We start from the raw sequence: 144,179 nt of genomic DNA, 5'->3' as shown, positions 1-144,179 counted from the left end.
TTTACCATTTAATATTTTCTAATTATCCTAGTTTGCGGACCGTGTCCACATTAAAATGCCGTTTAGTTTTTTTCCCTCAGATGAACACAGCGCCCTCCAGCGTGGCAGCAGAAAAACACTTTTTTTTTAGAGATGGGTGCATAAATTCACATGTATTCCAAAAACTAGCTACGATATCAAGTTGAAAAATTTATCACATATACTAGAGATATCAGTAAACATATGATGAAAAAATCACGTTTCTATCTTCATCCAATTCTCCAAAATAATTTTCCAAAAAAGGCAAAAAACGGCCTTCACACGGGATGACCCCCTTAATGATTCCATCTTGGTCTAAAATAGATACAAGCGATCTTTAACTCTTTGAGAAGCACCCTGCCAAGGCCCTTTTCATGGTTTGTCATTGCCCAGGTACTGTACCTGCTCCACACAAGTGCGTTTAATATGACATGAGAAGCCGCCTCGCGCTCCTGATTGAAAAGTCTGGATGAGGAGATGCTTTTGCAATTGTCAGTTATAATGCCTATCCAGACTACCGTGAGGGTGTGCCAGTTTGCCCCAATTGTTCATTAAATGTCGAGACGTTTGCTGCAATTGAGTTTTTTATTCAGCAAAACTCCCAGATACTCATCTGCTAATTGAATCTGTTCTCTAAAATGTGCTGGAAGCTCGAATCCGTCTTGTTTGTTCTTTTAGAATAAGACCAGGACCAGGTTTTTTTGGAATTTATTGTAAAGATTTTCGGATCATGTGAGTCTTCCATCAAATAGAAGCCTCTCTTCCCGAAAAAGTTACAAAAACGTTTCTGCCGGATTTTCCCATAATAAGAGCATTGATATTATAAGAGTATTCTCAGATGTAATACCTGTTTAGTATGACCCCCTAATATAAGGTTTCAAGGTAGTGTTACCAGAGCTTGCCCTCTCCTGAATATAACGGCGTACATTTTCTCATCACTGGATGTTGCCTCATTTTTATCCTGAAAGTAGTGTAATCGAAAGGGGTTACATATTACAATGGGTCTTTTATCGTATATGTAATCCGCTCATTTCTATTCAACAGCTTGGCAAATGGCCTTCCAAAAAGGGTTTCCAAAATTTCTTTACAAGTTCTTGTATGTGATCTGAGGGAGGTGTTATTTCTCCCTGTACCCCTCCCGAAAACTGGGATGATCGTCAATATCTCGAAGTCGGCCAGTTTGAGCACAGAACATGCCATAAGGTCAGTTGGGTTTGAACTTACGACACCGTATGAGCAGGAGATCTAGGAGTTGTCTTCTGGATTTGCATAACAAGAGAGGCGCTGGTTGCTGTCCTCCGCTTCTGGGCTCCTTTCGCCATTTTGGAAGGGATGGAGAGTTGAAACCCCCCAGGCTCAAAATCAACCGCTTTTATCATTCAGTGGGAGAGCTATATTGCTGAGTGGACTTCCGTGGATAGATACACTGAGTAACCTGCCTGATAATATCGGTGGACATTAGGCTGCCATGAAAAATGCTCTTTTCACGGATGGTATACAGGTCATCGGCCACATAGCGAAAGTCCGTCAAAAGATCTGGCGGAATATGCACATTCATGCAAGCGGACGGATGAATCGAAGGGAAACTCCGATACCGAGCGAAATCACGAGAAGTTCAGCGTACTGTACGACATGACAAGAGACAATTTGCTATTGGGTTGCACAATGTCTCAATGATTTCAGAAGTGTAGACCGCATCACGAAAGAGTTGCTTCTGGTCACAAATTTTTCGATGGTTCTGTCAAGGACGTCAACGGTCGAGCTTTCATCCATGATGACGAGCAACTGAAGAGGTGGAAAACACCTTATTATGGTTCTTATCCGTATCACATCCGCTGAGGTTTCTCCTCATTGCGGTCATCAGTGCACTCAAACGGTGTAAAGCCGCTGGGCTGAGTGTTTTCCCCACAGAGTTATTTATCGCTGCGCCTGCAGTTAATGCAGATTGTACATGGTGGTGTCTGCGTGCGTCACCTTCCAAGCGTGGATGAATCGACTTACCATCAGCTACTAGGTGAATTGACCGAGATTACACTGGTTAAACATAAAACGAAATATCATATCGAAACGACTCCTGGACGATCGCTTTATCGCTACTTGAATTGCTCGCTCGCTCATATGGTTCCCAAGGGCAATGGAAATTGGCGACCATGCAGGGATTACTGAGCGCTCAAAACGCACAATATTCCCAATCGCTACCTGGTACTGCTCATAACTGACTTCACACAGACGCTCCGCGGCGAAAAGATCTTCTCTAAAATCGACTTGGTGCGAGCGTCCAATCAGATAGCAGTGGCAGAAAAGGACCTTGAGGAGACAGCCATCACGATACCATCAGTCAGTTGGAATCGCTGTTCATGACTTTGGTATCGCGCAGTGCAGAGCAGACAAGTAAATGCCTGGCGGACGACGTTACCTAAGGACCAGGTTTTTGCCATCCCTATATTTATGACATCCTCGCCTAATCCATAGACTAAAAGCACCTGGAGCACTTGCGGATCCAGTTTCAACGCCTAAATGACTACTTGACGATCCAGTAGTCATGATATGATAGTCATCTGGTCAACATTAATGAGGTTTGCCTACCAACCCGAGTAGAACGAATCCGTCATCAGCTACCCGAAATCGAACACCGTCAAGGAGTTACGGGAGTTTCTTGTCGTCATCAACTTTTGCAGGAGCTGCATATCAGACGGTGCTAAAATACAAGCGCCACACAACGACCTCTTCGTCGCAATATTAAAAGAAAAGCTGAATTTCGCTGGACTCCTCCGATTTAGACTTAGATGGTCTCGCTGCCGGCCTGGCTGTCAAGCAATTTAGGCACCTGCTGGAGCGACGCGACTTTGTGATTTTCACAGATTACAAGTCACTACCTTCGCCTTCCATCATAAACTCGACGAAGCTTCACCCTGTCAAGTTTGACACCTCGATTTCATCGCCCAGATCGACACGTCACTGAGAAGGACAACATCGTGGCCGATGCATTCTCTCTCTCGAACAACGAGATGACAAGGAACTGAAACACCTACTCGCCTCTCCATCTTAACTTTAGTTGCAGGAAGTAAACATTCTGGCTCGAATTTACTACCATTTTGAAATAATTAAGACTTTATATTCGCTAGTAATATTTATTAAGCTTGCAAATGTTCAGAGGCCATACGATATTGTCTGATATATGTACACAGATTATTTTGCGGTCGTACCCGATGTCGGACCAAGAAGCTGACACCGGTGCTCGGGCATCCTATAACATTTCGTCACGTCTCTTCAAGTAACAACCGATTACGGAAGAGAGTTCGAATCACACCTGTTTAAATTACTTAACCAGTTAACAGGTACGATTCATCTCCGCACAATGCCATACTACGCTCAGGCCAATGGACTTATGGAGCGTCTCCATCGACAATTTAAAGATGTTATTCGATACCAAGAGAATGCGTAATGGACAAGCGGATCACCAACGATCTGGCCGAAAGCCGGCGTGACGCGAGGATTAGCAGCCACCGACCTTGTTTTCGGCTCACCTCTCCGTCTTCTACCGGTATGGAAATCTTGGAAATTCGAGACCTTCTTCAGAGAGTGCCAGAAGAGGATGATCGCTAAGGTTCCCAAGAAGGGCACCTGTTTTGGATGTGACAATTGGAGGGGAATCTGCGTGTTCTCTGTCGTCGTGAAGGTAGGTAGGTAGGTAGGTATCAGTGGCCGCTCCGAGGAGCCCAATTAGCGCTTTGGTGCGCCGTTTTGATGCCACAAACTCCCAAGACCGTGACTGTTGTTATAGGAACAGGGAAGCGGAGTCCAGCTGGCTCGGATCCTCAGAGCCAGCCCGTAGCATTCACGAAGGAAAGCAGCTCTCCGACCCTGTAACTAGAAATCTCACCGAGGTCCCCAAAGAATGGTTTACCCAGTGTCCGCAGCCTGACTCGAACTAGAGCCGGGCAATCGCAGAGAAAGTGCATGAGGGTTTCCCTTCCTTCTCCGCAGCTTCGGCAATGCGAGTTGTAGGGTAAGCCGAGCCTAGCGGCATGGTCCCCTATGGGCCAGTGCCCCGTGCAGACCGCCGTAATCTTGAATGCATTTGCACGCGTCTGGCACAGGAGCTCTCGTGATCGGGCTATGTTATAAGCGGGCCAAATTCTCCTTGATTTGGCACAGCTTGTAAGCCTTCGCCATCTCAGGCCCGCGGCTGCTAGGTAGTGCGAGTAGACTCGGCCCCCGACAGCCGCCAGCGGAACACCGACTGTGTTCCCCGAGGGACTGCCAAGAGCAGAGCCTTGCCTGGCCAATCCGTCAGCCCGCTCATTCCCTTCTATGTTCCTATGCCCGGGAACCCAGAGGAGAATGATCTTGAGCGTGCCGCCCAGATGGTTGAGCGTGTCTCTGCACTGCCCCACCAACCGGGAAGATGTCGTCGTTGAGTACAAGGCCTTGATGGCCGCTTGGCTGTCGGTCAGAATGGCTATGTTACGCTTGGGACTCGAATCACGCTCCAGCCATCGACAGACTTCCAATATCGCCAGTACTTCCGCCTGGAATACACTGGTGAAACCTGGGAGACCATACGACTTGGATACACCGTGTGTATTCGAGAAAACCCCCGCGCCGACTCCATAGGCCATCTTTGATCCGTCCGTAAAGAATACCGTGTCATAGTCTTGCAACACGCCGCCGGTCTTCCACTTTGCCCTGGTTGGAAGGTCCACAGCAAAGTTTCTCGTGAAGTTCAGCTTGCGTGTGACATAGTCCGTGGGGGATGCCCAGATTTCTCGAGGTATTTCATCTAGAATGTTGCTGTGGCCATAGGACTTCGCTGCCCAGCATCCGGACTCACGCAGTCTTACGGCACTGCACGCTGCAACATATTTGATGTGGAGGTCAAGGGGGAGGAGATGCAGGAGTACATTGAGAGCATCTGCCGGGCAAGACTGCAGAGCCCCCGTAGCACCTGCACACGCGGTTCTTTGAATCCTATTAAGCTTCGTTCTATTGTATTTCTTCTTCAAAGCCTGCCACCATACAATAGATCCGTACGTCAGGATCGGACGCACTACAGCGGTGTACATCCAGAGAACCATCCTCGGCTGGAGACCCCATTTCCTGGCAAAGGTTCTCTTACAGGCATAGAAGGCTATACAGGCCTTCTTAACCCTCAGTTCTATGTTCAACCTCCAATTTAGCTTAGGATCCAGGATTACACCCAAATACTTCACATTAGAGGAAAGAACCAATCTTTGTTCATTCAGCCGTGGTAGATGGAATTCAGGTATCCTTGTCTTGGTGGTGAATAGCATCAGTTGCGTTTTGGTTGGGTTTATGCTGAGTCCGCATCTTGCGGCCCACAGGCACACCTTTCGCAACGCTCCTTCCATAATGTCGCTCATAATGGACAGAAACATCCCAGATACTAGTATCACCAAGTCGTCGGCATACGCCACCACCTTCACCCCGCTGCTGTCTAAAGTACGTAAAATTTTGTCCATTACTATTAACCAGAGCACCGGTGAGATAGCACCACCCTGGGGCGTGCCTCTGTTCACAGCTCTGGTCAAGTGGTTGCCTCCCAGATCGGATTGGATTATCCTGGTACTCAGCATGGATATAATCCAATGCGTGAGATACCCCTCCAATCCAATACCGGTCAAGGCTTCCTTGATGGCGTTGGTACTGACGTTGTTGAAGGCTCCTTCTATATCCAAGAAGGCAGCAAGGGTATACTGCTTGTACTGCAGCGACCGCTCAACCGTGCCAATTACCTCGTGGAGGGCGGTTTCTGTGGATTTTCCTTTGAGGTAGGCATGCTGGGACTTGGAGAAAGGCGTTCTCTCCATAATCGTCCTTAAGTGAATGTCCAGGACGCGTTCTAGGGTCTTCAGCACGAAAGAGGTCAGGCTGATTGGTCGAAAGTCCTTCGCGGACTCATGACCGCGCCTGCCCGCTTTCGGTATGAAAACCACCCGTGCGCGCCTCCAGGACTGCGGTACGTATCCTAAAGTGATGCAGCTCCGGTAAATCTCAACAAGCCACGGCACAACCCTTTCCTGCTGCTTCTGTAGCATGACTGGCATTATGCCATCTGGGCCCGGAGATTTGTATGCGGAGAAGCTGTTTATAGCCCAGCCGATCCTATCCCCGGTAATTACCGATTTGATAGTCTCGCACAGCTGGGGTTGCCGCAAACCCTCCAAGCGAGGTTCTGACTCACAGTCCTCCTCGCTGGAGGGAAAGTGCGTTTGCACCAGCAGCTCCAAGGTTTCACTAGAAGATTCCGTCCAGGAGCCTTCCGACTTTTTAAGGAAGGATGGACTCTTATGTTCCTTGGACAGAATCTTATAGAGCCTCGCGGATTCACTAGTGCTTTCAATGTTCTGACAATAGTCTAGCCAAGACCGCCTCTTGGCGGTCCTGATGGCCGACTTGTACTTCTTTAGGCAGTCCTTGTATGGCTGCCAGTATTTTTGCCTGTAGCAGATGTTGAAGATTTCTCTGGTCAACTTCCTGAGACTAGAGAGATCTTCGTTCCACCACGGTGGCAGGGTCTTTTTGCTGTACTTAGCAGGGCACGAGACTTTGAAGGCGGTATCAAAAGCCTTCTCCAGAGCCCCGACCTTTGACTCCAGTTCGTCCGTCGTGCCAATCCTACCAATTTGCGCACCGGAGAGTTTGTTCTTAATTACCTGACCAAACTTTCTCCAGTCGATCCTCCTGGGGTCTCTAAAGGGCTTGGGGACCTCTGCGGCGAGATCTAGACTGAAGAGTATCCAACTGTGGTCAGAGAAGGATCTCTGGTCAGACACTCTCCAGTCCTCCACCCTAAGAATCCCGTTGTCGGTTATTAGGGTGATATCAAGGACCTCTTCCCAACCGTCACAGTTCTCCGAGCAGGGGAAATGAAAGGTTGGTGTACTGCCCCTGTTACACACCGATAAATTTGAAGTAATAATAAAATCAAAGAATGACTCACCCCTTTCGTTGATTTCAGAGCTGCCCCAAAGCGTATGCCTTGCATTTGCGTCGCAGCCTATCAGCAGGTTGGCTTTCTTTGGTGTTATGGTGTTCATCAGATGTTGTAGTTCTTGTGGCGGAGCTGATCGGTCGTGAGCCATGTACGCCGAGGAAATATACACGTTCTCTGCCCCCACCTGCTCCAGCTTGACCACAACTAGGTCACTGGAACTCAGGTCCGGGCACAGAAAAGCGTGCAGACTCTTCCTCGCAAGAATACATGCTCTAGGTTTAGCCTGATCAGCGTCTCCTGTGCTGTGGAATAGATTAAAATATTTGTTTTGGAGCCCTTTGATGGTTCGGTCGCTTCCGACCCAGGGCTCCTGTATTAATGCGATGTCGATGTCTTCCTCTAAGAGGAAGACGAGCAGATTAGCCGAGGCACACTTCGAGTGCTGCAGATTTATCTGCGTTACCCTCAGCATGATCTGCTTTCGTGGGGGGTTCGACAGCCCCCGTCGGACCGTCGATCGTCATCTCCTCCAACAGCTCGTTGGCGGCGTCGATTGGGTCAAGGTCGTCGTCCGGTTTTGCGGAGCGGAACACTTTTACTTTGGCATACCTGACTCCGAACCACACTTTGTAATCGGCCTTTTTCAGTGCCTCCAGGCACTCCTCGTTTATGCGGAGTAGTACGGGCTGGCTGTTTATCTGAGGTTCCTCCTCCTTTATAACAACCCAGTCGTCCATGGGAATCCCGTGGTTGTGAAGGCGCAGGAAATGGACCAGCTTGTCCTTCTCCATGCGGATCTTCGGCAACCAAATGCGAGCGACCGGTCTCCTGGGAATCTCGTCGTAAGGGATAGTCTTGAGCTTAACGCCCTCCCAAGCGTCGCTGATCTTAGCGACGCACGAGCCGAGAAAGTCCTTAGAGAACTGGTCCATGCAAGCTATTACGTGGAACCCACGGACCACATGAGATGAATCAAAGTGGGGAGTGAGTCCCGGGTGTTTGCCTCCGATTTCCACGAGATGTTCATAGACCATGCCCGACAGCCTAGCCTCAACACTGGTCCACACCTCCAGCGTTAGTTTGCCGCTAGCAGAATTGCCATCCGCCAGCGCCACCCATAAGTGACTCCTGGCCACATCGCTGAAGGTCTTCGCAGTACGTGGCCCACCGGCTGACGGTTGCTGAACAATTTCCTTCGTATGTTGCTTGGCGTCTGCGCTCTTGCCCACTCTACTCCGCTTTTTATCTTGTTCGACCTCGTCTTGAGATCGGTTACGTTTTAGAGCGATGGGCTTCGCCTTCTGTTCGTCAGCCCGGCGTTTGCTGTTGTATTCATCAACAATCGCCTGGTATTTAGCGAGGTCTTTTTCATCCCGCTCGTCGACAGTACCGGCCTCCTTATTCTTGGCAATCTTGCCGAGAATATGCATGGCCTTCTGGTACTGACTCTTGAGCAGGACACCCGTGGACCTTCGCTTCTTAGCCGGTTTCCGGCGATTCTTGTCGGTTTTCGTTTTCGAGGGATCCCCCGACGCTGAGGGCTTCGGGTCAGGAGTACTATGTCTGGTACTCGCTACACCCAGCCTGACGGCAGTGGATTCCAGGCTAGAATCCACTAGTCCGTCTGACGCCTCGCTCCGGGAGGTCCCTGCGGTTGGTTTCAGCATAACGGTGCTACGGCTGGCACCGAGTGTACTGCTCTCGACGGCCACTGTCTCCTGGCTGGAGGCCAGCAGCTCGTCCTCCGATGATGCGCCTGGCATCATCGCCTCCTCTTCTATCGTCATTTTGGTTTTTTTATTATTAATTGAGTCCATGTCTTGGTCCCACGAGTAGTCCGGGAAGAATGTCCACCCTGGCTGGCCCGGCCACCAGGGTAAGGGTCTTATTTGAAACTGAAGGTGCCCAAGTTATTCAGAGTTCGCATACTAAAGACCAAGCTCCCCATTGGCCACGCAGCCCTCGGCGTATGCTGTTCCACCTTGGCTTGGGGTCCTATTAGCACCTTCTCCGATGCAGGGAGGACGATCCCCGGGCTGTTACTTCAGTCCATCCCCCCGCCAGATCTACTTGCCCCTAACACATGACCAGCAGACAAGCAGATCCTCGTCAGTTGGATGGGCCTACTCCCAGCCCGGCCCTACACACTCTTGGCCCGCCCGAAGACGGTTTCCAGCGGCCACCACGCGGAGGTCGTGTGAGGACTTGCCTAATTACGCAACTTTAACCTGAAGCATAATTAGACCAGGCCGCCGTGAAGGTAATAACTAAAATAATCCAGGAACACATCAAAGAATATCTCGGAAGCTTGGTCGATAGAGAGCAGGCTGTTTTCTGCTCTGAATCCTCCTTCATTGACCCCCATCAGCCCCGTGCCTATCATTTTGGTGCAACATGCGGAGTTCAGATCCCGCTTCACCTACTCTTCATCGGGTTAGGGAAAGCTTTCAATAGTGTGAACAGGGAGTGCATCTGGCATGCTCTACCCAACAATGTTATTCCGAAGAAACTAATTGCTATTATCAGAGCGACGTAAGATGACACAAAATGTCAGGTGCTGCAACGAGGTAAAATGTCAGAAGAGTTTCAGGTCAAAAGTGGGGTCCGTCAGGGTTGCATCTTCTCAACCTTCTCGTCTTCTCGTCTCTCTTCTCTCTGGGGGACTTGAATGGACCAGAACATTTTTCTTCAAACATGTACCTGGATTTGGAAAAGGAAGCAATTGAGTTTCAAATGGGCAACTTGGTCGGCGGGCAGGTTCCAATTTCCCATCGGTTGACGAGTTGATCAAAAGGTGGAAGTGGCAGTGAATAGGTCACACATTAAACAGAAATGAAATCTCCATTGCTGTCTATGTCAAAAAAGTGGAGGAGGAGCGTGGACATGTCGGGAAGTCCTAAGGGGAGTTGAAGCGCGTTCCAGCGAATCGTGAATGACGTCCTGCAGGCGTGGTTGATGCGCCATGTTCCATTAAGGGGTGAATGGCAATCATATATGAAGCGACGGAAACGGTGTTTACAATGCACATAAGTGGTTTATTCAAACGATTCTTTTTCGAGCAGGTGTGGCTTCCAAAGTGTGTAGGACAATATATTAAGAGGGTGTTGGATAAATTCTTTTTTACCGACCATCTCGTAACTCCCTTGGTGGTCCTATTTGAGGTCTTATTTTATCGTTTCAGTTGTAGACAGTCTAATGCGATATAAAACAAGGTGCGGGGTTTCGATTAAACAATTTATTGCAAGGAAATTTAATCTAATAATCTACCAAAGGGATGCAATCAAAATAAGTCATTTTAACTATTGACAATATTTATTTCAGTGCGCGTTTCACATATTAAATATTTTTTAGTACTCGTCACGCATCAGCACTTAGTTTTCAAAATTTCCGGCAGGATCTGGCGATAGTAAGGCATCTCTCCTGAATCGAGGCTGTTGAGGATTGAATGGCGACGGTCCAGGAATTTGAAATATTGGTGGTGGTGGTGGCCTTGGGTATGGACCCTGTATACCACCTGGAAATCGTGCTATGTGGCCAAATACTGAGCCAACAATGAAAAATAACACAAAAATCACTGTAATTTTTCCACCCATTTTTAACAGGGAGCTTCAGTGCGACAACTACCCTCGCAGACAGATTTAATATGAATGGTGCGAAATTCGCATTTCTGCCATTTATATGTTTCTGACCCCCGAAGAATTAGCAAACCCTTCAGATTATGGGGCTGGGATTTACTTGGAACGTTTGTGTGGGCGGTATGGTTCAATAAGAATTATTTGGTTGATAAGAAATTTACATTTCTCAGTAGTTTACAGTATGTTCTTATAATGAAAATCAACTTTGATTAGGGAAAGAAAATTCCCCAAAGTGTATTATATAAGGAAATTAGAAGCGTTTTGCATTCACTCCTCTGTAATATTTGAAAATAATATCAGGGAAATGAAAATAAAGATTAGAAGCTTGAGTTATGCTCCTCAGACATAAAAATTATGAGTTTCCTTATACTTAACTCTTAGAAACACTTGCCTAGTTATTTTGATATACTTAACATAAAAATCAATTTTATGACGCCCTTCCAAAAGTCGTCGTAGTTCTGACATTTGATACAGAGAGAGGAGTGCGGGCGTTGGAAATCTATAATTTCTCTCAAGGAACTTTTTTCAGAAGTTACCCAATCAAAAAATAATATTATAGTATTATTATATTTTTGGGAAATTGACCGCAAACCCCTCCCTTAAGATTATCCTAGAACAGTTTGGCAGAAATCCCACAAATACTAACAAAGTTATAATAGGTCGAGTTTGCCACTTCTGTGAAAATTTACTACAATCTCTTTTTTATGCGTACACGTAGGTGGAAAGTCTTAAAAAAGATGTTTTCCTCCCAACTCCACCGCACAAACGTCGGAGGTAGACGGACACTTCTGGGATCCGTACCCAGTAAGAACCATCTCCGGTATGTCCAGCCCCAACCCCGCGGGAGCCGGGACCACCACCCAGGTATTACCTTGCGAGGTGAGTTTAGACACTCGTCCTTCTGCTCCTTTTGGCTTTTCCCCTTATTTTCAACCCCTCCTGCATTTTGACGATTGCAGAGTAAACCGTAAGCTAGTTTTCCTTCCATTTTAGCATCCCCAGAACTAACTTCTCCGGGCAATAGGCGACCCAGTTTCGAGCCCTATAATACCCCCGTTGCGACAATGTACTCTGTGAGGCCCACATGCTTCCTATACCAGAGAGTCCTCTCCGAGAGGAACACCAACATCAGTCAACGCCCCATTAATTCTCTTCCAGTTGGCTAAGTTGAATCTGTTTTTGACATCTAATACCAACATGGCACATCAGCCGCCAGAACTAGTGTGCCTTTTATCAGGTTCATGACTACGCTTATTGTATCCACCATAAAATGGGTATACCAGAAACTCAACTGGCGCACCGACAATCCACACTGCTGTTTTCGACAATGGGTAGGAGTTGGTTGTAGATGACTCTCCCCCTTTATTTTCCTCATTGTATTCAGCAGGCAGATCGAGCGTCTCCAGGTGGCTAGTTGAGTTTGAGAAGTAACACCAATTTCTATTTTTTCCACTGGACAGGAAATAGGATCGGTCGTGCCTAGTCTTCACTACCAGCTTCAAAGCTTTGTTAGGGATTCTGGGGCCTTGCTGTCTCCGATTCTACTACATATTTCACTCAGCTCCTCCATAGTTACTGAAGATATCATGACTTCGTCGGACTGGACAACCGCCTGAAACAGAGTGAAAACAATCTCTTTTAAGAAACGCGAGCAGGTAAACTGGGATGATTTCCGCAGTCTATTCATTATTACACTGTAGGCTTCATCCCAAGAGATAATATCGCCATGGCACACAGCTGTTTGAAGCAGTTCTTTTCACGCCTCCGCACATTCGGCCGGTTCTTTTAAGCGGTCACGCAGTTGCCAGTGTGTTTCCTTTCGACCGTCGCTATCGGCCTTTCCCCTGCGTCACTGATAAAGTCTCCTTGCCAGGAAACCCGCGGCCCGCAAACTCGTGATTTCATTATTCCACCAGTAGTTGGGTTGCATACTAGGGAGCAATCGCTTTCTGGACATAGTGGCATTACGTGTTTCCGTCACCCAGGGATGTGTCGCATTTTAGCGCCGTCGAAAACGTGTCCCCCTCAAAACTTTCGCCGTCTAGCTGAGCAAATAACCCGGCAATATGCGAGAGCTATTTTTCGAGTCCGATTCACTCTTGATTTCCAAGCAGATTGCTTGGTGGTCTCTGTGAGTCCTCATTGACTTTCCAAGCAACTGTACTGGTTAAAGCGGCACTTATGTCAGGCCCACTATAGATATCAGGCCACTTCCCTTCAACGTTTCCTAATATTCGCGAATACAACGTCTAGCTCCGCGAGTGTTCCGAGCAGAACACGTCCTCTCACATTTGTTGTTCGGATGTCCTATTCAACAGCCTATGCATTAAAATCACCTGCTATAATTACCTCGACCAAACGTCCTGCTGCATGCAGAGTGATCAACATCTGCTTATACTCGGCAAGTGCAGTGCGGGGTGATGCATAGCAGCTGTAGATGTGAACTACTTTCACCTACGCTCTGATGAAGCTTTCCTCCAAGTACTTCATTATTTCCTGGAAGGCATGTTTTCCACAAGTCCAAAGCGCTGCTTGGCCGGATTGATTTTTGACCCAAATGTCACCACCGTGGTGCCATATCGACGTTTTTATCGCGGACGGTTTGCGAGGGCAGGTCCTGCTTCGCCTGGCAGTTATAGAGGTTGACTTATATCAACCTTATTGGCGATTTGTGTTGAGGGCTCTTCTGAATTCCGGGCATCTGCTACTGCCTGCAATGTGCCGATGGTCTACTCCCCCCTTCCTTTTGCACAGTAAGCAATTTGAGTCAAGTGCACAGTCCTTGTTACGGCCTTCCACTCTGCATCCAATGCATTGCTCCGATCTGTCATTTGGGCTGGTGCCTTCGCAATGTGACCGAAGCCAAGGCATATGAAGTATTCCTTCAGTGCCACCTGCTTCCTAAGCGGACACATAACCCATTCTATTTTTACTCTCCCTGCTACTAACGATTCGAGTGCTGCCCGTACTGGTAGGCTGATGATAGCGGTTTGTGTCTCTACGTAGGTTTTTCTCAACGTAGTCTTCTAGTCCGATAAAATCGAATTGTTTCTCCAAGGCTTCGCGAACATCCTTCTCCGTGGTGATCTCATATATATCTTTGCAGCTTATAATGACCTCAGGCCTGCTGATTCTTATGTCGGATTTCTACCCTAATAGAAATTTATTATTTGGCTGAAGAATTTGGCTGAAGAATTTGTCCGCGGTTATATCCTTGGATTTCTTGAGCTCCAACATAAGGTCCCTTTCTGAGACCATCTAATGCGGCTAACTTTATCTCCCAAATTGGTCAGTACGGGGTCTGCCTTCACTCTCCAGGGAATGTTAGCGTATGACCCCCCATTTCATTTGGAGGTGATTTTATCTTCCTCCGATCCTCTCTTCTTCTAGGTGTTTCCTTTCACCAGGCTTTCACATCCACCTTGAGCGATCCACTCCTTCGCGGTTAAGTGAGTTGTGCCGGCAGCTTTAGGCGTCGTCCTCACGTGCTCCGCTTTTCTGGTAGTTGATCCCTTTATTCTTTTTGGGATTTGCTAGCCTGTTGGCTCGTTCTACCTTTCGTTTGGCCGCTTCTCCGATTTCTCCCCTTGCGTGTTTTGAATACGTTACTTACGTGTGTCGCCTGACTCATTTTTTCGTTTGATGGTTTCACCTCTCCCTTTCATTTTGAGCATTGCCGTACCCTAAACGGATGCCTCTTTTTTATTTTGGTGAATATTCCTGCGCTCTTTCGTGAATTTACCCAGCTGTATGAACTTTTTATCCAATGCAATAAAGATAGCTCTCGAATTTTCGCTGGCAACAACATCGTTCGGGTGGTTCGACTTCAAGGCTTCACCCTCATCGTAAGCTCATCCTGCACGTTTCCCATTGGGAGTAGCGTTATCTATCGCGTGGGCCTATACCCGTATAGGGAGGATCTGCGAATAATTGAGTTTCTCCTGATCGGATTCGTCATTGGAACCAGTTCTAAGATCTCCCCTATGTTTGTTAGATGAACTGAACCCACTCCCCAAAAACCGCCGGTACTGGGTTTCCGAAGCCTTGTACGGTATTACGTCGCACGGCGGGACCAGTAAAAAACTCCGGCTCCTCCTTTATCAGTATATTACGGATAGCCTTCATTAATTTTGACATCCAGGTTGTCCCAGAGGCTAGCACATCGTTCACGATATTCTCACGCGCTACCCGTGCCCCGGCTACGATTTCTACCTCCGTCCAGCTGCACATTTTCCGAAATCATTCCGCATGTCCGGTAATATGGAAGCTTGTCACGCCCGAAGCAATAAAGTTTTGATCAATACACTCTGTGTCGACTTAAAGATTGAATTATATTGTAACTAACTTCACTGCGCCTTCGTTTAGTTCGTTTTCTCACATCTGGGATAACTTTCTGAGTACAGTGTCCTTTAGGTGAAGCGTCCGGTTTTTTCTGTGGCGGATTTCCCCCAGCCGAAAAGCGGAAAAAGATGCACTACAAAGGGTTGTACGAGTGAGTATTACCGGTGCTATGAGATAGCAAAACGGCAACCTGGTTGATTGATGAGCGAGTAAAAGGCAGGCCCGTCACAATCTGCAACAACACTAAGCAGTTCTGGAGTACGTACAGTCAATGCCTTGATTTCTTCAAAAAGGAATTAGAAATATAGAAATTGCTTGAACTCTACATATCGTCATCATTATCAACGGCGCAACAACCGGTATTCGGTCTAGGTCTGCCTTAATAAAGAACTCCAGGCATCCCCGCTTTTCGCCGAGGTCTACCAATTCCATATTTGGCTTACGACATCGCTCCATCTCTAACAGGGTCTGCCACATCTTCTTTTTCTACCATAGATATTGTTTTCATAGGCTTTGCGGGTTGGATCATCCTCATCCATATGGATTAAATGGACCGCCAACCGCAACCTGTTGAGCCGGCGGTCGTGGTATCGCTTATAAATTTCATCACTATATAGACAACGGAATCGTCCATCCACAGGCAGGGGCCGAAAATTCTTCGGAGAATTCTTCTCTCACGCCTAGCGGTAGTATCCAATCTACTGTTTCATGAACTTCCATATATACAGTTTGTCCGCTCAGTATTAAATGAACAGGTTTTGTGCAGAGCTCCGATTTTTTGGGTGATCAGATAACCAACTCCTGTTGATTCCCTACTGCCATTACCTCGGCCACTAGCTCCCGCTAACAGCGAGATTTGCTTTTATTGATCTCTCAGGGGATTATCCTTTCCTCCTCCCCCTTCTGATCTGTACTCTGTCATTGTGGTGCAAGGCTCATAACGGTCATTCGCACGCTGTGCGGTGGAGCTTATGATACATAGAAAGCTTGTTACGGCTGGGTGCTATCCGGGGTATGGAAGCCCCGTAAACTGTCGTTAACAGATTTTTGACTGAATTTATCACAGTGTCAGCTGCAGCCATGCCGAAGTGTCCAGCGCCGGTTGCAAGAACTTCGACGAATCGTATGCGTGGATCTGGTCTTTCCCTGTGGAGTTTAGAAGAGATGTGCCCCTTCCCCCACCTCTAACTAGGGTTTGCATTCAAAGCAGCTTTTTTTTCTGTCAGGTTCAATGCTAGTCAGATGCTGAAAAAGTTTACCTTTAATGTATAATCAAACAGAGCCCCAAATCGAAGGCCGGATGTCATCCCGAACCCAGATAGCGGCATTACCTGATAAGTCGATACCTAATGAGGCCGGGTTGTTATTCCTGTACTGTCCACTGATTAGAACTGTGGCCGTCTGTAGCACTTTCCATTTATGTTCAACGCTTTCACACTATGCTCACTGCAGAGAAAGCAAATATGCTTTTCGTTGCAAGTATGACATGTGACTTCATGTACAGCACGGTGTCTTCTTGTCACATCCTCAACAAGTTGTAAACAAGTGCCCCCACTTTAAGCATCTGTATCACTTGATAAACCCGTATTCATATCCTACATTTTGTCAAACAAATTCTGGTTTTCCCGCTCTTAAGAAACTTCCTTGCATATTGCTCGGCAACTTCCACCATCGCCAGTTTTTGGCTCCAAAAATTCACAGTGGTGATACCTAGTCGCCATTGGTTATCTCTGGGCATTGACACTCGAGTGCTTCTTCTACTTCCGCCTTTTCTGTAAGACGGCCAAGAATTTCGGATTTCCAAAGAGCACATAGATTCTAGGGTAGAAACCAGAACTCTTTTGCCCTTGTCGGTTGCCCTCGGACTTTATTCAACAAGGCCTCCGCTACCCTTCGTTTTTCATATGCAAGACGATTCTGCGCTATTGTCTTTGGGCTTGATTTTATAGCATCTCTAACTGAAGAATTCCGTAAAGGGCTGGCGTTTTGTGACTCCTGGAGACTTCCTTGGTTCCCAGTATGCCCCGAAGTGTACCAGTCACTCGCGAATCATTTTTCACAGCTAGGGGTCTCAGGGACCTCATTCTCCGAATTGTGTGCAACCCGCTAAGGAAGGTATTATAGATGACTTCTAAGATTACACTAAAAAAGGGCCACTTTCATAACAGGACTGCCGAATGAACCGATGCCAAATTATATAAGGCAGTTGGGGATTATTTGATAGTATCACGTTAATGGAACCATTTAGTATTGACATTTTATTCAATAATTTATAAATAAATACAAACAAAATGAACTTCAATTAACAATTCTAATATAAACCAGGTATGGGTCTCTGGTATTCCACATCCTCGATAGGCAGGTAAAACTCCTCATTTGCTTCTGTGGCGTAGAGTGGTTGATCTGGAACATCTCTTCTGAATCGATACGTCGGAACAGGTTTCCGCCATGTTCCTGGGATCCGGTAAACAGCTGGCTTAACGTCTGGACGTGGTGGAGGCTTTGGAACTGTCAACGCTTCACTCAAGCCAATGCAAGCAATGCAAACTGCAACAAAAATGACTGAAAATTTCACTGCCATTTTCCTATTTACTGGTAGCGCCTGACAAACAGAGATTACTTCTCGGATAATGAAGATTAACTGGTAAGTGATCACTTGTGAGTGAGCTGTTTTATAGCAAGAAACAAATAACAGAATCTCAGATGACGGGAATCCCGAACCCCCAGTCCCATCTGGGTGAAGCACACAAGTGAACTGATAACGATATTTTCGCACATTTTTACAGTTTGGAATAAAATATTTTAACTTGATCTCATTGTCTTCCAATAATCGGAAATGAAAATGTAAGGACGTATCTCGGTCAAATCGAAATCTGGGGTCAAATTTTCTCAAAGAATATTGGAGAGCATCAAAATAGATTTAGCAAATCAAAGATGAGAATTTAACCGGGGAAAACCTGATGCCTGAGAGACGAAACCCTCTTCAGACACACCTCTGCGCCCTCAAAGGAACGCTCAGCGGCGAGACAACATTCACAAAATGAAACTCCACTATATGTGGACAAACCTTTCCAAAACTGTTCAAGGCTCTATCCCCGTTGAGAATTTCGAGGAAAGGAGGTTATCGTGATCACTTGGATAGAGAAGAATTAGACCATTCAAAAGGAATGTAGGTTGGGGGTCTAGGAGCTGGGAAAATGGCCGCAAAGTGGGGCAATCTTGTGAAAATGGCCGACTCATCCCTTTTGAAGACTCTGCACAGCCTTGAAGTCTCTCTTTCGCCTTCCAGTTCCTCACAGTACGCTCTAAAGGAGTCTCGTTTCGAACACTTAACGAGTCTCTTATATTCACGCTGTGAGTACCTGAAATTTAACCGGTCTTCATTCTTGTTACTTTTGCAAGCACGGTTTAGAAGTCGCCTGGTTGATTTCCTGAGTTTTTGCAGTTCTCAGTTCCACCAAGGAACCGTTTTATCGCTTTGGCCTTGGGAAATAGGACAAACCTCTTGATTACACTCTAAAAGTGTGCAGTTCAGAGTTTTCAATTCATCTTTCAGTACCAAAGCAGTCCTTAGTCGCCTAGGGAACTATACTTTATTGCCAAGAAGTTCATTAAACTTTGCCCAATCCGTTTTCCTAGGGTTCCGTCTTTGTACTACAGCCTGTTTGCCCGCAATAGTCAGATTTAATTCTAGATATCGGTAATCTGACAGTGAGACCTCGTCTAGCACTCGCCAGTGTGTAATCAACTCTAATAATTTTGAGGTGCAGATTGTTAGGTCAATTACTTCGCTTCTTCTGGGTCCCACGAACGTAGGGGCACACCCTACGTTTGCAGTCATAAGACTAGCTGAAGTGATGAAATCAAATAGCTTCTCCCCTGTTGGATTACATTTGCTACTGCCCCAACAAATATGTTGAGTATTGAGCTCGAGACCACTTGATTCTGCATACGCAACCAGATCCCTAAGCTCTTGTGTCGGTGGAGGATACAAAGAATCATAGGGTAAATAAGCGGAGCCAACTATGATGTTTTTCCTCTCGCCATTTATCTGGTATTGTATGATGACCGTAGCTAAGTCCTGGGAACAATACTGTCTCAGTATAGTTGCCTCTAACCGTGTTGACATCAGGACGCAAGCTTTCGGTCTTATGGATCTTTCGTCGTTGAAGATCCTAGCCCCCTTTACTGATCCAATGCCACAGATTCTGTTAAATCGAACCCACGGTTCTTGCACCAGAAAGATGTAGGGGAAATCCTGCAGCCTTGTCATTCTCGCTACCAAGAGGTAGGAGAGAGCTTTGGCATGCTGCAGGTTGATTTGACCAATCTTTATGTTTTTCGACATAAATTTAGTCTGTTGTGTTATGGAAAACAGTTAGAAGCGTATGCGGCAGTCAGCGTGTGGCGGGGTTTCCCCCCCACCGTACCACCAGAGACTCGATTCCCTCGTGATTGATTTCTCTGAGAAAAGCCGTACTTGGAAGTACCGCAGTTCCCATGTTCCCATCCATGAAAGATCTTATCTCATCCCGCAGAGCATTCGTCTGTTTTCCACTTAGTACCTTAATTGGTTTGCGGTGTCCGGGTTGCATAGATTCGATCACTCAAACTGGCATCAAGTCAGCTCCGTTCACGTCTCTGGCTTCCCTTCCTTCCGCCTGTTCCATGGAAGGTGTAGAAGAAGTTACTAGCAGGGTGGATTCACTCATCAATACGAGCCCCCATACGGGGGTTCCGCCCCTGTATGCACTATCCTCCGCGCGTAGCTCCATTGTGGGAGAGCGCACCGAAGATGCTGCAATTTGCTCTATGTTGTATGAGTCGAAGACCATCATTGTTCTTCGCTCCCAAAATGGAGATGATGCCCTACAGTTTCCTGATATCACTGAATTTCAGTCTCTATAGGAGAAAGTAGTGCACCATATGGTGACTTCCCCTGAGTACATTCAGACTCTTTTAGTCCAAGTTGAAACCCTCCACGTTTGTGGATTTGTCCTTCCTGGCATTCATTAACTTTGTCCTCCAGTGTCTAAAATCCATGCCCGGGTTCTGTTCACCCAGCATGCGGATGATGTCCTCTGCCTTCCTTCGAGGGCCCGGTAACCAACATCCGACATGTTCTGTCCTGCGTAGCTCAGTGTTCATAATAGTGAACTCGGGCTCACCGCCGGAACTCAAAGTTGGGATTACCTGCTGGAGCCACTTTAAGGCAGCCTCATCAGTGCACTCCAAATGGAGAAGCCCATCATGAAAATTTTGATTGTTAAATCGTGGCTTCGTTCCAGGCTCCAGCATTTTTTTCCACAGGCATTCCCGGAGGATGGTAAATTGTCCCTCTGACATTTCGCCATCCTTGGAGGAAACTCCCACGGCAGCAGTCAGAGCAGAGGCTGCAGCTTGCGCATACGTCTTCTTCCTTCCTGCCTTCGTGAGATCTCTCTCGCTGATTTGATCACCTGCCGGCAGACCTGTCATAATCCCCGCGAGACGCGTGGATGTCAGCTCTGGTGCGAAGCACAATAAAGCGTTAGCCATAGCAGATATGTTGGTCTTACGCTTTTTGCGCGCATTATCGCTGACAGAAGAGTCTGGTGCGTCCAGTGTGGATCCTACCGGGGTTTCCAGTTTATCCCCACCTTTCGCCGGAGATTACGCTTCCATGCGTCCGATTTCTCTGGACGTTACTGCGCCTAGTGGTACAGCCACGTCCATGTCCTCATTCCCAAGGTGCTTCATCTTCCTTCGCACTGCTCTCTTCTGCCAGGTTCACGGTGTCCGGGCCGCTTGGATCCATTTCCACATACTGGCGTTAAACCAGTAGCGTCCACGTTACCAACTTCTCGTTCTTCCGGTTTTCCCGGTAAGGATGAAGGACAGGCAGGATTCAGCCTGTAGTCCCCCCCCCCCCTTAGTGGCCAAAGTTCCCTTCTGTCGAGCCGTCCTCGTTTGCTAGTAGATTTGGTCTGTAGTACCTCGGACCGTCCCCGGTCGTAGTCGGATTTCCAGTTTCTCCCAAGTTGAGAGTTTCCGTACTTCCTTTCTGAGTAACTTCGCCGCAGGCACTAAATGCAAGCTTTCCACTGACTCGGAAAACATACTTTCTATAGATTTATCTATAGACGAGTATGAATGTGGTGAGGCCTCCAAAATCCGCGCCTCGGCCGCGACATGATCGCTCATGGTCGCGGGTGGATTCGAAGTCTGTGACTTCTTACCACTTGGAGAGTATATATCCTTCGTTTCCATATTCATATTTTGGACACCCTTAGTGTAGTAGCAAACTACTACAGGCTCCTCCACCACGACAAGGTGGTATCCAAGGGGAAGATAGATTGGGGGTCTAGGAGCTGGGAAAATGGCCGTCAAGTGGGGTAATCTTTTGAGAAGTTGTATTTTGTAGATGACCTCGATGGGCCAAAAAACGAGGGTTAGTTCCAATTGACTGAAGTCGATCCGATATTGTACCCTGAATGGAAAGTACTGAGCCCCGAGCTCCGGGAACCTACAAATTTTCTGTAGTGAAGTTTTGGTTTTTCTCTATGGTCACTGGAAATACATTGGATCAGGGTACTGAGAATAAAGATTCTGATAAGGGGTCAGCGGTGATTTACTACTTCATCTCATTTCATTATACTCTCTACAAGCTCGAAAAATAGCCCCACTTGTGAGATTGCTGCGAACGAGAACCAAAGACATACACTCATCATCGTCATGTGATGCTGGGAATATTTGACTTAGGTCCCGAAATTCCCATAAAAATTAGCTGATTGCCAAACATATGAACATGTTGTGATTAGAATTGTTTGGGGATCTACAACTTCAATGGTTAAATTGTCTGCGGAGTATAAAATGGTAAGCTTCACTGACCTCTCATCAAATCAAGTCTAGTTTTTCTATATTCAGCACTGCCTGTTATCATTGTTTATAGTTCTTTATTTCGTTGTGAAAGATGACTTCGAAAGCTACAATCATCTTTGGACTTCTATGCATTTTTTGCCTTGCACTAGCTCATGGATTCCGCGCTTCTTTTGGTAGATATCGTTCGGTTCAGAGACCATTCCTACAAATTTCTGCTATACCATCAATCAAGCCCCATCCTATCCCGAATTGGAGTCAATGATCCAGGACATATCCACTGGTCCTTTGTCCCGCCTACATAAATCGCAAAGCAACATTCTGTGGTCGACGATTATCTCCTCCGAGTAAGCTTTAATCGACGAATATTCTGTAGTCGACAAGTATTAATTTGCTCTCACACATTTATTTATAACTCTAAAGTTTTATTTTATTTAGATTTTATGGAATAAATTAATGTAAAAAATTGAGGGTCAATTTTCTAAGATGAGATAATAAGAGCATCAGAGGTTGCCCTAACAGAAGCAACAATAGCCTCTTTTGAGCCTACCGTCACCTTAACTCCAAGGGTCGCCTACCTCAGATCAATCAAAATGGAAAAAGCCCTGGACACCATGAAGTCTGTAGTGTGGAAAGCTGGGTTCAATCCCGAGGTTTGTATTGTTGCTGCTGTTTTACACCCCTTATACACAAAAAAGGACACTTGAACACGAAAGGAAATTTCACCCTTACCAGGAAGACCTGAAAAAATCGAAGCCTGTTACGTGAATGCTAATCGTTTAACTCCGTAAAAATAGAACCAAACGGCCCGAACATGGTGAACCTGGGAATGCTCCAAACCAGCGGTTGAGGAAGGCATTACCTAAGGGGGTGAAACTCCTTGAGAATAAAAAGACGGACGTGGCTGCACTACAAGATGCGGTAATGTCCAGAAAAGTCAAACGCAAGCAGCGGAATCTTCGACGGAAGATAAGGACAAACTAATAGCCCCGGTGAGACCCACGTGGACGCAACAGACTCTTTTCTCAGCGGTAATGCACACAAAAGCATAAGACCAACACATCTATGCTTTATTCTGCTGTATCGAGAGGTAGTCAAATCAGCGAGAGCTAATCGCTCCCATTGGAATACGGACACGAAGGCGGGAAAGACGAAAACGCAAACTGTGTTCTCTAATCTGATCACCGCCATGGAAGTTTCTTTCAAGGATGGAAAAATGTCAAAGGGACAATTTACCATCCCACGGGAATGCCTGTGGGAGAAAACGCTGGAACCTGGAAAGAAACCAGGATTTAACAATCAAGTATTTTGCGATGGGCTTCTCCGTTTGGAATGTACTGTTGAAGCTGCCTTAAACGGACTCCAACAAATAATGCCAACTTTGATTCCTGCTGGTCAGCCCAAGTTCACTATTGTCAATACCGATGAACCGGACAGAACATATCGGATCTTAGATACCTGGTCCTCGAAGGAAGTCAGAGGATATTTTCCGCACGCTGGGTAAATAGAAACCGGGCGCTGACTTCGGGTACTGGAGCGGAAAGTTCAGGAATGCTAGTAAGGGCAAATCCAAAAACGTGAAGGGGTTTCCGCTCGGTGTTATAAATAGACCAAAAATACATGAAGGTGCTCAAGGACAGTCATCATATGGTGCTTCACGTTTTCCTTGAGAGGTTGAAATATATCAGGAAAATGTGGAGCGTCATATTCATTTCCCGAAGGATAGTGAATACAGTGGCGGAACCCACATATAGAGGCTCGCACTGGCAAAGGAGCTACCGAGTAAATCCTATCTGTTAGTAACTTCTCCTCCACCTTTTACGAGACAAGCGAAAGAAAGGGAAACAAGGGACGTGAACGGAACCGCCTTGATGCCAGACTATGGGATCTATGCAAACCAAACACAGCAAACCAGTGAGGGTAGTAAGTGAAAAAGAAAAAAATGCTCGACGCGATGAGGTGAGACCCTTTATAAATGAGGGGATAGACAATGCGGTAATTTGCAGAGAATTCACAACACAAGGGGATCGAGCCACTAACATGGCGTACGCTTTTAACAGTTTTCTGTTAAAAATCAGACAAAGCTTATGCCGAAAGACATAAATATGGTTGCCTTTCGTCCTTTGGCGGTGGGGTGGGGTATAGCTTGTCAACCACACCTACGCACTATTGTTCCCGGTTATATAAAATGGCCTTCAACATTTCCGTGACGCTCGCTTTCCTCCTCTGCTGTTCTGAACCAAGAGCCCTTTTGGCGATCCACTCGTCGGCCATCCTGGAAGAGTAAATCCCACTGCATAGCGTAGCTTTTTGAGATAGTAGACCAGCGTGCTCGGATGGCACAACGCAGACAGGCATCGAGGAAAAATTGGAGCTCCTGGGTAACAGAGGAGTTGACTTTCCAAATGCTGCTCACATATAGCAACACAGAAAGAACATCGGCACAAAACGGTCTTAACTTGATCTTGGTATTGAGATAACTGCATTCATGCATGCAGTCGGTCGCCTTTTTTGGGATCTTGACGACCATCCCTTTCTTCTACTCTCTGGAAAGGGTCTCAGATTCCCAAGATTTGCGGATGAGTGGAAATAGCAGACCAGCAGTAACTGCAGGTACAGCGATAAATAACTATGCGGGGAGACTGTCAAGCTCAGCGGCTTTACTCTACTTATGTGCATTGAAGCCGAAATGATTTCTCCTCTGCTTAACCTAACATTTCATCCACAAGAGGAAGAATCTCACCGCATGCGGTACGGTTAAGAACCATGGTGAAGTGTTCTTTCTACATCTTCAGCTCTTCATCACTGCGGATGAGAAGTCAACCATTGACGTCGTTCACAGGACCATCAAGAGATTTGCGACCACATGCAGGCTCTTTCGTTATACAAAATACGGTTCTGAAATCATTGTCATCTGCGGCATCTTCCACTTTCCCGATCAGCGCAATAGCAAATTCTCCCTTGTCACGGCGTACACCACGCTGAATTTCTAGGGATTTCCCTTGGTATCGAAGTTCGAGCGCGTCACGCCCTCTATCACCTGCAGCGGTCAGTAGGGCCTTAAACCCCTTTCCCTTCATCGATCCGCTCCCACGATTCCGCAGACAACCGGATCTTAAAACAACGGCCAATGACTTGTGTAGCACCCGGGAAAAGAACATTTTTGATTGCAGCCCAATGTTCACCGATATTCTCAGTCGGATTACTCGGTAGATCTGCTGCTTGGTCAGCAAGATAGCTGCCCCCACCGTCGAGTGACAGGGGCGTCGTACAAGCGGTCAATGTTGAACTTAGGGGCTTGCAAATTCTTAGCCCTGCGAGAAGTAGCAGACGCAACACGCAAGCAAACGTAAGGGACCATCAGATGGTAATCCTTTCGAGGTCGATGTCAGCGTCTCTCTTGTTACACACATCCAGGAAACAACCCCTAAATCTACTGTTGATCGCAAAGTGGTCGATCTAATTGCTCGTATGGCGTCGCGCAGTTGAAATCCATGTATTCATGGTTTCGTATACCTTCTGTATCGATCGAACCGATTAATGAGACCTTATAAGAGGCTCTGTGCTAAAATAATGTGCCATCAATGAGGAGGCGGTGAGAGTTGCACAATACGCGAACATCCTACCACTACCTTTGCGGTAGCCAAGACCGTGTTTCCCCATCACATGTCTGAGGAAGGTGTAGTCAGATTCGAACTTGGCATTCAGATTGCCTATCACGATCATAATGTCACCTTCAGGAGGCCTCCTCTGAACTGCGTTTAATTGCTTTTAGAAAGCATCCTTATCCACTATATCAGAATTCTCCGTAGGTACGTAACATTATAAAATGTTGATGCTCCTTAACCTGGACCGAAATCTCGCAGTTAAAAGTCTGTCAGTAAACGGCTCCCAGGTCAAGGGGGCTCGCCTTGCTGCAGCCCTCAGAAGCAACCCATGTTCGCTACCACTTGGTTTTCCACAGTACAAAAGCACATTGTAATTAATGACGAAAGAGGGAGAGGAGTATTCTTTAGAGTCCCACCACCTTACTTCGCTTAGGCCCAGAATATCCAATTAATGTCGCTGGAATTCCCGCTCAGGTTGGCGAATATTCTGAGGACCCTCACTACCGTTGTCGATGAGCGCGCGCACATTCTAGAAACCAATCATAGCCCATTTTCGATAGTCAAAGGTCGCTGCCGAGAAGCCTGTCCCGACCCGAGAGGTATCAAAGGTGTTGTTGACGTTTCGGTAGCAATAAAGTTTCAAAATAAAGCCATACAGTTTCAAAACATATTTCTATAGCTTTTAGTCGCCTCGTACGACAAGCAGAGAAGGCTTTAAGGGTATTCTTAAGCTCCATCTCGCAGGGCAAAACATAAGGATTGGTCAAATTAACCCGCGACTGATCAAAGGCTCCTCCTATCTGTTGGTACCGAAGCTGACAAAGCTGCTGCTCTTATATTTTTCTGGTGCAAGATGAGTTCGACTTAGTAGAATCTGTGACGACGAAAGATGCATGAGACTGAGAGCTTTTGTTCTGAAGTCAAGACGACTAGAAGCAAACTATCCTGACACAGTTCTGTTCCCGAAGCAAAAGCAGTAAAAAGATTCCTTTGTGGAACCAAGGACAGCAAAAACTGAGGAAATCCACCAGACCACTTCTGAATCGTGCTTGCAAAAGCAACAGGAATGAAGACTGGTTAAACTTTCGCGAACCGCGTTCGTGGTTCTTACCAATAGAATTGGGAGAGCTGGCAGATGCTTCAAAAGACAGCATCTGCCGTGGATGGCGTCTAGTCAGCAATACTACAAGAGGGTATAGAGCCGTTAGAGTAATTTCTAAGAAATATTTTTCCTGGATGTGCTGCTTTGGGCTACGTGCCTACCTCTTGGCAGAAAGTTAAGTTAGTCTTTATATCTAAGCCTGTGAAATGTGATTACATATTCAAACCTAAAGAAATTCCAACAGATCAGCTTGTCATCATTCTTGCTGTAAGGTTTGGAGAGGCTGGGTGACGTGGCTGTGCTACCGGCTAATCAGGATCTGAGAGCAGTGTGTAGAAATATACAACGCGCCCTTAATTTGATTGACAGTATATACCTCAAGCACTGCAATGAGAACAGCTCGTTTTTAGGAAAAAAAGGAAGTGAAAGGTACGGAGCAGTGGATAAATTATTGGCAAAACTAAATCCATTTCTCACGATGCCTTTCGATTCTCGGGTCCCTTGACATCTGTTTGGTAGAAGGTATGAAGTTATCCTGAAAAGTAGAGAAAACTGAGACAGATCGGAAGAATATCTGGTGACAACCTGGGTCATTGACAAGTGGAGGGCCAGGTGCGCCGCAATCTGCTGCAATAGCCCTTGATCACTCCGAAAATCGTTTAAAAAACGCGCGTAGAAACCGACTGAACTTTATTTGTAGATTCAATGTGGTGAAGCTACTCTGGGTAGAAGGTACTGAAATCTAAGATGCCTTGGCAAAAGAGGGTTCCATCTCACCCATTCCGATACCGGAATCAGCAATTCGAGAGGAGGAAGTATTGGCTAAGACTGTCTTAAAAAGCTACTGCCCATAATGGCAGATGTTTACAGCAGTTTGAAGTAGTATGAAACTGGTAATTAAAAGGATCGTAAAGCGCCCAACTATACTTTTAACCAGAAATCGGAGAGGGCTTCACCGAGACAGTTGTGATACTTGGACTTCAGAAGTTAAGATACTGTGGTGATAAACATCCAGTATGGCTAGCATCAACATACCCGTCTCTATCACCATCGAAGTAATCGCCTGTTCATGCAAAATATTTCTGTTACCCAGGAATCTAGAATCAGGGAAATTCCACCAACCAAAATCACAATTAGATGGCGGAATCTGCGTGTACTGTAGTACGGACTTAAAAAGCAGAGGTTTAGTATGATCCATTTCATCGCACACCCGGGTGGTCGCTCTACGAGAAAGCAGATCAAGGAAAAAAACGTGTGATCATGTATGTCGAAAGACCTAAACGAATGGGTTGAAAATCGGAAGGAGTATCGAATTGTAGCACGAACACATCAAGATTCCAGATATCAGGTGCCACCACATACGCATTGATGTAGACGGTCCCATATAAAAGTCGAAAGATTGCACCTATGTTCTGGCGATGACAGTTAGGTATATCCTTTGACGGAGACAGTACCTATTAAAGACACAAAACTTGAGACATTTGCATATATGTTCCTCTCTACTTGAGTCGCGGGGTTTGGATCTGAATCGATGACCACCAGCGGTCAGGAATCGCAACTCGAAGCGTTTCTCTTCAAAGTTCTCACAGAAGTAGAATGACGGCGTACCATTCTTCTTAAAGCTTCACTTATCTCTTAAAGCTTCAATAACAGTAGCCACGAGTAGGTTACCATTCTCCCAATGGTACTGTTGGCCCCCCACAATATCTTAGAAAAGGATCTCGGAACATCGGCCCCAGAGTTGGCATGCTCCGGTTTCCTGGAGAGCTTTTCTTAGCAAAAGACATTCCTTAAAATTTTCAAATATTTACTTAAAAAATTAAGAAACAAATGAAACCTTTACGGCAGCACATTCTTGGCCTTCTTTATGGGCAAGGTCTTTTAGTTCCTCTACAGTGAAGAGTAGCAATTGGTCAGTGCTCTCCTTCTCATCGATAACTTCAACTTGGATACAGATGACTTAGTCCATCTTCACTGGTGTCCTCGAGCACTGACACCTAGTTTTTTGGTAACCATCCTGCAGCAGATGCCCCATGGGTCCTTACCAATGTCATTGATGAGACCTTGCCTGAAACTTGTGTTTTTCCTGTTGATTTCGTTACGGAGTTCGTTTTCCACTTTTTTATATTCTGCGGATTTAAGGGATACCGCATATTAGCTTTTTGTATGCTCTACAATCCGTCGAAATCTGAAGCAGTTCTTTCGTAGACTTGTAATTTCAGTCATCTACCAGTAAACACATCAATTCCCATAATGGGCTTTCCCTTTAGGAGCAGAGGCATCGCAAGCTGTGGTGATAAGCCGCCTTGGTAAGTTTATCAACGAATCAGCCGCAGTTCTTCTGTTCGTGTTCGGGTGTTTTGACCTCTTTTGAGAGAGCATCGGACCGGGTGACCACTGGCCAAAAAATTATCCAGTATCCTTCTACCGTTGCACTGCTGGCACTAAGGACTCCATATCAAAATTCAAATCTGGGATATTGTCAGGCCATTGAAATATCAAAGTGCACCAATACTTAGGACAACACGTCTTGTCCTGACGACTATCTCCAGAATTTGTGTCCCCCATCCGACGGTTCTAGTGTTAATGTTGGAAGTGATAGAACTTCCGCGTTTCGAATCTCGTCCTACAAGGTTCCGAATTTATTCCAAAAAGCGGTCATAGATTCACTCAGTGTGAGGTTATCGAAGTCACTTGCGTACAAGTAACTGAAACCAAGCATCTACTCAGCCAAGTCCCCGTACTCGTAAGGAAGTCTTACTTACGCGGTAGCAATGCCAAATATATCGACATACCACGATAGTAAACTCCTATCTCGATATTGCTCGCTGAGGGGCAACAAATCAACTCTTCTTTCTTACGCAAACTACCCCATCAGATTGTGAGCAGCTGCACTCATATGCATGTTTGCTTGTACAATGTGACGTAGACTAACACTGCCCGGAACCGGGAACATAAGTCACGTTTTCTTCTTACGGACTGGGGTCTTTGCAAAGTACATAGCGTTTTTCTAACGCGCAATTTTGCACCTAGTCCCCAGGTTCGTCACACTTGTAAAGCTTTTCTCCTACCCTTTGCAAACCACCAATAAATGCATGTAGGCCCAGTAGATTGGAGCTGCGCTTCGCCTTATCCTGAAAATGATCCGCCTGATCTTTATTTTCCCGCAATGAAGAAGTGGCTTATGGAACTCACAGCTGACAGCCGGAAAAATTAATCCGCTGAGACGTAGATGTAAATCCCACCTTGAAGTTTCTGACATCTGTGTAATCCCTTTTTATCGTTTCCTCCACCTTATCTTTGTTCACGAAGCAGTGTAGAGCCCTGATTTTAAGGTTGCACATGGGTTCTACGCTGGAAACGGCTGCTTCCGTGCCTTGGATGCTGTGGACTCTTTCGCAGAACGTTTTCTTCATGTCAGTTTCCAGCCCAAGTTTGACAATTACACCATCGTTACGAGTATGCCAGATGGATTTTACATCTATCCCAGTGTCTTCTGGTTTGACGTTGTTGTGAATTTCTCGACGAATCGAAGAAATTCTTCCTTCGTTCGGTTTGATTACCGTGGTCTATCCCTTCCCTTTTTCTTTCGCGCTGAAGTTGACATTGTAGTTGACCTCGATTTTGCTATAGTGGAATCACTGTCGTACCTTCCTTCAATGATGCTTGGTCCTTTTGGTTACCATTTCGCGGACTTCTTTTTACTGCGTCATTAGCGTCTGTCCGTGGGCTAGAAGGTACGCTCGCGATTTGCGCTTTTCCCAACTCCTCTTTGGAAGAGACCGGGTTTTCTACCGTAAAATATGAAGGGCCCCAACTAACACCAGTGGAATCCAAATCGACGGTAGTCAACGCTTCTTACTGTCTTCCATTATATGCACGACTAAATTATGTCAACATAGTGGTTTGACAAATCAACTTATAACATATCAATGCCTCTTTCTTTCTGCTAGCAGCAAGACTAGCAAAGCTGGAGGACTGTCCTTATATCTTTCTGTCACATGAACCGTGAATTTTGGTTAACAAAATCTGTGGTATTGGATCAGAGCCGATTTCTCGGCTCAGGTAGTAGTTAGGGATTGACAAGCGGCTCGCAAGTTTTAAGCCAGCAGCAGCATGTGCGACAAGCCGACGAGACATTGTAACGCTCGATTGATGGGGCCATCGACCTTCCAGTAATCATAAAATGAAAAGGAATACTTTAGGAAACTACTCTCTTGAGTTTTTGGCGTTGCAGACCACGACCGAACAGAACCTTGTGCTAATCCAATCTACTCAATTAACCACACACAGGTAGTATCTCCTTGTCAGCACTTCAGTTTTGTATGAACAGGACGACTGCTATAGAATAAATTCAAGCAATTCTACCAACGCGTCAGAGGGAGATCCTGTAATATCGAACTGAAGCAAAAGCAAGCTTTAAGCAACTGTATGAAGAAGTCCACCTAAATTTCAGGATCGTAGCCCCAAACCATTACTTGTTAATTTTCAAAATTGAACTACATAATCCTTGTAAGATTTCATTAACATTTAATAGTCATTTCTGGAACATTTTGAAATTGCATCCAATGCATCATCTTCAATTTGGTCAGAGAGGTCCATTACCCCGGAAATGCAATCTTCGAAGGCGTATTTTACTGATTTCAGCCAGGTAATCCCGCCTGCATAGTCGGATTTCATTTGCATCCTTACAATTTTCGACTTATTTTTCAAATTTAGTGCCTGAAAAAAGTGGAAGAATAAATGAGTTTCAAACATTGACAATTATGAAGAATAAGTTTATCTAACTATTGAGTAATTTATCTAAATTAATCACAGAATGGTATCTTCCACCACCGAAAGAGATAACAAACCTACCAGCTATTATATGTTTTCTACAGGCAATTGGGGAAAGAAAGGGCTCTAGGACTAGATCACTTATGCAAAAATCCAAAGTAGGTAGGGATAATTACCACCAATAACAACATCAACGAAGAAATACATGACGGCTGGTAGCCAAAAGAGCCTACTTAAGTTTATCAAATGATCTTACAAAATGTAAGCATAAGCAAACAAAATTAGGAACTTTTTGCTGCCTTTAAAAAGAAGACTTTCCACGGAATTTCGGTCCCCTACTTGAGGATATAATTTTCCTCCTGTTTAATGAATAACCTATAGACACTTTATCTATAGCCATTGGTAAAACCAGGAATAATAAGCTGATCTGAATGGACAAGGGAGGTTCTGTTTTTAAAAAGTACAAGAAGGCCCATTGCAAGAAAGCGAAAAGATGCACCTAGTTTGGAGATATCAAAAAAGCGCGCGCTGGACCCATTTGGGGTTCGACGCTCCCGCAATCTTCTTCGTAGTCAAAACCGATAAAAGATGGAGGTCGAGGGGGCTCAGAAAAGCAAGCAGAGGAATAGTACCCCAATATGGATGAACCATCTTTCGTCCTGCTTGGAGGGCAACCAATTGAGTTGTCCTTCGAGATGGTACAAGAATACATTCAAAGTATTTCCTTCTTTTCCTAAAAGGCGGCTAAAGGGATACAAACTTAAATCATACCAATCTACACACTTCGAAATTCTTTTCCTTCCGAAACGTCTAAAACGCCTCGGATAGGGAGTGACTTTGCGGGTATAACCCTTGGCTACATGAATATACCCATGCTCCTCGCCAACAATATCAAAGGCTTGTGGAAAGCTTGAAAGACTCCCGCGATATAAGCTGGACATTCTTTATTATCCACTTCGAAACGGACCAGAATCTAATGGTCATTTACCATTTTTACGCACTGCAGATGGACCTGTTGTAGTGACCGCGGCTGCGCGACGGGAGCGGAATTTCATTCGGCTCTTTCTTAATCAATTTGCTTAAACAATGCATTTAATAGTGTGCAATTGCCTTAAAGTTCGCCGCAGATTGCACATTATTCAATGTATTCAAGCGAATTGATCTTGAAAGGAGGGGAATGATTTGCCGCATCCGCAGGCGCATGCGCATGTTGCCGCAACATTGCCTAGCGAGTGAGAAAGGCTATGTAGCGGGAATAGAAGCGGTGCACGAACAAAGGCAGCGAGAATGTTGCTGGGAGAAGGTTTTTGGCGGGAAGGAAAAAACGAGGAAGAGGAAAGATAAGAGTGAGGACGGAGGGAAAAGTCTTTTGGAGCTTGAGGAGGATGTCTGGTGAACTGAGTGAAGGAAGGTGCAGCGAGTACTGAGGGGAAAAAGAAAACGAGGAAGAGGAAAGATAAGAGTGAGGACGGAGGAAAAAGAAGAGGATAATTCATCCTAAAGTGTGAAGATTTCCGCGAGCAAAATAAAAGAATCCGACCGAGAAAACTAACCCCACATTGTGCTAACTGAAGTGTAGTTAAAACGAAGATTCCGAGAATAGATTAAAATCGTTTAATCGTTAACACCTGAATAATGTACAGAGTTTTAAAGCAAAAAGAAGAAAAACAATTGAAATAGGCGAAATCGCAACAGAAAGAAATTAATATCTAATTGCTGAAATCTAGTGTCGAAATTTGCGCGTTGTGTATAAACAATCCCTCATAAAAGCATGATGAACGAAATCATAGAGAAGAAGTGAACTAACGTTAGTTTTTTTTGTTGTAGGACTATATATTTTTTAGTTATAAATAATTTGAATTTAAAGACAAAAAAGAAATAGGTACCCGAAGGATCGGTCCGAGCTCGGAGTGACATTTGGGTAAGTGATTTGTTTATTTTCTTTTCTTTTCTTTTTTTTTATTGATTTTTAGTTTATTTCCCTTCTCGTTGGTAAATTTTACACTTTGGTTATTTATTGTTTTTCTTTTTTTTTTTCTCTCTTATTTTATTTTCATTTTCTTTTTCTTAAACTTACATTTTAATTAACTTTATTTTGATTTCTTTTTGGTTGTAATAATTTTTTTTTTCCTTTGTATTATGTTCATAAGCTTGAAAAAGTACATTAATGTGTGAATAATCAAAGGTAGTTTGAGGACTTCCTCCCCTTAGTTCCTCCTTACTTCCGCGGGATTCTTACATAAGGGACATCCTCTAAAAGAATAACTGGCCGGAGGATGTCGAGGAAGGGTGGGAACCTCACCGGCCGCGCCTCGTTCAAGATCTGAGGCGGAAGGGACGGCAATCGGGAAGGTGATCCGTCGTGGATTTTCCACTACTTGATCGCGGCACTCGGGTCCGGAGACAAACGGCTCCACGCGCGCGGTCGAGCCGTTTTTTTTTTATTTTCCAATTTAGCTCGCGTTCTGGTTTTATTCGATAGGCCGTCGCGAATTCCTACGTAAAATTCGATTTTAAAATCCGGTGCGGACCCACGCACCGGTAAAGACACGTTGTTTTTTAGTAATGAAGCGTGAGGGATCAAAGCGCTCAAAGGACCCCCCCACATTCCCGAGCCTGGCTAGCACAGAGGCGTGCAAGAACGTGTCGACCGAGAGCTTTGATAGAGCTGCAATCTTCGTGGGCGGACCTTCACGGTCAAATTTTGCCAAATTGTTTAGCTTTTTGGGATAGCTCTGCCCTCTAGGTCGTTATCGGCCACTCAAGGGATCGACTTGATCACTTATCTCCATAACTATCATTACACTGTTCAGAAGGAAAGAAAATCGTAAACTTCTAAATTCCATACAGGCCGCTTCTCCGAACCAATTTTTGTCCACCAGTGGCAAAACTGTCCTGTTATGTAGCCGATGACACCCCAAATGAAGTTATCGGCCATATCTCAAAAGGATGTCATATTGGATTGGTGGAATGTAAGGAGCTGGAAGGCCTGTTCATCGCTGCAAAAAACTCTCCCAAGAAGTGAAAGGGGATAGCCAGTAAGGTTCCGAAGAAGTGTAAGAGTACCGAGTGTGACAATTGCTGAGGTATTTGAATGCTTCCAACTCTCACAAAGATAATACGTAAAATGATCTTGAAAGGCATCGAAAACTACATCAAAAATTTGTACTGATCACTTCAGAAGAGTATATAAACTTCAGATCCGCGCTTCGTCAGTTCCTGTTTGACTTCAAGATGACTTTCATCAATGTAAACAGGGAGCGTCTCTTAAGTCTTCTATATTTGAAGGTCAATCCAGAGGAACTAATATCTTATATTTATTCCACTTGTGATGGCTCAAAATGTCATATGTTGTATCGAGATAAAGTCTGCGAAATTACCAAAAACGTATCTGTCAGGGTTGGGTCCTGTCATCGACACTATGTTTTTTACAATCCGTCAAATTCTCTACACTACCTTGCTCGAAGGTCGCGAAGCTCCTTAGTGCGCCATGATATCTTTCTCGTTGGTGTTGAACTGAAGGCGGAAATGGCAGTGAATAGGTCACACGTTGAGAAAAGACTAAAACTCCATTGCAGAATATACAATTCAGTGGGTCCCATTATCCCAGGATGACGAACGATTGGTTTATTCGAAAGCCACACAGTGTGGGGCCATAGAGAAAAAGTGCGGGCTTCCCAGAAAGAACTGAATCAAACAGAAAGGCAGCGATGCTGGGTAAGTGCTAAGCCCTTCAAAAGGTTCTTGGGATTTTTATCATCGATGTTAAACTGAACTTTAAGGTACACCTGCTTCTTGCAAAGAAGCAAGAAATGCTTGCATATGATTGCTGACTTAGGTGGACCAAAGGACAGTCGCTACACCTACTATTAGTAGTCAGTTTAGTACATGGCATATGCATTCAAAGGGTACAAGGACCTTAAACGTGCTGTTAAAATTAAGATTTATCCTGGTTAGACTGACTAGTTTTCATTTAGAACTGCATTTTTGCACCGAAGCGGATTAAAGACGTTAATAATAATCGTTGACGCAACAATCCAATTGGATCAGGTCCTTGAAGTGTGTTAGAGAACTTCATTCATGATCGTAACACTACAGGATTACAGTACCCTACAGGTCAGCATTGCGCCCGAGAATATTACCCTGATTTGACTCAGATACTCATTCACCTCATTCACTCTAGCCTAGGCTTCCTCCAGCTGAGTCGATTGGTATCCGAAGTAAAATCACTATACAAATTCCACTGTCACCAGTGAGGTTTGAACCGCAGCCTGCTGAACGATAGCCTTGTACTATAACCACTCAGCTTGCCAGCGACTGAAGTGGCTCGATCTCAACTCTTTGTTCAGAAACGATATGAACCCTAACAGACCACTGTAAGGAAGTACATTCAGGTGCTGGGCGTCTTACGTGAGTATCTGCTATGTAGGCATAATCCCCTAGACCCCATGGACTTTTTCGGACACGGATTGATTTGGAGGCCACAATCGGAGAGCCGCCATAACTGACAGTGCTGTCCAATCCCGCTGCCCCAGCTAAGCGGTAAGTCGCACTCCTCCAAGCTTAAGCCCACAAGTGGCTCTGTCAGTGACATGAGAACAACCGCAAACACGATAATAGTCCCTAAAGGAAGCCAACCGTAAAAAATCGGTCCCAGAGCACATCGACTAGCATTTCTTCTGAAACATGTGCTTCAGAGAGCCATCTCGGTTTCCTTGGTTCCAGATAATCTCCGGTGAAGCCCCTTATATGCTTGGGTCGGATTGCCTCCTCCAGTACATAGGGACGGCACTCGCCAAAAGCTTGAATGGAATCAGCCCAGTGCGGTAAACCGTAATGAAACCTTTCCACCAACCAACTGCTGCTCTGCGTACAACACAACAAATAAAACCTCACAAGACAGCACTAACACAAAACACATCGAACTGGTTACTGTCTACCATGGCAATACGCCCATCATGCTATGGAAGAAGGATCTCCGTCCGTCGCCGCATTATCGCATCGAAGTGTGTCACTGCTATTAAAACACTGATTAAACTCGTCTTGTCCAGATTACGAACATCACAGTACGCTAGCAGATACATACCCGTCCTTTGAACAAACCCCTCGCAAAACACAACCCTAGCAGAAGGCATGCTTCCACGGCCAGAGAAACCCATTCAGGCTACCATACCCTACCAAGAGAAAATCCATTTCGATCCCCAAGTTTACGATAGAACTCCCTATGACACATTGGTAGTTGGTTACAGTTTTTTGGGCCATTGGATGAGATCGACTCCCTTTTGTTGCGGAAAGAGAGTTATAATTAATTGGGGTAATTTTTATGTATGTATCTTATTCACTACAACCTCCTACGTAGCTCCACTCGGGTTCGTTTTTGCATCAACGCACAGCTGCCTCTAGTAATCCCATTTGCTTTTCCAAATAACCCTCATAAGTTTACTCTGGAGTTCTTCTTCCTTTAGCTTCACATGTTCAGGTTTCCCAGTTCCCTTGAGCAAAGCCTCATCACTTACAGGCACGATGTTCTCAACGTCTTATCTTTGTGATTCCACCACTCATCCGACTTTTTGTTCTCATACGAATTGCGTCGAGGTATTTTAGCTTCACACGCTACACGCTGGCACAATTGGCGCAACATCGCTGCTCCCTCTAAGTCGTGGCCTCTTTCCAAGACCGCCAGGAATGTATCTTTGGCAAAAGTCCCAGTGGCCTGCCAACCATTCTGCTTTCGATTGGTGCTTCCTCAGTTTCCAATGTCAAGAAGCCACGACAGACCATCCCTCTTACCTATCCCTTTACTTTGGAAAGTCGACACATATCCAACGATACAATGTCTACCTCCACAAAGGTTTCGATTAAGATTTGTTCTCTGGTACTCGTCACTTGGTTTCCCTACTGTATGGCCCACGCGCTACAATTGTATTGCTGCATTGACAGATGAATCAGCTATCTCAACGCTCCCGTAATTTCGATGCGGTGCGGAGCGCAAAATCCGTTATTTCCACTAGCAAGCCAGTAATAGCAGTCTGTGTACCTCCATTTGCCTTTTTCGTCCTTTATAAGGCAGCCTGCCTGTATATTGCTAAGGTTGAATTGCAATTATAACACTACGCAAGTGTTTTCCCACTAAGGAACCTCGTCTAACTTCAGACATTCGAGTGTTATTTCCTGCTTTATGACTCTAACCTAGGCTTCCTTCCTTAACATCTTTTCCAATCTGCCGAAGAAACTGTCAATTGACTTCACGGTAGATCTATTTAATTCCGCCATCAGACCCCCTTTCTGTATTTGTCTGGTACAGGCACATTATCACCGCAGTGTGTCAATACCCTATTTGCATTCACTTCTGGAAACAAATCGACAAAGGACATGTAATGACCTAAATGGGAGTGGCAAATCAAAATCCACGTCTACGGCGTTTCCGTTTCTTTATAAAGCATCCACCTCCGCTAGTGAATAGATGCGAGATAGATAATCCGGCAGCAGATATTGTGAGCCTGACTCATTGAAGCTTTAACGAACATCTGGTCAGTCTACCGTGGAGGTGGTTTATCAGCCATTTGAGCGAAACGTGGTCAGTTACCACTTCGAACGTTGTGCCTTCTATGTACGCTCTAAATTGACACACTACCTCCACGGCTACCAGAAATTCTTGTTCAGTAACAGTGTAGCTTCACTGAGGCTGAGTAAGCTTCTTTGGCATATAGGCTATAAGAACTTCATCTTCCTCTTCTGTCTTCCTATACCATTTTTACTTGCATCACAACGGATGGCGAAAGATTTAGAGAAATCGGGGCTGTGCATGACTAGAGCTCCAGGAAGACTCGTTTTGAAAGGTCAAAGGCCGAGGTGGTTTCCTCAGACCAGCAAAACTGACGCTTCTTCTAAAAATACGTGTTTTAACGGTGCAGTCAAGCAGTGTAATTTGACACAAATCGTTGATACCACCCACAAATTCCAAGGAACCGCCGTAGCTGTTTGACAGTTTTCTGCGGCGGAACACTTTCATTACCAATGATATGCCCTAAGCATCTTTCTTAATTACAAATTTGCTCTAGCGGATGTTCAATGTCAAACCAGCGCGTCTCATACGGAGACCAATAAGTGCTAGTCGTAGGTCTCTGTGTTGAGCAGAAAGTCATCAAAATTCACGAAGACTCAAAGTGAACAAGGATGGCTTTGTCCATCAGCCGCTGCATGATTTCAGGTGCATGGTTCGGTAAACGGCACCGTCATGGACTGACAGAATGGTCGCCGTGAAACTATGAAGTCAGTCTTATCCTTGGATGCCTCATCCACAGGAATCGTCAGAACGCATCCTTCAAATCTAGATTCGTAATAGATAGCCTTCGGGAGACGGCTGAAAATCTCTTCGATGAGAGGTAAAAAATAAGTGCTCTTCGCGGTGACACTGTTCAGCTTATTCGCATCAAGGCAAAGATGCGCTTTACCAGGTTTCACCGCAAGAGTAACCAGCAAAGATCAAGCGCTTTGCGATTCATCTATGACTCCCAAGCCAGTATCCAGTCAATCTCTTCATAGAGGAACTTGTCGATGGCGGGAAGACTGAGGAGTGTCTCTGCTTATCAGGTTATCATCCCCGACATCGCTGATATGTGTTGTTAGACTTGTACGTCATAAACCCTCCGACTCGAGAGACGGAGAACGGCCAATGACAGTATCGACCTTTGCTTGCTGGTATGTCGTCAACTGGTGTTGATTGACGTTGTCAACATTGGCCATTGAACAAACTGAATGTTTTTGTGTGATTTCAACTGACACTCTGCCTACTGTCGAGTGGCTAGTCCCATCGGCTGTACTGAGATCGATGTGTAATTAAAGCCAGACAACGGTGACTCTGGCATCAATCACTTCCGAGAGACCTTCACGCAAGACTGTGACATCCGCATACGGGCGAACATTATGGCTGCGTCGACTTGTGGGAACAGGACCGCAGAAGAGACGACAGTTGTACATTATTCGCCCTAATACTGATTTAGGCGATAGGTAAAGCGCTGAAGTCTTTTCGTCGCTACCTCTACCACTCCGATCCCCGGTCACTTTATATTGATGCAGGCTCATGTAAAAACGCCTGATAACCGAGAGCATCGGTTTCCGTGAAATAATAACTAGTGGAAATCTAAATATGTCAAATTCAAGTTGTCAAACCGGTTCAACATGGAAACTTTCGGAGTCACTGCGGAAGGCGTCACAATATTAACACAGTAACATGCGCCGGGGCAGGAATGCCCTAACGACTGAGATTGGGTTCTGGAACTTGACATTGAGGGCTAGATATGTTCGGGAGCCTATACCGCAACAGAAGACTTTGGAATGTGATGCTCAACCAGTCTCTATAGACATTTCAGCGAAAATGATGTTACGCTGATTTGTTTGTTCTTCTTTGGATTTCAATAGTCATCTTTCCCAGGACTCGGTATGAAAACGACCTTAACCTTCGGCAAAGAGGAGGGAGCATAGCCCAGAGCAAGATATCCTAGAAAAATATTTCTTAGAAGTTGCTCTAAGTGCTCTATACTCTCCTCTGGAATCATTAGATAGATACCATGCATACCAGGTACATTAAGGTGTTCAAAGGTTAGTATAGTAGCTCTAGCCCTTTCGTTTGTAACAACCGCTCTCGCAGTGTCCCAATTCCCCTTGCAACAACTTCGTGCTGAAATGTTTGTAGAAACCGCGAATTCTCTTCCTCCCACTTCTGAGACCTGTTCTCCCACGTATTGTTCTTAAAATCCGGTTATCTAAGAGGATCCAATTTGGTCGACCCATCCTTACTAAGGACTCTGAACAGCCTGGAAGTCTCCCTTTCATCTTCCATCCGTAAGTTTAACCAACCTTCATTCTTATTGCTTTTCCAAGCACGATTTAGAAGCCGTCAGGTGATTTCCTAAGTTTCGGCAGCTCTCGGTTCCACCTTGGAACCGTTTTACCGCGCAGGCCTCGGGAAATAGGACAAGCCGCTTCAAAGCTTGAAATGTCTAAAGTCGCCCTCATTCTTTGAAGTCCGAAACTCTTTCCGCAAAGCATATTTTAGGCGGATGTTATTAAGGAGCTCCATGGTGAACCAAGTTGGTAACGAAGACAAGTAGGAGAAGAAGGAACATAACAGGAAAGGAGATTAGACAAGACATTATAAAAGGTCCCATGTGCTAGGTAGATCACACGTAGAGTTTGACAATATAGTGATCCAAGTTAACTGATGCTGAGTAGAGACCATCAAAGTCACCTTTCCAGAAGTTCAACTTAACAGAATATCGCGCAGTTCTGGCGACTGAGCGGGCGAACTCTGCTTCAAATTCAAGCGGAGGGTGGTAAGCGTCGATTTTGACACAGGGTGATGGGCGAGGAAATATAGAGAAATTGCAATCGGGGAAATTTGAAAAGTAAGAGATCGAGAGTGCGGTCCAACAAGTTTTTGGAGGTGTTGAAATTCAGGGCGGAACAAGTGTTGATAAATGAAGAGAATAGAAGGCAAGAATGGAAGAGGTTGTTGGGAGGAATAGGAAGGCTACGATGAGTTGGATAGTTGAGCATGGGGAGGTTGAAATCTCCATAGGGAAAGAAACGTAGGGGCGGGAATTTAACAATAAGGAGTTGCGACAAGCTTTCAAACAATTCTTCGTACTGGTGGAAAAGAGTAGCGGGGGGACGTAGGTACAAGATAAAATAAACGAGTGAGAGTTAGGCGGGGAGACATGTAGGGCAACAGAATCATATGGTGAGCCAGATGAGGAAAAGACGAGTTCAACACGGAGTTGACCTTTAATAGCAATTAGGACTCCACCACCAGTGGACTTACATGACGCAGCGCGGTCCCTGTCGCAACTGAAATTGGAATAACTTTCATGAAACTCGGAATTCAGTATACTGTCATCAAGCCAACTTTCAGAAATAGAAATATACGTGTTGTTGCTAAGCCAGCAGATTGACTCTGCGTACGCTATCAAATCTCTTAGCTTTTGCGTCGGCAGAGCAAACAAATAATCATAGGCTAAGTAAACAGAATCAACTACGCGCTTCTCTTGGCATTAACCTGATATTGTAAGTTGATCGCAACTATGTAAGTCCGGAGAACAGAATTTTCTCTTGGCTTGGCCTCTAATAATTATGAGATCATGATGCAGGCGCTCGCCTTTGAGGATCTCTCATCGAAAAAGATCCTAGTCTCCTTTACTGATCCAATACTACAGATTTTGGTAAAACGAACCCAGGACTCTTATATCAGAAATATGGTAGAACAGTCTTCGCACACAGGTCCAATCTGTCGACAATCTAAACGGTCTTGAATGAAGTGATTTAACACACTTCAAGGCTCTGATCCAATGTGGATTGTTGCGAACGATTATTATTATTATATCTAAACCACAATCTTGATCATTTGACTGAGGATTTCTGGAGATGCACTTCATGTTCACCTCCTCTCCAGATTCAGCAGAATAGCCTACTTGAGAGACGCTCCTTTAAAGCTTCGCTTTGCTGTACTAACTTATAGCTCGCGAACCATCCTACCCGCAAAATAGAAAAGTTGCCTCAGAACGTCGGGTCTTAGCCCACAACACGTAGCAACTCTACCAATTTATCTTCCGTTACGGAATTTTCCAGCCTATTGGCTAGCGAGCGCGTAGCTTTATAGTAATCGTCGAAATCTTCAGATGAATCTTGCCTGCGCTCTCGCATCAGTTCAAGGATCTCTCGGTCGCTTAAAAAGCCCTTAAGCTGCTAGTGAAGAGCCACCGAAAGTCACGGATTCGTCCGACAGGCTAGTGATAGTCCCAATCTTCAGCTCTGTCTCTGAACAGAGTGTGTACATAAGTAGACAGCGTTTCCATCGCCCTTGCACACTGCGAGGAAACATCGAGTCAAGCTATAGGATCTCTTCCCGTGACCGTGTGCCACCGTGAACCAGTGCGCTGTTCTAAAGAGCCAAGCCCTACAGAGCTCCATTAACCCAGAGCGAACGTGGAGTCGACAATCCCATTATGTCATTACAAGTGGCCCCACGTTAGGCGCCATTTGTAATGGCCCTCAGGATGGTCGTATGACCATCGTCAATCCTATTATCTGATTACTGACATATCTAGCTTCTTCGGATTAATTATTTTCGGGCGAATATCCCTCCCGCCCTTTTTACTCTCCTTGCTGCTCACTCCTCCCATAGTTCGGGCTACCAAGTATTGGATTTTTCCACTATTGAAAATATTCAAGCTATAGTCAAGAAACTGTCTACTTTTCCCGGTTGTTAGCTGACTCATCTTTTTCAGAGCAACTTGCTGTGCTTGCTAGTGTCGAGAGGCATTCCTTCCCCCTTTTATTATACCGCACGTGATTTTTGGACGTTTTCATGTTCCAGTGACTAATATACGACCCCTTATCAGTGCGGGGATGTTTTGATAAATATACGCTTTCACCTTGATGAACTAACACACCTGATATATCTACATGCATATTTCCAGAGTAAAAGAAGTTTCAGTTTCCGCCTTCCTAAACTTGGTTTTTGCTGCAATGGTCTATCCATATTCCTTTCCTAGTTCCGCGGCGAATCTCCACCACCGAAGGCTACCGTTGTCTACAGTGATGACCTGACAAATCTCGAGCGATTTCACGGTAGTCAAGCTTCCCACTACTGAGGACGTTGGATATCGATGGTCAGGTGCCTACTGTTACCTTCCCAAAAACCGCCGGCACTAGATTTCCGAATTCCTGCACCGTAAAAAAAATTATCAATTCGCTCCTCCATGTTTAGTTTATTTTCTAGGTATCTCTTCCGTGGCCAATTTGAGTTGAGCATTTTCGTTGCCTCGATCCGGGCTTGTTCGTAGGCATGTCAATGTACGCATAGGTACAGGACCATAATGTATCCATATGTTTCCTTATCCGCAAGAAGGGAGATTTGACAACTACCCACAAAAGAAAGAAAACATAAATGTGACGCTGAAGTCATATCTGAATCGACTGTTAAGGACTCAACCTCAAGGGTCTTCTATTGGCAGACGTGCCTTTATAAATTCTATATTTCTTTAGAATAAAACAAATCGGGAAACCGGAAGGTAGGCGCTTTACGCATGAAGGGTTTTCCCAAAAATATGGTAATATACTATTATTAACTTAATCTGAACGGATATCGATATGGAGAGTATTTTGAGGGCTGGGCATCATATAAGGGCAGCTTAATGATTTTTAGTTGGATAGTTTCTGAGAATGAGTCCGTTAAAGAAATCATCACTTTCCATCCCTCCCACTCCCCGCCTTTCTAACATCTCAAAACGAATACCGGCTTCGAAAAGTACTAATCGAGACCTTTCGTTTGATGCCCTACATGACTATATTCGGTGAAAAAAATTTTCACACCCCCCTTTTACATAGGGCCCCCTCTAAATCTCGACGTAGGAGGATATCACTTACTGCATGTCTGGGGGTTCACAGTTCCCACCTTCTCACCAAATTTTGTGTCAATCGGTATAGCCTTTTTTGTGAAAAGTGCTTTTAACAGACAGACAGATAGACAGACAAACCTGTGAAGAGTGGCCGGATCTCCCATCAGGCAACTCAACTGGTGGATTGGGGCATACCTATTGATGTGTAAATGTGTGTTCATGCACTTTTCTTTTCTGACTGTACATGGGCTAGTGATTGCTCATTTCTGGTGCGTCGACCAAAATGGCTAAGGGAGGGATACTCGGAACATAAAACCACCACCAAGACGTGAGAATGAGGAAACTTACGGTGCAGTACCGGCGGCTTTTGGGGGTGAGCAAGCGGGCTCCCGGTCGTCGATGTCCCTCGACCGCAGTGCCTCGCACTGAAGACGGATCATTGGGCGATATAACCGTGACAACACCCACCGCATATGTTTAAGATGTGCGACAGCAGGAGGTGCTCCTGGAACAAGAAAGTTATCCATTCAAAAGAAGCTCATGAACTTTGTGATCTCCGCCAATGCTAAAGACGATGATGGATAAAACACAGGCAAGATCAATAACCGCCAAAAGTCAAGCAGCGTATAAAAGGAGTAACCCTGTCGGGGCTTATAGGGAGTGGAGTCCCGATCCTGAGGAATTACCCTTTATCCAGCGTGGGGCAAAAATAGTTGAGTTGTCGGAGTTCATCAAGGATAAGCACAACGTGCACCAAGCTATAAAGAATATGGTGAGGGCTATTAGAGTCCTCTATAATAGATTGCAGATGGAAGAAAAGAATACTAAGGATATGCCGAACCCTGCTGCACCAACAGTGTCACATGCGACCCAAGTGACACCTAACCGTACTACCATCGAAACACGGCGAAATAAACGAATACGGGAAAAAGAGGGAGATCCTTCAAATAATCAGCAGGCACCTATGAGAAAAAAAGGCGGACAGGAAACTCTGAAAACCAGCACTAATAGCTCTGAATGGGGAAAGCGTACAGCGAGCGTAGGAAAGTCGACCAGCGCTGCGAAACCCAAGACGAAAGGAAACGATGGATGGACTAAAGTTGCGAATAAAATAGCGAAAGAAAAAGCAAAAGTGCAAACCCGTCTAGATGCGATTGCTATCCCCAGTAAGGGCAATCTGTCCTACTCGGAGATACTCAGAAAGGTCAGAGCGGATCCCGCCCTAAAAGATCTGAGCGGAAATGTGATCCGAATCCGAAGAACCCAGAAAGGGGATCTCATGTTCGAGCTGGAAAGATCCAGCGTGGGCAAAACTGATGAATTTCGCACTCATGTGAAAAACTCACTTGGGGAGAATGCCGCAGTGCGTGCCCAAAAACATGAGATCTACATACAATGTAAGGATCTCGATGAAGTCACATCGAAAGCAGAAATTTGTACTGCTCTGAAGCAGCAATTCAAGTTGAAAGAACTTGGTTTATTCAAATAAACCTCAATCATTGCAAGGTCGCTCAGGATGTATCAGGAATCTGAGATGGAAATCGCCATCATAAATGAGTCGTACAGAAACCGTCACGGTGACGCATGGGTCACAGATTCGACCGATGGAGCGACGATATGGGCTTGCGTTCGACAAGCCATACAATGTAGTGCAAGTCAGGCGGCCAGTGGCTTTGTGTGGGCAAAAATAAGTGGTATATATGTATACAGCTTCTACGACCCACCAAGTCTGACACTGCCTGAATGAGGAGAAAATGCTTGATAATCTTGTTCTCGACGCAAGGGGACGAAGTGCAAAGGTGATTCCTAGTGATTTCAACGCTTGGGCCCTAGGATGGGGTAGCAGAGAATCAAATGCCAGGAAGCGCAGTTTATTAGAAGCTTTTGCGCAGATGGTCATAGTTTTGGCTAACAAAGGTTCTCTAAACACCTTTCAGAAAAATGGGTCAGGTTCGGTTGTAGAACTGACTTTTGTCAGCCATGCGCTGGCGCGTGGTATGTCCGGAGGCGTCAGCAAAAGCTACACCCCCAGCGATCACCAGGCAATCTTCTTTGACACATGCATCCAGCCACAGGGCAAAGACTCATCATGCCCAAAACCGAGAAAGATTTCTGGATGGTCTGCAAAAACTTTGGATGAGGAGACTTTCATAGAGGTGTGATTAGATCAACCTGTTAAAGCAAGCGCCGCTATGGAAAGAGCCGTCCAAAGCATGTGACGCGTCCATGCCTAGGAGGTGTTCATTTCCCAGTAGGAGACCAAACTACTGGTGGAATGGTGAACTGGCTGGTTTTCGATCAGTCTGCCACCGAGCCAGAAGAGCGGCTCAAAGGGCGGTAGGTAGAGTCGACCAGGGGCAAAAAGAACGCGCCTATAAGACAGCCCGCAAAACCCTCAAGCTCGCCATCCAGCGAAGCAAGAGGAAATGCTTTAAGGAGCTCTGCTCAGAAGCGCACGTAAACCCGTGGGGGGGGGGGGGGTGCCTACAGAATAGTGACGAGACGATTGAGAGGCCGTTCATCATCGCAGATTACACAGATCACCTCTTGCTGAAAATCATCCAAGGGGTATTCCCCCAGCAAGAGGCGAGCACCGACATATCACAACCACCTCTGAATGTGACGACAATTCCATCAGTCGCCAGAGACGAGCTGCTGGATATCTGCGGATGAATAGGAGACAATAAAGCGCCGGGACTAGACGGAGTATCGAATAAGGCCCTTAAGCTTGCCGTGAAATCCAGACCGGACATGTTCGCTGAGTTCTTCGAAGCGTGCATGTCCGAGGGGATATTTCCAGACAGATAGACAGGAAGCTCAACTATATGCAACACGTGCAGTATATTTGCGATAAATCATCCACGGCTAGTATGGCCCTGGCGAGGATGATGCCGAACGTGGGAGGGCCACGGCATACCTCTAGGTTGCTTATAGCCAGGGTGGTGACCTCAATCATGCTCTATGCAACCCCAGTTTGGAGGGAGGCATTATGAATGTCAGGGAACGCTACCAAACTGAGTTCAGTCTACAGGAGGACAGCCCTGAGGGTATGCTCTGCCTCCAGGACTGTCTCAAATGATGCAGCATTTGTCATCTCTGGAATGATGCCGATTGACATCTTGGCAGATGAGATGGCGAACATATACAATGCGAAGCCAATCTTCTCCTCATCGCGGACGAAGAAGACTGAGAGGGAGAGATCTATAAATAGATGGCAAGAGCGGTGGGAACGCTCGGGAAAGGCTCGGTGGCCTCACAGGTTCATTCCTACCATCAAGGAGTGGTTGGAGAGACGACACGGTCGGATTAATTATAATCTCACCCAGTTTCTCACGGGGCACGGAGGATATCGCCAATACCTGCACGGGTTTAAATTGGAGACCCCACCCGATTGTCCAAATTGCGATCGGGAGTCCCAGAGGACCCAGAGCATGTATTCTTCCACTGTCTGAGATTTGTAGAAGGAAGGAGGAATTTAGAGGAGACTCTAGGAGAGGTGCTGGTACCAGAAAATCTGGTGCTGAAAATGCTAGCATATCAAGAGAATTGGGATACGGTCAACTCCATGATCGCATCTATCCAAAATAAACAGCGAAAGGTAGAGAACAAGAGGAAAACGCGGTCACGTGCGCCGCGTATAGAAGAAAGGTAACTAAGCTAGAGTGAGCTGACTCCGCCTCGTGATGTAATACCTTATGGTGGCGGGGCAGGGAGGGAGTCGGAGGTGATTTTAGTAGGTAAAAATCCCACACGCTGGTGTGTCCAGACCAGTGACTTTTGAAGATTTCCACCTCCTCAAAAATAAAAGACAGACAGTTTTGCAAACAAAACCTTAAAAAACTTGTCCAAGAGACATATATCTAAAGATATATATGAATAAGATATTCCGGGTATAGCGAATAATTCCATTTCCGATCCTTAGAAAATACCGCCGGAAATATCCACCTGTCCTGAAAATATATCATTTAAATGTTAAAAAACTTACATGTTTTACAACACACTTTTGCACCAGGTCAGGTATCCACGGAAATTGACATTCCTTCATTTTCGCACCAACTTCCCTAATAATCTCGGCATATTTTTCATTATTTTTGTGGAAATCTGGAGCAATTATTTGAAGACTTTCTTGTGCTACTTTCCGGCAAGCTTTTGTTTTCCCCGGTAGATAGCCCGAACTAGCAAGCAACTCAGAGTATGCTATCAATTCACATTCATAGAGGTCTCCTTTATTCTTGTTTTCGTCGAAAGGTTTCTGATATTTCTGGTGCAGCGCCGCAAGGTCCGTCAGAGTAGAAGATTCACGATCTCCAAAAGTTTTTTCGGCGCTTCGAATTTTCGCCTGTAGGGCTTTTTGCAGGTCATCTAGATCTACACCCAACTGGGTCAACTGCACCTTGAGGAAATCATCAACGCTCTTCAAGAATCCTGTACTGGTTTCGAATTCGAAGTTCTGAAAAAATGGTGGATCAATTATAGGATTTTAAATTTGTAACATAATGCAGGAGGTGAATACAATGATGCGTCCACAGGTTATAACACTCTACGAGATGGGATGGGATTCACGGGTTGAAAACCTTAAACCGTGCCTTGGACATCCAATTAAAGCCGATAATGGAGAGGTTGCCCTAACCGAATCCCAGCAGGACTACCGCAAAGGCAATACACTGAGACCGGGCGTTTCGCTCAAAGCAGCATGCCTTTGCTGGTCTCCTGACTATGGCGGGAGTATTCAATAATGTATACAAAAAGGCTATGAAGGAATTAAAATCAGATTGAAGGGATGTCTGACGTTGCGGGTAGTATCAAGGCTAAGAACCAAGATAATCCGATCTGATCTGGAAACTAGCCACTTGACCAGAACTGTGAGTGGAGAGATAGATAATATTCAACGATTATAGATAGGAATACATGGAAGGTAGTGGCAACTACCTATAACGTAGTAATACTGGAGTCTGGGAAGTTTCTCTCTGATTATGGGGAGCGCGTTTAGTCCGCGCACGAACCTATCATTCGTACACGATATAATTTAAAGATAGAAGCGACTATGGATAGGTGACACAGAATGGAGGGGCACAAATTAGGGTCAAAGAGTAGTATAGGTCCCAAGATGAAATGTGGAATGATACCCACGATGGAGCAATAAACCTGCCAAACGTCTACTGAACTAACACCAGAAGCTGCCTCCTCCTCCACGTCTCGAGGGCTGAGATATGTTTCTTAATGAGAGAAGAATGAAGACGAGTCGAGTGTACCGACTGGTCCTCCAAGTTGGGGTTGGGTAGGGCTGACAACCCTACACGGTAGACCTCGAACTGGACGAATTCTACAACGATCGATGAATGATTTACACATTTTCAAATGGAACGTGTGATTTCTGTACAAAGAAGGAGCAGTTAGTCGTTACCCTATCTCATATAATAGCTTTACAAGAGATGTGCTGGACAGGGACCGGTTTCCTGCAGAAAAGCCGCTAAACCAGATATTATTGCGGTCATTCAGCAAACCATGTGCACGAAACAGGTTTCCTACTCCAACTACAGAGTCGGAGAAGGATACCTTCTACGAGACCCCAGGTATGATGTCAAAGTCATACTTAGAAATTTTAACAGCCAAATACGAACGAAGCCCATTATCAGGTCAGACTTTGGCTCTTATAGCTTACATAAAAACGGCAATGTTAACGGACTGCGGATTATTCAATTAGTAGCGTCCCACAAGATGGTTGTTGGAAGTAACTGATTTCGCGGAAAGTGATCCACAAAAAGAATTGACCAGTTTCAAATAAATCGACCACGTGTTGGTTAAATGCCGCCACTCCGTTGAGGAATGTCAGAATAATAGGGGCCAATATCGGTAATACAATAATCGCAGATACCCAATGATCCTGGAGATGAAGCATCGATCATCATCTTCACAACTACCTGAAGAACGTTACTATTGATACGGCCACTAACATAAATGCATACCAAGCAATACTCCTGTCTCCAAGGAAGCAAATACGCTCAGGAATCTATCATGAACTCCGTCAAGCGGAAAAGCGAGTATACAGGCAGCAAAAGGAAGCCTGGGAGAACCAACAGATCTGTGAACTCGAGATGTGCAACCGCACCAGGCGTGGAAGTTTTTTCACCAACTCAGCAGCCTTATACGCCTCCATACACATCCTGCGAAGACAAAGGGAAATCTGATTCCCGGCAGTAAGGGTATATATTTTTTTTTGGGTATAGGGTAGATGAATGCGAGTGTTGGACTCCCGCAACAGCCCGCTGTCAGACTACCAACTAAACACCTCCCTGTCATCAGAGAACTAGCCTGGAACCTTTTGACACATTACTTTGGGCTAGCCCTCCCGCTCTCCCGGCTTTGGGAGGCTTTAAGTCAGGGAATTCCTTTCACAAACGGGAGGGGAGGGGAGGAAGGGAGTGGTTGTTAGTTCAGAAAACCCCTTACCGTCCGATCCCACCGCCGGTCGAGTTCAATTTTCTTCGCAATAGGAGGAGCCGTAAGGGTATATTAGAACGATGAGTTGGGTCCTTTGATGAAGTGCTCAACAGCCCAAATAGCGCCAAATCGGAAATCCCTCCAACTAAAAACGGCGGACAATTGCTGCCACCACCAAGCTTGGAAGAAGCAATCCATGCGAAAGGAATCATCCTCTTCAGGTCACATTATTGTTATTGTGGGAAGGGGGATATACAATCCACCTTCATTAAGATTGAGCAGGCTACGCAAGATCTTAGACTGCACATTCGTGAAGTACCAAAAACCAATAGGAGAACAATAAAGATAGGAGACTACAACTTTGAACCTTCGAACCGTAATTTCTCCTATCTAAAGTCGAAAATCACAACCGATAACAGCTACGACAACAAAATCTGGGCCAGGTTGTTGGCAGCCAAGCCTATTTCAGCTGACAAAATCTATTCCATTCGAAACGTCTTACCATAGGGTCAAAGCTCTTACTGTACAAAATCTTGCCAGTCCTCATAGATTCCTCAGAAACCTGGGTTTTCAGCAAAAAAAATCGCCAACTACACGTTCAAGAGAAGGATCCTCCGAAGAATGTTTGGCCTCCTACATAAGGGTGGAAAATTAAGTAGCCTATTGAACGACGAAATTTATTAGAGACACTTCGACCGTCTGTTTGCAAATAAAATCGACTGACAAGATTGCGGTGGGCAGGTCGCTTAATTAGCATGGGTGAGGCTGAACCAGCTCGAAAAGTCTAGAAGGAAAATATGTGCAAGAAGAAGAAGGCATCCCTTCCTCCGATGATGCGATGCCGTAGACCAGCACGCCAGGCAATTTTTAGGTATATCGAATTGGTGGACCTCGGTGCAAAAATGTCTAGAGTTCCTTATTGCGCCATTGATGATAATGACTACTTGCTGCCTACGCCATCCAGTGCAATCCACACTTCCAAGATGACCGACGTGTGGATCGTACCAAGAACACTTGGCACAGAATAGTGAAGGAAAAGGGCAGGCATCTCGGGAAGTCCTGGAGGGACCTGAAGCACATTTGAACGAACCGCGAGCCATCAATCTTCCTTCACCATTTTCAGGCGAAAATCGGCATTGTAATGAGATTTCGCTATTGGAGGTCATACCATATAGCTGAAGCACTATTTCTTTTAAAATCCTTCTTGCCATTTATCTATTCAAGTTTCCTCGGCTCCGAAACCTCATAGCGTAGAAGACTGCAGTAAGGGATTCAATTCTGTTCCCTTGATCCAACCTATAGCACTCACATTCTAAGGAGTTTGTGAAATCAAAGCAGGCGACCACAGGGCTACCCTCCTATCCCGATTGCTCAATTTTGATAGTGGCAGTGGTAAAAAGTCGTCGTCAGGCAGATGCAAAGGATGGAGTGCGAAGCTCGTGATCACTAACGTACATTTTTCGCCAGTTATGTATACTGGTGAACTGCGCAACGGAGGGCACTGTGGAACGCGTTCAGATTGTAGTCCCTGAATAGTCAGACTAGAAATAATAATATGCTGAAGATGATATACCAGGGGCAAACAAGGTGACAATGTTTTTTCTTAAAGCCGCAGCGCTAGAGAAAGACGATCTTATGGGCCTCCTAGTTGAATGATGATATCCACACGGTGGACGGCAAAAGTAAACTCCTCACGATTGGGGTAGATCGCTGATCACAGGAAACCATCAAACGTTAAAAATACCATATGAACTATAGATTTGGCAACATACCTGTGTATGTGCATAGAGAAAACCGAGGAAAGATACTTCGGAGGAGTCATCGGGTGGAAAACCTACCGAGGTCCCCGAAGGAATCTCAGAGGCCATAGAGGTTGAAAGGACAGGATTAAGCAAGGAAGGAGGACTTAGACCTGCATCTTCTGGGGCATAAGGTTGACAGCCATTTGCAGGAATGTGACATGTTGGAAAAGGAAGGGGATACTTCGACAGTGGAGAAGAGCTCCAAACACAATCGGGCCCAATAGCCAGCACTAAGATAGCTCAGGCGCCTATGTCGGATCACAAAATAATCAGATTCGACATTGAGGGCAACTGCGAAATTAAAAGATTAGTAAGGAATCCCAGGGGAATAAGTTAGGATAGCTATGCAACAAATCTGAATTCCAACATGGGTTACCTACAAAACGCCAATAATATCAATACCAAACCAAAGTGATGGAAGACCTCAAAAAAGTCGTCATTGACGCATATTAGGCCAAGGGACGTATTCTGGTGGAACGGGAAGCCACCCAGGATGAAAACAGATGTCCAAAATCTCCTCAACCGGGCAAAACACATCGGAGACTAGCCGAAAAGCAAAAATGCACCGATTGCGTATAACACCGCCCATACAAAGCTGTTGCCAAAGCCAGGGCAATATCTCCCATCTGTTTAAAGAAAGAAGGTGGGACTTTTACCGAGAGCAAGGAGGACAAATCACATTTACTTTTCAGAAACCATTTCCCCTGATACTACCCTATGGCCGCAGACTACAGCATTCAGCCTGACACCTCAGCAAGGAGCAAAAGGGGAGAAAAGGAGAACTGGAATCTTGCAGAAAAGGTATGCTCGGAAGCTAGGCTAAGGTGGGCGATGGAAACCTTTGAACCACTGAAATCACATGGAATAGATGGCTTCACTAGCACTACTCCACAGAAGCCTAGAAAGTATTTTAGAGTCTCTTCTAAGCGTGGTTAGGGGCAGCAGAGCCTTGGAATATAAGCCAAAGGCATAGAGTTGGGCGAAAGTGGTCTTCATTAGGAAAGCGAAATATGAGCATACCCTATGTGGTAGAATCTAAATTGGACTAAGAGTTACTAGTTCCTGGTACAAAGCGCATCAATCCAGCCGAAGCCACCATAGTACCATTCACTAGGATACGTAAGCTTGATCACCATTTACCACTAGTTTACATCGCATGGAGGTGAAGCGCGAAACAGAGATCAAATATTTGGTAATTACACTAGACCAAAAATTACTGTGGAAGACGCATATTCGAAACACTTGGTGGAATAGGGAATTGGTTCAGGGCTAAGATATTGAAAAATCAATAGAAACGAATATGATAACTTTACTGGGCGAACTTACCAGAGATGGAACAGTGCAAGGTGCTCATGGGGGGATACGAACCCAAGGGCTGGAGAAATTGCTTAACTTCTATCAATCACTAGTCACTGCTGGCTAAACTACATCTTGGGAAAGCTACACAAGTCGTAAGACAGTGTCCGGCACGAATACAAAGCAGGCTCAGGCATCCGGGGGAAAACTTAATAATAGATGCGAGGGTGAAAGGGTAGTATTGGTCCCAGGGCGAAACGTGGATTGGTTTCTTAACGAAAAACTGAAGACGGAGAAGAATGAGGGCGAGTCTCCCGTAAAAATGTCTCGTGTAAAAGTTGGTCCTCCAGGTTGGGGGTTGGGTAGGATTGACAACCCTACACGGAAAGCCTCGGACTGGTCGGATTACACAACGATGAACATGCCCTTCCTGTACAGAGCTGAAGCTGGTGAGCAGCTAGCCGATACCCTGTCCCAATATAGGGCTGATGTAACACGTTACAGAAGATGCGTTGGACAGGGACTGGTTTCCAGGAGAAGAGTCGCTACACCATATATCATAGTGGCCATCCAGCGAACCATGTGCTCGGAGTAGGTTTCTTATTCAGCCAAAAAATGAAAGCTGCTGTTATAGGCTTTGAAAACATAAGCGAACGGCTATGCACTCTGCGTTTGCGAGGAAAATTTAGAAATATTAGCCCCATTAACGTTCACGCCCCCACAGAGAAGACTGCAGAGTCAGAGAAGGATACCTTCTACGAGGCAGTAGAACGAATCCTCGAAGTCTGTCCCAGATATGATATCAAAATTATACTTCGCGATTTTAAAAGCCAAATAGGAAAGGAGCCCGTATTCAGGCGATACGTTGGCTCCCATAGCCTACACCAAACTACAAATAATAACGGATTGCGGATTATTCAATTAGCAGTATCACACGAAATGGTTGTTGGAAGTACCTGGTTTCCAGACGGGACAAAAGCTTAAAAAGGCGTTCATGGAAATGGCAAGGAACAAAGAAGAGGAACGGTTGAGGTAGCTATACTTGGCGAGTCTACCAGGAAAGGAACAATCCAGGGTGCTCATAGAGAGAAGTGAACTAAGGTGCTCACCGGATATTTGGCACTTGTGCAAAATTTATGTACTTGAGAACATACATCATATCATCACGGTCACGCTGCCCCCAGGGCAAAGGCGAGACAGCGTCTAATAAGTTGCCTCGGTCCTGGTATGAAACCATAAGCCGTCTTCGGTTACTTTAAATTTTTTGAACCTTGGGTTTCAAAACCAAAGAGGGAAATTCAAAAAAAGGGGGAGTAAGTTGCTCTCTATTTGGTCGGGTCTGACAACAAACGGCTGCAGACTTAGGACTCCTCAAACACTAAACAAAAATTAATACTGTCTGATATTAACAATAATAATAATCGTTGGCGCAACAATCCATATTGGATCAGGGCCTTAAAGTGTGTTAGAGCACTTCATTCAAGGCCGTAACGGTACACTAGGAGGCAATGTGGTCAGCATTGCGCTCGCCCGAGATTATTACCCTGATTTGACTCAGGTACTGATTCGCAGCTGAGTCGACTGGTATCCGACATGCAGCCACGATAACAAATCTCCCACCAGTGAGATTTGAACCGCCGCCTTCTGCTACGACAGCCCAGTGCTCTAACCACTTGCGACAGACTATAATTAATAATTTGTACTGACTAAGCGAGATTAGCGGGAAAGACCATCCTGACTGAGAAAGAGAGATAAGCGCTATCCCAAAAATCTAAAAAGATGGCGAAATTCACCGAAGTCCTCCATCGAGACGTACTTGCACGCCTCTGTGCTCGCCAGGCTCGAGAATGTACGAGGATCCTTTGAGCAATTCGATTCCTCACGTGTCAATATTCCAAAATTCACGTGTCCTATCTGGAGCCGAACCAGGCACCTGAAAAACAAACGAACACGAAGATTCATGCGAGCCTATCGAATGAGCAGCACGCGAGCTAAACCCCAAAATGAAAATAAAAAAAAATAACGCCTCGTCCGCGCGTGGAGAAGTAAAACTCCAGACTCGCGTGCCGCTATCGAAAAGGAGGATCCATGCCGGATCGCATCCTTGATCGATAGGGGTGTTTCCACAGCCTCAGATAGATTGTTAGGCGCGGCCTTCGAGGTTCCCTCCCTGCCTTGACATCTTCAAGCCAATGTGTTCAATGACGCCCTTTGTAAAAGAAAATATTAACAAAACTTTCTTAAAAAGAGTCAAAATCTCTCGCCCAGAGCTCAAAACTTGGGGATTCGAATGAATCTAACTAATTAAGTTAAAGATAAACTCGTTTCTTTACATTTTCTTTTCGCGTTGATTAGAATTTAAACCTTCAAAACAAGATGTGATGAGCGTATTTCAAGGCTTAACCCGTGGGACACATAGTTCTGATTTCTTTTGACATGAACCGGACGATTAGATCCAAAAGTTAATAACTAAGAAATGCGGTATTTCTCCATATTTGCACCACATCCTCGTAATTCCTCGAAATTCCACAAAATGACCCTTTGTATTTGCGATCTTCCGACAATTTACTCTTGCTTCGACTGACAAGTAAAAACATTACCGATAAAGGACGCGCAGAATGGGGCGCCAAGCCTCCAAAAACTCCACTCCACTCTTCAAGGGCCCTCGCCCTATGAATCCTTACTATTCACACGAGCCGATCATATATTATACTCACTAATTTCAAATCAGACTCCGACTTCCTAGGAAAACTCCACAATTGCCAACCATCACGCTAGGAACCTCCTTTCTGCCCCCACCTACATGAATCCCAATCTTATGGCTTCCTCCGGCTTGCCGCGAAATTCTTGCTTTCATATGCATGAAAATTTACCATTTTGGCGGCCGGGAAATGCACACTTTTGCACAACAATTCTTTCGCGCTGAAAATATTCTCGACAATTGTTTTGTTTCTACTTTGTGGAAGTTTACTATATTTGATCAAATTAAAATCGCTGACACTTCAGTTTTCCACGCATTTACCGCGTCCTTTTTGCACGACCTTACCAAAAGTCTACTCCTCCTGCGCTCCCCTATCCACCATGCTACAAATCACACACACTCTACCAAAAATGAAAACGCTATCCTCACAGCACTCAAATCCTAGGTTCAGCCCACTAGCTGTCCCACTAATCAGCCGGTCTCTGTCCGGCTAATCATCATTCCCTGAACTTAGAAGTTCTTGCCGGTTCAGTGACAAGGAGGTGAATGTACATTCACACCGTTCAATATTGGCTTGCACTATTTGGAAATAAAATAAATTTTGGAATTGTTCAAATTTAAATAAATTCTTAGGATTATGGGAAAGCGACCAGTTGTAAGGTTTTCTATAAATTAAATAAAATTCCTCGATTTGAAAGTTAAATGTTGAAGTTGAAAGTTTAAATTGGCAAGTAGAGATGAGAATTGGTAATTGGGGAAGGTAAGGGGTATTAGGACAGGACAAAACGAGAGAATATTGCAAATTATTAAGACAAAGAAAATATTGTCTATGTCGCAACGCCACGGACACTACTAATTGGACTGTAAACCTCAAAGCAACACAACCGTTCGTTAGGACATAATGCAACAACTTGATAAGAGACAAGTGTTTATTACAATCACAGGAGAGAAAGTGCTGGTCTCATTGCTTAAATGTATTCAGTGTAAATGTTTTATGATGATATTTAGATATTCGAGCTCTCCTAACGTTACCTGTTCGGCTTGAGAATCTTACCTCTGCTCCTATGATACGTCCATACTGTTCATCCTGAAAATAAGGAGATTATTCAGAGAAGTTCAAACACTTTAAAAAAAAAGTTTATTTAAATTCTATAGTTCATTGATAAGATTACGTTTTGCAATTAAGAGTTTTCGTCAGTGGACTGAACACAAGGAAATGCGTCACCAATAAAATCGAAACATAAATTCAGGAATTAGCTGACCTATCGCTGCTCCCATAGGAGTTTGTTTACTTAAAATTAATGCATCATTACCGCCAACGGCGCAACAACCCGTATCCGGTCTAGCCTTACTACGGAACTCCAGACATCCCAGTTTACACCGAGGTTCACCAATTCAGTATACCTATCCCTATCTGGTATTCTGACCTACGCCATCGCTCTATCTCGGCAGCGTCTGCCGTCTGCTTCTGCCTTCTTTGCCTCGGATTTGGTGGCCCACCCACCGCAACCTGTTGAAATGGATTTTATCCACAACCAAACGGTCGTTGTATCGATCACAGATTTCGTCGTTATGTAGGCTACGGATTCGTCCATCCTCATCTAAGGGGCTGAAAATTCTTCGGAGGATTCTTCTCTCGAACGCGGCCGATTTTCGACCCTAGATAAGAGAAATTATCAACAGTCTTAAAGGTGTACTCTCCTATCTTTATTGTTTTCGTTTGACCAGTGCGATTCGATGTTGTTACTTCTTTGTTCTTTGGCGCTGACGTTACCACCATGTACTTCATCTTGCCTTCATTAATGTGCAGCCCAAGATTTCCTCGCCTACTCGATCTGGATGAAGTTAGGCTGCACATCTCCGGTTGTTCTTCCGATAATGTCAAGATCGTCAGCATAGGCCGATAGTTGAGTACACTTGAAGAGGATAGTGCCGCTTACATTGACATCTGCATCGCGAATCACTTTTTCCAGGGTCAGGTTAAAGAGAACGCAAGATAGGGCATCCCCTTGTCTTAGGCTCGAGAGTGATCCTGCTGCTTTTATCTGGCCTCGCATATTTCTCAGGGTCAGCCTAGTCTCTCATAACCGTGTACAGTTTTACCATGGTCATAGGCGGCCTTGAAGTCGATGAAAAGATGGTTCAACTAATGTCCATACTCTAGCAGTTTTTCCATTTGCTTGGAAGCTAAGGATTTTATGCTCCCACTGGTAAGATATCGCAGAGCTCGAACACAATTGCAAGGCACTGCATAAGACATCAAAGCTCCTTGGGAATGTCCTGATTCCGTTGTTAAATCACCAGGCCTGGCAAAAGAAATTCGAACGAAAGGAAGCGTTTTGCTTTGGTCTGCTCAAAAAGGCTCATCTTCGGGTCGAGCGGCAATCCAAGGTAGCTAACCCTTAGTTACAACTCCATACCGACACGAAACGCAGGGTCAGAATTTTTTTAGTCAAGATGACAATCTTGGCTATCCCAACCTAAGACTAAAACCATGGACACTCATCATCGTGAGCCTCGCCACCGGTAGGTAACTTCTGATAAATTACCATAAATTGATTCTCGCTAAACCATTCATGAGAAGACGATGAGTTCATACCAGCTAAATTCCTCGGTCTCCGCGATGGGGATGCTGCGCCTCTGCCTTGGGAACAGCGTGACCAAAGTGGTTATCAGGTATCCTTTGCCCCGTTATATAGAGTTCGCAAACACCCTCTTCCCAGGGCTGAGGTGAGACAAATTGAGAGAGATTCCCAAACAAATTTAGATGTGGAATGCTACAAGAGAGCATGGTGTTGATGATAATTTAGCTGAGTGGATCTACTCTATGCCAACGAGGAGATGGTTTTACTCATGCAATCATGGAATCGAGTTGTCCGGTCAACTAGGCAATTAATTTTCCAAGAAGTTTCACTTAAGGTCGAGTCGCCAATTTATGGGACTAATCAAAGGAGCAACTGGAACAGCAACACTTGTAAGGTACTCGTTGAACTCAGTAGTGCCCGAAAGCTTAGTAACTGAGGGGGCTAACCCAATGTATGAGCGCATTCTACGTCGCATTCCTAGAAAATGTTAAGATTCTCCCGGACGCTAGGCCAAAGATCCGAAAAGTAAAGTTCACTTTGGCAAATAACAACATGCCGTTGACAGAGGTGCCACGGTTGTTCATCTCCATAGGGACCATCTCGGACCTAATAATGGAGGCATGCACTGGAAGAATAGACGGTTCAGGGGTTCCGACTCAATAAAAGGGTTGAAAATTTAGGACAGAAGATCACCAAGAGCATTTGTTGCGGAAATCATAACAAACTATCATCATGAAAATGATATACCAGACACCGCTAAAGCAGGTACGCTCCAGGTATCTCAGGTATGTAAGGAGCTTTCAGCGAAAGACGGACTACACCTTGTTCATTAAAAAACAAAGAGGATTGTATTAAAAATCTCTCCACCTCAGACCGGAAAAACAACCATGATCTCGATAAGACGGGAGACTTCTAGGGAATTGTTTGGAGCAAACGGCTGGTTTGCAAATTAGAAACAGTGGCTCCCACACCTTATGCGTTCATCTGGGAACCTCCCCGAAATAACCACGACAGCTATTTCTGGAGAGGCAGGCAACCGGAAGGCGCCAGGAACTTAGATGATATTAGCAACTCATTTTAATCAAATAATGGTTGACCTAAACTTTGTTCCCCCTTTTTAACCAAAGAGATAACTTTCCTGATTCCCAAGAAACAACTAATTACTTGTCTTCTCATTATCTAAAAAATCCTTAACTTAATTCTCTGCCCAAACATCCCAATTTATTATTATGTACATAAACTGACAGCTGAGAGCAAACAGAACGCACAAAAGGCTTTAGAGATTATAGAAACACTGCGCTGAAGTATAACATAATGGCAAACTACTGTCTCTATAATAAGTTCGGAAAATGATCGGGTCCCACTACTGTGGGACCACACTATTGCCACCGACCATAGTCCTGATCATAATAGGCCCGATCTAGTTCTGCTCCACAGGAAGAAAGAAGAAAAACAGGAAGAAGAAATTCGGAACAGTTGCCCCTTACTAGACGATATGAAGCCCGCATGAAGGCTACAAAATCCCTGAAGCCCTGACCCGGTTGGGCGGAATGAGGGATGGTGCCCTTTTTGTTGGACATTTATGTACATACACCCGGAGCAATGCAATGCCAGCAGCTCATGGACTAATTCGAATGGGCCTGTGGGAGAAGAGTGGACGTAAGTGGCACCAAACATTGGAAAAGATATTGGGGGAACTAATTCCAGTTTTTGAAGTCCCTTCTCATTTTCAGATCCTTATACATCTGGCAAATAGCATATATGATCAGGGTTGTCCGGAGGAGGTGAGAAATTTATGGAGGCAGAGGGGAGAAGCACACAACTCGGAACAGTCAATCTCCTTAGGATTTAACTTCGAACCCCATCTCAACGAGTAGAAAGGATGATATGGAGGGAGAAGCAGGAGATCTTCCCCCTCTAACACTGATGGACAATTTCAGACGTCACTCACCCTTAAAAAGTAACCGCACTTCAAATTGGTGGTATTTTGATGTCATCATTGTAAAATCTAATTTGTCAGCGCTACCCTTGTATCGTGACAATACAATATAGTACATTATTAAATGAATTAAATAAATAAAATAAATAATAAATAAAATACAACTCCGCCGAAACCGGTCCCAAGCCCGGTTGTGAAAGGAGGACGGATGGATAGCTTCAGTCTGAATGGCTGTACGCCACCGCAGTCTCAGGGGGTAGGTGAGGAAAGTACAGGAGCTTTGCAGTCTTGCAGATTACTCACTGAGCAAGCTATCCCAACACCTGGCAGTTAGGTATAAAACGCGAATCCATCTATGAGAAGAAGAAGGAATTTAAAGTCCGGTACGGATAACCGCGGGCGGGAGTCGTCTAACTTGGTGACTGGGTCGGGCTCCCGTAATGGACAGTACTGCGTCGAAACCGCTAGTTGTGGGGCGGTTCGACGTCTAGGCGCCACGACGACCAGGAACATTGTTCCGTCTGCTGCAGCTGTTTCGCCCAATCTGTGACGACCACTTCAGCAGGTTCGCGTAGGCAGCGGATACAAAATAACGGGGGGGCAGGTACAAAATCTTACCGCCCCTTGTTGTGCCAGAGATTCGTCGAGCGTTTCCCGCAATTCACGCACGTGATTGTGCAGCGAGTCGCAGACCAATACCGCTTTATTGTTCGCAGCGACTCAATCCCGGACACTAGGGAGCGTGTTCGACTTGAGGCCATCGAGGAAACTGGTAACCGAGAGTCGATGGAGGCAGAGGCGGCGGCATCAACAACACCACGCCGCACTGCAGGTAACAGTTTCAGTACTCACCAAAGCACTCTTCTCCACCGTCCAGCTGAAGTTTCCGCTGAGGTTCGGGACGAATTCCAAAGAGCATGTATAGAATTCTCGGATATGGATCCTTTGCATAGACCAGGTATTCCCGGGCTCTATGCATCTCCAGCAACTCCGGGAACTCTACCTCAAATCAATGATGAGATTGCATCTCGGCTGTGTGCTGATATATCGCTGCTGCAGCTTATGTATTGTGGTGGAGTTGCGGCTATCAGATTGCACGGTCAGAAGATTCGCTTTCGTGTTATTGATTTGAGTGACCAAAGAGATCTACCATGGAAAATTCATCTGGAACGTCGGCAGGACATTGCTAGACTGATTCAGATCAGCACTGGCAATGCCAGCAGACGGGTGAGAAATAAGGTGCAGAGGGTTTACCGGAACTATGCCATCCCCAATGAGACACCCGTAGTTGAAATTCTGGACACACTAAAACAGAAACTTTCTGTCATATGCAGTCGGTTACAACGGTATGGCGAAAGTCATTCCAGATGTGTCCAGAATGCAACACACACGAGAAACTAGCGGAGTTTTTTCAGATCTCTCAACGAATCCCAACCGAGCGCCCAGACAGTGCAGTCTTCGGTGACGGAAGCGAAAGAGTATTGGGGTGAACATGCTGAGTGGATCACCGCCGAAAGCACCCGCCATGCCAATACACCTGGCATGAATTTTTCGGATGTTACCCAAGAGGAAGTTCGACGAGCCATAAACAGCTCCAAGAACTGGAGTGGCCCAGGTCTGGATCGGGGGAATTTCTGGTATAAGAAATTTTCCAACGTACACAGTCGGTTGACACACAGCATAAACCAGGTCATGAGTCGGCCGGAGGACTTTCCATCCTTTCTCACTGCGGAGATTACCTACCTTATCCCTAAGAAGGACAAAGTGCAGGACCCCGCAGACACAAGACCGATTACTTGCTTAGCAACCCTCTACAAATTCATAACGTCCATTATTAGTGGAAGGATCAATGCCCACCTCGAGACCAACATCATTCTGTCCGAGGAGTAGAAGAGCTGCCGAGTTGGGTCAAGGGGTTGCAAAGAGCAACTCATTATCGACTCGATAGTTATAGGACAAACAACTAGAGGCCAAAGAAACCTCTTTAGTTGCCATGTCGATTATGCCAAGGCTTTTGATAGCGTTCCGCATACCTGGCTAATCGATATCCTACATCTGTATCGCATTGATCCGAAACTAATAAAGTCTTTGGCGACAGTCATGGAAGGGTGGCACACCACCTTATCAGTGCGTACATCTGAGGGTGATAATACCTCAAAGCCCATCCGTATACGGAGGGGCATCTTCCAGGGGCATGGTTGACGTGGCAGCACAACATCATCGCCAAGTCGACTCGCTGCACGCTTATTTTTACAGCAAAGAGCAGGCGAGTTCCTTATATGCGGCCGTCTGTAAAGCAGACTGTGCACTAACTCCACTTAACTTGAAGGATCGATCTTTCAAACCTCTGAGTGGGGTGAAATCGGACCAAGAGCGGATCGATGAATGGAGGTCGAAGGCAATGCACGGTAAACATGTGAATTATCTTTGGCAGCCATTTGTCGAACAGATGGCTGTTTGCTGGGGAGCTCTTGGCTGAGACGGAGGGGTTCATGTGTGCCATTGAGGACAGCGTGGTCGCCACCTGAGTTTATAAAAAGTTCATCATGAAAGAACGGGTGGAGAACGACCAGTGCAGAATGTGTGGTTTGGCTTTAGAGACGTTGGACTCATCTCATTTCTGGCTGTACTGTTATGGCACCGGTGCAATGCATCACCAGGCATAATGCTGTATGTAAGGTTATCCATCAAAACCTTGCATACAAACATGGGTTGACACGGGAATATGTCCGGTTTACCGATATGAGCCGCAAGCAGTACTTGATAGTTCTGCTTACAGCATGTATTGGGACCGACAAGTTCTGACTGATCCCCATATTGCAAATAACAAGCCTGACGTTCTGTTAGTTGACAAGACGGGTCGCTCCGCATATATAATTGATGTTGCTATCCCCCATAATAGCAACATTGAACGGAAATACGTGGAGAAGAAGGTGAACGGGAAATCGAAGATATTTGGCGTCTCGAGCGGGTGGTTGTAGTTCCCATAATATTGTCAGCTACAGGTATTGCACCTAAATCCCTGACGGCTTCCCTTGATGTCCTGGGACTTTCGCACAGTCTGGTTCAAACCATGCAAAAGTACACCATTCTGCATACGTGTTCGATGTTGCGGAGAGTTCCCGACGGATTCTCCCATTAACCTACTACCGGCCACCACCACCAGCGCCCCTTTAGTTTTTAAGTAGGTAGGTTAGTGCTAGTAGTCGGTGAAATCTGGCATCTGCCCAGATTGTGATAACTCGGAAAAATAAAATAAAATTAATAGGAAAATAGCCCCTTTTCGGGGAGCAGTAACTTTGGGTTTTTATTTGCGAAGGGCGAAAAGTGGGACCTTCCCCTGCCTCTTACATACCCTTTTTATACCCTCCCTTTGCGGGCCCGTGGCTGGAAAATCAAGCTTCATGATGATATCACGATCACACCGAATTGCGGTGCCAGGGACGGGGAGTGATCCTCCTGATTTCTTAACGAGGTTTGAAAGAGAAGACCTCCCGCTTCTCCTTCCATACCGTTCTTCACCCCTGCAGGGATGGGATCCGAAGATAAACCCTACCGTTTTAACATTTTATGGTGGGTGGTGCAGTTTTTCAACGGTGTTATTTTAGAGGAAGGTTTCTCTTTCTTCTCTTCCTTACTGAGTAGGGTTAACTTTTTAAAATTTGCCACCATGATAAAAACCACACTTTGGGGATTTATAAAATTTTATGGGATTGCCGCCGTAAGTTTCCACTGGGTTTGAAGAGGGGACACCTTTTCCCCGCCCTTCCAAAACTGATTTGACTGCATTTTCAATTTTCTGGCATTCGCTTTTTTTTGACGAACTTGCACCTTCCTTACCCTAGACAAACAAATTAAGTCATTCATACTTTTACCTTTTTTTTGCCTGATGACTGCACCGTATAGACCTGAAAGAAAAAGTATCTTTGAGAAAGTATCTTAGGCATTAGTTTCTGTATAAAATCAAACAATCAAACTTTATCAAATACTCGTTTTCAAATTCTGAATTTGGAATCAATAGCTATGAAGGGAAAGCACAAAACTACAAACTGCACTGGTGGCAAAAGAATCTTCATTGATATAAGACAAATAGTCTTTATAATTCAGATTACCAACTCACACTAAGAAAGATAAAAACTGAAATCCAAGGCTTCATGGATACGTTTTAGTTGGCGGGAACAGTGAACAGCAACTAATTCATCGCCTACACGTCAATTTATAGCTGATCAAAGTAGATTAAATCCGTGAAGTGTAGAAAAAATTAAACATTACATGCTGCATGCCGAACTATTTTAAGTTTTATTATATTTTCTTTAATAAGTTTTGTGATTAGTTCTAATTAAATGACACAATATTCCATAGAGAACATTGTTCAGATATCAGATGTTGACGGTAATTTGTATGTTACATTGGACACTTTCATTGAAGATGAAAGTAATGATTACAATTTAAGAAAACGGGGACAGTTTTGTTAGTATCTGGTACTTTTTTGGTCTCGTTGTCTGCCTAGAACTATTTTGAGTTAATGATTCAATTGTATCCCTAACACCCCTAACTCCCTATGCCATCTGAGAGGATAGGGAATAGAGGGATGTCGATGGTTTTGAATGTCACTCACGTATGACCCTTTAGGACCCCAGTACTCTTTCCCGTTGCAACCATTTTCATAACTAATATCGGTTTCGGAAAGTACTAATCGAGACCATTCATTTGATACCCCATGCGCCTATATTCAGCGAAAAAACTTTTTAATTCCCCCTTTTGCTTAAATGGGGATCCCCCTTAAATTCAATTTAGAACTATGTTACACACTGTATGCAATGGAATTCACAGGTCCAACCATGCTGCCGAATTGCGGAGCAACCGTTTCTGAGATAATAGGTGCGGCAAACAGAGAGACGGACGGACATACCTGTGGGGAGTTTCCAGATCTCCCATCAGGCACAACCACAGGTAGCGTCTAGGACGCGTGCTTGCTTATCTCTGATGCGTGAACCAAAATTACTATGGAAAGGATACCCGGAAAATAAAACCTAAATGGGAGAAGTGAGACGGAATAAACTAACGGTGCAGGGACTCGGAACTGCAATACCGGCGGTTTTGGGAGTGACCAAGCGGGTGCCTCCCCGTCGATATCCTTCGACCACAGTATCTTAGTGGTAGGCAGCATGGCCAATGTGTCATCTAACGCTACAAGTGTTTTATATTTGGAGAAGGATGTGTTCAAACGAAGCGCAACTTTAGCAAAAACACCAATGTCGAAGGCGAAGAATGATGGGCTGGAAGGAGATAGCTGACCCAAAAAAGCAATTTCGACACCCACCGCTCCAGGACCAGGAAATAGACTTATTCAAAAGAAACTCATGGATTTTACGATTTCCTTCAGTACCAAAGACGGAAAAGAAGAAAGCTCACGGAAACTCAGCAAATGATATAGTAGTCTGCAAAAGGAGTAACTCGGCCAAGACTCACCGAGAACAGAGCCCTAACCCGGATGAACTGCCTCTTATGCAGCTTAGAACTAGAATAGTTGAGCTATCCGAATTCAGCAAAGACAGCCACAACGTAAACCAAACATTAAGAACATGGTGAAAGCCATCAGGATGATTTATAATAGATCCAAGGGAGAGAAAGAAGATCTGTGTAAAACTCGATAACTGCTGTCCCAACAGTACCACAGGCGACACCAAAGGGCAAGGTCATCCTCCGGAAGAGCTTTGGGGAATCAGCGGGCGCCAAAAGGAAAAAAAGGCATTCTGATCAGTCCAAGAAGCGAAACTCAAAGTTCAGAACAAGCATGTGTCCAAAGTGGGAATATCCACTAGCGAAGCGGAACCCAAAGCAAACAGAAATGATGGATGGACAAAGGCCGCGAGGAAGAACAACGAACCAAAGGTACGAACTCGCTCAGAGACAATTGTAAAAGAAAATTTATCATATGTCGAGACACTAAAAAGATGAAAGTTGACCCCGGCCTAAGAAACATAGGTGCAAATGTCAACAAAATCTCCAAAAGATTGTGGCGGTACTAAAACGGCCACAATGCAGCTGCCAGTGGATGCGGGGCAGAAGTTGTTGACCGTAGGGAAAGCTCGAATTGGATGGGTTGCTTGCCGTCAAAGGGAGATGCTTCAAATGTCTGTTGTTTGAACCTTTCGCGAAGTCATGCACCAGCGGCATAGATCGGTTTAATCGATATCGAAGTTGTAAGTGTAAATGCCCGGAAGGCGTTAATTGCAAAGTAAAAATGAAGTTTGCAAATAAGTGAACCTCAATCATTGCAGGATTGCACAGGATTTGTTTGCGCGGACCACTTACGAATTCGCGATGGAGAATGCCACCATAAATGAACAGGTTGATGTTGATTTACGGACCACCGATTCAGCTGGAGGAGTGACGATATGGGCGTGCGATCTTCCAGCTATACACTATGCCAATGGTTCAGGCGGCTAGTGGCTTTGCATGAGCAAAAATGAGCTTTATATTTGTAAACGGATGCTACGCCCCATCGAGCCTAACACTGACTGAATTTTAAGATCAGTTAGACGATCTTATTATTATCAAGAGGCCGTTGTACGAGTAGGGCCGCAGAGAGACTAACGCAAAGGGGTGGTGCTTATTAGAACCATTTGCCCAGTTGGATATAGTTCTGACCAACGGAGGTTATGTAAACACCTATCGGTAAGGGGGACCAGTTACAATTGTAGATCTTAATTTTATCAGCTCTGCACTGGCATTTAATATGTGCTGCCAAGTTATAATAGTGAGGACTCTACGTGCAGCGACCACCCGCGAATCAGCTTCGAACTAAGACGGACGGAGCCACAGGGCAGGAAATTCCCACGCCGGAAACTCAAATCCATAAAAACACCAGGATGGTCTGCAAAAGCAATGGATGAATGATGAAGAAACGTTTATGTTGGTGTGACTAGACCAGCCTAGCATGACAGGCAGCGCTACGGATAGGGCACTCCATGCACATAGTGCATCGCACCAAGAAAATGCTCAAAATAATTGGGTATGCTCCGGCCGAACATCAGTCGGCTTTAAAAAGTGTTAGAAGCCTCACACCTAGATAAACAAGCTACCCTCGGGGACGAGCTTACCCTGGCTGAACATTTGGGAACGCCCACAAAAATGCAGATAGTCCTGAGCTTGCCAATCGTGGAATCAGGAAAACGTTCGTTTCAGCGACATCCTTTAATACTTCGCGCTGCCAACACTTCACCAATTCACTCCTTTAGTTGGCCCATATTGACGCTTAGCCTGGGGTTGTGTCGATCTTACCCGTCAGCGATGACAAACCGGCAGTGTCATCATTGATATTCACTTCGTGAATAATGGGGCACACCACGATCTGCTGATTAATGTAAAAGGGAAAAAAATGGTTGACTCGCTAACTGGCATCCTCCGGCAACCGTCCACAGCATTTCCTTTATTTCACAGACCAACATACCACCTGCGAAATTAGGCGTCCGATTCTCAACTCCTAGGAACGAGTTCAACATCATATGCTCGCCACAAAACTCCTTGCCCGATCTCCCCGACCAGCATGGGATCCACAGTACGCGCCTCCCGGTTTTCGAGTGCAAACATAGGCTTGTCGGCGCTTGTTTAAAAGCAACTAAGAAGCAATTCAGGCGCCTGCATGAGCAGGGTATCGTGTCCCCCCATTCCTTCAATAACTAGCCCCCCAGGCAGTCGCTAAGACACAGGCGTATGATAAAGAGATGCCTCATCTTTTCGTGCTCATCGTCGCTAAACCTTCAACGAGTAATTATTAAGGGCCTTTCCATTTTGTGTGCCTCAAACAGCTAGTGTCATGCCATACCACCCCGTTACACTCTGCAAAACAGCTTTCGGCATACCCATCCGAGTATTAAAGCTACGGTACACCTTATAACGTAGAGTTTCGTCTAAAAGTGCATTAAAAAGTGTCAGCGTGCCAGATACACCACCATAATAACTTGGCCCTAGGATAGTTCGCTGAGCCAGAGGTCTGCACTGAGCTCGCTAAACTCCCGTGTGTTGGGTTTTTTGAAGTGATGACAGCTGGCACCCCTACATGAAAAGCCACCTGTTACGAAGCCACAGAAGGATCCCTGGACTGAACAGATAACCCAATGACGGATCTGACAAAGAAAACGAACAAATGGTTTGCACATTTTTTTGCTCCTTCTACAGGCTGAAAGCTGCTGGCCGATGCCCTATTCCAACATAAAGCTGATATCACATACACATGACAAGAGTAAACCATGTCAGCTAAAATTGAATCCTGCTGTGCGTCTCTCCAGCCGGTACCACTTTCACACAAATTGGCCACGTTTTGTTCGGACTCCGCTACTTCTCAGTTTTGATCAACCATGTGGGCATATTGCACTAATGGTTTGACTGTTTTGATGAACCGATGCATCTGCAAGCTGAGTAGATTGGAACTGAAATCCTACCCACGGATAAAACTGAATATGAGATACTCAGAAATGAAACCGAATATTGAGGAGAAGAGAAGCGGAAAAGCTACGGCGCTTGGCTTCGGAAACCCAGCTTTTTATAGGAGTGGGCAAGCGGGTTTGAAAAGTCGATATCCAGCGACCGTAGTGCTTTAGTAATTGAAACTTGACTACTTTAGCATGCAATACTACAAGAGATAACAATGGAGTAAAACTTAGATCCTGGTATCTTATTGGTAAGAGGTCGAAGATCGGGAGTTCTCTAATTAGAGCAACCTACTCCTGGACAGTCGAACTTGGTCGCCGAACTCACAATGAAATGCGGATAGTTCCCGGGACGAAGTTAATGTCCCTGGTACAAAAAGTCAACGTGGAAGGCAGCAAACTTCACCAGTGTTCCTGCTACAGAGAGGTCGGACAAATGAACTCTAAGAGTTCATCAAAGATAGGCAGAATATCCACTAAAATATTAGGGCTTTCATTAGGGGCATTATGTTGTCCTATATTAGGGCACTAGCAGAGAAAAACCCCTAGGCATGACGCCTAGGTCACGCGAGAAATGCAGGTAGCACCTATTTAACGAGATAACGCAGTGGGGGCGGTATTAATAAGACCTTCGGTGCTCAGCAAGCGGCCAAGAAGAAAAAACAGAAAAACCTCTGCAGCATGGAAAAATAAACCGGTGGGGGAGGGGGGGTGATTACGGTCTCAACATTAGCAAATGGGGAAGAATCTGTAAACCAAAACAAACAAAAGTGAGCAGCAGAAAACGACGAAAGGACAAAAAGAGGATCCGGTCGAAAACAAACTTATTTCCAAGGAGTTATGCTCTCTGCCGATATCCTGCGGAAAGTGACGTGAGCCTTACCAGATGGACGCTGAAAAGGGATTTGATCAAAAATGTCAGGCGATGATGGGTTTACGGTTTTCCCATTTGGTCCAGTCCAGCATTAAGTTGATGCGGACTTAGGACCCCACAATTCTCAAAAAGGGATTTGATGTTTTAGCAAAATAAATCTAGTGAGAACTCACTGGATAGTTTGGCGGACAGGCGAAAAGCACCTTTTCCGGTGACCAAATAGAAGTAAAACCCCGGGTGCAGGAAATAGGAATCGAATGCAACGACCTAAACGAGATTACACAAATGTAATGGAGCTGAGGAGATCATTCATTGTTAGCGAAATAGAAAGAGTGAGTACACGGGCCGCTATTATCGAAACTACAATAATACTACGCGGGTGATCTTGAGGTGTTGTCTGGAAACGCGGCGACATGGTCATGCGAAAGGCAAACCCTACAAGAAACAATGGCTTTCCCAGGAGCGGCTTTGTAAGGGCAGAAGTCAATGGAGCCCGTGTCTATAGCTGTTACCCTAGTGCATCAACAGCGCAATGTGAGGAGATGCTAGACAGTTCAAATTATTGCAGGTGATTTCACCACATAGGCGGGGAAGCCAAATGGCTAACACCTGGGCATTGTACTAGCCAACGTTAGGCGCGAGGAAAGTTAGGCTCGATCTATCTGACTTACCTGAATACTTCGTTAGCGAGAGCGAGTGAACGCTACACACAATGACCACCTGCCCATCTCCCCTAACGGAGGGGACGAAAATTGAACGCGGATTAGAAGTGAAAAAACCAGCAAAGCTGGCTGATCCAAGGGGGAGACATTTAGTGAGGCAGTTATGTCAACGGGTAACTAAAGCATGCGATTATCACGAACCAAACTACTGTCGGAACCAGGAGATATCACTGTTGAGTTCATCGTGTCTATGGGTGAAAAAGTTTTCCAGAGGACAAGAGGAAAGCCGGAACATCGGGAGTTGGAGAGCAATACACCAAGGCAAATACCAACCGGTGAGGCGATGGCTACAAGGTTGTAATAACTTTGAAACATCTATTTTTCCGCAAATGGAGATCAACCAACTGGTCAATATGACCTCTTCTCTCTTCCCTTTTGGATTACTAAGAGAGCTGCAGGCGAATTTGAGATCCGGAACAGGATTCCGAACAAAGCGTTTAACTTGGCTGCTAAAATTAGGCCCAGATGGTTCGTAAGTACCTCGAAGGAGTGTTTCCCGCTCATTGGTAGAGGCAATGATTGACTCTGCAAAACTTCTACATATCACCGTATCTGTTTTCTACATAAAATGTTGAATACCAGGAGGGAGGGGGGGGGGGGGGGGTGATATAAAACAGCCTATCCCGATTGTCAGGCTAGTGGCTAGTACATCTGAGTGGCAGGGTCGATGCGAGTGCTGCAGATCTGACTCGGTGGGAGTCGGTTTTTGATAAGTGCTGGGCGATGGTGGCAATAAATTTCAGGAAATCCTTTGATTCGGCTAGCTAAGTTCCCTTTTGATGATACGTCTTTCGTATGAAACTTTATGGAAGTGAAACCACGCATGCCATGAAAGCACGGTTACGAATGGTTGAATGGGACCAGGCGGAAAGAAGGGCGGAGGCAGTCCTTATTACCAATCACAGGAAAGACAATGTCATCAAAATTTGGGTTGGTAATCGCAATTATTATATACCTAGGGGCAGATGGTAAGCACTGAGGAAGGGAGCAGCTGACTCCCAAATTGTTGATATCTGCATGTGAATACAATAGGGTTATCCCTAATCAAAAAACAGTATTTCCATATCATTTAAACGCTGAGGACACAACCAAAAATTTCAACATTACAAACCACATGTCTAGAGGTAATGATCGATGCCAAGTTGAGCTTCAAAGAGCACTTGGACTTTACGCGAATCAAGGCCAGTTCATCTTTAACAAAGATGATGTCCAAAATCGGTGGGCCAAAGTATATACGTCAATGGCTTATCGTAGGAGTGGTGAAATCCTTCTTACAACACGCAGCTCCTACCTGGAGAGGGTTGTACAAAACAGTGAGCCGAAAAAGGGTGAGTTCAACATACCGGCCAGTTGCTCCTGAGGATGTGCAGCGTATGTAGGACAGTATCGAGTGAGGCAGCCTGCATCAGCACGGGAATGATTCTCCTAAATCTTCCAAAGAATGCGGCACATCACCTCTACCAGAGAAGAAGGTCGAATCCACCATAGGTGACTACAGACTACATGAGATGACACCAAAGGAGGGACAATTCTGAAATGGGTCGCTGGGGTGAATCGAATGAAAAGACAAGGAACTAAATTACCACTTAAGACAGTTCCTTGCGAAACATGGTGGTAACACGAAGTATTTACATCGCTTCGGATTGGCTGAATTACACTACTATCCCAAATATGACGCCACCACGGAGGATCTGGAACATGTTATGCATTACTGTCCAAAATTCACGGATGAAACAGGGAGGTTGCCTTGAACGTAGGTATCCCCATAATCTCTCGGAGGAGACGCTGAAGTCGGAAGCAAAAAAAAGCAAGAATAACCGCAAAACAAAAATGACAGCTATGACAACCAAATTGGCATACAGCTGTTCGCTGGGAGGGACCTATTTCTTCTATATCAAAAACGGTTCCGCTCAGTCCTTATGTACTCCTCGGAATGTGAATTCTTAGCCGTGTTCGAGAGAAGAATTCTCCGAAGAATTTTTGGCCCCCTAGATGAGGTATATGTAGGTATGACAATGAAATTAATGAGCGTTACTACTACCGTTTGGATATGGATAAAAACCGGTTCAATAGGTTGCGATGAGCGGGTCTCTTAATTCGTATGGGTCAGGATAATCCGTATACAAGGGCAACATCTACGGTAGAAAAAGACGAAGTGCCAGACCCTGCCTAAACCAAGACGCCAGTTTTTACGGATATCGAATTGGTATAACTTGTTGCAAAAAGCAGGATGTCTGGAATGCCATACTAAGGCAGGCTTTGACAAGATACTGGTTGTTGCGCCGTTGATAGTGACGAAGGGCGGCCTCGACCCTCACCAAGTCTCTCTAGAAGCGCTGTTTCAATCATAGTCTTGACAATGTAGCGCATAACTTTGAAATGAGCAAGATCGGTGTCATCCTTAGAGACCAGAAATATGTTCTGCAGTTCATGCTTGAAGTACATGCTTTTATGGGTCTCCGTGATGAACCGAATTGGATAAAAGCGCAGACAAGTAGGAGAAGAAGGAACATAACAAGAGAAGAGATCAGAAAGGATATTGTCAAAATTGCTAAGAACAAGATCATACGTTGAATTAGATAACACGTGATCCAAGTTGATTGCAGTTAAGGCTGGGTCAAAGCTGGTGTTGCGAAAGTTAAATTTGTCTAACTTTGACATACGGAGATATGCAAGAAAGCAGATTGGAAAGGAAGAGATCGAGAGTGCAGTCCAAGGAGTTTTTAATAGTATTGAATTGCAAGGCAAAACAAGTATTCATAAAAGAGAAGAGTATAAGGGAAGAATGGGAGAGGTTGTTAGAAGGAATTGAAAATCTAGGATGGTTAGACCAATTGATCATGGAGAAGCTAAGGTGCAGGACTTTTCATGATTAACTCCGCTTTGAATCTGCTGCATTGGTTAGTGAAGAAGCATGGCTGTTGGTGTCCCCTGTTACTATGATGAGGAAATCGTCCGCATGGAAAATTTACGTGTAACGTCACCTTCATCAAGACGGATAGATTCATCCCCCCACAAGCCTTGTTGATGTCAATTGATAAACCGAAGTCAGGCTATAGACGAAACTAGTTGATTCAGTGGCTGGGAGACGTACGCCTCCTATAAGTGGAACAATTGTTGGGGACAATGCAGTAATTCTCGAGGTGCTGATTGATCCGGTATTTCAACATAGAGTTCACAAGCTTTGAAAACACATTTAGGAGCGAGTTCGAACTGAAGTTGCATACATGGTTTTGAGTCTATTCGGTTTGACCTCAGACCAATAATCCTGCGGGATCTTGTTGAACTAGATCTGATGCCACAAGGAGAAGGAAGGAGAAGGAGAAGGGTTCAGCCATTGGACGTAAGTGTATATGATTCTATCCGTGTCAGGGGCAGGCCGCTTTTTATGATTAAAAAAGACGTTATCAGTGAAGAAAGGTTATATATGTACCAGAGAGAAAACGTCGGAGCGGATGCTGCAATGTTTAGAGAATGAAGGCATTTCAAGTCATCTAAGCCAGCTTCGTGTTCCTTATGATCCTAGAGCGGTTTGAGTCGGTTAATTGTCCCCGAAAGTCTTTGGAGGAGTTACGTGCTGTGCCACAAAACTCTCTTGGCTTTGCTCACTGCGCGGGTCCAGCTGCCTCTTGCCTAGGCAAGGCTAAGAAGCTATCCCAGCTTGCAATACTTCTAAAGTTCCAGAAAGCCAGCTGCTTCGCCCGGAGGAAAGGCTTTAAATCCGCACTCCACCCAGACTTCTGGATCGAATCGTTTGATTTGAAATTAGAGAGTGAAATTTGATTTCTTGTTATTTCAGATATATTATAAGTATCAGTGGAAAGCCTATGACGGAGGTTAGTGTGTCCGCTTTTTGACGCTCTGATTTGGGTGACCTTGTTGCTTGGGATGATGATTGGCTGGCGCTGGTGAAAGTGAGCCGCCTTTGTTCATGATGTACTCCAGTACCTCGTCCACAAAAGTAACGAACGTTCATCTTTAATAATAAATGCAAAATCAACTTTAAGCAATCATCAATAAACTTTATTCCTTTATATTAACACCAATTATAAACCAGGATAAAATTAGATTGGAAGGGATTGCAATAATATTTGTGTTAACTGCATTCCTTAAGGGATGCAATTACTTCGCGTTCTTTATGTTTTGCTTCGTTGACGATTGGTTCTACGCATTCCATATGCTTCTTTCCTACGATTTCTAGCAGCTTAGTACTAGTTTGCAACTGCGTTGCCGATTCTACATAACTGCCGACAACTATTGAACGAAACTGCTTTGCCTAGAAAGATACGAAAGAAAAAGAAAATTCAGCCCCACCAGTACTGGTAGATACCTACAATTGAGCAGCGGAACAGCACCCTAAGGGCATGAATCCCTGCCACGGCTGTAATGTGCCGAGGAATACACTTCAAGGCTCACTGGCTGCTGCCAAGCCTTTTCGGTAATAATTAGGGGAAATTTGCCAGCTAAATACTGGTAAGACTTACTTTGTCATCTGCGCACAGTAAAACCAACTCTGGAATCCATGGGACATCACATTCCTTAAGTTCTTTTGCTGCGTCTTCGATGTGTTTTGCAGCCGCGGTGATACGAGAGGTGAGTTTAGGCCTAATCAGCTCGCTGCGTTCGATTGCAGTGGATCGGCATCCTATTACTTGGTCCGGTAAATAATCTAAGCTGGACAGGAGAGCAACCAATGCTTCTAGCTGGCAGCGATAGCGGGTAGGATTGCGTTTGTGCTGTTCGTAAGCTGGTTGATACCTTTCTCTGATAGCTCTGATAACTCCTAACTCTTTCTCTTCCCGAGCTGACCATGAATTTGCCAGTGCTGCAATCACCCGGTTCACAGTGTCTTGCATAGATTTTGATGCTTCAGTTTCGATGCTTATATGTTTACTGGTGAATGCGTTTACACTGGCCTTGAAAGCATCGACGTTTTGAGTTGGGAAGACCTAAAACGGAATTGTTTTTGTTTAGAATCGGAAACGAGACATTATGTGGTTAGATTTCTGCTGAAAGGGTCAGGTACTGAGGTCTGTTATTCGACGCACTAGCTCCGTAACCCTAAACTATGACCTGGAAATGCCCTAGTCAGTATTCATGCCAGTTTATATGGAAAACTTGGAAATAGTTCTAGATACACTGTTAATGTCCAGTTAAAGTTGAAATCCTTTATCATAGTTCAGAATGAGCCGCATTCAAAACTTCCAACTAGAGAAAAAGCAAGGTATTCAATACGGTGGTTGTTTCAGAAATGGGCTTAATCCAACTGATAGGAAGCTGAAGAAAAGTGGCACCTCGAATCCACGCTGTTATACGAACCGTGTATTCAACCAGAGCGTCAATGATGCTTGGTCGCTTTAGTGAAGCTTGACCTTGCTGCGCTGCAGGGGTTATAGCATGGTGAACCCCACAACCAAGTCGGGGAAACCATATGAGCACTCCAATAAATAAGATTAAAAAAGATGGCCCATGAAAAGGAGGCACATCTCTTCAACACTGAGGATCAAATGGCAGCCCAAGAAGGGAGAAATTGAGAAGTCAAGCAGTGATGCCAAGGTCAATACTGGCCTACTGCTGAAACCTCAACCACCAAAGATCCACGCTCAAAAGGCAGAAATCAGCATAACTATGTGCGAGATCAGCATGTCAGACGTCAGGAAGAAGGAAAATTTCATGGAAAAGACCAGAAGAGACTCTCAAGAAGGCTCGGCACAGACCTAAAGAGTCAACATCGGAACCGTGAAACCGAGGAGCAGCGTAGATCAGCCCCCAAGAAACCTAATCCCGAATCCAAGGTGAAGGAAATCATGAAGAGCTCTTGGGTGAAGGTGAGAGCCAGGAGACGCACCATTACCTATGTTAATTCAACTCGCCGGACTGCTGAAAGTATTTCTGAAGCATATACTCACCCATAAAGAGCAGTAAATCATTTTGTACCTCATCGTCATGAAGATGAGTGAAGGTAAGAAAAAAGAACTTCTGTTTACCGGCATACGCTTTCAAGCAGGTGTTATACTGGTTAACTGCGAAAGGGAGGGCACGGCAGACTAAACTGCCAGGATTCAAGGGAGCGTAACTGTTGGCATGTACTGGAGATGAAAGACTGGGGCACACATGGTGACAACCAAAGCCGAAGTGATTAAAGCGCAGAAAATTTTGTGCTTTCTTTTCACTCAAAACATGGGTCTCTTCACGTTCCTTGGATCAAATACAGATTTGGCAGCATGTCTGTGCATTTGCACAAGAAGAAATCAAGGAAGGATATATCAGGTGAAATGACCCTGGTGCACCTACAGTAATTGCAAGAGCAAGTTTCAAGACTAATATTGGAATAGTGCTGGCTCAAAAAGCCTGGGTGTGCAGGGGGAAGATTTGCGGAGTTTCTAATGGGAGGCCTCGTTGCTAACCAAGTCTTACTGAGAGCCGAGGATAAAACTCAACAGTAGTGGCATCAGGATACTTCCCAGGGAGCGGCACGCGGATCCTACACTAGTGAAGTTCTGAGAGAAGAAGACGCTACCATTTCTCCACTGTTGCAATACTAACGCTCAGCAGAAGATTAGTGGGACCGGCGACACCAATCAAAGAGGTGACTACCATCTTGAATTAGTCCTTATAAATGGCTAGATAACATAGGGAACATGCTAACGTTCACACCAGGGAAAAATTACTAAACATAATTCTAAAGAACACTATGGTGAACGGCTTGGTCAAGGGGTGTCGAATCAGTCCTCCATGTCAAATTACGGATTACAGATTCGGTATTAATGGCAACTCGGAAATCGATAGAATAACAAGGATTCCAAGTGGGCAGACGGTAATTGCTACACAAGACTCCTGCGCGACAACATTTGTTGGTGAGTAGTGACATCAAGAACGAAATATAGCTAGAAAAAAAAAAAAGTGGAAAGCCTCAACAGAATCGTCATTGACACAAAGGATGCCAGCTGCTCGGATAAGTGGCCAAGTCATCAAGGAGTGTAATCTGGTGAAGCAGGATCCTAGTTAGAGAGAGCGAGAGAGAATGAGAATGGAGGTCAGAAAGCTCCTCAACCGGCAAAGCAAACCTCTGACTGGCAGAGGCACAAACGTGTACTGATGGTGTATTGCAAAGCCATCAGGCAAGCAAAAGGAAACAGCGTCAGGGAAGGCTCTACAAAGCTACAGCGAAAGACAAGCCAATATCTTCTGTCTATCTGAAGAAGGAAGATGAGACACTTACCGAAACTGAGAAGGACAGGGTACACCTGCTTCTGGGAACTCATTTTCCGGGCTCCTACCCTACGCCGAAAGGTGACATTATTTCGCCTGACACGACAATAACAATCAAAAGGGGAAGAAATGAGAGTTGGAAACTAGCAAAAGAGGTATTTTCGGAAAGTAGGAAAAGATGGCCAGTGGCATCATTTAATGCAGGTTCAGGTTTACACTGATAATATTGCGCTAATCTGTAGGTGCATATATGAGGTTACCCTATGCGGCAGAATCCAAAGTGGACTACGAATCACTTGTAGCTAGTTCATTAAGGAAGGGCTGCGCATAAGTCCAGCGAAGGCCAATATAATACCATTCAACAGGAAGCACAAGCTTCCTCACCTGAGATCCACTAAATTACAAGACATAGAGATAAAACGAGTAACAAAGGTCAAATATTTAGCAATCAAACTAGACCAAAAACTAGTCTGGAAGACATATGTTGAAAACATACATATGCCGGAAAACTACAAAAGCTTTGATGACTTGCATATCAATAGAAAGAGAAAATGGTGATGCACGCTGAAAATTCAGCACTGGATCTACACTGCAATCTTAAGGTCAACGATTACCTATGGGGCCAAAATCTTGCCAAACAGAACCGAACTCAGCACAACAGCCAGAAAGTTGTACAAACTTCGAAGAATGGCTTGCCTGCTCAACGGTGCTTCTGGGATTGACACCCCTTGATCTTCGCAAGGGGAGAGTGACTTTCAGAATGTGTGAGAGTACCAACCAGGCGGGGAGCTGACTAAATCAAAGGAAGATTTATTACTGATACCAAGGGATAACATAACAACAAGGAAAGTGGTTAAAGATGCTCCCAAACCGAAGTTGCAATCGCCATGGTGGAAGTCCTCGAGCAATATGCAAGGAAACTCCTTAGGAACGGGAGAATCAAAATTGGTTGGGTAATATGCAGACTACACATGCGGATAAAATGCGTTATTTGCAGGGATCGTGGCGCGTCCGGTGAGAGTGTCGTACACACTGCAGGCTCGGGACGGATACCGCTGCCATCTGGGATCGGGACGACCTTCGAGTTCGTGTTCTTGCCCAAGGCCGAGGGAATGGTTTTGTCTGGATTCGGTGTTTCGAGATAACGTTTTTTAAGCGATTACCTGACGCCGAATGAGACGATGCCGGACTTTCGACACTGGCTTGATGCTCTGGAGGACTCCGGTTTGGGCACGGAGGGGCGAATCCTTGTAGGCAGTGATATTAATGGTAGGGCCCTTGAATGCGGCACGCCTCAGCCAGACTCCAGAGGGAAACGGATTGTGGAAATGGCGGCGAAAACTGCGCTCATATATTTAAACGCCAACGTTTTGGCGTCCAGGCTGTAACAGAAGCATCCCAGACATCATTTGCATAGCGGACTGGTCATATTGATACGATTGGAAGGTAGATTGTGGATAATCCTTACGCAGAAAAAAAACGAAGTAATCATCTTGACCAGAAAGAGAATCCCAACCATAGAGTCAAAACCTTGATATCTTGGTTTAATGCTAGATTCGAAGATGAGCTTCTTCGAGCAAATCGAAGCAGCAGTGGGAAGGACTGCAGCTGGAGTCTCGCCTTAAGTTGGCTAATGGCCAATGGCCGGCCAGAGACGGGAAGCTTTGAGAATGCCGTCTGCTTATCGCCCTGTCTCAAAACCGATGGTGATCGCGGGAGTCATCCCTGTTGCCCTCCTTGCCAAGGATAGCAAAGCCAGCTACAACCGTAAGGGCGAAAACTTAAGAGAGGTGTTTGCCGTGAAGAAAGTCAACGCACCCTTACCGAGTACCAACTCTCTTGGTAAAATGAGCCAAGAGGTAAATGGACTGCGCAGGTCATCGACAATTTAGACCCGTAGCTGGACCAAACGAACGGTGAGATTGATTACTTCTTTAGCCAACTTCTAAGTTGGCATAGAGGTTTTCAGTCTTTCCTTCATATGATTGGGATTAGCGCGATGTTCTGATTGTGTGTTCTCCAATAGAGTAGCGGATGACGCTAAATACCCCTTTTTCCCATGTTAAAGGTGGGAAGACTTGCGACAGCAGCTTTATGCAGGTACAGAGGAACTCTCTCCAGACTACATTGTCAGAGAGATGCTGAAGAGCGCTGTCAGCTGTCGTTCACTTAGCTGCCCAATTTCACCTGGCGTACCGGAAGACTCGAGGTCCTTTTCCACTCCACGATATTTACTGAGAACAGGAGAGATTTGAAAAACACGGTCAAATCGAGTGACAATTATACTCGTAGCCCAAAAGGACTTGAACGTTCAATTCTATGATCGGATCCACTCAGGACTTTCAAGGAGGAAATCCAGGTAAAGTCACTATTTCAAGCCCGAATTAAAACTCCACATACGGGGGAAGTTACCCCTTACTTTCTCGCTCCGGAAAAGCCTAGGTCCAGAATTAGGAGCAACGCAAGTGAGAGATAAAAAGTCTAGCTGAAATGCACTGCATCCGGCCGTGATGCCAAACCGTAAGCTCTCGAAAGAGTATAGATGGACAAAATTTCAAGGATTAAGGAAACAAAGGCCTAATGGTGATTTCGTTCCCCTAAATATTTTGATTCAGTAGGGAGAAAGTTTGACAACCTGAAAGGAGTGAACTCCCAAGCCTGTTGTTGCACGAATAATATCTTCGCTCGGTCCGGCTGAAAAGTATCTCTTCTGTAAGGTTTTGGCCATGATAAGATTATGAAAGGAACTCCTAATCCATTCAAGTATAACTGTCCTATGATGATTGTCTAAATAATCTCTGAACAACGGTTGGAAGAGGCTTTAAAATAAGAGATATATTTATTATTTAAATTGAAAATAATTTTACGAAAAACACCATACCGGGATGTCGATTCCTTTGAGTGCCTTGCCAGATTCATCCAAAGTTATCTGAAAATAATTTTGAAAGTATTAAATTAATTTAATTAAGCAGTTAAGCTTTTCTCGCATAAAAGCTTTAGATAATTCAAGTTATATGACTGTAATAAATTAAATTAAACGTGAATAAGCGAATTTTTATCATAATCTATCATACATTTGAAAACTTTGCTGCTACCGAAACGTCAACAGTGCCTTTGACAGGGACCTACTCCACGGCTACGATCTTTGGCTATCGAAGACGGTTTATAATCGGTTTCTAGAATCCAAGCACTTTCCTCAACAACGGTATTCAGGATCCCACAATGATCGGTTTCTCAAACTTGAACGAGAATTCCGTGGATAGGGACTAAACATTCTAGGTTCAACCGAAGACTCTATAAGGTTCTTCTAGAATCACTAGTAGTAGTAGACGAAGGTGTTGCTGACGAATACCGCAAGGCGTGCCCTCTTCCTCTGGATGCCGGTTTCAGACAAAACCCCGACTTCGAGATTCCGGTCCCAGCTAAGGATCATCATAATTGCTGAGTGTTACGTATCAACGAAGAGCCTGTTAAAAGTGAAACTGTGATCGAGATTCGTGATTGAAATCCGAAGATGGGCTCTGAAGACGCATTTGTTTGGACAAGAGATGGGGAAGCATGGTGTTAGTGATCGTAACGACTGCGGTGAAAGGTTTGGATACCTTTGCAGTCGTCAGTGGCCTGCTACCTCTAATCAGCATCTCCAATAGATTCAAGAAGTATCTTTCGAATGTGTGCAAAAAATGGTGCTGATATCGGCCACAAAAGAGACCATCATTTGATGGTTCCTTATCTATGCTTAGGGCTACCTCTAAGCATAAATAAGGAAGGATAAGGACGCATTACTGCGTCTGCTCCCCGAAGGCCAGACTGTCACAATCCCCTACACCCTAAACTTTAAGAGGGCCGTTCCTGAGATTCGAGTCTAATTCAGACACAACATCTATGCAACTCATCTAGATTATCGATTGACTAATTGATTGGGCTACTATCATAATTGTTTTTACCTCTGACACAGGTGAAGTTTTACACCATGTGTTAAAGGGGAGCTAGCTGACAGTGGAAATATGGAGAGCTGTGATGAATCCTGTGAGTGGTGAGGAGGACGACGAGCTGGCGCTTGGTTATCGTGAAAACATACCAGAAATACAGTTCAGCATATGCCGTGATGCAGGGAAATCCACCTTTGCGTTAGTGAGGGAAGTAGAAGCTTCTTCAAATAACAGCGATTTCGTGATCGTATGCTCCCATAACCCTGTGAGCTGGGACTTAAGAATACACTCAAAGTCTTGCCTGAGTGTCATAAAAGGCGATTAAAAAGGTTAGAAATTTGTGGGCTAACAACCTACAAATTTCGAAACTTTCCTGCTACCGAAATGTCAATAACACTTCGGATAGGGACTGACATAATGCAGGAGACCTTTGGCTATCCAAAACGAACTATGAATGATTTCTGGAATGTAAGCACGCTCCTCGATAACGGTAGCAAGGCTCCTCAAAATGCTCGCCTTCTCCAATTCAAGCGGAAATTCCAACGAAAGAAGCTGCATATTCTGGGTCTAATCAAAATAGGATGGTGGAATCTGGTGAGTACCACTCTACCTTTTGCTAGAATAACGGCAATGTACTTTTGTGCAATGGAATGCCAAGTGGTAGCACACGCGAAGCCAGTACCATTTCTAATGGCTACGAAAGACAAGCTCTCTTGACCCGGAAGCCGGATTCTGACAGATTTCTGACTGCAAGATTCCGGTCCATGATAAGGAATATCACAATTGTGATGTGCTATGCACCAAGGGAGACTTACAATATAGTGGAGAAGAATTCTTTCTACGAGCAATTACACGCAGTTCAGGGGAGGCTTCCTAAAAGTAACACTGTGATCGTGATGGGTGATCTGAATGCGCTCTGCCAAAACGTTGCTCGGACATGTGATGGGGAGGAACGGTCTTCATCATCATCATCAACGGCGCAACAACCGGTATCCGGTCTAGACCTGCCTTAATAAGAAACTCCAGACATCCCGGTTTTGCGCCGAGGTCCATCAATTCGATATCCCTAAAAGCTGTCTGGCGTCCTGGCCTACGGGTATCGCTCTTAGATTTCGTCATTATGTAGGCAACGGAAGGACAGTATTGGCGACCGTAACGATACTTGTGGAAGGTTTGTCGTTTTCTATAGTTTCAAGCGCCTCCCCCTTGATACCACATTATTTATCGCAACATAAGATCTAACGCACTACGGAATTGCAGAAGCGGATCGATGAACCCAAAAAAATGAAGGCTCTATTAACAGTTGCTAGCGATTCCATGCAAAAAGAATCATGACAAAAGGGAATTTATTATTGCACTGGTTAGAGATGCAGAAGATTCCGTAGACTGCAATGATTTCAGCACTGTTTACCGCATCAAGAAAAGAACTTGCACGTGGTCGGAAACTGTTCTAGAAGGGTCGTTAATAGCCGACTCCTGACTCCTCACCTCACCACGGTTTTTAACCCGATCACATTAGACAAATTTCTGCCTCTTTTGAATGAAATCGCAAATCATCGCCACATGCGGGTACGAACTGTTCCTCCAAATAAAGGAACGAAGTAAAGCCACCGGGCTCGATGGTCTTCCTGCAGAATTATTAATATTTGCACATGCAGTTTTTGCAGATCTGTTTCCACTGCTCCAAGAGAATGATAGTAAAGATTCCAAAGTGCGCTCTTGCTGAGGGCGACGACTCGGGGTGTATCCACGTGCTCCCCGCCGTCGCTAAGAAAATAACTAAAATAACCCTGGAACCTTTCAAAGAATATATCGAAAGCTTAATCGACAGAAAGCGGGTTGGTTTCTGCTCCACAACCTCCTACATTGACCACATCAGCACCCTACGGATCGCCTTGGTAGTGCAAAGAGATCTTAGCTTCACCAGCTACTCATCTATTTTGCGAAGGCGCACCTGCCTACGACCGGTAGGCGGTGTGATTGGAAGGCAGAAGTAGAAGTGGGTCACAGGTTAAAGAAAGGTGACAAATATATTGCTGGCTTGGCCATGCAGTGGAATTCACTCTCCCAAATTAACCGGTGATTGAGTCGCCCTAACAGTACTTGACGCAGAATGGCATGCTTTCAGATTGCTTATAGCTAGGGTAGTGAGTTCGATCCTGCTCTATGCAGCTCCAGTTTGGGGAAAGGCATTGCAGGTTATATTTAACGCTAACAAACTGAGTTCAGCCTACAGAAGAACAGCCCTAAAAGTGTGCTCGGCATTCAGGACTGTCTCAGATGATGCAGCATTCGTCATTTCTGCAATGATGCCCATTGAGATCTTGGCAGATGAGATGACGAGTATATATAATGCAAAGTCAATCTCTCCTTTATCGCAGACGAAAAACGCCGAAAGGAAGGGATCGCTAAATAGATGGCAAGAGCGTTGGAAATGGTCGGGAAAGGGTCGGTGGACACACAGGCTCATCCCTGCTATCAAGGAGTGGTTGGAGAGACGTCACAGTGAGATTAATTATAATCTTACTCAGTTTCTCTCTCACGGGGCATGGATGATATCGCCCGTACCTGTTCAGGTTTAAACTAGATACCTCACCCGATTTTCCAAACTGCGATGGAGTCCCAGAGGATCCAGAGCATGTATTCTTCCACTGCCCAAGGTTTGTGGAGGAAAGGAAGAACCTAGAGGAGACTCTAGGAGAGGTGCTCGTACCAGAGAATCTGGTGCGAAGAATGCTAGCATGTCGGGAAGAGTGGGATGCGATCAACTCCATGGTCGTATTTATCCAGAACAAACTGTGAAAGGCAGAAGAGACCAGAAAAGCGCGGTTACGTTCGCCGCGTAGAGACGAAAGGGGACCAAGCTAGAATAAGCTGACTCCGTCCGGTGGTGCAATACCGTACGGTGGTTCCACGGGGCTTGGAGGGAGTCGGGGTGATTTTAGTGGGTAAGAATCCCACACACTGCGTGTCCAGGCCAGTGTCTTTTGAAAATTCCCACCTCCTCAGAAAAAAAAAAAGAATGGTAGAGAAAAGATGCAGGGATCCCGGGAAGTCCTAGGGAGGAGCTGAAGGGAATTTCAGCCAATCGGAAACGATGAAGCGTAGGTGTATATCGTATAACGCAGATAGAAAAAGTTAACAGATGATCGTAAGAGTTTCGATGATCTGTAGTTGAACACTTCACATGATTCTGAATCGGAAAACAGCACATAGAAAGTGAAAGTGAAAGTTGTTGAAAACTTGATAAAAAAAACTCTGGGTCGATTAAAGAGCGGAAAGTCAAAGTCAATGATAATATCGGAAGTGAGTGTGACAGTCTGCACGTTCCCTTTAAATACCCTGGGTGCGAAATGAATCAACTACATCTGATAAAATATATAGGCATGTACACACCCCTCTAATTATGATGATGATGATAAGCAAGACAACGTAAAGAGTTATTTTATATGAGGCGTGAAGGTACGAATTCTCCACTGGACCTTAATTGACGAGTAGCCATTAAAACCGTGGAGTTTCAATTGTAACCCAAACCCATTCACATCAGAAGGGAAACCGTTTGCCAACCCATGGGGCGGTGCCATTCTACGAGGTGGCTAATTAAAGCTGCAGGTCTTCATATACACATTTTTGGCAATTTTTGGCCCCCTACATGAGGATGGATGATTCCGTAGCCTCCATAACGACCAACTTTATGAGCGATACCACGACCGTCTGGTTGTAGATAAAATTCGGCTCAACAGGTTGCGGTAGGCAGGTCACTTAATCCGCAAGGATGAGGATGATCCAGCCCGGAAAGTCTCTAAGGGCAATATCTATTGTAGAAAAAAAGGCGAGGCAGACCTTGCCTGAGATGAAGGGATGGTGTAGGTCAGGATGCCAGACAGCTTTTATCGAATTGGTGGAACTCGGCCCAAACCCGGGGAGTCTGGAGTTCCCTATTAAGGCAGGCCTAGGCCGGATACCGCCTGTTGCGCTGTTGATGATCTCCATATAGTGCTTATCGATGAACCGCGGCTGGTGTACTGGATGAAAACTGGGCTCAGCAATACCAACATGCCGTACTACTTGATGAAGACACATATCTTATTTCTGATTACTATTCGCCTTGGTGGCCGAACGGACCAAGTGAAAAGAAACTTTCTCCCATTCTCCCTACTCGACTTACCGCTCTATTTCGGGATAGTACCCAATTTTTGTAAAAACAGATGGCCCAGGACTCCTAATTCCTAAACGAAATTTATATCTGCGTCAGCCGGCTTAGACCTCAACTTTACTAGACAGCTTTTGACCTGAATATTCAAGTCGTATCATAAATCTTGAAGGTCGTAACCACTTCGATCCACTGCCCCCAGGACAGAGGTAAGGCAGCACCTGACGAGTTGTTTCTGCCCCGGACAAAACCGTGAATCGTCTAGTTTTCTTAAATACTTTGCCATATCTTCCAATGGATGAGGAAAAAACCTCAGAATATCTTTACCATACTCGGCTCAACCAACCTCGATCACAACCATCCAGGACCAAGAAGGTCAACCATTTCCTAGATCTACAATTCAAAATGAAAACAGATTCTTACCGGTACTCCATTAGCAATTATATCGGGAAGTTTCGCGACTATCGAATGATTTATCATCACCGGACCCAGTCCGAGTGGGAGTGGTACCGCCGCCTTCTGATCTATTATCACCGGACCTGGTTCGACTGGAAGTGGTGGGACTGCCGTTTGATTAATTATCACCGGACCTGGTCCGTGTGGACGGGAGGCAGCAACATGCGACTCTGGTGCGTCAAGGCCTGTTGCATTTTCCTGAAAATATATAATCTTTTAGTAAAGACTAGTATAAGGAAATTTTCATTAACATGTACTACTGCACAAAGAAAAATTGTGAATCCAAGTGTGTAAGATAAGCAATTTAATGTTGAGTCTGAAAGGGGCACGGGGAAACATGCATATGTGCGAAAGAAGGTGTAGAGTTCAATTTATACTTTTTGAAACTAGGCTAACCTTTGATATCAATTGGAAGGTCAGGAAAATCAGGGCTTAAAATATATGCATCATAAAGTAAAACAGGTCTCAGGCCTCCCCTACTAGGGGCTCTGTACTATAGTACTTTGGCAAGCGTATCTGAGGCAAGTGTGAGTCGCGGGTCGGATTTAAGTTTACCACATCCGTTAGACACGCTAAAATATCCTGGAAACCGGTATAATACAGAATACTGCAAGATTCCCCCAAGAATATCCCAAAAGTGCAGTTAGTTTAGCTTAGTGGGGGAGCAACAGCGGCAAGCACGCAGACTTTTGTTAGGCCTATTGTACTACCCCCGGAGATCACCTATTCATCGGCCTCTCGCCGACGGCGTTTGCGGGCTTTTGGGAATCTGAGGAGAATATTGCCAGAGACAGAGGATGCACAGACTCTTCGTTGAAGAAAACATTACCAAGGTATACTCGTCTTAGGTATGAGGGGGCTGGGCAGCAACATATGGAGTTCAGGGCCATCCCTTGCTTCTCCTCACATTAGCTACATATAGTCGAAGCCACTACACCGATTTTTTCCATGTAGTAGTTTAAGGAGCAATATCTCATTAGAAGCCCTACTGGAGTTTTTAAGTCCCGCATATTAAGGGACAACAAAAATGCCGCTCTAACGGCGCCGGGTTCCTTCACAGACATGTTCGCCAGGCGGCAGGAGTTCAAACTTCTCCATTTGGCTGAGTAAATCCCAGGCAATGTCCACCCTCAGATGACCAAAGCTGGTTCCGATCCCACCATTGTGGATCCAGAACCTTGGCGATCCAGTCTGTCAGCCACCTCACTAACAGCAACGTTTGAGTGCTCCTCCACCCACATCAGGAATGTTTCGTTCAGTCGGCCAGGTTTCAGCAGCAGCTAATGACAATTCTTCACCAAGTGGCTTGATATATCGTTCTTGTTTAGTGCTGATAATGCTGCCGACTGCCGAAACAGATTCGAATGGTACAGCCGCTCTATTTTTGCCCCATACATTCTTCTGCTCCCCAAAAAATGGCATATACCTCCGCCTGGTCGTCTTTTTTCAAAACGATTCGTACCAATCTATCGACCATTCTTCTCTTTTGGTGATTACGACGGAATATGTCTTTCCAAAAACGAATCTGGAAACCATATGATCGACGGGCATCAAAGCCACCCGATGTTTGAGAATTTCCAGACGGACGTATAACTGTATGATTGACCGCCTTTCCACACGCCACTAATATCAAGCCCATATGCGTCATTAGGTGCTTTCCTCTTCGCTTCGAGTGTGGCATTCAGAATACTATTCATTGCTCCAGTAATACGGAGCCTCTGAATCTGCATCAGCAGCCTCCTCCTGCAGCGAAGTTTGGCCTCAGCCACCAGACGATGCATGCATACATCAAAATTGGCTTTATTACGAATGTGTTCATCCAATGAATCCATTGCGGTCCCAATGTTTTACCTATCGCAGTCCTGCAGTACCACAGCAATCTGCAGGATTTCTAGTATTGTTCCTGGATTTTGTGATTCCACGTTAACTTAGAGTCGAAATGTATGTACTCGTAGATAATGGACTATTGGTACCAGCTGGATTTCCGCCCATGCTAAGGTAGGAAGCATCTAACTGCCTCACCTGATGTTCCTAGTGAACATAACTAGTCCAGTCTTCCTGGCATTCACCGTGAGTCCATTATGGAGGCACTAACTGTGGATTACATACAATGTTGCATTCAGGCTAGATCGTCCGCAAACGCTTGTGCGAAGACCTTTGTGTCTTCCAGAAGTCATACCTTGGAGCTACAACATAGGAGAAAAAACCCCTTCCATGCAAGCGTCTCCAAGGACACCCTGTCTCAATAGACTTCGGACATCGCCTTCGCAATTTTTGCCGTTAGTTCATGGAGTGCTGTCTCCGCGGATTTGCCTTTCTGGTAGACAAGTTGCCTATAGTGAAATGGCAACCTAGGGATATACAATATGCGTGCCTTACAAACCCATCTATTAGTCTTTCCAGTCCTTTTAGCAGGTAATCTTCACATCATGGCGGCTGATTGGATTATAAGCGTGCGCTAGGCAAGCACGGTACATATTCCGAATGTAGTAATGCCATCCCGCCCCGCAGACATGTACCTATGGAACGATTTAAATGTCCCTTTCACTCGTTCTAATGAAACTACTTTATAATCTTTCGGTGGAGGGTTGCATGTATCTGCCGCCCCCGAGAGGAAACTTTGGATGCTGCCTGGGAGATGCACTTCAAGCAAATGGTTTGCCGTTTCCTCATTGTTTTCTGTGTAAGTCGCGCTCTGTAAACGTAGATAACCCAACTCCTGGCTACGTTCTTCCAAAAGGATCCGCTTTAGCCTTGAGATTCCCTTAAGAGAGTTAGTCCCTTTGCAAGAGCCTCTCCATGATGATCGTTTAGCCGGGCCTTTAGGGTTTTTTTTAGCCTGAATCCACCTCGGTTGAGGAAGACCCTTTCCGTTCCCCTCTGTTTCGTCAAATCCGAGTTCCATCATGGTAACATCATGAGTGGACAGCTCTCTTCGAAAGCTTCTCTTATACTAGTTGTGACCATCTGACCTGTTTTCGCAATTTCAACAATAGATTTGATGTGTCTCCCGGGGATTGTAACTTTGGCGCTCAATTCTGTTTTGTATGTCGCCCAATCTGTCTTACGCGGATTCAAAAATGGAGTGGGTGGAGGTGGATTCATGCCCATTACGAAATCAACGCACCTGTGATCCGAGAGCGTGATATTATTTGATACTCTCCGACAAGAGCCGCAATGTCAGGATATGCCACCGTGATGTCAATGACGTCTTGCCTGACGACTTTGGAGAAAGTGGGTCCATTATCCAAATTGAGGATCTGCAATTCGGTTCCTACCAGATACTGCAGCAGTCTCGATCCGCGCGTGTTGATGTTGCAGCTTCCCAACACATATAGTGGGCGTTAACATCACATCCTGCTATTATTCCCACACCTATGATTTTGGCATATTGATTAGCTCTGATGAATGTCCCACTGGGAACTTCATCTACGTCATAAGGGAAATAAGCATAGCATAAAATCCCCTTATCTGCCTGTTGGCTTCTTACGATCAATTTGATCGCTGTGATGTCGCCATCACATAGGCCGCTAGCCAACATACATTGCTTGTAGGTTTTTGAAACCAACATGCAGGAGCGGTGTCTATGACTTCCATTGACATACAACAAGTCCGCGTGTCGGTAGTTTAAGCCCCTAATTTCCCCATCAACAACCCATGGTTCTTGTATGAGGTATATCAATTTCTTGCAGCTATTGATCCGACGACTGATAAGTGCAGTCATGCTGGAAATTTATCTGACAGATATATGACAGACGAAGATGCCGTGGGCTGCTGGTCCCCTTCGATGGTTTTAAGAGACGACACTTGTAATGTAACGGTCCCAAGCCCGTGGTAACCTGTTTGTTTCCAAACCTTCTTAATATCCAGTTCAGGAACCCCGAGAGTGAGGAAAGTTCCCGGACTATCGGCTGTTCCTCCCGCTTTGCTGCATCCAGATGGAGATATTGAAATTATTTTGACTCCCAGTTGATCCAAAGCCTCAGCACCATTACCCTTCTCTTCTAGAAGCCAGAGAAAGCACGTTTTCAACGATGGTAGCTCGGAAACCCTCTTCAGGGTAAGTCGCGCACCCTCACACACATCGTTGAAGGAGGAGCAGTACTGCCTGAGCCACTTGTTCGTGCTTTCATTGACAAAGTTAATCCGTAACATTTTACGGTATACACCTACCGACTCAAAGCATATTGTAATCCCTTGCAAGGATGCAATCCTTACAGCTAGGTGGAGTTGCCTCCTAAGCTGCTCACACTGCTCTATGTCGTAACCGGAAGTATTGGTGTCGTCATACAAGACCCATACGTAGGCGTCGATAGCCTTAGCTGCAAATGAAGATTTGGCCCTTGCCAGCCGAGCCTTCTTTACAGTCATTTAAGCTGAATAGTTGGGATCCACAACCCGGAAGTTGTGTTTTTGCCAGAATCGGTTTGCTCGAAGGCGGTTTGCCCGGAAGCGTTATTTTCTCCGAAGACCGTTTGCCCGGAGGCTGCTTGCTGCCCGAAAACAGATACTTACCCGTAGGTAAGACTTTAGCTTCAGCAACTTTCGCCAAGTGGAGCCTGGGGTCAGGAGTGCAGACAGAAGAGGACTGCTTCGGCTCGTCCTTTAAGAACTGGGTTCCAATAGAGTTGGTCGAGAATCTGAGTCTAGACTCAGGTTCTCCTTCCAGGAGCTCAGGGTCGCCCCTTCGCTCAGGGTTGGATCGTCATAATCGAAGTGCTGTCCTAAAAGAGCAGAGTTACCCACTAAAGGAGACTTCCTATACAGTGGAGAAGAAAAAAAGAGGCGAGGTTTCCTAGCTCAATACAATTGAAGGGAGGCTTTCTCAAAGAAACATTGTGGTCGTGATAGGTTATCTAATTATCAAGGTGTGTTCTAATAACATCTAACTCGGATATATGACGGGGAGGCACGGTCTTGAAGGCTGTTATGTCAATGGTGAAGAGTTAATGAATTTCTGAAGCTTTTCCCGCCTCGTCATTGGGGATATAAAGATCGGGCACACAGCCTGCTATAAGATCAGTTGGGGGTTGCGGAGGTAATAAATCTTAAAAAGCTCAATATTGATGAGAATTGGACAACCATCAAAAGTGCAATTTTCTCTGACGCAAGTAAAGTTGTCGGTTACGTTCCGAAGAGGGGTCATCAGATTTGGCGGAATGGGAAAGCATGGAAGCGAATCAACAAGGCTCTTATTGCGGCTGCGAGCGGAGACGAACGTGATAAGCTCGAACTCCGGTACCACGTAAAATTTCGTGATGTGCAGCGTGACAGGTGCACTAGTCAAGGAAACAAGAGCTGCTACAAATGATAATGATCTCTGCATACCACATCACGAAAAAAAGAGAGAAGAGGTTGCCGCAGGTCTTTTCATCCAAAATAATGAGCAGCCGATAAGATGGAGGGATTACCTTATCACGATCCTTAAACCTTCAGCATCTAATGAGATTTCGCCTGAATTAAAGACAAGTTACCTGTCATCCTGATACGAATTGCTCCTCAGGGGATCTAAGATCTTCCCCCAATGAATCGACAGAAAGGCTGATAATTAAGATTCCAAGAAAGGCATGGGTACGATGATTGGAGAAGTATTTACGTGTTCCCTGCCGCAGTAAAAATAATAAATAAAATCATCCTGTAACGTATCGAAGGACGATCGACCCTCATCGATGATTTTCTTTTTGAATCTTGCTATCAACACCTCGCGAAGCATTGCAATGAGCTAAATTTAGATACCCGGTTCATTTGCTCCACAACAGTTTCGAGAAGATTTTCGACAGAGTGATCAGAGAGTTTATCCCGTATGCTCATCAGACAAGAAGCAAGTTCTATCAAAAATCTAGAAACTGATGCCGTTCCATGCCAACATTTTCTTTGTGTTGCTACGTGGACATAGCACTTGTGACCACCGCTATTTCTCTGTATAGTGCCATCGAAATATCCAGAGAAGTATTGTAAACCCGATTTTGTCAGTTCTGCGCTAACAGGTTTATAAGGACTATACCCATAACGATCATCAAGCAGCCATCTTAACTTTATGAAGAGAGCTACAGAGCAAGAAACCCCCATATCCAAAACTAAAGCCGAAAAGCACGTCAAGTTGGCCAACCAACTCAATGACTGAAAAGACACTCATTTCGCTGTGAGTAAACCAACAGAATAGGGGGAGCAGGAAAGACGCTCATTCGCCACAAGAAGGCCCAAATACTGGCAGATTGGCAGGCCCACCAAGATGAGAGGCTCAGAGGTCGGTAGATAGGACGAACCAGGGCGGAAGAAAATGCATATACATAAGTCAGCTAAAGCTAAAGAGGATACTTTGAGAAATTTTCTCGAGGATGGCCTTAAGTCTACCCAGCGGCAACAAAGCCCTATACCTGGCAGGCATACTGAACAAAGCCTTTAAACTGTTAAAATTAAAGTTTAGGCCTGAAATGTTCCCAACATTTTTCTAAGCGATATCTCCTACATTGCATCAATGGCAAAAGCCGGTGCTTCGGCCAAAAGCTGGTAAACCTCCAGCGAGAACAGCTCCCATATTTTTCTTAGACACAATAGAAAGAAAGTTAAAGCGAGTAATCTGCAATCGATTTCTCTCAGTTGTTGATTGCCAAGGATTTCATATTAGTAGTATGAATTGCAAGAAGCCAAATCAATCCTTCATGACAGCAAATACTCCAATATCATGAGGAATTCACTTAATTCTGTCAATTGGGGACCAGTAGGGAAGTCGTTGTAAGTACTCTCACCTATCTCTAACAGAAAAAGGGCTCTGGTATGTTATCTATGGCAGGCGCAAGGAACAGGCTATTTTCGGAAATTTCCTACAGGACTCCGCATGCTGTGGAACATTATGTACTATTCTTGTGCCGGAGGTGACCTTCTAGTAGATTACTTCGCTGACTTAGCACTGGTTGTGGTCACAAAACTCCTCGAGGAACCTGTGTTACACTCATGTGAAAGGATCAGCTCTTCTAAAGTTTGTTACGAGAAATAACGCCCGCATTGAATTTGGTTGTCAGGTCATCACTTCCAAGCCGATCATAAAATACTTGCTAATGAGATCAGCGACTAAGTCCAGTTATAAACAATATATAAAGTCCAGTTCTAAACAACGATGGCTCTGACAAAGATGATACCGACTATAGGAAGACAACGCCCTACTTAAAGGTTGCTTACAACCCAGGTAGTGATCTCCATCTTCATCTATGCAACCCCAGTTTGAAGAAGAGCATTACAAATCCTGTGTATGGCGCTTTAGCTAAGTCCGCTATACAACAGAATTGCTCCAAAGGCGTGACTTACCTTCAGGACTGTCTTAAGTGATCCAGCATTCATCGTCTCGAGAGCGACTTGGTAGACGACACGCAGGGACAGGAGGCCAAAAGGGAGAGATGATGGCAATAGAGATAGGAACACTCAAAAAAAGTGAGAGAACCCAGACGCTGATCCGTACCATCGCTTAACGTGTATTGAAAGAATTGACATTGTGATGATCGAATGACCATCCTGTGTGGCCGGAGATAACTTAGAGGCAACAGATATCCCAAAAAAAACCTTAAAAAAAAATGCCTAATTGGCCGTGAAGGTCAGTCCGCAAATTTCCGCTTCATCGAAGTGCTCTGCCAGCACGTGCGTGCATGCATCTGTGCTAGCTAGGCTTGGCAATGTGGGGGAGGGGTCCTTTAAGCACTTCGATCCCTTACGTGTCATTATACAAAATTCCGCATGTCCTTGCCGAGGCGTGGCCCGCACCAGATTCTGACAGGCAAATTAAACGCGGGGATTCGCACGAGCCTAACGAAATTCCCAACACAAACACCTGCTAAACCTGGAAATAAAGGAAATGGCGCCACCGTAAAGTTCCAGACCCAGTTGGAGTTAGGGGAAAGGGACCAGTTGTTGGTTTTTTATAAAGTAAATAAAACTACTCAATCTAAAAGTTGTATGTTGGAGTTGAAAGTTTACATTGGAATGTAGAGATGGGAATGGGTAAATTGAAGGTAGTAAATTGGGAAAGCTAAGGAGTGTTAAGCCTGGAGAAAACGAAGGAATACTGTATATTATTAAATGCATTCTCCCATCAGACTGGCAGATTGGCAAAGAAAATGTTGTCAATGTCGCAAAGCCGCGGCAACTACAAATGGCTGAAGAGAAAACAGAGGAAAATCAATAATCTCACCTGGTTTCTCAAGGGATATTGAGGACACTGGCAGACCCTCTGCAGATTTAATTGTCAGAGATTCATGTAGGAGAGGAAACCTAGAGAACTTTAGGTGAAATGTTGGTACTGAAAAATCTGGTATAAGAAATGCTTTTAACTCAAAGGAGACCTAGATAACGTTAGCTAACTCTGCCCCGTGATGTAATATACCTTATGGTGATTCCACGCGGTAGGTAGAGGAGTGTCGCGGGTGATAAGAGCGAATGACACTGGAGTGATGTGATCTTGGTAAACTGAATTTAAGGTTGTGCAGTTCTCTATAACATGAGGTAGTCTCAAGTGATAACCTTTTTACATTTTATTCCTCGCACCATACTTTGACAATTGTAGGAAATACTTGCCCCGTTTTAAAAATAATTCACCGAATTATGTTTAAGTTTGACATTGACTGTTCTTGTGCTTGACATTTGAGAAGAGACAGAAATCTAGCGGAGGCTCTGAAAACCGTCGTAATTACACAAAGTGACAACCACTAAAATAATGCATAAATGAAGACCCTATTGCGGTCGCACGGAGATATTTTCTTAACAGCTCCAATTAAAATTGAATTGAATTGAAATATTTAAATTTTAACTACTTAATTCTTTAGGAAAATACTTACCGATGCGTTTTGACATAGGACGTTACTCTGAAAAAAAATTAACATGTTAGTGAAAGTCTGATGAAAAACTATGTAGAATCAAATAACAAACAAGTTTTATATCATATTTGGTACTTTGCAATGGCTTCCTTGGTTACAAAGCAAGCTAATAAACAAATACTATATTTCAGGGTGTCCACAAACACATGAAGACGGAAGCAAAGGAGTGTAACTCTCCAAATGTAACTCTCCAAGTGGTAAGAAGTCAAAGACTTCGAACACTCCCGCAACTTCGAGAAATCAGGTCGTGACCGAAGCATGGAGTTTGAAAGAATCACCAGACTCATGTTCCCCCAGGGAGAAATCTGTGAAAGACAGGCTTTTCACTTCAATCGAAAACCGCAATCGGTGTCTACGGCGTGGTCAGTCAGAAAGGATAGTACAGCAACTCCCTTAATGATTGGAACTGGAAACCTTACTACGGCCGGCCTGTTGTTGATACTGTTACCTAACTCTTCCAAAAAAGGGAAGAGAAAAGCTCGGCAGAAGGAGACTTTAGCCGCAAAGGAGAAGGAACTAAAGGCTGGCCTGTCAGAATCTTCTCCTCCGCCTCAACCAAAAAACCGGAAGAAAGGGAAGCTGTTAATATGGACTCAACTGGTCTAATTCCGGTATGTGGAAAGAGATCCATGCACCGGACACTATGAACCTGGAAGGGCTCCTAGCCAACAACAACAGAAGTCACTGCGAAAGAAGGCGAAGTTTCTTGGGAAGGAGGACATGGGCGTTGCTACACCACTAAGTGTGGCGATGTCCAGAGAAATCGGTCGCAAGAAAGCGGAATTTTCAACGGACGGTGAGAACAAGCTGGTAACCCCGGTGAGATCCACACTGAATGCAGCAGACTTTTCAATTAGCAGTGGTTTTCATATTAGACTGAACTTATGCTACAAACATGAGGGTCAGTCAAATTAACCTGCAGCACGTCAAAGACACTTCCTATCAACTACATGCAAAACTGGCAAAGTTGCAGGACTGTCCTTATATAAAGACAATCACAGTTATGGGAGGGTGACCGGATGACGGAGCAGTACTCGGAGGTATTCTTCACGAGGGAATTGAAGAGAGCTAAGGAGGGTTGGATGGAGTCAAAATCAGAGGAGGAGCGAAGTATAAAGCCTGACAATTTTGCTGCTCGATTAGTGACTTCGAGGCAAGGGGCGTCAAAGCGGAGCTTATTGTCGAAAGAGACTCCGAGGCCTTGAGTGGTATTTAAGCAGGATAAGGAATGTCTGTTAAGAGAGTACGAGAAAGAAGTGGGTGAGGATTTTAGGAAGTAGCACATAGAGTTACACTTTCTGACATTTAGCGCTAAACCATTAGTCGAGCACCAGCGAACCAGAGTGTCTAGGCTAGATTGAAGGGAAACACAGTCCATAGTCGACTATATAGCGGAAAACAGCTTAAGGTCGTCTGCATAGAGCAAACAGGGAAAAGTAAGGAGGGGGGAAAGTCATTAATAAAAAATAAAAATGATAAAGGGTTCAGAATAGATCCCTGTATAACGCCAGAGGAGGGGGAGAAGAAGCCGGAAGTGCAGCCGTCAAAAGAGACGCGTCAGGATCGGTTGGAAAGGTAAGAGGGAAGCCATAAAACAAGGGGTATGGGAACGCTTAGAGACGAGAGTTTGGATAGAAGTATCTTGTGATTTACAGTGTCGAAGGCTTTAGCGAAATCATTGTAAATGGTATGTACTTCTTGCCGTGAATTTAGATATTTGGAGACAAAGTTGGTAAAGTCAAGCAGGTTGGAGCCAGTGGACCTATGTTAACGAAGCCGTGTTGTCCTTTCACTATGTGGTGGCCAAAGTGGGCGCACAACCAGTCGCTAACATATCTTTCCAAGATTTTGCAATAGGAGGAGAGAAGGGAAATGGGAGGGTATTTCTCGGCAAGCGTCACCATTTTTGTGTATGGGGATGATAAGAGCCTCTTTCCACAAGCCGGGAAAATGATTCTCTTCGAGGCTTTTGTTGCAAATAAGAGAGATGAAGTTACTAGTTTTGAGCAAAAAGAGGTTTGGAAGACCATCGTTGCCAGGTTCGGCATCAAGTTTGCCAATGAGGTACTCGGCAAGGGGGCGAACGGTAGGCGATGCGAGGCAGGCTACATCCACTATCGGGAGGGATTCAGCGGAAGGTTGGGGCATAGACTGACGAAAAGTAGCGGTAGAGTAAATCACAAGATAGTTGTGGGGAGTTACCTGAGGAGCCAGAGAATTTAATGGACGGAAGGGATGACTGGGCAGGACCTCGGAAGATGCGAATGTGTAACCAGAAAGGTTTCAGGCTTCCGCGCTTTAGTGAGTCTTTCACACTAGTCAAATATTCGTTTCTGGACTTACATATTAAGGATTTGACCGAGGAGCGTAGAGATTTGAAAAAAACAAGTTAGCAGAGTTTCTAGAAGACAGGAACTTCTTCCTCGCAATCTGTTTTTGACGTAGGTTCTTGTGAACTTCAGTGGTGAACCAGACGGGGTAAGAGCGTAACCACTTAGGAAGGGAGGGAACGTAACAAGGAAAAAGATCAGATAAAATGGTATAGAAGATATTGAGTGCTTAGTCACACGTAAATGGAGAGGGGAGGGGACCTCGGTTGATTGACGTCAGGGCTGAATTCAGACCTTCGAAGTTTGCCTTACGAAAGTTAAACTTGGTAGGCTTGCGAGCCACAGGAGAGTGGAGTTAGGATATCTGAGCATCGAACTGGAGAGCAAGATGACGGGTGTCAGGGGCAACGTAAGACGGGCATAAAGGAATTGGAAAGACATCGCACAGGAAGGTTAGAGAGAACAAGGCCAAGCGTGCGATCTAAGTGGTTTCTAGAAAAGTTAAACTGGAGTGTGCCACAAGTGTAAATGAAAGTGGATAGAGGAAAGGAAGGGTGGGTAGAGTTATTAGGGAGGGTGGGAAGGCCAGAAGTAATGGGCCAGGAGAGCATGGAAAATTAAAGTCCCCACAGAGGATGAAAGAAAGTGAGGGAAACAGAACAATTAGAACCTCTGATAATCTGTCGAAGAAATCCTCGTACAGAGAAGGAAGGTTGAGGCAAGGAAAATATACACACGATATGATAAAGGGGCATACGGTTGGCGGAAGGACTCGTATGGTGACAGAACCGTAGAAGAAGGAGGAGGAGGAAAAGATGATTTCGGCACGGAGAGGGGACTTAACAGCTGTTAGGGCACCTCCGTCAGTGGTCTTGCTAAGCGCAGCGCAGTCTCTATCACAGAGAAAGATAAAGTAACCTTCGAGAAGTTCAGAATCTAAAATCCTGTCATCCAGCTAGGTTTTGGAGACGCAGATGACATGATGTTGGGATGCTAAGGCAGACAGTTTGAAATCCAACAGTTTGATCCTTAGACCCCTTAGATTTTGACAAAAGAGTATAAAGTTGTCGGAATCATTTAAGTTTGGAATGGAATGGTATACCCCGATAGGGGACCGATTTAGTTACAAGGGTCGTATTCTGTTTTTTTTTTAACGAAAGTAAAAGCAGTCCACTATTGAAGTATGTTTGAAGCTGAGCTTGGAACTTGAAATTATATAGTAAGTTCGTAGGAGAATAGCTTCAAAGATATAAGATTATCGCTTGCAACTTAGATATTATCTACCATTGACCCGAATTTTCACTTTCATAGCTAAATTTAATAAAATAAGGAGCCTTATAGATACCCGATTTTCCCATCGTTGCTGTAACACAAGAACACAACATTTATAGCCGCAACAACCAAAAAAATCTTTGGCGAGTAGAATTTAGTCCACAGGTTGGATTTCACCAAAAACATATAAGATACAATCAAATTACAGCACTACACTGAAAACTTACATTTGTCAGGAGAACTAAGACGAGCACCAAGGCAAGGAACTTCATGATTATAAGTGGGAATAATATAGAACCACAAATCCCTCTCAGTTTGACGAATTTATAGTAGCTCAAAACCATTATCATCTGACTAAGACACAAAAAAGCAGAAAATTAATTTCACGTACGAAATAAGTTTCAATATTGTTATGGTACATGAATATTTTTTCAATTTCCGACAATGGTTTGTAATAAGTATTGCAAGTGAAACGTGTAAATACTTAAATTAAGTTTTACATTAGCTTCGCCATTATTAATAGTTTCATCTACATATTGCCAGGAAGAAATCCCCATATCTTGGTTCTACCATTCTAAATGACAAACTAAGGTGTTAGGTATCACCCAACCTGCTAATGCTGAGAGTTAGAAGTTATACCCATTTTTGAACAACAAGCATTGTTCCGTGGCTTGCAGAAATTTGGAGGAGCTGCATTTCGCAGCTCTGCTGCCTTTGGAAAGTGAGCAGATCCGCGAATGAGTCCGTCAAGGACATTCGGCCACTCAGCGTTACGTATTTTGCTTTTGCTGAAAGGGAAAAATCTACTCGTACTATATGGCAGCCGTTAAGTTCATAACCTCCTCTCCCCGGATTAGGTTAAGGAGGATCGGTCCGCCTCCACCAAAACTGAGTCACGGGAGTGGTTGAGCCAAAAGCATAAACGGCAGAAATGTTCTTCATACGCATCTAACAAATACAATATAATGGAAATTTATCATCTTGGCATCCTTGTAGGTTCACAACAAACCAACGATCGTTGGAATATGAATAGAAAGCCACTAACGCAGGACTCTTTCAAATGGATATCGCTAATTCTTGAAATCCCACCAAGGAAAGTAAAGTGACAGTGTTCAAAAGTGGGGACTAACTCAAAAGGAACATTAATTCTCACAGAGAATGTTCATGCATATAAACTAGCATCATCAATCAGGTAAATGGTGTGCATCATGACATAGAAACTAGGTTCACGCGGAAGTAATTTTTTTAACAAATCTCTGAAGATAGCAAAGCACTCCCTCCTAAAGGACATAAATGGTTGAGCTCTCTGCCTTTTACTGAACAATCTTATTAACCTAATCTTGCCATGGGTAACAACGAGAACGCTTTTGCCAAAATCTTTTAACTATTTCATTCTTATTGTGACCTGAAATGAGACATACTTTCATTACTATACGAGGAACTAAAACACACAGTAATAATTAGCACCAATAAAAGTCGGAAACCGGCATAGTGCCTTTGCAATTCTCCTCTGTTTTGCCAAATCCAAGTTCCATCAGGCGCTTTTCCTTCTTTGTGATTAGTGGGAAGCCGCCTCTCTTTGAAAACTTCCTATATTGTGCTTGTAACTAGCGCAAATTGCGTGACCATACCATCGAAGACACTCTTTCGAAATTCTTCCACGATCGGTGCAACTCCATACCGATCGCAGATATCCTGATTTTGGAGATAATCATGGCATGTCACGCCACTAGTCCAACGAAACATCTTCGTTTCCAATACCGCGAGGCACCGTTTATTGTCTTTCATAGTCATCTAACACTCCTCCCTCGACGGTAACCTATCTTGTGGTGGTGAGGGACCAATAAGAACGATCCTCTTAGAAACAAGAGGTGAGGTGGCAATGGTAATCAAAATTAGTGATTTAATATAAAACTGAGAGTTAACAAGGCCTATATATATATATATATGTACACCTGTAAGAGGAACTTAGCAAGGGAATGGGATGTCCACAACCGTGGTGCGTTCCATTCTAACATGTGATTCTATTGTGTGACAGCAGGCTCTGAGCAAAAAGTACAATAGAACGAAACTTAATAGGATTCAAAGAACTGCTTGTGCAGGTGCTATTGGGGATCTGCAGTCCTGCTCGCAATGCACCTCCTCCCTGTAGACCTTTACTTTATATACGTTGTAACGAGAAGTGCTGCCAATCTACATGACTTCGGATGTTGGACAGCAAAGTCCTACGGCCATAATAACAGAAACAGAAACTTTGCCATGGACTTTCCAACCAAGACAAGAAGTGTTGCCAGGCTATGGCACAGTATTCTTCACCGATGGAGCAAAGATGGTCTATGGATTTGGAGCGGGAGTTTTCACGAATACACACAAAACAACCGAGACGTACGGTCTCCCCGAATTCGCCAAGTAAAAATTTTGCCTATACTAGAAACCTGTCAATGCTTTGGGCATAGCCTGAGCCCCAAGCGTAACATAGCCTCTCTAACCGCAGCCAAGCGGTCCATTAGGTCTTATACTCAGCAGCGGTGGCCTCCATACTGGTGGGGCAACGCAGAAGCACGCTGTACATTCTGGGCAGCACGCTTAAGGTCACCCATCTCTGAGTTGCAGGTCATGAGAGCATGGAGGAGAATGAGATGACTTTTCCAAAATAGATGGAAATCTTCTTCTGGCTTGGACACGCCACTGGGTGGCCACTCTAAAACCACGCCCAACTCCCCCCTACCTCGTGGAATCACCTTTATGTATTACATCGCCGGTCGGAGTTAGCATACTTTAGCAAGGTCTTCTGCCGTCTACCCGCGGCGATCGTAACCGAACCTTCTCACAGCTTCCGTTTTCAACAATTTACTTTGGGTCGTTGTTATCATGGAGTTGATCGCATCCCAATCCTCCTGGCATGCTAGCATTCTGTGGACAAAATACATGCGGTAGCGATACCGCAGTTTGCACAATCAGATGAGGTATATTTTTTTGAGAATGATGATGAGGTATCCAATTTAAACCAATACAGGTATTGACGGTATCCTTCACGTTCGGTAAGAAACTGGGTGATATTATAATTGATCTTCCCATGTTTTCTCTCTAGCCACTACCTGATGTTAGGGATCAACCCATGGGTCCAATGACCCTTGTTTGAGTGGTTCCAGCGCTGTTTCCACCTAATTATAGATCTTTTCCTTTCTGTTTTTGTCACTTTCGATAAAGGGGAGATGGACTTAGTATTATATATGTTTGTCAGCTCATCTGACAAAATGTCAATCAGCACCATTCCTGAGAAGGCTAACGCCGCGTCATCTGCGGCGGTCCCAAACCATAACATGCATACATCAAAATGGAGCTCACCACCCTGGTTACAAGCAGCCAGCAAGTATGCCACGGACCTCCTATATTCGGCATCATTCTTGCCAGAGCCATACTTGCGGTAGATGAGTTTTTGCGAAGAAAATCCACGTGCTTCTTAAAACTGAGCTTTACATCTGTGATGACATTACCCCCAATTCTGATGGGAGCGAAATTTTTCTTCCGACGCTTGGTGATAAGGACCGTTTCCGTCTTTTCCTCCGCGAATTTCAGCCCAACGCTAGCCAACCAAGTCTTAACAGGACTAATTGCTCGGCATCAGCTCTACCACCATAACTAGTGTAATGCCGTTGGCATTACCCACCACCGTGACCTCCTTCGGAAATGGGACATTAACAACATCGTCGTATTTGATGTTCCACAGTAGTGGGCGGGACACCCGCGGAGACAACGTACTCCTGAGGTCCATTAGTGGTAATATACCAGAGCATCCGTTCTCGCAATTGGTTGTCAACAATGACAGCAAGAAAGGTTTCATCTGGGTTGAGAGAACCCATACTGTCGATCTGAGAGGCATCCTTGGTTCTCCAGAAGCAATTTGTTATAGATTACCAGCTCCAGCATTTCCATTGAGGCTAGAAGACATATGGGTCTATAGGAGGATAATTTACCGGGAGGTTTGCTAGTCTTAGACTGCAGTACCAACTTCTGCCGGTTCCATACTGGAGATTCCTGCTAGCTCCCTTATATGCATACTCTTTTTTTACCTAATCAGTACTACCTACCGCCCCCTAGGCCGTTTCTCTCACTCTGTGGCAGGCTGATCGATGGTAGGAAAGTTCTATATTCGTGCCAAATCATTCAAAGCTTCAGTGTAGGATTAGCAGAAGTCACGTCTACGATTGAAGTAGACTTCCGAAAGGTACTTGCTGCTCCTTCGTTGGCTAGAACAATATTTATGATAACAAGACAAAAGCCTGCCGTAGACTTCAACCCCTCGCGTTATCACCTGCAGTCACCTTCGAGCTTTGCTTCCTTAAATCGTGAACAAAAGTGTCCAGCATGTCCTCAAATTCAGACAATGTGAGACTGGGTGAGGCGTAGTATATGTAACACACCGCTTATTTTTTATCACTACAAACCCACTGGTCCGACCAGTCGACATTGTATAGCTTAAATACATTAAGCCCATATCGCCGCTCCACCAGTAGAGTCTGTGATTCACACGCCTCAATGACGATCCCCGTACGGGGTAATAACAATGGCAACTTCCACCTCAAACTCCTTTGGTGCTTCACTAAAGTAAATCCTGAGCAACCCTGCAGGTTTATTTGAATGAACCTCGTTTTTTAATTGCAGTCAAATCCTTCCTGAATTCCGGGCAATTGCTACGTCCGGCAATATGCCAGTTATCCCCTCCGTTCTTTTTATTCGCCCAATAAGCATTTGGGGTCCCTATTGCATTCCTTATGCAATGCGGCTATTCTCCCCGCACCTTTCGCATCGATCCAACCAATCGATGCTGTTGGTGCATGCCTTCGAAAAGTGTCCAAATATGAGGAACTTGAAGCACCTCTTTAATGAAATTTACTCATTCAGAGGGTAGACAGCCCCTGCGCTGTCTCCATTAGTACCCACATTGTGGCCGTTTTAGAACTACCAAAAAGCTTTGCAACGGTCTACGACAAGGGGAATGCATGCTTCTTTAACCTGGCCCTGGAGAAAGTGGTCCGTGATACCGAGGTAAATGCAAGAGGTACGATCCTCTTTAAGTCCACCCAACTATTGGCCTATGCTGACGACGTTATGGGAAGAACCACCCGAGACGTACAAACTGCCTTCATCCAGATCGAGCAGGCGGCGAATGGCAAGAGATCTTGGGCTGCACATGAATGAAGACACGACAACGTCAGCACCGAAAACCAACCAACCGACAACATCACACCGCACTGGTCAAATGGAAAGAATAAAGAGGAGAGACTACAACTTTGAGACCGTTGACAATTTCTCCTATCTAGGGTCGAAAATCACAACCGATAACAGCAATGATGATGAAATCTGCGCACGGTTGTTGTCAGCCAACAGAGCCTATTTCAGCTTACAAAAAACTGTTCCGCTCGAAACGTCTCACCATAGGGTCAAAGCTCTTACTGTACAAGACTATGATCTTGCCAGTCCTCATGTACTCCTCGGAAACTTGGGTTCTTAGCAAGAAGAATTGTGAACTCTTGGCCGCGTTCGAGAGAAGAATCCTCCGAAGAATTTTTGGCCCCCTACATGAGAATGGACAATTCTGTAGCCTACATAACGACGAAATCTAGGAGCGATACCACGACCATCCGGTTATGGATAAAGTCCGGCTCAATAGGTTACGGTGGGTCGGTCACTTAATCCGTATGGATGAGGATGATCTCACCCGGAAAGTCTATAAGGGTATGGTAGAAAAAGAAGACGAGGCAGACCCTACCTAAGAGGGAGCGATGGCGTAGGTCAGGACGCCAGACAGCTTTTGGGGATATCAAATTGGTGGACCTCGGCGCAAAACCGGAATGTCTGGAGTTCCTTATTAAGGCAGGGCTAGACCGAATACCGATTACTGCGCCGTTGATGATGAATAAGCTTTCCTCAGACCACAGTTCCCCCACCTTCAATTGCTCTTTCAACGCAATGCAAATTTTTCCTCCGAATGTTACTTCCTCCAAATCTTTGCATGTTTTTACCCCCCTAAAATGACATTCTTCCCAAGTAAGTTGGTTACTAAAGCCATCAATTTTGCCCTGAGCGGAATTTTTCTAGCTCAAAGATGAAATCGTCTTTTTGCTGACATTTACACCTAAAGTCTGGGTAACCTTTGACCTTTTTTAGTACTTTCGCATATGGGAGATTAACTTTGCTGGATAACAATTACCTCTAGGCGAATTCGCATCTTCGATTTCTTCTTCACCTTTTTGTAAATCCACTATTCTCGATTCGCTTAGGTTTCGCTTCGGTTACCGACGATCTTATTAAGGGCTCAGGCTTCCTCCTCTTCGTATTTTTTGAGGTCCGTTCTTCGGAACTACTAGAATGCAGTTTTTACTTTTAGGCGCCTGCAATTCCCTAGAGGGTTACCATCCTTCCCTCGCCTTTTAGTTAGTGCCAGATCAATGACGCTATGATTAGGTCGCTTGAGTCGCTTGTGACACTGTTTGGACAGCCGCTCTTTCCTCCTCCTCCAATATAGAGAGGACCCTAATGACTTTCACCATGTTTTTAATAAGTTAGTGCATGTTTTGCTTGCCCTTGATAAACTCGGAAAGCTCAACTATTTCTACCATGTTAGAGCTCTGTTGTTTATACTTCCTGACCGCATTACCTTTTTTAAACACTGTTATACTTTCTAGACTTTTTGCCGCCTTTGGCATTGGCGACGACCTAGACCCAATCGACGCCGCCAACGAGCTGTTGGAGGTGATGACGATCGACGGTCCGACGGGGGCTGACGAGCCCCCCACGCAAGCAGATTATGCTGAGGATAACGCGGATAAATCTGCAGCACTCGAAGTGCGCCTCGGCTAATCTGCTCGTCTTCCTCTTAGAGTAAGACATCGACGTCGCATTAATACAGGAGCTCTGGGTCGGAAGCGACCGAACCATCAAAGGGCTCCAAAGCAAATATTTTAATTTATTCCATAGCACAGGAGACGCTGATCAGGATAAACCTAGAGCATGTATTCTTGCGAGGAAGAGTCTGCACGCTTTTCTGTGCCCGGACCTGAGTTCCAGTGACCTAGTTGCGGTCAAGCTGGAGCAGGCCGGGGTAGAGAACGAGTATATTTCCTCGGCCTACATGGCCCATGACCGATCAGCTCTCCGAACATCTGACGAACACCATAAAAACAAAGAAAGCCAGCCTGCTGATAGGCTGCGACACGAATGCAAGGGGCAGCTCCGAAATCAGAGAAAGAGGTGAGTCATTCTTTGATTTTATTATTACTTCAAATCTATCAGTGTGTAACTGGGGCAGTACACCTACCTTCCATTTCCCCTGCTCGGAGAAGGGAGGAGGTCCTTGATATCACCCTAATAACCGACAATGGGATTCTTAGGGTGAAGGACTGGAGAGTGTCTGACCAGAGATCCTTCTCTGACCACAGTTGAACACTCTTCAGTCTAGATCTCGCCGCAGAGGTCTTCAAGTCCTTTAGAGACCCCAGGAGGATCGACTAGAGAAAATTTGGTCAGGTAATTAAGAATAAACTCTCCGGTGCGCAAATTGGTAGGATTGGCAAGACAGACGAACTGGAGTCGAGGCTCTGGAGAAGGCATTTGATAACGCCTTTAAAGTCTCGCGCCCTACTAAGTACAACAAAAAGACCCTGCCACCGTGGTGGAATGAAGATCTCTCTAGTCTCAGGAAGCTGACGAGAGAGATCTTCAACATCTGCTACAGGCAAAAATACTGGCAGCCATGCAAGGACTTCCTGAAGAAGTACAAGGCCATCAGGACCGTCAAGAGGCGGTCTTGGCTGGACTATTCAGAACATCGAAAGCACTAGTGAATCCGCGAGGCTCAGTAAGATTCTGTCCAAGGAACACAAGAGCCCATCCTTCCTTAAAAAATCGGAAGGCTCCTGGACGGAATCTTCTAGCGAAACCTTGGAGCTGCTGGTTCAAACGCACTTTCCCTCCAGCGAGGAGGACTGTGAGTGAGAACCTTGCTTGGAGGGTTTGCGGCAGCCCCATCTGTGCGAGACTATCAAATCGATCAGTTGGGTTATAAACAGCTTCTCCGCATACAAGTCTCCAGGCCCAGATGTCATAATGCCAGTCATGCTACAAAAGCAGCAGGAAAGGGTTGTGCCGCGGCTTGTTGTGATTTACCGGAGCGGCATCACTTTAGGATACGTACCGCAGTCCTGGAGATGCGCACACGTGGTTTTCATACCGAAAGCGGGCAGGCGCGGTCATGAGTCCATGAAGGACTTTCGACCAATCAGCCTCACCTCTTTCGTGCTGAAGACCCTAGAACGCGTTCTGGACATTCACTTAAGGACGATTATGGAGAGAACGCCTTTCTATAAGTCCCAGCATACCTACCTCAAAGGAAAATCCACAGAAACTACCCTCCACGAGGTAATTAGCACGGTTGAGCGGTCGCTGCAGTACAAGCAGCATACCCTTGCTGCCTTCTTGGATATAGAGGGAGCTTTTAAGAACGTCAGTACCAATGCTATCAAGAAAGCCTTGACCGGTATTAGATTGCAGGGGTATATCACGCATTGGATTATATCCATGCTGAGTACCAGGATAATCCAGTCGGATCTGGAAGGCAACCACTTGACCAGAGCTGTGAACAGAGGCACGCCCCAGGGTGGCGCCATCTCACCGGTGCTCTGGTTAATAGTAATGGAGAAAATTTGCATAGTTCCAAAAACAGCCGGTACTGGTGTTTCGAGCCCCTGCACTGTTATTTATTATTTTCTAAGTGTCCTTCCCATAGCCAATTTGGTCCACGCACCAGAGATGAGCGCTCTTCTCACACTACTTAGAGGACGCTGACCTCAAATCGCTCACCACCTGCCCCAATTTAAGGCGGATTTGACCCAATCGTAACAAGACCCGATTGGGAGACACGTGCACATGCATACAAGATTACGGCGGTCTGCATGGGACACCTGCCTATAGGGGACCATGCGGCCATACTCGGCATACCCTACAATTTGCATTGCTAAAGCTGCGGTAAAGAGGAGAAAACCCTCAAGCACTTCCTAGCTAGAGCCACGCTTCGGGCACTAGATAAACGATTCTTTGAGGACCACAGCGAAATCTCTAGCTTCAGGGTAGTAGAGCTGCTCCCTTTAATGAATACTACGGGTTGACTCTGAGGATCTGAGCTGACTGGGCTCTGCCACGTTGCTCTTACTACAGCATCCATGGTTGTGGCATCAAAATGGCGCACCACAGCACTAATTCAAAGATTCAACTTCTCTTCATACTATTATTATACATATTCTTAAAGATTCAAATAGCTCCGTGTTCCACAACAGTGTTCCTCTGATGGGGGTGAAAGCCAATTAAAATGCCTCCAGTTGAACGATCAAAATAAGTTTTCTGAATCTAATGGAGAGTATTAAGAAATTAGTTCGGAACCGTTGTTTTTTACGGAATTTAAAATTGCATTAATATTTAATTTGCAAAATCGAATTTTCCAGTCTTTCATACTTCGATAAATTTAGAATCAGTTCGATTAACTATAAATTGATGGAAATGAGAAAAATCTGGGGTTTTATATTATTCTTTAGTCATGAAGTCCTTTATTTTGGTAGTTTTCCTGGTCTTCTTAACAAATGTAAGTTCAGTAACTAGCTGGAAATGGATTCATATCGACTAATGGTTTCATTGTGCCAGATTCAGATACATATAGATGGAATTGATATAGATGTATCTCGAATAGGTTAGAAAATCGTGAATACATCGTGACTAGAAAATAATTGTGTTGGAGCCATTTCATTCCACTAGCTTCTGTATTATAGTGAATTAATTTCGCTTATATTTCGGTTTTTAAATCTCTCCCTAAAAAATCAGTAAAGGTATTTTTTGTTCGTACTTAGTATCTTGATTCTAAAATACATTTAATTCATACTTCAAACATCCCCGACAACACTTTCAGTTAACTCTAATCGAATCATTTAGTGACAAAAATAGTGACCAATTTTCGTCCCTCATTTATCTGCCATTTCACAATTTTTTTTTTATTTTCAGGCTTACGCGCAAAAGCCACGTTTTATTGGAAAGGAGGTAAGATTCTATTTCAAAGATTTAATAAAATTCATTGCAGGAGCCATCTAGATCGCAATTCCTGATCTGAAGAACCTTCTGAATTTTGACTCTAATCATGATCCTCAGCACAATTACTTAGTATCGCCGATATTATTTCGATGTCGCTCGCAGTATTAGATCATCGTTGCCAAAGGTGGGAGATACAACTATCTGAACACCAAAATCAGATTGAGACTATTCCTTGCTAATGTTCTGTCATTGCTATACCGTATAGGAGAGTTTTACAAGGAAGCCTGCAAGCCTTCAACCACACATATCTGCGTGGTAACGATGAAGTAATTTGACCTGATACAATTTTAAACGAAGATCATAATTGTAGGCGTGTTATTTGGAAGGCGGAAGTGACAGTGAGTAGGTCACACATTATAAAAAAGTCACAATCCAAAATGGCCGATAAGTTGGCCGTCCCAGAAAAACTTAACGCAAAACAGTAAAAAAGGGGTGCAAGCTTCCTGGGAAGTCCAAGAGAGGCGAAAAACATTTTAGCAAATCGTCAAGACTAGTGCGTAAGTGTAGTTAACGCGCAGTGCAGTTAGGGAAAAATATATTGTTGGTATTCACACATGGTGGGGTATACCGCATCAATCGCGCCTATACAGGACATCCCCAATCGTTCACTCTCGGGGCGACCCAGTCGGCGACTATCTTGAGCAATGGAATTGTCACCCCTTCTTAATGAGTGACCTATACACTGCCACTTCTGTGTTCAGATCACACACGTATGAGTGCTCGGCTTGTGACCCGGCCAAGTTCTTCGTTTACTATAGTATCAGGCCGAAGGTCACTTTTCACGTCCTACTCGTATATAGCAATAAAAAAAAACATAAGAGAAACTAGCACAGAACAGTCTCAACTTGATCTTCCTGTTGAGATTACTAGCTTTCCAGATTTTAGACAGGGCAACGTAAGCGGACCTAGTGTTTTTAATGACCCGTGCAACATCCAGTTCTGTGCCTTCATCGGCAGAGACCACGTTTCCTAGATATTCAAACTGGTCATCGCATTACTCTGCCCATTAATGCAGATTTGGAGAATGAGACTAAGAACCTTGGTTTTGTTGGTGTTTACCGTCAGTCTAACTCTTCTTATATCCCCTTCCAAATACAGAGCTATTCCGCCAATGTCGATGATCCGGGGAGAAGGCAAACACATGTCATCAGCATAGTTGAGGCTTTTGAGGGAAAATATCGTAATCCAATGGATTCCTCTATGTCCTCCAGATCAAACCCTGGAGTACTCCGCTTTCGACGTCAAATTCCTCTGAAATTTTACCTCAACGCAACACGTTACATCTTGGGCCATCATATGTCGTTCTGATAATATTTATTACTTTCCCCGGAATGACCCTCGTGCGTAGAGACCCATGTATCCATGTATCTCTCCACATACACTTCATGTTCACGCTATCAGAAGTTTTCTCGAAATCGATGAAGAGCAGGTTCAGCGATGATCCAAACTCTATGCACTGTTTCAAAGTGATCCCTAGGGTGTTGATGTGGTCAATGCAGAAGGATCCGAAACGAAAACCAGCCTCTTCTCTGTCGATCAAGCTTTTGAGATGTTCTTTGATGTGTTCCAGAATTAATTTTATTCATTAATTTAGCCATTATCTTTGCAACGACAGGGAGCACACAGCTACCTCTCCGATTGTCCACACTTAAAACAGGCTTCTTTTTGAAATCATTTATCCTTCCACTAACCTAGAAAAGCCTCTGATTCCGAGTGTGAGTTATACGAGTGGAAGTACAGCAATACATAACTCTGCGAAAAGACTGCCAAGTCCAGCGACTTTACTCCGTTTGAGTTCATTAGCGGCCGAAGTGATTTCTCTTTCGCTTCCAGAAACAGTTCGTATCCGCGCCTACGGTGACTATCCATTTCATCCACAAGAGGAAGAACCTTACCCTATGTTAAGAATCATGATGAAGTGTTCTTTCCACCTCTCAGTTGTTCATCATCGTGGATGAAAAGTCAACCGTTGACGTCCTTGACAGGACCATCGAAAGATTAGCGCTAGTTCTTTCGTGATGCATTATCCATTTCTAAAATCATTGCGACCTTCGGCATCTTCTACTTCCCCAACCAGCGCAATTGCAAATTCTCTCTTGTCGCGGGAATTTTGAGGGTTGCAGCTCGCCAACCTTGCGAGAACCGGCAAGCGCAATGCGCAAGCGAACGTGAGCGACCCCAGTTGGTGATTCTTTTCGAAGCCGATGTGAGCGCCTCGCCTGTTATGCACATTCACAAGACAATTCCTAAATCTGCTACTGATCGCAAAGCGATCAATCTGGGCTCTTGAACAGCTCCTAGCTCAAGAGGTGCCTTGCGGTAGCCGTCAGAAACAACCCGACAGCGGATTCGCGTCTGCGGCCGCTTGGCTTTCCAGAGTACAAAAGCCCATTGCCGCTAAAAGAAGAGAAATTAACTTGCAAATTTCGGAACTTTATTGCTACCGAAATGTTAACAATGTCTCGAACGGGGGTTGACCTCACGACGAAGACTTTTGGCTACCGAAAAGGAAACATGATTGGTTTCTGAGATATGTGCATTCTCCTCAACAACAGTAGCGATGTTCCCCATAATACTCGCTTTATCCAACTTGAGCGGGAATTCCAACGATATACGCCTGACATTCTGGGGCTAAGCGAAGTAAGATGAGGGGACTCTGGAGAGTACTCCTTTCCCTCTTACGATATTGTGCTTTCTTACTCTAGAAAACCAAGTGGCAGCAGACACGAATGGGATGTCGTGATACTTCTGATAGCTACCGCAGAGCACGCTCTCTTGACCTGGGAGCCAGTTTCTGGACTTCTAACTGGAAGATTCCGGTCCAGGTTATGGAGCATCACAATTATAAAATTTTATGCACCAATGGAGACCGATAAAGTGGAGAAGCATGTTTTCTATGAGCAATTACACAAAGCTCAGGAGTGGTTTGTTGAAAGCGACATTATGATCCTGAGGGCTGACCTAAAGGTGGGATTTGATAACACCTTGTCCGGATATGTGATGGGAAAACACAGACTTGGCGGCTGTAGTAATAATGAGGGTAGTTTGTGGATTTCTGCAGCTTCCACTGCTTCGTCATTGGTGGCGCATTGCTCGAGCACAGACTCTAACATAAGGTCAGTTGGGTTGCAACTGACCGAGTGGTAGCAAACATGATGCGCTTGAGTTCAGATACCATTTCAGAAGTGTATACCGCTCCACGAAAGAGCTTGCATTTGATCCCAAATCTATCGACTCCTCATACACGATGGCGAACACGAAGAAGTGTAAAGATCGCGAAGTTTAAATTTTCGCTTCACCTGTTTTCATCGATTTTGGGGAGGCTTTCGACAGAGCAAATAGGTGTCCGGCGTACTCTACTCAGGAAGAGCATTTCGGGGAAACTAACTTTTTTTATATGTAATAGGATAGGTGAATGTGTTGACGCACAAAGTATTAGACTGACACTACGATACGTCGTCGGACTACCAACAGTGTCAACAGTGAACTAGCTTAGAACCGTTTGACACATTACTTTGAGCTAGCCCTTCCGGCTTAGGCATCCATCAAGTGAGGGAATTCTTTCATCAACGGGAGGCGAGAGGAGCAAAGGAGTTGTTAGTTTAATGGTCCATTCGCAATCTGGTCCCGCCACCGGCCAAGCTCAACCTTCTTCGCAACAAAAAGAACCCGGACGTAATCGTCTGGAGAAAACTCTCCGGTGTCTCCACAAAGTTGCTGACGAAACCATCTCATCTTCCGCAAAAAAGGTGTGTTCGGCGTCGTCCACCACTCCATTATAGAACATATAATCATGAAATCGTGCCTTCCCAATCCTATGCAGGTAAGACTGAAAACGTCCATGCCCACTTAGAAGTTGGGTAAAGAAATAGTCAATCTCTCCATGTTTTCGGTTCAGCCAAAGATCGAAATTGCCAATGAGCCGCGCAGTCCATCTGCCTTTTGGGTCAGTTTGGCAAGAGAGATGCCACTCGATAAGTGTGCATTGACGTTCCTCACGAGCAACCACCTCTCTTAATCTTCCTTTGCAAGAAGGGCAATGAAGGCTACCCCCGAGATTGTCATCACGGCAGGTTCGATAATGCGCAAAAACTACTCGACACACTTCCTTGTCAAAGACATCAGCCCATACATCCGCAGCGTAAAGAAGAACGGACTGCATTCCTCCCATAATAAGACTGGTGGGTATAAGGCCCCCAACATTCGCCATCAGCCGACTTAAAGCCGAGACTCCCACTGCAGCCCTATCAGCTGCTCCTTTCATTTGCTGCAAAAATCTCATCTTCGAGCCGACCATTAAACCAAGGTACTTAAGCGCTGGATTTGACTCTATAGTCAACTTACCAATCGATATGGGACGCAGAATCGGGAATTTCTTTCCGGTTAGGATGACTGCTTTAGTTTTCCTTCCCAGCGCAAGACTGAAACCATGAGAAGCTATCAATCTGCTAACCCATCGAATATGTCAAGTCTGCTTTGCGCCTGTTGGACAGTGCGTCCGGCAAAAAGTACCGCAACATCATCCGTACCTCCGTTCGATGAACGGCATCCACAACTCATATCACAGCATGTACTGTGGATCTCTCTGCTCAAAAACCGAACTACCACGGGGATAAGTCTCAGGAAGCATGTATTACTTCAACGAGCCTAGTACTGACATGTTTTTCGAACACTTTCCCGCCTCGCTCTTTACCACGCCACTTTCCATCCGGAAGGAAAAATGTCATCCTTCAGGCAAGTATTAATGGACCACGGAGTAGATCTGACCCATGTTGAAGCACTGGTTCGTTTTTCATAAAGAGAACCGCCTGTTCCAGCATTTTGATAAAAAGAACTGTGCAGTCCACGGCGCATTGCACACTGCTATCTACCCATATGGGATGCGGAGGGAATAGTGCCCGTACAATATAGTTCATCTTTAGTAAACAGGGTTTCCACAGAGCCCTGATTTTCCGAGTTACCAATTTGTAACCGAGTTCCCGCATCTCGCCGTCATCAGGTTTATAACCGAATTTACGACAGTATCAGTTGCAGCGCCACCACCCTAGGAATACTTTCCAGCGCGGTCCTACCTACTTCAAGAGCTTCGACAAATCTTCTGGTGTTCACCTTCGCGACGTTCCACGCCTAGAAAGGTCGTAAGCGATGTATTACTGTTCACTTACCGAGAAGCCTTTCAGAACTTGCCACCCATCAGCGACCGTAGTGATCCCCCTGCGAAGGTTGCGTCAGGTTTGAGTGGATCCAGTGTTTAAAACTATGAGTCCTGTTCTCGCCGTCACTTCGTGAATTCGTTTCCCTTTGGGGTTGGGATGAGGTATGTCTCATTCAAGTGCCATGGCATTGAAGTCAATGCCAAAAAGGATCCGCACCCCACTCCCAAAATAGCCGGCGCCAGAGCATCAATCCTGCGTCGAAAGTCCAGCATCGTCTCATTCGGTGTTAGATAGGCACTGAAAAACGTTACTTAGCTTTGATCCCCGCAACGAACTCCGCTAGTAACTCATGAATGGTTGTACTCAGGTGCATATTGATCTGCAGGATACGGATCATATTAAAGGCGTTCTACTTATTTCCAGTTCCAATCTAAAGACTGGACACCACCCCGAACCCGCGTTGTGCGCAACGCTCCCATCAGACCTGCCAAGATCCCTGAATAAAACGCCAGCTGGGCCATAAGCGACAAGGAGAGTCACTTATAGCCCACTTGGCCACTTTTATGGCATGTTGCCCTCCTATCAGATCCACGGTAGGCTACAGACGTTTGCCCATAATCTAAACATCTATTGCATTCGCTTGGGCCGACCCGGCCCGGATTCGCACCCAACTAATTCCGATTTTCCTATTGCTTCCTCGCATATTTATCGGCAACTTCTTGCACAGCGAGCTTTTGGCCTCGGAAGTTCGCAGAAGTGATACTAATCCAGGCATTGGTTACCTCCAGACATTCACACTTTATAGCCTCCTCTACCTCGTTCTTTTCTGTGAGTCAATCAATGTCTCGGAATTCCAGAGAGCGCGTGGGTTCTAGCCAGAAATCAAAGGTCTCACTCCCAGTGGCCCCATGACCGCCTCACAAAACATACAATTCTCTGTTGTCTTCTGGCCTAATTCGAAGAGGACTCCACCACCTATTTTTTTATTAACGTAATTTGCAGGGGACTTTCGCAAAGGTCCCTTCCGTCAGTACTTATTATGCCGAGCTGGGGGCTTTTTCTTTTGGTGCTCCATCATTCGTGTCCGCATTAATTTTAGGTTTTCCTGACGAGCCGACTTGCAGTGGTCTATTGACCCTTTTCGCCTTCCTCTTTTAAACCCTAGAGAGTACCTGAGTGAAGTTTCCTTCAGGTGCACATTCCTCCTTCCGGTTGATCCCCAAGTTTGCTCGCAACGAACTACCTCCGATCTGTTTGGCACTATCAGCGCCGTGCTGGAGGAACGATGCAGGCCGCATGCACTCCACAACTCTTCTTGATAAGTGTTACTTATAAGGCTTTCGCAAGAACAGTGCACTGTGTCCCCTCTGAGTTTATGTTTATTTGAACCATCTGGTAAGTTTCAGCGGTTTTCACTGTGCCTATTTCTGCAACAGCAGCACTGCGTGGTATTGTCTGGGTTACCGTCTCCGTCCCGGGTGCCGCAACACTTTGCATTTTTCTTTATTTGGTTGTATGCATCCCAATGTCTCGTCAGGTGTTTCATCCCTTGCTGCCTCCTTCGTGCACAATCGCAGCCAGCTCTTTCTACATTCTTGCTGTCTCCTCAGTTATGAAACTTTTGTTCTGCATTAATGTTATACCAGCGTATCGTGTGCAAGAGGGCCGACCGCAGTAGTCAAGAATCGGTGTAAACTTGGGAACAAAGCCCCTACCCCAGTTCCATCAGTCTGACCTACGCTTATTAGTTGATCCCAGAACTCACAGGCAGATCAGCGCTCGCTCGGGATCATGTGGTCTATTAATACTGGTTCAATCCACGCTGCTCGAATAGAGGGGGGAGGTAGGCTCTTGATGCTAGGCTAACATCACCCCATCGATGTCGGCAAGGAGTTATCGACGACTGCAAGGACTGTGTCCTGATGTGTATCAATCATTAGCAGTTCGCTCTTCACAGAGAAACTTTCTCGAGGTTACTACCTAGCACGCAATTATCATGCCAACTAGGCTGCAAGCATTACTTCCACGAGCACCTTGGGGACGCCGCTCCCGTATTTTAGGATCGCTGACGGATTTTGAGCGAACTGTATTGGGGGAACCTATTAGGAATGGAACGATAATGGGTATCCATGGGCGGATAGCTCTACCTCGGAAAACGATAGCTTTGCACTTGCTTGGGCTTAGAATGAGTTCCCAGGAGTGAAGGAATTTCTTGAGGGATTGGATAGTAAGGTTAAGTCGAATTTGAGTGGTTGGAATGTTACGAGAGACCATATATAGGATCAAGTCGGTAACATATTAGAGGGATTTAACGACGTAAGGAGGGTAGGATATTCAAAAGAGATGTCAGCAATGTAGAGGGAGAAAAGGGGGATGGCAAAACTGATCCATGTGGGATGCCTGCTAGAGGGAAGTACGGCTCGGACAGTGAGTCGAAAATGGGGACTGAGATTGACGGTTGGAGATGTAACTTAGGATAAATCTGCAAAGGTGGGGGTGGAATTTGATGGAATTGCATAGGTTAGAGTTCAGGCCTTGGCGCCAGACGGAGTCGAAGGCATTCTGTATATCGAGGAAGCAGGCAGTGGTAGGGATGTTGGAGAGAGCGTGGGAGGTGCTATGGAAGTTGGTATAATATTGTTGCCTATGATGTGGGGGAGGATGATGTCGGCTAAGACGTATTATAAAATTTTGGAAGGGGTGTTAAGGAATGAAATTGAGCGGTAGCTGTTCGATGAATCAGAGGGATGTTGTCTTTTAAGAATGGGAGAGAGTGAGAAAATGGGCTGTAAGGATGCATGAATTAAAAAGATGGGATAGGAAGGGGCTAAAAGTCTCAGCACACTTCTTTAGGATCAAGTCTGGACCAGTGGATTTTCTCTTCCTGTGGGAAATTATTATGGGTTCTGCTGTGTGGAGGGTTGCGGCTAAAATGCTAGAACCGATTTCAACTGCCTGGTCGATTCGGTCTGAGATGAGAGTGGAGAGGCAGGGAAGAGGATGCTAGTTAGTAGGACCGTAGTTAGGAATTAATTTGGGTTTGGTTTTGGGTATGCTTTCTGAAGTATTGATGAGAAGTACGTCACCATCGTGGTCACTGAAGCCTGCAATGGTTTGGAGATCTAGAAGAGTGGTGATACCGTAGATCTGAATAAGAAGGTTGTTGCTTACCAGGAAGAGGTCGACGTAGGATAGGATGTTCGGATGCTGAAAAAATGGTGGGTTCGTAGGAAGGAAAGCTAGTTGGAGAGAGAAGGAGTTTTGGGCGTATGAACTGGTCAACCTATTTCCGTTATTTTCATGAAAGAAACGTTTGTCGTGAATTGGTATATTGGAAGACTTCTGAGATATTGGGCTAAGTGCGTAATATAGGTTGGCTCTAGGGATTGGTTAAGACAGAAGAGACTAACAAAGAATATGACGGACTGTGAGTGACAACAGGAACGATTGTGCCGGGAATGAAAATGGTAAGTTCTTTGCATTTGCAGCATTTCGGCCGGCGCTTCTCTTTAAGAGAAGTAAGAACATTGTAGATGGGGAGGAAAAACTGAGTTGGGCGGTTAGTTGAGAGGGGGACGTGTTTAAGAGGGTCTGGATTTCCAAGTTTATGTTGAAGGATGTCTGAGGACGAATAACGTTTCTCACGTTGAAACTTGGCACTGAAAGTAGCAGAAAAAAATAAAGAGGTTTAGCGTTTTGACGGGAAGTATTCGTCTCGTACGAGCAAACAATGATTACCTCTGAAACTCCCAGACGATGCCGTTCGTCGAAGATCTTCTGAGGGGGGTACGTAAAATCTAGTCCCGGTATGACTAGATGAACTGGGCACTTGATGGACTGGCTTGACGTGACTTGGCGCATACGTGAAAAAAGGGTGATTCCCTTCCTTACGCAACCCTTTAACCGAGCGGTAGTCAGTTTGAGACGAAGCGAGTACACGGATAGAGTGTATAACAGTTTTTTTTAAGGTGAGGTTAGTGGGTATGCTGGAGAGAAGTTTGTTTGTAATATATTTAGTGGTAGTTGTCCGTCTAATTGCTAGCAATTCGCAGTCATTTGTGACGTATCCAGCAACTTTTCTAGATTCTCTCGAATAAAATCGTCATTAGAAACTTCTCGTCATCTTCTTGATAGCTATGCTGAAGTGCAGGACCTGCTTCCTCAACAAAGTAACTTAGTCGTCCGTTTCCGCACAAGGGCTCTCAAGAATGCTCGATTGAGCGTCCTCTCCACTGTCACCAGTGGAGTGTATCAGGAACCAACTCAGTCTCCCAACATGTGCAAACTGACTTCACTCTGTCTTATAACACTTAGCACTCGGAAATAACCGGACGGGACTGAAAGTCCAACCAAACTTGGTCGTAATTTGTGATCTGAACACTGACGAAAGATCTCTCGTCGATCGTTTTGTTTTATAGGTCATCTGTTCCTTCTGAAGTGATGCTAGCTAACAACTTCCTTTTTGTTCAGCTCCACTTCACTAGCCTTGCAGGATTCTCGCTGGGGTGTGATAAAGTCTGCGAGTTTCTTCATTTCTGTTATGAGATTTTTAATGTCAATGGAGGTATTTTTCTGGGCAATGGTAGCAACATTGATTTTCTTTAAGACCGCTCCGCACTTCTTGAACAATCTCGCCTCTGTTGCTCTCGTCTCCCGGTTGAGGTGAGATGGTAAGATATTTTTACGCGTATCTAATGATGGCATTATGATCAATGTTTTTCTTGACAAAAGTGTGTCAGGCGGCTCCAGCCTAATCATTTCTTCTCTTGACAGTTTTTTTTCGAACGCAAGCTCTCTGGCTCTTGTTCTGACCAATAGGGTTTTCATTTTCCCTGAGCCTACTTTTGTCTCACCGCGAGTGCCACTATTCCCTGCCTCTCTTGAGGACAATGCTAGCCGGCTTCTCTTCAGAAATGGTGCGGGTGAAACCTCGTACTTCATTCAAAGAAAATTATGACAGAATCCACCACCATTTCAGTTGCAAGAAGCTGTGTTTCCCTAGTTTTCAAAAGATATCACTTTCTTGTACTAAGTTAAGGTATTCCTAATCGTCTGTCAAATTTTATGTCCGTGTCATCTCTTGTTGTTATCATCGTCAGTTACCAGACTAGCTAATGGCTATCCAGGTCCACCATCTAGATAGTGTAAATCGACTTACTTCAAAAATAAACAATGCTGGGCTTACCAAGTCAATTTCAATTCCCACTTCTAGATTGACAAAAAAACAATGGCGAACTTAAATTTGGTTCCCAGAAATATGGAAATAGGGACTATATTCTTCTGTTTAGAGCATGAAGCTGAAGATAGTCTTGTAGTCCCGCAAGACTTTATTTCTATGGTCCATAACAAAGCCCTAATTTAGATGATCGCGGTAACCAATAACCATACACAATACTTTAATTAAAATTAAATTTCCAAATTTTACTTTCCTTTCAGAACTTTGACTATTCCAGCCCTGAAAATTTCAGGGAAAGCACAAAACGCTTTGGGAAGGTAACATTATTAGAAATACAGCGTGATGCACAAGACGTTCATAAGGTTCTCGACAAAAAAGTGAGGAACATTTCAGACTCATTGACAATTCTGGAGAGACAAACCATTGCGGACATAAATGACCGCTACCTAAGCTACAAGAGACCTTACGATGCAAACAAACATAATACCGACACCTATCAGTGTCAACTAGATGCTTACATTAATGTTTTAAGCGATCTGGAAGGCCTTCCAGGTAAGGTCAAACGCTGTCACAGAATGGCGGAAGAAATCGTTGAACTACTGATTCCCGATTTCCTGTCGAAAATCAACACGCCCCTAAGCGAATTGCAAGTTAAGGCGGATGCAATCAGTAATTGCGCATTCCCTTGGCTTCTTGACAGGGTTGAAAGATGCGCAGTGAATAAGGTAAGCTTGTAATTATCAAGGTATACTGTTAACCTACCCATCTCCACTAGCTTACTCAGTTACTACAGTTCGTCAAATGGTCAGGAAGCAAATATTATAGCTATTTTGTCTCCCGATCAAATCGCTAATACCACAGAGATAACTTCACTTTCCATTTTCTTTCAGGCAGAAAAGCTAATGAAGGAATTAGAGGCGGCCACTGAATTGTTGAAAAAAACTTACAGAGGCAGTCTTAAGGCACTGACCGTTACACGTGGTACGATGGAAACCTGTGTGAAAGAATTTACTGACAAGGCTGCATCCGCAGAGGAGAAAGTTATTATCGAACTAGAAGCATGTGATGAAAATTAAGGTAGAACATGTTCCCTTGGTTATTTATGTAGCAAGAATAAACTGCAAATAAAAACTGAGTCCTAAATTTTATTGGTTTGTATGCAACCCCTGGCATACGTGCTGGTTATTTTATTTATGATATCTATTGGCGCAGCATTAGTCGTCCTTCTCAGCTCTGGTTCTGCATTCGTAACTTTCAAGTAAGGACAACTCAGTAGTGAACACGTGTTGATAAACCCATCGTCGTAGAGTATTGTCATCATGTGTTTCCTAATCAGGGCACCGCCTCGGTTAACGGGTCTTTCAGTGGAAATTTCATTTATCTTTTTCTTCCCATTTAGTTTTATGCGGTATTGCTAAGTAGCACACTGCTTTAGGGCGGTAGCTACCCCCTTACCTCGATTTTGGTCACATGCTGCGGTACGTCTACTTGCGCCAAAAGGAGCAAGTCCCCATACCATAGTATAGTTGAAGTTTACAAAAGCACCCCAAGCAGGGCCATAAATGAAGAGCACTCCTCGTACCAGCCAGTTTCAGATGCACTTGAAGTCAAAAGTGTCAGCTCCAAATCCACAAAGCCTAATGAAACCCCAACTTAAAAACAAAAAAGTCAATCCTATCAGTCTTTGATCTCGGACATCCTCCAATTGATACTGTCTGAATTCCAGCTGGCTCCATAAACTCATCAGTCCTGCCCCCTCCGAACAATTTGAACCATCGTCTTCTAAACAAACTTTTGCCCTTCCACAGCCGTGTCAAGTGGAACAACCCTTAGGTAGAAAGCCATGGAAATGGATAACCTCGCTCCTTAACCAAAACACCATTAATAGCCCCGCTTCCCAACAAGGACCCACCCTCTATGATCCACCTTTTCCAGAGAGTCATACCCTGATTTAGTTGAGTAGTTGAACAAAAAGGACACAGTCAAACAGTGGACTAGATAGACTGAAGCGAAATATAGCTCTTTGATAGCCAACTTACCATCTCTGGAGCTTTTCAGGAGCCAAGCCTTTCATCTACCAAGACGGTTAGTGGGTTGTAAAAGCTACACCCTGTATGAGATGACCCTATTATGAACAAAACACTACGGATCAATATTTAAGAGCCACAAAACATTTTCTCAATCCAGAATATTATAAAAACCCCGCCAATTAGATAGTTTGCAGTCAAAGATAATTGATTATCTCCCAACTGAACTTTACTGATACCTGATCGTCTCAGTCAGTGAAAATGATTTCACCGTACTAAAGGAAGCTTTGACACGGCGCACCTCCTGACCCCCATACTCGTAGGAACAATATCAGTAGTAAAATTAATGAAAAAAACAGCAATGAACAAGCAGGACTCCGTGCCGTACAAAAACGGGACCATCAGTAAGAGGCGCATCTCCGCAATACTGAGAGCCAGGTGAGGACACCCAAGAAGCGGAAAGTTGAAGTCAAGCAGTGAAGTTAAGGTCAACATTGGCTTACTGAAAATGCTGCAACCGACAAAGGTCCTTGTTCAAAAAGCAGAAGTTGAGGACCACGAAATCATCGAGCACCTCATCATCATCAAGATGTGTGGCGCATGGAATAAGGAGCTCGTTTTCAATAGCAACCACTTTTGGCCAGATCTTATACTTATAGACTGCGCGACGAACGACGGGCTGGATTAGGACTAAAATTCCCAAATTGCGCCTACTCTTCACTCAAAGCATAGACCTCCATACACGATTATGGTGAAATTTTAGAAGCAACAACGAAGCCAAAAGCAACCCTCTCACAACCGGGGTAGATGACAGAGAGACAGAGAAAATTGAACCTCGTAATTAACTCATCAGATTTGGCAGCATAGCCGTGCACTTGCACAGAAAACAAACCAAGCAAGGATATTTCGGAGGATGCATGAGATTGAAAGCCTACCGAGGTTCCCGAAGGAATCACGGAAGCCATTGAGGCTGAGCATCAAAATGCTTCTCAGGAGGCAACACCCGCCTTCTACCGGAACTAGTTATTAGACTGGTAAAGTTCTGCGATAGGAAAGCGTCAGCACTTTCCATTGGCTGTGATGCCAACGTCCACTATGAGATCTACGGAAACAAAATTTATCCTGAACACTAAGTTAGAAATGCATAGAAATGTGTAACTGGCTACGCTATACGTTAGGCAACAGGCCAGCATTTGCGACCAGCACCAGATAAACGGTACTAGATACAACTCATGGGAACACTCTGATGAGTGGCATAGTCAAGAATTAGAGGATTAGAGAAGTCCCTTATGTCGGATCACAAAATAACCACATTCGATGTTGAGACCAACTACACAAGACACTTAAGTCACAACATGGCTCATCTATAGGTGAGCGGTGATGTCAACAGCGAAACAGTGGTGCACATAATGATAGAAGACGTAATTTATGTATGTCAGGCCAGTTGTCTGGTTAAGACAGTCAACCTAACAAGGGACGTAACCCGGTAGAACAGAAACCTGGCTAGAATAAGAAAGGAGGTCTAAGAACCTTTCAACTAGGCGAAACAAACCGGGAACTGGCAATATTACAAAAGTGTACTGACAACGTATTGCAACACGATCAGGGAGGCAAAAGGAAACAGCTTCAGGGAATTCTGTGAAGTGATAGCAGCAGCGAAAAACAACGCAATATCTTCTGTCCGTCTGGAAAGAGAAGATAGAAGGACAGAGTCGTTCTGCTCCTCAGAACGCATTTTCCGAGGTCCCAGCCCACGGTGGAAGACAGCAGCACTCTACCTGACACCCCAACAACGCATAGAAGGAAAAATGTGCATTGGAAACTAGCAAACAACGTATACTGGAAAACTAGAATAAGATGTGCGGTTGGAACCTTTAAACCACAGATATCTGCCGGAACTCCTAGTCTACTAACGCAACTCCAGAGAGGCCTTGAAATCATGTTAGGATCTCTCTTAAGAGTGGCAAGAGGCAGCATATCCTTGGGTTATATACCAGGGGAATGGGGAGGGGTGAGAAAGGTTTCCACTAAACGGTGAAATGCCATAAAAAGGGGTGGGGGGGATACTACGAGATGCCATAAATAGAGAGTGGGAAACACCTGGACCACCAGAATATTGGAGAGAACATTGTCATGAAAACTACTCGAGGTTGACCACCGGAGGTGAAACGAGGAACAAAGTTCTAAAATATTGGAGTCACACTAGACCAAAAAAATTTCTGGAAGACACATGTTTAAAACATATGTCGGAAGCTACAAGGACTCTGATTACTTGCAGGTCCATAGCAGAGAAAAAATGGGGACGCGTTTCGAAAATACTGCACTGGATATAGACTGCCATAATAAGGCCAATGATTACCTACGGAGCGGTACATTCTCAGACAGAACTAAACTCTGCACGAAAGACTTGCTTGCATATATTAATGGGCCAGTGAAGCGTTGCCCAGGAGGATCCGTAGAGGTCTTTCTAAAGTTAATTCCTCTCCATCTGCCAATCCAGATGCAGGTAAGTAGGGCGATTGTAAAAGGGGTCGATCTTGAACTTACGGACTTACAGCTCTCCAACCCTGCGATATGTAGCGGACGCAACACACAAGGGAAGGTAAGCGACCATCAGATGGTAACCCCTTTTGAAGTCGATGTCAGCACCTGTCATGTTACGCACATCCAGGAGACAACTTCTAAATCAACTGCTGCAGGATTGCTCGTACGGGGTGACGGTCAGTTAGTACATTCTATGCTCAAAAAATGTACCACCAATGACGAGGCCGTGGAAACTGCAAAAGTTAACCCCCTACCATTATATTTACGGCCGCCAAGACCGTGTTCCTTCATCACATGTACGAGCAACGAGCAAGGTGTTGTCAAAGTCCACTTTGGCATTAAGATCACCCATCACGATAACAATGTCAACTTTTGGAAGCCTGCTTTGGACTGCGTGTAATTGCTCGTAGAAAACATCCTTTTCCACCATATGGGAAATCTTCTTTAGTGCATAGCACTGTAAAGTTATCATGCTCTTTAACCTGGAATCTTGCAGTCAGAAATTTACTCCCAGGTCAAGGGAGTTCACCTTGCGGTAGTCGTCAAAAACAATCCGAATTCGCGTCTGTTCCAGAGTACAAAAACGCATTGCCTCAAAAGGGAGAGAAGCTCTCTCGAGAGTGCTAACGTCTTACTTCCCTTGGGCCCTCAACGTCCAACTTATATCGTTGGAATTCGCGCTCGAGTTGTAGAAAGTGAGGATTCTGCGGACATTTTTTTCGGAGTAGGGTAGGTGAATGCGTTTACGCACAGTGTGTTAGACCCCCACAGCAGTACATTGTCGGATTACCAATTAAACATCTCCCTGTCATTAGAGAAGTAGTCTGGTAACAAAGGGTTACTTCAGGCTAGACCTCCCCATCTCTGCTCTGGTGGATGCAAGACCTACCTAAATCTCCACCGAACTATGGAGTACGGCACCCGTGCTGAAACGCAACACCACGCCGAGGCCCGAAGGTCTCTTCTCGCTTGAGCATCACCAACAACCCCCATGAAGTTCCCACAAGGGGGCCAACCGCAAACAACCGAGCTGAACCCACATACAACAGGAATTCTCCCGAATTATATGAGTCCAGGGGCTACCCCAGTTCCCATGGTACCAGTATACCCCTGATAAAGTTTCGTAGCCGAAGCCACTTCAGATGAGTCCCCGTGCAGACTCGGATCTCATCGCCCTAATTAAGTCTTGGAGCATTCGCCTACTGCATCACGGCCGGCAAGCCAATGCGATACAGCGTTTCCCGATGCCACCACGTGGAGGTTCTCCTCGGCCACTTGGTTTTGGTTCAGCCGACAGGGTTACCGCCCCGCCTTTCTCCCCGCCACCTCAGAGCACCACTTTCCAGCTACAAGGAAAAATGCCCTTCTTCAAACAAGCGAGAACACCCCAAGTAACATGTCTGGCCGTTGTCGAAACACCAGTTTCTAAACTTCCGCCGAGATGCCATCACGACCTGGTGCCTTCTTGTTTTTCATTGTGAGAACCGCTTCTTTGAGTTCTCTCATTGTAAAAAGGGGGCAATCCTCAACGCTTTCCATGCTATTGACATCAACCCGTACAGTATGTCTGGGGAATAATACCCGTACAGTGCCCGATACTTAGTATGCAGGTGACAAGCTTATAGCCAAGTCCCCACGAGTTCTCATTCACCTCGTTAGCCAGGTCGTGCCAGCCGCGAATTTTGCTTTTATTCATGGCATGTCTCCTTGTTGCTGATCTATACTCTGCCTTTATGGCGATATCCACTTCATTGGCGTGTAATTGTTGTGTTAAACGACGGAGTTTATGTCACTTCCTATGTAAGTTGTCAATTTCTGCGTTCCCGAGTACATAGAAGGTTTGTCGCGGCTGGGGCTCCTCCGGGGCATGAAAGCCTCACACGTCGTTATTAGATTCATCACTACATTTACGATGATGTAAGCTGCGACGCTACCACCCCCTGAAGGAATAACCTCTGGATAATTTCCAAAACGATTGTAGGGCACGTGGTCTCCGGAGATTACCGGCCTCTGGGTTTATATTCACCTTAGAGAAGAGCTCCTAAGAGCATTCCTTGGACGGATGGTCAGCTTGACAGTCATCTAATGGGGAATATGCACCTCCTAGGCATGAACAGATTGCATGCCTTTGAAATGTATGACATGGAGAGCATTTTCTTTGGGACCGCAAGCCTTATAAGGTTGGTGCAGCCACACTTCCATGAAAGTCTGCTCATTCGGTGCTTTTGCGGACCAGCCCAATATCCCTATCCCCTTTGTGTGTGTTATTTGCCACCCGTGTGGCTGTTTCCTTAGTTCGAAGATAATTGCCTGGTGATCGATGTAGGAGTAATCCTCCCTAATGGACCAGGTCATACGACGCGTCAGTGCATGGCTAACAAAAGTCAGATCTACAAATGAAGCAGACCCTCCTATCCAAAACGTACTTACATTACCTCCGTTGGTCAGAGCAATATGTAACTAGGCAAAAGCTTCTAATAGACATTGGTCCGTTGCGTTATTCTCTCTGCTGAATAGGTCCACGACCTACACATTCAAATCACCGGAAATCAGCTTCGGATTTCATTCTGCTTGACATTTCCGCTTAGATTTTTTAAGTCGGAGTCAACCTTGACCTTTTTCAGTATCTCCGGATACGACAGATTGCCTTTGCTGGATACCAGTTTTCTCTGGGCTAATTCGCACCTTCGATTTGCTTTTCGCCTTTTTGTGAATGATTTTGGTACATTCACCATTTTGGATTTCCTAGCTCCGTTCTTCGAAGCTTCTAGAAGACCATCATCTTTCTCCCGCAGTCTTTTCTTCAGGGGAAAGGGGGGGGGGGGACTACGTTTAGATGTCACTTTAGTGGCCTGTGACACTGACTGGACGCCGTCCTCCTGTGACCTATTATTGAGAACCGTAATGACTCTCACCATGTTTTTAAAGTTTGGTGTTGTGCTTGTCCTTAATAAACACGGACAACTCAACTATTTTTATTCCAAGTTGCGTGAGAGGCAGTTCCTCCATATCAGCGCTCTGTTTTCTATGAGTCCTGAATGGATCACCCATTAACATTTAATGTACTTTCAAGGCTTTTCGCCGACTTTATCTTTGATGGAGATTGAAGAATTGAAGAGCTCTTGCTAAATGACCCAATCTCTTGATTTTGTAGTATCTCCTGCGGTCGTCCTTCTTGGACAGATGCAGTGGGCGTCTCAACCACCTTCTTACGACAGCGATTTCTTTTCATCCTATCATTCCTGGCCTTCGCTGTTCGTGTTTGCTTGAACACCTCTCCCTCCAAAACTAAATCACTTGTAGCCATTGATGCCACGGTGGCGAAGTTGTCCACCACCGAGGCACTGTGGGCGAGGGATATGGGCGGCCGAGAACCTGCCTGCTCACTCCCAAACGCCTCCGTTGCTGATGTGCCGAGCGGTGCTCGTGTACCGTAACTTTACTCCTTCCCACTTCTTCTCTGTCGCCATTTTGATCCGTGCACCAGAGATGAGCAAACACTTGCCCATGCACAGCCATAAAAGAAAAGTAAATGGGTACATATTTACACGTCAATAGGTATGCCCCTATCCGCCACCTAAATCAGGCCTTATGGGAGATCTGGCCACTCCTCACAAGGGGAATGAGGGGACTGACAGACTGGCAAGCCGGGCTCTGCTCTTGGCATTACTCCGGTAGGCACAATCTGTGTCCCGTTGACGACTGTTAAGGGTGCAATCTACTTAGCAGCCGCAGACCATAAATGGTGAAGGCTCACCACCTCCGCCAGTTGAAGGCGGGTTTAGCTCACCCGTCACAAGACCCGAACGCGAGACACGTTCAAATACAAACAGGATTACGGCGGTCTACGTTGGGCACTGACCTACAGGGACCCATGCCACCAGACTCGGCATATCACTGCTGAAATTGCGGTAAACAGGAGGAAACCCTCAGGCACTTCCTTTATGATTGCCCACTAGGTAAATGATTCTTTGGGGACCTGAGAGAGATCTCCAGCTGCAGAGTAGGAGAGCTGCTTCCTTTCATGAATACTGCGGGGTGGCTCTGAAAATCTGAGCGCACCACAGTACTAATTGGGCCCCTCGGGTCAGCCACTGACACCTGGTAAAAGGGCCAAAAAAATTCAAAGTACATATGATACGTAAATCTAATTTTCCATAAATGGGAGGCTACACCTTCCACAACAGTGTTCCTCGGGTAGGGGTGAAAGCCAGTTGAACGATCAATCTTTTGACGAGCATTAAGAATTTTAGTTCGGAACCGTTCTTTTTTACGGAATTTAAAATTGCATTAATATTTAATTTGCAAAATCGAATTTTCCGGTTTTACATGCTTCGATACAGTTGGAACCAGTTCGATTAACTATAAATTGATGGAAATGAGGGAAATCTGCTTACTGTTCTGTTTTACATTATTCTTTAGTCATGAAGTCCTTTATTTTGGTACTTTTCTTAGTCTTCTTCATAAATGTAAGTTTAGTAACTCGCTGGCTATAGACTCATATCGACTAATGGTTTCATTCTGTCAGATTCAGATACATATAGATGGAATTGATATAGATGTATCTCGAATAGGTTAGAAAATCGCGAATACATCGTGACTAGGAAATAATTGTGTTGGAGCCATTTCATTCCACTAGCTCCTGTATTATAGTGAATTAATTTCGCATATATTTCGGTATTTAAATCTCTCGCTAAAAAATCAGTAAAGGTATTTTTTGTTGGTACTTAGCATCTTGATTCTAAAATACATTTAATTCATACTTCAAACATCCCTGACGACACTTTCAGTTAACTCTAATCGAATCATCTAGTGACAAAAATAGTGACCAATTTTCGTCCCTCATTTATCTGCGATTTCACATATTTTTCTTTTTTCATTTTCAGGCTTACGCGCAGAAACCACGTTTTATTGGAAAGGAGGTAAGATTTTATTTCAAAGATTTTATACAATTCATTGCAGGAGCCATCTAGATTTTTATTGACAATTCCTGATCTAGGGAACCTTCTGAATTTTGACTCTAATCGTGATCCCCATCACAGTTACATCACTATGATTATATTATTTCGATGGCGCTCGATAAACTAACAGTACTAGATCCGCTTTACCAAAGATGGGGAGATACAACTATCTGAACACCAAAATCAGGTTGAGACTATTCCTTGCTAATGTTCTGTCATGGCTATCTTATAGGAGTAGTACAAGGAGCCTTGGAGCCTTCATCCATATCTGCGACACAACGAAGAAGTAATTAGACCTGATACAATTTTAAATGAAGATCATAGTCATAGGCATGTTATTTGGAAGGCGGAAGTGACAGTGAGTAGGTCGCACATTATGAAAGGGTCACAATCCAAGATGGCCGATAAGTTGCCCGTCCCAGAAAAACAACGCAAAACAATAAAAAAGGGGTGCAAGCTTCCTGGGAAGTCCAAGAGAGGCGAAAAACATTTTAGCAAATCGTCAAGACTAGTGCGTAAGTGTAGTTAACGCGCAGTGCACTTAGAGGAAAATATATTATTGGTATTCACACATGGTGGGGTATACCGCATCAACCGCGCCTATACAGGACATCCCCAATCGTTCACTCTCGGGGCGACCCAGTCGGCGACTATCTTGAGCAATGGAATTGTCACCCCTCCTTAATGAGTGACCTATACACTGCCACTTCTGTGTTTAGATCACACGCGTATGAGTGCTCGACTTATGACCCAGCCAAGTTTTTCGTTTACAATAGTATCAGGCCGAAGGTCACTTTCCACGTCCTACTCCTATAGAGCAATAAAGAAAAAACATAAGAGAAACTAGCACAGAGCAGTCTCAACTTGATCTTCCTGTTGAGATGGCTACCTTTCCAGATTTTAGACAGGGCAACGCAAGCAGACCTAGTGCTTTTAATGACCCGTGCAACATCCAGTTCGGTGCCTTCATCGGCAGAGACCACGCTTCCTAGATATTCAAACTGGTCAGCGCATTGCTCTGCCCATTAATGCAGATGGGCAGAATGAGACTGAGAACCTTGGTTTTGTTGGTGTTTCCCTTCAGTCTAACTGTCCTCATCTCCCTTACCAAATCCAGAGCTATTCGACGTTCGTTTTTTTTACCTCGATGCAACACGTTATATTTTGGGCCATCAAATGTCGTCCTGATAATAGTTATTACGTTCCCCGGGATGACCGTCCTGTGTTGAGATCCATGTATCCGTGTATCTCTCCACATACTCTCCGTGTTCACGTTATCGGAAGTTTTCTCGAAATCGATGGAGAACAGGTGCAGCGAAGATCTGAACTTCGTGCGCTCTTCCAGAATAATCGCGAGGGTGTTGATGTGGTCAACTCAGAAGAATCCGAAGCGGAAACCAGCCTGCTCTCTGTCGATCAAGCTTCGGGATGTACTTTGATGCGTTCCAAGATTATTTTAGCGATTATCTTTGCAAAGACAGGGAGCACACAGATACCCCTCCAATTGTCACACTTAAAACGGGAAGATTTTATCCTTCCACTAACCTGGAAAACTCTCTGATTCCGAGAATGACTATACGAGTGGAAATAGCAGATCTGCAGCAACTCCAGGTGCCGCAATAAATAACTCTATACAACACAATACACAAGCGAACATGAGCGACCTTCAGTTGGCGATTCTTTTCGAGACCGATGTAAATGCCTCTTCTGGTACGCACATTCAGAAGACAATTCCTGAATCTGCTGCTGATTGCAAAGTGATCAATCTGGGTTCTTGTACGGCTCCTAGCTCAAGAGGGCGTGCCTTGCGATAGCCGGATTCGCGTCTGCGGCCACTTCGCTTTCTAGAGTACAAAAGCCCATTGTCGCTAGAAGGAGAGAAATTAACTTGCAACTTTGGAAACCTTATTGCTACCGAAACATTAACAATGCCTCGTTGCCGAAGACTTTTGGCTACCGGTGGTCAAAGAGTAGTATAGGTCCCAAGGCGAAACGTGAATTGGTACCCACGATGGAGCATAAAACCTTGGAAATGCCTGCTCAACCAACACCAACAGCTCTACTACCAAACCCTATCTCTACCTACACGTGGTGACCGCTGGGAGCTCTTTCTTAACGAAAAGCTGCAGACGGAGAAGGATGAAGGCGAATCTCCTCCGCCTAAAAACGGGACGAATTGTACCAACTGGTCCTCCAGGTTGAGGGTTGGGTAGGGCTGACAACCATACACGGAAAACAACTTGTTACAAAGCCTGTGCTCCCTGTACAGAGATGAAGCTGATAAGCAGCTAGCCGATACCCTGTCCCAATATAGGGCTGACGTAACAGCGTTACAGGAGATGCGTTGGACAGGGACCGGTTTCCTGGAGAAGAGCCACTACACCATATATTATAGTGGCCATCCTTAGTCAGCCAAAAAATGAATCCTGCTGTTATCGGCTTTGAAAACATAACGCCCCCACAAAGGAGACTGCAGAGTCGGAGAAGGATACCTTCCACGAGGCAGTAGAACGAACCCTCGAAGCCTGTCCCAGATATGATATCCAAATCATACTTGAGGATTTTAACAGCCAAGTAGGGAAGGAGCCCGTATTCAGGCAATAAGTTGGAAAAAACAAATGATAACGGACTGCGGATTATTCAATTAGCAGCGTCACAAGAAATGGTTGTTGGAAGTACCTGGTTTTGCGTGGAAAGCGCTGGTCAAACAGGAAGAATAAGGATAAGAGAATATAACTTTGAGACTGTTGATAATTTCTCCTATCTAGGGTCGAAAATCACAACCGATAACACCTACGACGATGAAATCCGCGCACGGTTGTTGTCAGCCAACAGAGCCTATTTCAGCTTACAAAGACGTCCCACCATAGGGTCAAAGCTGTTACTGTACAAGACAATGATCTTCCCAGTCCTCATGTATTCCTCGGAGATTTGGGTTCTTAGCAAGAAGAATTGCGAACTCTTGGCCGCGTTCGAGAGAAGAATCCTCCAAAGAATTTTTGGCCCCCTATATGAGGATGGACGATTCCGTAGCCTACATAACGACGAAATCTATGAGCGATACCATGACCGTCCGGTCTGGGGCTAAGCGAAGTAAAATAAGTGGACTCTTGAGAGTACTCCTTTCCCTCTTACGACATTGTGCTTTCTAACTCCAGAAAGCCAAGTGGCAGCAGACACGAATGAGATGTCGTGATGCCTCTGATAGCTACCGCAAGGCACGCTCTCTTGATCTGGGAGCCAGTTTCTGGCAGACTTCTAATTTGAAGATTTCGGTCCATGTTATGGAGCATCACAATGATATCATGTTATGCACCAACGGAGACCGATAAAGTGGAGAAGTATGTTTCCTATGAGCAATTACACGTAGCTCAGGAGAGGTTTGTTGTTGTTGTTATGATCCTGAGGACTGACCTAAAGGTAGGATTTGACAACACCTTGCTCGGATATGTGATGGAAAAACACAGACTTGGCGGCTTTAGTAATAATGAGGGTAGTTTGTGGATTTCTGCAGCTTTCACGGCTTCGTCATTGGTGGCACATTGTTCGAGCACAGAACCTGACATAAGGTCAGTTGGGTTGCAACTGACCGACATCGTATAAGCAAGTGTTGAATGGACAATTGGTGGGGAATCTGCGTACTCAATACCGTCGCAAATATACTCGTAATATCTGAAATAATCGTGGATCGCATCAACGAACGTCTCGAAAACTTCATCAACAGAAAGCAAACTGGTTTCCGATTTCCTTCCTCCTGCATTGATAACATAACCACCCCAGGGATTGTTCTGAAACAACACGCGAAGTTTAAATTTTCGCTTCACCTGGGGGGGGGTGGGGCGATTTTGGAGAGGCTTTCGACAGCGTAAACAGGTGTCTGGAAACGTTTGACACATTACTTTGAGCTAGCCCTTCCGGCTTAGGCATCCTTCAAGTGAGGGAACTCTTTCATCAACGGGAGGCGAGAGGAGCAAAGGAGTTGTTAGTTCAATGGTCCATTCGCAATCCAGTCCCTCTACCGGTCGAGCTGATTTGATTACCGGGCTTGAAGGATAATTAATTCCTGGGAGTTTAGGGGTCCTGAAGGGATGGTACCGCCGCTAATATCTTGAGTAACCCCAGTATACTTTTGTACGATAGATTCGGCCTGAGATGAGAATGGAGAGGCAGGGAAGAGGATGCTAGTTAGTAGGAGCTTAGTTAGGAATTAGTTTGGGTTTGGTTTTGGGTAGGCTTTCTGAAGTATTGATGAGAAGTACGTCACCATCGTGGTCACTGAGGCCTGCAATGGTTTGAAGATCTAGAAGAGCGGTGATACCGTAGATCTGAATAATAAGGTTATTGCTTACCAGGAAGAGGTCGACGTAGGATAGGATGTTCGGATGGTGAAAAGATGGTGGGTTCGTAGGAAGGAAGGTTAGTTAGAGAGGGAGTTTTGGGCGTATCAACTGGTCAACCTATTGCCGTTCGTTTTCATGGAAGAAACGTTTGTCGTGAGTTATTGGGAGAGTTCTGAAATGCTGGGCTAAGTGCGTAATATAGGTTGGCTCTAGGGATTGGTTAAGACAGAAGAGACTATCAAAGAATATAACTGACTGTGGGTGGAGATAGAGACGACAGTACACTCAAGGGACGGGACAATTGCGGCGGGAATGAAAATTTGCTGGGCGTAAAACGGAAATGCTACCAAAATGGTAAGTTCTTTGCATTTGCCAGCTTTTCGGCCGGCGCGGAAGATTGTGTGATTGGTGATGTATCATAGAATTTATGTCTAGAATTAAGATTGGTTTCGTTGAGAAGGAGGAAGTCAGGTTTGTGTGTAGAGAGAAGTTGGATAATTCATGTCGCTTCTCTCGGCTGACTGCTCAGTTGGCATTCCCCAGTACAAACTTAGCACACATCCCTCGAAGAGATCTGACTGAGAAATGATAGTAATGCTAAACGCTTCTCTATTAGAGAAGAAAGGTCGATGTAGATGGGGAGGAAAAAACTGAGTTAACCGGTTAGTTGAGAGGTGGACGTATTTAAGAGGGTCTGGATTTCCAAGTTTATGCTGAAGGATGTCTGAGGACGAATAACGTTTCTCACATTGAAACTTGGCCTGAAAGTTGCCAGAAATAGATAAATAGGTTTATCGTTTTGACAGGAAGTACTCGTTTCGTACGGGCAAACAATGATTACCTCTCAAACTCCCAGACGATGCCGTTCGTCGAAGATTTCCTAAGGGGAGTATGTAAAATCTAGTCCCCGCATGACTAGAAGGACTGGGCACTTGATGGACTGGTATGACGTGGCTTGGCGCATACGTGAAAAAAGGGTGATTCCCTTCTTTAAGCAACCCTTTAGCCGAGCGGTAGTCAGTTTGAGACGAAGAGAATTCACGGATAGAGTGTACAACAGTTTTTTTAAGGTGAGGTTAGTGGGTTTGCTGGAGAGAAGTTTGTTTGTAATATATTATATTTAGTAGTTGTGGTCCGTCTAATTGCTAGTAATTTGCAATCATTTGCGACGTATCCAGCAGTTTTTCTAGATTCTCATGAATGGAATTGTCATTAGAAACTTCAGGCAAGATGTCCCAAAGTGATGCGAGCCATTCATAGCGGCTCGTCATCTTCTTGAGGGCTCTGGTGAAATGCAGGAGCAACTTCCTCAACAGAGTAACTTAGTCGTCCGTTTCCGCACAAGGGCTCTCAAGAATGCTCGATTGAGCGTCCACCCCACTGTCACCAGTGGAGTGTATCAGGAACCAACTCAGTCTCTATTGCCTGCAGGACGTTTCCATAAAGTTTCCGTAAAGTTGTAACATAAAGAATAGGACTTCGATTTAGTCCCGCAGGGTTCCCAACATGTGCAAACTGACTTCACTCTGTCTTATAACACTTAGCATTCGGAAATAACCGGACGAGACTGAAAGTCCAACCAAACTTGGTCGTAGTTTGTGGTCTGCACACTGACGAAAGATCTCTCGTCGATCGTTTTGTTTTATAGGTCATCTGTTCCTTCTTAAGTGATGCTAGCTAAAAACTTTCTTTTTGTTCAGCTCCACTTCACTGGCCTTGCAGTATCCTCGCTGAGGTGTGATAAAGTCCGCGAGTTTCTTCATTTCTGTTATGAGATTTTTAATGTCAATGGAGGTATTTTGCTGAGCAATGGTAGCAGCATTTATTTTCTTTAAGACCGCTCCGCGCTACTTGGATAACCTCGCCTCTGTTGCCCTCTTCCCCCGGTTAGGGTGAGATGGTAAGATATTTTTACGCGTATCTAATGATGGCATTATGATCAATGTTTTTCTTGACAAAATTGTATCAGGCCTAACCATCTCTTCTCTTGACAGTTTTTTTTTTCGAACGCAAGCTCTCTGGTTTGAGACTACTTTTGTCTCACCGCGAGTACCACTATTCCCTGCCTCTCTTGAGGATAATGCTAGGCCGCTTCTCTTCAGAAGTGGTGCGGGTGAAACCTTGTACTTCATGCAAACAGATTTATCACAGAATCCACCACCATTTTAGTTGCAACTTCACTCTGGCTGTCAAAGCTCAGTTGGCCTATTTGCTTCAATCATAACTTGCTGGGCCTACCAAGTCAATTTCAATTCTCGCTTTTTGGGACGCCTGACGTAAAAACTGAGATTTTCCATCCCCGTCTCTGCATCTTTCGAAAATTATATCGTGATGTTCGGAGTCCCAATAAGTCGTCATTAATCTGAAACATATTTGATCTGAATTGACTAAAACAATGGCGAAGAGGTCTTCCAGCCATAAACTTTTGGTTCCCAAAAAGATGAAAATAGGGACTACATTCTTCTGTTTAGGGCACGAAGCTGCAGATAGTCTTGTAGTCCCACAAGACTTTATTTCTATGGTCCATAACAAAGCCCTAATTTAGATGATCGCGGTAACCAATAACCATACACAATACTTTAATTAAAATTAAATTTCCAAATTTTACTTTCCTTTCAGAACTTTGACTATTCCAGCCCTGAAAATTTCAGGGCAAGCACAAAACGCTTTGGGAACGTAACATTATTAGAAATACAGCGTGATGCACAAGACATTCATAAGGTTCTCGACAGAAAAGTTTGGAACATTAGGGACTCATTGGCAATTCTGGACAGAGAAACCATGGCGGACTTAAATGACCGCTACCAAAAATACAAGAGACCTTACGATGCAAACAAACATAATACCGACACCTATAAGTGTCAACTAGATGCTTACATTAATGTTTTAAGGATTCTGAAATACCTTCCACCTAAGGCCAGACCCTGTAAAATAATGGCGGAACACCGAGTTAAGCCACTGATTCCAGATTTCCTGTCGAATATCAACACGCTCCTAAGCAAATTGCAAGTTAAGGTGGATGCAATCAGTAACTGCGCATTCCCTTGGCTTCTTGACAGGGTTGAAAGTTGCGCAGTGAGTAAGGTAAGCTTGTAATTATCAAGGTACACTGTTAACCTATTCATTCAGCACCAAGCTCCACTAGCTTGCTCATAGCTACAGTTCGTCAAATGGTCAGGAAGCAAATATTATAGTCAGCTTCTCTTCCCATTTTCTTTCAGGCAGAAAAGCTAAGGAACGAATTAGAGGCGGACACCGAATGGTTGAAAAAAACTTACAAAGCCAGTCTCATTACGCTGACGCTGATACGTACTGAGATGAAAGCCTGTCTTAAAATAATGACTGACGAGGCTGCAATTGCAGAGAAGAACGTTGTTAGGGATCTAGAGGCATGTGATGAAGATTAAGGTAGAACATGTGTCCTTGGTTATTTATGTAGTAAGAATAAACTGCAAATAAAAAGTGAGTCCTAAATTTGATTGTATTGTATGCAACCCCTGGCATACATGCTGGTTATTTTATTTATGACTAGCTGACCCGGCAGACTTCGTACTGCCTCAATCGATTTGTCAGCTGGGATGATAATATTATGGCTATCAGATGGCATCCGATCCAATGCTATTTTAACCATGTTTACTAAATTGTCATTCTGATGAAGAAACATTTGTAATTCATGGACAATGGTTCTCTTCACTGTTGTATTGTGAGCACAACGATTATCAACTTCCGCATCTAAATTGCTCATAAAACAATTTGTAAAAATTGACAATCTGCATCAGGTACTGGTAACAGTGCCCCAATAAGTGATAAATTTGTTTTTGTAATTTTTAAAAATTTGTCGATTAATTATTTCCGATACATATATTTTAGTACATATTGAATATTGTAAAAAAATATTATGTACCAGAACCTTGAAAGTGGGCATGAAATTGTCCTGTACAATATGTGTAGTGCCAAATGATATCATCTGGAAACAGTTGTTATATTTCTGAATGTTGGCCAAGAAGTGCTTAGAATCATTTCCAATCCCAGAAACTAAAGATCGTAAAGGATCTGGTGGTGGGAGCAATTGTGGCAATTTTACTTTGCCTCCAGCACAACATAATCCAGTAGATTCATGAGTCTATTTTAACGCCTTACAATATTTACAAATTATTTTCATTTCCCCAATTGTTACCGATTTGTCAGCACTATAATCAATTCCCGGATCATAGTGCAATGCAGCTCGTTCAAGAATCACAGGAGCATTCCGTCTACGGATTCAATCAATTTCATTATGTCGTGATTGCTGTTGTTATGTTTGATGTGCACGAACTCGTTGCATTCTAAGCCTATCTACTTCATTATCACTCACTAAATCACGCAATTCTGAGATAGCAATACGACTATTTTCTTGATCAGTCTCTCTCTGATCATCAGTGCGATTAGCACGTAAGGTAGCTCTTCGCACATTTGATTGACTGCGACGACCTAAGTCAGGTCGTCTTCTCCTCGGCATCGTAAATACTAAATAATCAAAGGGAGAAAATTTTTCGCTCACTTAACAGTAAAGTGTCACAACCACAGAAACTATCAAAAAAAGAGCACATTAGCTGGAATGGCACTATCACAAAGGATCGCCAAAGTGAAGAAAGTTCTCGCGCACTCATAGATATCAAAACGCAATATCATAACACTTCTTCCCGTGTTCTAAAGTGCAACAGGATGGATTGACATATTAGTTGGTTGTCAAATCTAATGTCAAATATTATGGATGCGTTCAGAAATGTAATTTGTAACAAAACTTAATATCTTGTCTAGGTCTAGGTAGTCTAGTTTGGTCTTGAAATATTTATGGAAATTAATAGAAGGTTTAAACGGTGAGAAGCAAAAATACTAAAAACAGAAATTCTATTTTCTAATCCAACATGTTCTGAGGTGTAAAACATTTGTTGTCTTTTGTCTTTTTAGATATGAAAGATTGCCACTTGGTTGTCGAATATTTCTTGTTGCGTTGAAAACTTTGTCCCTTTCATAGCTGTAATATGAGGTCCGATGAACACAGTGAGTGATTGAACTTTATTGAATAACAATAAAGTCCAAATTGACTCTAAATTTTATTTAGAAAAAAACGTTTATATGGGAAGAAGAAAAGTGCTGTTTTTAGGGTTTTACCAGCAATTATTCGAATTTTTCTCACCTTTTAAACCTTCCCTAGACCTCCACGGACATTTCAAAACCAAGATAACATAAATCCGTTCAGCCGTTTTCGAGTTTTAGTGAGACCAACGAACAGCAATTGATTTTTATATATAAGATATCTATTGGCGCAGCATTTGTCGTCCTTCTCAGCTCTGGCTCTTGATTCGTAAGTAAGGACAACTCAGTAGTGAACACGTGTTGGTAAACCCATCGTCGTAGAGTATTGTCACCGTGTGTTTCCTAATCAGGGCACCGCATCGGTTAACGGCTCTTTCAGTGGAAATTTCATGGAAATGTTAGTGCTTTTTTTGGGTTTTTTATTTATCTTTTTCTCCCCATTTAGTTTTTTGCGCTATTGCTAAGTAGCACACTGCTTTAGGGCGGTAGCTACCCCCTTACCTCGATTTTGGTCACATGCTGCGGTACGTCTACTTGCGCCAGTGCCCATACCATAGTATGGTTGAAGTTTACAAAAGGACCCCAAGCAGGGCCATAAATGAAGAGCACTCCTCGTACCAGCCAGTTTCGGATGCACTTGAAGTCAAAAGTTCCAGCTTCAGATCCACAAAGCCTAATGAAACCCCAACTTAAAGACAAAAAAGTCAATCCTATCAGTCTTTGATCTCGGACATCCTCCAATTGATACTGTCTGAATTTCAGCTGGCTCCATAAACTCATCAGTCCTGCCCCTTCCGAACAATTTGAATCATCGTCTTCTAAACTTTTGCCCTTGCACAGCCGGGTCAAGTGGAACAACCCTTAGGTTGAAAGTATGGAAATGGATCCAACCTCGCTCCTTAACGAAAGCGCCATTAATAGCCCCCCTTCCCAACTAGGACCCACCCTCTATGATCCACCCTTTCCAGAGAGTCATACCCTGATTTAGTTGAGTGGTTGAACAAAAAGCAGTGGACTAGATAGACCGAAGCGAAATATAGCTCTCTGATAGCCAACTTACCATCTCTGCAGCTTGGCAAGAGTCAAGCCTTTCATCTACCAAGACGGTTAGTGGGTAGCAAAAGCAACACCCTGTACGAAATGACTCTATTATTAACAAAACACTACAAACAATATTGAGGAGCCATAAAACATCTCCTCAATCCACAATATTATAAAAATCCTGCCCATTGAATAGTTTGAAATCAAGGGTAACTGATTGTCCCCCAACAGGACTTTACTGATACCTGATCGTCTCAGTCAGTGAAAATGATTTTACGGTACTAAAGGACACGGCGCACCTCCTGATCCTTATTCTCGAAGGAACAATATCAGTAGTAAAATTAATGAAAAAAGCCAGCAATGAACAAGCAGGACTCCGTGCCGTACACAAACTGGTCCATCAGGGAAAGGCGCATCTCCGCAATACTGCGAGCCAGGTGAGGACACCCAAGAAGTGAAAAGTTGACAAGTCAAGTAGTGAAGTTAAGGTCAACATTGGCTTACTGAAAAGGCTGCAACTAACAAAGGCCCCTTTTCAAAAAGCAGAGGTTGAGGACCACGAAATCATCGAGCATCTCATCATCATCAAAATGTGTGGCGCATGGAATAAGGAGCTCGTTTTCAATAGCAACCACTTTTGGCCAGATCTTATACTTGTAGACTGCGCGACTAACGACGGGCTGAATTAGGACTAAAATTCCCAAATTGCGCCTACTCATCACTCAAAGCATAGATCTCCATAAGCGATTACGATGAAATTTTAGAAGCAACAACGAAGCCAAAAGCAACCCTCTCACAACCGGGTTAGATGACAGAGAGACAGAGACAGAAAAAATTGAACCTCGTAATTACCTCATCAGATTTGGCAGCATAGCCGTGCACTTGCACAGAAAACAAACCAAGCAAGGATATTTCGGAGGATGCATGAGATTGAAAGCCTACCGAGGTTCCCGAAGGAATCACGGAAGCCATTGAGGCTGAGCATCAAAATGCTTCTCAGGAGGCAACACCCGCCTTCTACCGGAACTATAATAGTTATTAGACTGGTAAAGTTCTGCGATAGGAGGGCGCCAGCAGTTTCTATTGGCTATGATGCCAGTGTCCACTATGCGATCTACGGAAACACAATTTATCCTGAACACTAAGATAGAAAGGCATAGAAATGTGTAACTGTCTAAGCTATACGTTAGGCAACAGGGCAAGATTTGCGACCAGCACCAGGTAAACGGTGCTAGATATAACTCATGGGAACACCTGATGAGTGGCATAGTCAAGAATTAGAGGATTTCGGGTAAGCCCCTTATGTCGGTTCACAAAATAACCACATTCGATGTTGAGACCAACTACACAAGACACTTAAGTCACAACATGGCTCATCTATAGGTGAGCGGTGATGTCAACAGCGAAACAGTGGTGCACATAATGATAGAAGACGTCATTTATGCAGGTCCGGGTAAGACAGTCAACCTATCAAGGGACGTAACCTAGTGGAACAGAAACCTGACTAGAATAAGAAAGGAGATCTAAGAACCTTTCAACTATACGAAACAAACCGGGAACTGGCAATATTACAAAAGTGTACTGACAACGTATTGCATCAAGATCAGGGACGTAAAAGGAAACAGCTTCACGGAATTCTGTAAAGTGATAGCTACAGCCAAAGACAACGCAATATCTTCTGTTCGTCTGAACAGACAAGATGTGTTAGCCCTGCCGCGCCACATCACTCCGCCCCCCGATGAAACCTAGGGGCTTCATCGACTGATTTGGGAACTGCGTTCCCAATCATACGGCGAAGCGAACGCGACGTTGATTTGGGGCACAAACGGGCTCCAGCCTGGATAAGGAGACAGCCTTTTTCTGTTCCCCGATCTCGAGCTGGAAGAAATGCTCTTCACGCTTGAGAACACGGTACGGGCCTTCGTATGGAGGCTGCAGCGGCTTCCGGACAGCATCCGTCCTGAGCAGGAGGTGCGTGCAGGTGTCCACCTTCTTGGGCGCGCAGGCAGGTGCGGATGAGTGTCGTGTGGGAAGTGTGGCTTTCATGTGGCGAAGGTTGTCTTTCAGCAGGCGCAACAATCTCGAATCTGTAAGATCCGATCTCTTGTCGAAGACCGGGTCATTTGGAAGTCTTGGGTTCTCCCCGAATATCAGCTCCGCGGGGCTGACAGCAAACTCCTCGCAGCGGGTTGTTTGTAGGCCGAGTAGAACGAGAGCCAAGACCTGAGTCCAGGACGGATCATCACGAGCCATAATGGCGGCTTTCAGTGTCCGGTGCCAACGTTCTAGCATCCCATTGGATTGAGGGTGGTAAGCCGTAGTTCGCTGGCGTTTGAATCTCAGGAGTTTGCCTCTCAACACTCGCGATTAGCCGACTCAAGGCCGAGACTCCAGCTGCAGCCCTATCCACTGCTGCTTTGATTTACGCGAAGAAGCTCACCTTCGATTGGACTCAATAGTCAACTCGCCGATCGATATGGGACGCAGGATCTGGGTTCTCCTTCTGGTTAAGATGACTATTTCGGTTTTTTCCAGTGCAAGGCTAAAACCACCGCTTACCCGTTGCATCAATATGTCAAGTCTGCTTTGCGCCTGTTCAACAGTGTGTCCGGTAACAAGTGCCGCAATGTTGCCTGCATAACTGACCAGGCGCGACTCTTCTGGCATATCAAGCCTCAGCAGACTATCATAGAAAGTGTTCCAGAGGTCCGGCCCTAGGATGGATCCCTGTGCTACTCCCGACGTGATTTTCATCCTGCTCTGGCCATTTAGCGTCTCATAGAGCAGGGAGCGGTCCTTCAGATAATCCCTCAATATCTACTTGGTACATGGAATGAGTTCTCTAATGTGCCTAGCATATCGGAATTAAAGGCATTTCTGACATCAAGCGTTATGAGGAGCACTGTCCGTCGAGATCGGCGGCTGTGTGCTTCGACTCGGTGAACCGCATCTACGACTTGCATGATAGCATCCATTGTGGATCTCCCTGTTCCGATCCAGAACTGCCTTGGAGATAAGTCCCCGGCAGCGCGAATCCCTGCAGCGAGTCTACTCCTAAGAAGCTTCTCGACCACTTTCCCGACAGTGTCAAGCATACACAACGGTCGGTATGCAGATAGGAGCTCCGCGTCTCCTTTACCCTTGCTGATCAACGCAAGTCTAGCCACTTTCCAGTGACAAGGGAAAATGCCTTCCATCAAGCAAGCATTGAACGCCTTAAGAAGCAATTCTGGCCGTTGGCGGTGCCAGGTTGGTGCACGCCGACAAGTAGCGCTAACCACTACAAACGCGATGTACAGGAGACAACTTGCCGAGACATCTTCCAACACTCGCCACCCATCCTGCTATGATTCCACAGATTCCAACACAAAAATGATGTCAGGGATGCTTCATTCGCATCCTAGGCGCTGAAACGTTGGTAAGGATCCGGTGTTTAAAACTATGAGCCGAATCCATTTCCCTCCCCGTCCCGTGCGACATTCTCACCAAACGCGCCACGATCCCTGTAGAGAACGCAACTTTCGCTTTCATTTTAGGTCTTCACTTGGTGACCTACCTGACCGCATCTCCGACATGCTGTCCTCCTGTTCGTTCCTTTGCAAGTTGCTGACGTGTTTTCATAGTCTAGAAACCTGTAGGGCTTGATAGGGACTATCCGCATTCGTACCCTGCATACTACCAACCCAATTTTGATTCTCCCGCTGCTAAGGAGTTTCCTCGCATATTGCTTAGGGACTTCCACCGTGGGGAGTTTTAGGCCTCTAGCATTTACAGAGATGATACTAATCCGGTCATTGGTTACCTTGGGGTATTCATGTTTTATCGCCTCCTCCGCTTCAACCTTTTCTATGAGGCAATCAAGATTTCGGATTTCCAGAGAGCACATGGACGCTAGACTAGAATACACCTTTATTCCGTTGCCTGCGGCTTTCATCCTGTAGCGGATTTCACTAAGGACTTCTGCAAATGCCTCGCCTTCCGTCGGCTTGAGGAGCAGAGCGGACGGTCCTTCTTCGTTTCCTCGTCTTTTCTGCTCGACGAGGACGAGGACTCCAAGTGTGTCCCGACGTGTACCGGTCATTCGCGGTTCGCTCTTCACCGAGAGGCTTTCTCAAGGCTAGTACCTAGGAAGCAGGTCTACTGCTAACTATAGGGTCAGGACTACTTACTCGGGCACCTCGCGGACGTCACACCTCGTATCGAAAACGACCCGTTAAAGATCGCTGACGACCCCTAAGAGGAAGCGAACCTTAGTTACCTTTATCGAAGAGTGTGCGCATATTACAGAAAACAATCATAATTCGTTTTCGATAGCCAAAAGTCTTCGGTGTGAGATTAGTCTCTATCCGAAGCATTGATGACATTTCAGTAATAGTAAAGTTTCGATATTTTCAGGTTGCTAACCAACAAATTTCAATTGTTGTTAGTGGTGCTCCGAGGTGACAGCGAGGAAGACGTGGCAGTAACCCTACCAGTCAAACCAAAACCAACTGGCCGAGGAGAACCTTCATATGGAGGCACTGGGAAACACTGCACTCACTTTGGCTTGTTGACTGAAGTGCCGTAGGCGATTGCCCCAAAGCTTAATTAGGACAACCAGACCCGAGTCTGCACGGCGACTCATCAGAAGTGGCTTCGGCCATGAAACCTTACCAAGAGAACCGGGATAGCCCTCTGAGTTTACATGTTCCAAGAGAATTCCTGGTTCACCTACTTTCAGCCCGGTTCTAGCGATTGGCACTCTAGTGGGAGTTTCATGGGGATTATGTTCCCCGTTCAAGGAAGAGAAACCTTCGGAGTTGCGTTTCAGGTGCCATACTCCGTAGTTCGAGAGAAATTTAGGTAGATCTTGCATACACTAGTATGAATACTGAGCCATGCACTCAATATAGACCGGTACCGTTGGCTTTGTTATAGCGAGACTTTGATTGTGGTCATGAAATCAATCCGTGTCTAGAGAATACCGTGGGGTTAAGTTTATACGAGAAGAAGCCACATTAAATCACCAGA

The 144,179-nt window shown here is 44.9% G+C and overlaps 4 protein-coding genes across 4 annotated transcripts; 2 read left to right on the top strand and 2 right to left on the bottom strand.

The window, feature by feature from the left end:
* Positions 1–31,027: 31,027 nt before the first annotated feature.
* LOC119661725 lies at positions 31,028–64,645 on the bottom strand. Its single transcript, XM_038071190.1, has 5 exons — positions 64,579–64,645; positions 64,334–64,366; positions 56,989–57,021; positions 47,680–48,144; positions 31,028–31,242 (listed from the first exon to the last, which is right to left on the bottom strand). The coding sequence occupies exons 1-5, from the start codon at positions 64,612–64,614 to the stop codon at positions 31,051–31,053; spliced, it is 759 nt and encodes a 252-aa protein (XP_037927118.1). The 5' UTR covers positions 64,615–64,645; the 3' UTR covers positions 31,028–31,050.
* Positions 64,646–74,485: 9,840 nt separating this feature from the next.
* LOC119661662 lies at positions 74,486–99,016 on the bottom strand. The gene is made up of 6 exons (XM_038071096.1): positions 98,936–99,016; positions 95,068–95,094; positions 86,210–86,440; positions 80,583–80,630; positions 74,974–75,438; positions 74,486–74,765 (listed from the first exon to the last, which is right to left on the bottom strand). The coding sequence occupies exons 1-6, from the start codon at positions 98,978–98,980 to the stop codon at positions 74,586–74,588; spliced, it is 996 nt and encodes a 331-aa protein (XP_037927024.1). The 5' UTR covers positions 98,981–99,016; the 3' UTR covers positions 74,486–74,585.
* A 9,243-nt stretch (positions 99,017–108,259) lies between these two features.
* Positions 108,260–120,320, top strand: LOC119646165. Its single transcript, XM_038046541.1, has 4 exons — positions 108,260–108,345; positions 108,759–108,794; positions 119,438–119,902; positions 120,068–120,320. Exons 1-4 carry the CDS (start codon positions 108,301–108,303, stop codon positions 120,251–120,253), a joined length of 732 nt encoding a protein of 243 aa, XP_037902469.1. The 5' UTR covers positions 108,260–108,300; the 3' UTR covers positions 120,254–120,320.
* Positions 120,321–128,131: 7,811 nt separating this feature from the next.
* Positions 128,132–136,528, top strand: LOC119646227. Its single transcript, XM_038046615.1, has 4 exons — positions 128,132–128,217; positions 128,635–128,670; positions 135,669–136,133; positions 136,271–136,528. The coding sequence occupies exons 1-4, from the start codon at positions 128,173–128,175 to the stop codon at positions 136,454–136,456; spliced, it is 732 nt and encodes a 243-aa protein (XP_037902543.1). The 5' UTR covers positions 128,132–128,172; the 3' UTR covers positions 136,457–136,528.
* The last annotated feature ends 7,651 nt before the right edge of the window (positions 136,529–144,179 follow it).

Source organism: Hermetia illucens, chromosome 1 (assembly GCF_905115235.1).
Source record: "Hermetia illucens chromosome 1, iHerIll2.2.curated.20191125, whole genome shotgun sequence".
NCBI classification, from domain to species: domain Eukaryota; kingdom Metazoa; phylum Arthropoda; class Insecta; order Diptera; family Stratiomyidae; genus Hermetia; species Hermetia illucens.
The sequence above is the reverse complement of the archived record's forward strand: the minus strand, read 5'-3'. Positions and strand labels throughout refer to the sequence as shown.

What these genes read in the sequence shown, in the direction of transcription:
- LOC119646165 (XM_038046541.1), top strand. Translation starts at nt 108,301, where the DNA reads ATGAAGTCCTTTATTTTGGTAGTTTTCCTGGTCTTCTTAACAAAT. An exon ending in CACGTTTTATTGGAAAGGAG is followed by an intron (nt 108,795 to 119,437) that starts GTAAGATTCTAT and finishes CTTTCCTTTCAG; the next exon opens with AACTTTGACTATTCCAGCCC. An exon ending in AAAGATGCGCAGTGAATAAG is followed by an intron (nt 119,903 to 120,067) that starts GTAAGCTTGTAA and finishes ATTTTCTTTCAG; the next exon opens with GCAGAAAAGCTAATGAAGGA.
- LOC119661662 (XM_038071096.1), bottom strand. Translation starts at nt 98,980, where the DNA reads ATGAAGTTCCTTGCCTTGGTGCTCGTCTTAGTTCTCCTGACAAAT. An exon ending in TCAAAGGAATCGACATCCCG is followed by an intron (nt 75,439 to 80,582) that starts GTATGGTGTTTT and finishes ATTCCGTTTTAG; the next exon opens with GTCTTCCCAACTCAAAACGT. An exon ending in TACTGTGCGCAGATGACAAA is followed by an intron (nt 74,766 to 74,973) that starts GTAAGTCTTACC and finishes GTATCTTTCTAG; the next exon opens with GCAAAGCAGTTTCGTTCAAT.
- LOC119661725 (XM_038071190.1), bottom strand. Translation starts at nt 64,614, where the DNA reads ATGAAGCCTTGGATTTCAGTTTTTATCTTTCTTAGT. An exon ending in CAGTTTTTATCTTTCTTAGT is followed by an intron (nt 64,367 to 64,578) that starts GTGAGTTGGTAA and finishes TTTTTCTTTCAG; the next exon opens with GTCTATACGGTGCAGTCATC. An exon ending in AAAAGTGTGTTGTAAAACAT is followed by an intron (nt 31,243 to 47,679) that starts GTAAGTTTTTTA and finishes CACTTTTTTCAG; the next exon opens with GCACTAAATTTGAAAAATAA.
- LOC119646227 (XM_038046615.1), top strand. Translation starts at nt 128,173, where the DNA reads ATGAAGTCCTTTATTTTGGTACTTTTCTTAGTCTTCTTCATAAAT. An exon ending in CACGTTTTATTGGAAAGGAG is followed by an intron (nt 128,671 to 135,668) that starts GTAAGATTTTAT and finishes CTTTCCTTTCAG; the next exon opens with AACTTTGACTATTCCAGCCC. An exon ending in AAAGTTGCGCAGTGAGTAAG is followed by an intron (nt 136,134 to 136,270) that starts GTAAGCTTGTAA and finishes ATTTTCTTTCAG; the next exon opens with GCAGAAAAGCTAAGGAACGA.